Below are 140,660 nucleotides of genomic sequence, written 5' to 3'. Positions count from 1 at the left end.
ACTAAGACGTCCTCATTGACACAGGTACGCCGTATACGATTAATTGAGTGCCCTCATTTTAATTCATTCTTAGCCTTAACCAAAGACTTCCAGCAGCACCGTGGCATCTCCTTGCAGCCCAATTTATAATCAACTCTGCTACAAGGCAATGCGGATTTATAAAGACACATAAAAAAACAAAGACTCATTTACCAATCAGAGCTGTGAAATTTATTTTCTCTGTTTGGTCATCTGGTAAATGAAATCTGACAGGCAGTGAAATTCTGTGCGTGAGCCTGTGAGTGTCCCGTAGTCACGCTGAAACTTGGGTGATTGCCACTGCTTGCATGAGAGGACATGCACTTACATGCAAATGCCTCTGTTTGTGTTTACATTTGAGCTTTTTTTCAGTTCACCTCAAGTGATGTTTCATCATCATCATGCAGCAGTGCTGTACATTAATGTACGGTGGCCGACAGGTGCAAACGGCAAAAGCGCTGCAAACACAGAAATGATCCAAAACCAAACACTCACAAACACATAAAACACATGCAAGAAAAATATGCTGCAAGAGAAACATGCTGCAATCACAGAAACGATGCAGAAGCAAAGACTTACAAAATCACAAAACAGATGCAAACGAAAAATGCTGCAAATATATAAAAACACACACAAACCCCCAAGAACAACCGCAAGAGAAAAACGCTGCAAATTCAATCCACAACGGAAATGCACCAGACACGAAGAAGAAGAAGAAGAAGAAGGAGAAGGAGAAGAAGAAGAAGAAGTAAAAGAAGGTGTGCAATTTCTTTCAGTGTGAAAAGGTACATTTTCCTTTATGTTTTCTTCTTCTTCTTCTTCTTCTTCTTCTTCTCCTTCTTCGTGTCTGGTGCACTTCTGTTGTGGATTGAATCTGCAGCGTTTTTCTCTTGCAGTTGTTCTTGGGGGTATGTGTGTGTTTTTATATATTTGTAGCATTTTTCGGTTGCATCTGTTTTGTGATTTTGTAAGTCTTTGCTTCGGCATCATTTCTGTGATTGCAGCATGTTTCTCTTGCAGCATATTTTTCTTGCATGTGTTTTATGTGTTTGTGAGTTTTTGGTTTTGGATCATTCCTGTGTTTGCAGCGCTTTTGCACCTGTCGGCCACCGTATTAATGACCATTATAACACACAGCCTCTACTGACACACAGAAGCCGACTAGATTCTACCGTCCCGCTTCTATAGACTGGGTTCAGCTGTCTTTAGAATATTTTTGTGTGAAGTGCTGTTCAGATGGAAACACTCATGTAAATGCTTAACACCTCCCTTTTGTGACTTGATGGGAACATTAACCAAATACTTCAGGGTCATTCCAGAATTTGAGCACATTTTACATCCCACCCATCAAATTTCACATAGACTGCGTACAAAGTACTAAAACATGCAGTTGTTGTGTAAATGTACTTGTCCTGAGACCAAATCTTAAAAAATAGGAGAAAATAATGTTTGAAAATGTTTTTTAATAAGTCTGGATTACCCCCTAAAATACCATTTTCCTCTTGTCCCTACCCCAATAATGACTAAATTGAATCTCAATAATCTCAAGTTTTCCAAAAGAATGGGTTGAGAAAAGCTATGTTCTCTCTTCTATTTTTCATATTTTCATAACATTGTCAGCCTTGATTGAATGTCTCACTTTACCTAACATATCTATTAGAGCAGCTTTACTGTACCATCAAAATACTTCTGAAGTCATTTTTTCTGCTCTGTGAGACTGATTTTTATGTTTCTCTGTGTTTGACAGTCTTTTATCGTGGGTTTCTTAAAGGATTTTACCAAAAGCACAACAGTCATGTTTCTTTGCATCTTTCACTGGAGAAAATTGCTACCAAACAGCTGAGCATGAACTCCTCATGACTTTCTACGGCAGACTAACCATCCACTGTCAGATATTTCCTGGAAGTGCTTGCCATAGTATATAATGTGAGCATCAAATAAAAATACTGAAAGACTGCATTCCACAACCTAATTTCTGCTTTCACTTCACCCTTTAAGGATTTTTTCAATAAGTGAGTCATCACAAGGAGGGCAAAATGAAATTAGCCGGTAGAATGCAGCTCACGTTTCAGATGTTATGGACCACATCAGAAGGGAGAAGCACGGGAGAAAATGCTATTTCCTCATATCGCTACCTCAGCTACCGTTTCCATCTCCATCGCCTTGAGCCATCGTTTCGTCCTCAGTCACCCTCTTCTCCTCGGATCCATCTCATCGCTGCACTCCATCATCTCCACCCATCACCCTCCCACACCCCTTATCGTCCTGTTAATGCATGCAACCGTCGCACACTCAAAAAGGGACCTCAAGTTGTCCAACAATGTGCATGTGTGTGTGTGTCTGAGGGGGGGAGAGGGAGTGTTTGCAGTGATCCATAGGTTCCAGACCACTGCACACAATGAAGGTGCCCTGGGTGGGGCCGCATGCTCCGTGTGCCACCACCTCAAACACACACTGAACAAGTGCACACGCATATGCACGAGCACACATGCTCCATGTGAGTCCGCGGCGTGGTAAATGTTGCGCCAGATGGCTAGCACTCCGTATGAGGAGGTATCTCTGTGGCCCCAAACAAACCCGAGGGGGAGGCTGGACCCACAGCGGAGTCACCAGATTTAAAAAAAAAAAAAAAAAAAAGATTTGTGAGGCAGAAATTTAATGTAATGTTGGAGATACAAAATGGAAAATATACTGTATTATTTTTTTATTGAATTAAAAAGAAATTCTCATAGTGAGGGACTTGCTTGATAAGAGTTGGTCCCAAAAACAAAATGTGACCTGAAATATTACTGTTACTTCCTTTAGCCAGATTATCAGCAAGGATCGAGGCCTGGCTATGTCTTTTCAAATATTAAATTAACTATTGGACGTGCAGCTACAGACATCTATGTAACCCACAGGATGAATCCCACTAACTTAGCCATTACATGACTACTAATTCCCTTATTTTTTTGTCACCATGAGGTTCAGGTATTTGGTTTGATGGTAAAACTCTTGACTGCATGATTGCTATTAAGTTTAGCACAGATATCTGTTCTGTCCATTTCATGTAGCCCCACCTGCAGGCCAAAGTTTATTTATACTGTGAAAAATGTGACCATGTACTAAATGTATCGACACCAGCAGTGGTGATAAAACAATTGCAATACGTACCAATGATTTGATAATACACTTACAAATAAAATACATTGTGAGTGTGGCTGGTGTTATTTAAATATAGTAGAAATTAAAGTGAATACAAGATAATGTAAAAAGAATCTGTTTGGACTTGAAAAAGAATTTTCATTACTAATTTTTAGAGTCATGTCCAAATAATTAATAAACAAATGAATAGCTAAATGAGCAGGCCAGCAAACATCAACAAACACATTTTACCCAGTAATTTTTTTTTGTTTGTATAAATGTCTCTGGTAATCCAGTGTTTAATTCTGCGATGCTTTTGAAAAATAGTCTCATTTACCTCACTGGAGCTGCACCATAATAGATGTTTGGTGGTGGTTTTCTAACTTTTACCCGGAACATCCTTCAAAATATTCAGCATCCTCGCTAACATACCGTTAGCTTGACGTTGTTCTGTCTTCCAAGCCTCGACAATGGACACTTTTCCGGTATGTTCCTCAGGGCTGCATTTGGTCTGTGATGTTTCCGGATGAATATTGATGTTGAAATGTGGAAAAAAAAAAAAACTCTAAGTACCGATACTTGTGTGTCTATCCATTAATGACAGCTCAATTCAGATTTGTGCCGTAGTGAAACTCTGCATTTAGTTCGCTGTTAGAGACAGTTGTTTTTTGCTCACAATGTGCATAAACCAACTGAATGTTTTAATTACAGCCTTGATATTGTTTTGAGATATGGCATAGAATTTGAACATCTTTTTGTCCCCAAAACCCTTTTTTGTCTGATCATTTTTAATAACATTTGAATTTACAATGATGAACTTCAGAGTATTTACCAAGAAGTTCACTTAAATCAGATGATTGTTTGGGTCAACATATAATTGAGGGACTTTTGAAGTCCATGGGATATATCTTGCATCAATTTTTTATTAAAAATAAAAAAAGTTTATGTTTATTATGATCAATATCCATACAAAATCCATAATTATTTATTATGGAAACAATCACTCATTAATCAAAAATGTCTGGATGTCACTAAATGTCAACTAAATAACCGTCCGAATTTAATAACCACCACCTTGTAATTAGCTAAACAATAATAACATGAGCTTTGTCAAAAAACATTTATTGTGTTCTTTTTAAGTTGAGACAATCATGACAAATATTTCTTTTTTGACAATATATCAAATTTTATTTGAAAAATAACAAATTGTATCTGTGTCCGAGAAATCACTTTCAGCTCAGTTCCCCCATTACAAAAACACTCCTCAAGGAAGTGTGTTAATTCCAGATCACATGACCTGCTCCACATGATGTCATTTCCTCCTGAAGAAAAGACTGGCAAGACTCCAAGGCTTTCTGAGTTATTTAATATAAAATAATGTGTGAGTCAAGTGTGGATTTATGGCAACAAGTTTACTACCATATCTTTAGAAATAACTTTCCAATTTTACTCAGTTGCATATACAATATTTTAGAAGAACTTTTGAGTAAAAATTCAATGTGGTGTTTGGTTATAGGCAGCCATGTTGATTGCAGGCCTGAAAACAGCAAAAAGGTCAACTATGATACAAAAAGTTCCGCAATTATATATTGACCCATTTGATAATGCAGTAACTAAGTCGTTTTCATTTGCAAAGTACTTAACAGAGAGAATGCAGTATGTAAGATGTCAGTTAGGATGGAACCAATGTCTGTGCTGAAAAACAGGTACTTGTGAGTAATTGTACTGTGGGTAGGAGAAGGACACACTCCATGTGGAGTTAAATTAACTGCCTGACCTCCTCTGGAAGCCATATATACAAGAAACATATGAGTAGCATTTAAAAATAAACCCTGTTGTGATGGAATTCTGGCTGCTGCTTTACAGAATGTTGGCTCATGATGTCACAGTCAGAACATTCTCACATTCTAAAAGCAGCAGTTTGAAAATTAAAAAAAAAAGAAGAGACTCACTCTGTAGCAGGACACACTCTTTTCAGGTATCTGAAAGTATTTGTATCTTATAGCTTTTAAATTCGGTACAGCAGACTTTGGAAACCACAGGAGGAGGCGTTAGACGACCAGAAGAACAGGAAGGACGGATCAGCCTACGTGACTACAATTCATCGGTGCGTTTTGCACATAATTAGCCATGTCCCAAGAGAATTGCAACTCTTCTCTGCATGATGCAGAGACAGGGGAGGATTCATGCATACTGCAACTCCAACAACGAATTGGTGAGCTGGAGTTACAGTTGGTTCATGAAGAAAGAAAGGTAGACATGCTGAAGGAGCAGCTCAGTCTGAAAGACCTGCACATCCACCAACTCCAGCAAGAAATGGATGAGGTGTCTCTAATACTCATCAAAGCCAAGAAGCAGCTGGAAAACAACAAAAAACTGCAGGAGGAGACAGAAGAATTAGAGGAAGAAGCAAGACGGCTGCAGCAGAATGCTGATACCCTCTCATGGGTAACTCAACTAGAACATGTAGTTGAAATAAAACAACAAAAAGTGAAAGTCTAAGAAAAGCATTTCAGGGCCAAAGGAATGAAATCCAAAAAATGTCCACTGACACCCAGCAAGAAGTGGGCGAGATGAAGGAGCAGCTACAACTCAGAGACACCCAAATAGAGAAACTGCAGCATGAGCTAGAGAAAGTCTCTGTGATCCTCATGAAAGCCAGAAAGCAGCTGGAGATAAACACTAAACTGCAGCAGGAACGGGAACAATTAGAAGAATATATTGTACGAATGAGACAAAAAGAAATGTCCACGATGTACGCTGACGTCCAGCAAGACGTCGGCGAGTTGAAGGAGCAGCTCAGAGAACTGGAAAACCAGTTACTCAATGAAGAGCTGAAGGGATTCTCTGCTATGCTCACCAAAGCTGATGAGGAGCTGAGCAGAAACAGACAATCACAAGCTTACTGTTTTAGAGCAGATGCTCAGAGCAAAAGTGGCCAAGAGGCAGAAGGTGGAGCAGGAGAAGAAGGAACTGGAGGCTGAAAACAAAAAAATGCTGATGGTGAAGTTGGTTGTGGAAGAAAGATGTGAAAAACTGAAGGAAAAATTGGAGAAAGTACACAGAGAGCTGCAGCACGGTGCTGAGGGAAAAAGGCTCAGGCCAGAATTATGTGACTTTGAGTGTCAAGTAGACACTCAGGCACAGCAAACTGAGCCTGCTAGCATTGAGCTGCTTGAGACGCCTGCTGCAGAACCACCACAGATGGATACTCCTTCTGCAGAACCTCCACAGATGGATACTCCTTCTGCAGAACGTCCACAGATGGATACTCCTGCTGCAGAACCACCACAGATGGACACTCCTGCTGCAGAACCTCCACAGATGGATACTCCTGCTGCAGAACGTCCACAGATGGATACTCCTGCTGCAGAACCACCACAGATGGACACTCCTGCTGCAGAACCTCCACAGATGGATACTCCTTCTGCAGAACGTCCACAGATGGATACTCCTGCTGCAGAACCTCCACAGATGGACACTCCTGCTGCAGAACCTCCACAGATGGACACTCCTGCTGCAGAACCACCACAGATGGATACTCCTGCTGCAGAACCACCACAGATGGATACTCCTTCTGCAGAACGTCCACAGATGGATACTCCTGCTGCAGAACCTCCACAGATGGACACTCCTGCTGCAGAACCTCCACAGATGGACACTCCTGCTGCAGAACTTCCACAGATGGATACTCCTGCTGCAGAACCTCCACAGATGGACACTCCTGCTGCAGAACTTCCACAGATGGATACTCCTGCTGCAGAACCTCCACAGATGGACACTCCTGCTGCAGAACCTGAGCAACCAGAGACTGTTGCTGCCAATACCTCAGCTCCTACAGCTCAGACAAGAGGATGGTGGCAATGGTATGCTCAAGGCCTACGTGAAACAGCCTTCTGTGTTGGCATTACTGTTGTGAGTGCTGTTGTTTATAGTTACCTGACCACTCAACACACAGGCTACTACAATCCAAACACTTTCTACCATCTAGTAGAGCCCTACTGCCCGTTCCAATGCAGAGGACCTGTTCCCTTCTAAGCAACTAAGGATGATTAACAGGTCTTCTAAGAAGCTTGTAGGAAAAGTATGAGTGAATGTGAGTGTGAATGGTGATGACCTGACGCTTAATAAAGCTGGAATCAGCTTATACTGTTTATTGTTTATTGTTTATTAGGATCCCCATTAGCTCCCACAAGTGGTTGCTAGTCTTCCTGGGGTCCACACATAAAAATCAAAATTTTCCAAACATTAAAACATACATAATACATTACAATAATATCCTATTAAAAACAAAAATAAAATAAAACACATCTAACAGAGTATGCTATAAAAGACAACATCTAACAATAATTGCTGGAAAAGGAGTTGCGTGATCTTCCTTTTATACGGTAATTTGTTATTAATGTCTCTGATGTTCAAAGGAAGTGAGTTCCAGGCCTTTGCTCCTCTATAGGCAATAGTTCTTTTCCTGCAGTTTTAACAGAAGCAGATGCTGGGTGAGCGCCTGTTTCCGCTGATCATTAGCAGCAATGTTGTTTACCATGTTTAGGATGGCATTGGTTGCTGAACCCAGCAGGTTTTTAGAGGCCTTGTCCTCTGATGGTTGGTCGCACCCCCTCGGTTTTGTATTGGCTCTGTCACCGAATGTCGTTCACAAACATGTGTTACATATTATGCGTATTATAACTTTTTGTGAGAGTAAGATATGTGTTAACGTATTTGTTAACTTACAAAGTGCGTAACAGAAATAATGAAACATTTCAGATTTTTAAGAAAATTGAAGAAAATATTTCCTTTCTAATTGAATAGAAAGCACAAAGCATTTTTTAAAAAGGGCTTCAAAGCCTTCACCTCAAAAAAGAATAGATAAAAATATTAAAAAAAAAAAAAAGCTGTACTTGGGTGTTTAGTTTCCTGGATGAACACAGTTACTCCCTCAGTAAGATGATTTATTTGTAAAAATTTGCCTTTGCAGTGAGGTTAGAGGTGGTTAAATATATTGCATTTGGATGCAATATGTTTAACACAAATCTGATCCGTTCTCCTAAGCTGAATTTACCACACACTCCTGTAATCATTTTAAATACAAAGTTAAAAAACAAAACTTACTGTCAATGTAAGAGATTTCTTGAACACAGTCCATATACAGTCTCAACTTCTTTTGACCATTTCAAGTTACTTCACTATCATGAGGTGGCCTACTCCTTATGATAATATCTTTAATTCATCCTGTGTTCTATTAAAAGTTGATTGCAGGTATTTTAAATATAATTATACTTGCCTATGTAGTGACATAGGCCTTGAAAGAGTTTTGTTCTTCAAGATAAGGTATGTCCAGGAAATTTTCGAGGTGCAATGATTTGTTCTGTAATTTCTTGAATGAAAGTAGGTATGTTTATTCTATTAAATTCAAAAGTTCAGTGGGCACAATTCAGCCCTGCACGTTATCTAAAAAATGTGGAAGTTATTTTTCCAACTCCAGTTGTACACACCAGCATAAATATGCACACTATATATGCATAACAGGTAATGTTCAGATTCTTGACTACCACAAATGGCCTAGTTTGAGGGTAAAATTGAGCATGATGCAGTGATGGCTAGAAGTTGGCACTTTGCATGGCTATAGTAAGAGAATAGTTGAGTTTCTGTGCAAATTTGCAGATCTGTACCACCTGTGCTACATTGACTTCAGGGTCTGTGAAAATTAGGCACTTTTCATGGGAGGCAATGTTCAGCAGTCCATATCTCTCTAAACAATGTGCTTAGAGGGCTCCCCCTGTATAAGTTATAAGCCAGTCTGGTCTAGAGCAATACTAAATGGTGCTAAGACATTAATCTGTAAGATTTCTAGTATTTTTAACACCCTTAACCCTACTCGCGAGTGTTTTTTACAAATAATTTATACATTTTGGGCAAGCCCCCCTGCTCTGTAGGGACTTCTCCTGAGTGTGTGTGTTGTTTCTAGGACATCACCAACATGTAGAGAGCTTGGAGAAAAATTTCAAGTTTCTGTGATACTACCCAGAAGCAGAGACATAAGCATTTTAAAACCTAAAAATTCCAGGCGAGGGGGAGGGCATTTTGGCCTAAGTTATTAAAATTTGAAAATGCCATAACTCAAAAATAATTGTGAGTATAAGCCTGTAATTTTGCACATAAAGCTTTTTTTTAAATCATGATCTTCCACCACCAGCACCCACAGTAAAATTGAAGATGTTGCTGCAACCACCTTCCTAAATATTTGGTGTTTTGGGATGGAATAAGCCAGATAGTCAAATCCAGAGTACTCACATTTCTAAGAAAATATCACACCAGGCATTTAATGTTGTTTTTAATTATTTTGGACATTGCATATTATAAGACCTGGTTAAAAAAAACAGGGTGAATTTTCTTCTGAGCTGTCGTGTAAAAATTACACTAAAATTATAATTAGGGATGAAATGTGCTGAAACTGGGCTATTTTTAAAAACAAACTCTGCCTTGGAAAGTACTTAATATATAAAGCTAAGATTTCAGAAATATTTTTAAAAAATGTTCATATTTTATTCTCTTTAAAAAAATTCTGGATAGTGATTGCTGAGCAGAAACGGTCAAAAGTTGATGATTTGATATAGAATCCCCTACCTTTACCTGTCAAATGGATTGATCATTTATCTTCTCTATAGTGGAAGTGTTTTCTATCATAGTAGATCACTGTAATGAATGGGTTTTTGTTTCATGAAAAGTTCACCAGTTGTAAAAGTAATAGCTTTTCTGTGAACTTATCAAGCACACTTACTGGTGCCATGCCAACAGACATTTCAAAAGTTCTAAAGTGAATCTCTATTTTGAGCACAAAGGGCTGCACTTCATTTCACGTACATAACTGTGAATACCAACATTAGGTCTGTTTTTATCTATATCGGCTCATCAGGCAGGACATTGTGGATAATTGGACCTTTTAGGAGGTTTTACACATTTGCTTACCAGTCTTTCCATACTATTTCCTGACAATTTACAAAAAAAGAAAAAAGAAAAATACAAATCAGCACGTGTGTCTGTTTATTTTTTTTCTTTCAATTGCTGCTTCCACCCTCACGAAGCATTTCTTAATGAATTTACTATCTACTCTGGCATTTTTATCAATCAAGAAATCAAGAGGTGAAATACACTGTGGTCCCAGTGTTGCAGCTGTGTACATTTTATACTCACTGGGGTGGCTTTCTGCTAGGACGGAGTCACACAACAGTGGCAGAATGCTTTAAATACTTTGGCGTGACTTTAAAGTGGTCTTTGATGAATCTTTTACCTTACACTGTATTTGTATTTGTATTTGTATTTATTCTGAACTCCATTAGCTGCAACATGTGCAGCTACTCTTCCTGGAGTCAGTCCAACAGCGTTACAAAGAAAACATTTTACACCTGTTTTTCACCACATAATACCAAAATAAAAGTGACCCCCCCACCCCCCAACCATTCACACACATTCACACACACACACACCTACTTAAATATCTTAAAAAAGACAAACACAAACAAATACCTTTGGACCAAAAATTAATATAACAAAAGATGCCTTTTTAAAAGAAATTTAAACTGCCGTTTACTGTTTGCATGAGTGACGTCACTTGGCAAAGAGTTCCAATTTATCATAGCCCTGTACATTACACTACTTGTTCCCATATTTCCTTTTACTGAAGGTAATTTAAATTTGCCCTCTGTGGCATGTCTTGTTTCATAACAATGAACATCGGAACTGAAATCTAATCTCTGATAGAGTATATTTGGTAATTTGGATTCAATAATATTTCTTGTCAAATTTAGCAGCGATGCTTTAAATCTCTCATTTATCTTTAGCCAAGACAACACATTATGCATCCAGTTTACATTCGTTCTAAAAGGACATCTGAGAGCACATCTACACCTTTTACATCTCAGCCAAGAAGAATTTTAAAGGTTTACAGACACCGAGCTGGAGACATCTGTATTGCGAGTATTTTGATGACCCTCTGGCCTTTCAACTGGTCAGGATCATGGTCTCACTTTTACTTTGCAAAATATGGCTCCCATTTGACTGCACATATGCCTGTATTGTTACCCATGGATGCATGCACACAGTATGAGTGGGGGATTACTGCTCTGGATTCTCACTGATGACAATAATGTGAAAAGTGCAACGTGTCAGCACCAGTTGCTCAATGCAATTACAGGATTGATTGACCAAACACACACAGATGTGTGCACATGCATCGACAAGCAGTTATTGACCAACATTCACATCATTGCATATGTACACGTGTAACTGGCCATGTAGTATGAATTATATCTGCACACACTGCTCCTGATTGGTTTGTGTGATTGTGATTGTGTTTGCACCGTTGTGTTTCTGTCTCATACACTGATAACAGTGTCACATCGATAGGTCATGTATAGATCTGACAATCTCACCTATCACAGCTGTGACAGCCTCTGATCAGTGGTCTGAATACCTTATAATCAGGAAGTTAATGGGTTTTTTGTAATGTAAACGAACTGCACCTTTAAAGGTCAGAGGTAAACCAGAGGGTCTGACTAAATTTTAGTTGGTTTCCTTTTCATGTCCACTCTTTGTTGGTGGTGTTTTACCTTTTATGTGTCATTTTTCACATCCTCCTTGTCCTCCACTTTACATCATTGTGAGCTTGGCTCTTTTATGCAGCTGATGGCCTCTGATGTTGCAATAATTCTGAGACCACCCACACAACGGGACTTATTCCTAACCTAAGCAGTCATTTATTAATATTCTGATGAGCTGGCTCAGTCACCAAGTCACAGTTATGGACTCCACGGTGCTACACAGTCCTGTATAGTCTCTAAAGTTTAAACTATGATAAAATGCATGTAATTTGAAACAATGAAAATATTATTGTAGCTTTTACAGTTCAGTACTGTTGTTGCCAGAGGGGGCAGATTTCCATTTTCACACAATTTGGCTTACCTGTTGTAATATTCGTGTAGTTCCCACCAGTGAAATCTTTGGCTATGTTCCGACGCTGGTCTACCACTTTGCCAGGACTCCTTCAAGGGTGCCCAGGTTGCACTGGGAATAGTTCACTATAGTTTACTCAGGATAGTTCGATAAAATTTACAAAATCTAAATATACATCACAAAGAAATGCTGTGAGTCCGTAGCCTCTGTTACCTTTTCAGGTAAGAAGAAGTTTGCCTTGTAGCATGCACTTATTGCTTTTGAAAGGGTGTATTGTACTCATCATTCATCATTAAAGTGTCAGTAAAAGGATTGTTTTTAACATGTCATATGACTTGGTGTGTTTGTGGAAAGCGGTTTTTGCATGTGGCATGCCATTGCATTGGTGTCTAAACTTAACCAAGCTCCAAGTTAAAACTAAACTGAAGTCACAAATTAAGTGAAATAATGATGGTCTGACATGAGACACAGGTCTCAGTGTTATACAGGAAATTCCTCCATATGATGCTATCTTCAATCCTCTGTCGTCGTTATGAGACTGTTTTAATCTGTAAAAACTCCTACACATCTGTCTGTATTAAATATGGATGTATTTGTGTAGTGTCATTGAGAGTAAAAGAGGGATAATGTGAAGAGACCATCCTCAAAAAACAATGACTGGTCACTTCCAAAACCACACATCACATCAGTTTAACCCATAAACAGTAAATTTGAGACCGTCATTTGAAAGTGAAGCCAACATGGAAACAACTTAAGCCTGCATTCTTTTGAAAAGCCAGCAGGGGGCGACTCCTCTGTTTACAAAAAGAAGTCTGATTGAATAGAAGCCAATAAGAAAATGACCACACTTTTTAGCTGATCTGTTACCTCAATGAACATTTTCCTAATGAGTTTATGGATTCAGTCATGAGTTTCAAGTCTCCTGCAACACAGCATGATGCTCATTTTGTAGATTAGGATCCCATTTTGAGTAAATGAAGAGAATATCTGGAGTGTTTTTTGGGTTATCTTACCATATCACAGTGCAGAGTCTTCTCCAGTTCTTAGTACTATAGTTCTATACAGACCATATTTTTATACAGTCTATGGTTTGCTCAGATAGAATTTAACCCTGTAAAACCCACTGCTGCAGAAACACAACATCAGTTTTGTTTTTTGAAATATTATTTTCTATTATATTTTTTCTTTTTTGTTTTTTTTGTAAATTTTCTTCTATATTTGGGTTTATTATTATTATTATTACTGTTGTTGTTCTTATTATTTATATTTTATTTTATTGCTAATTTTCTTCTATAATATTCTTCATTATTGTTATTGTTATTATTTTTAGATTTTAGCTTTTTGCAGTTTTTTCTATATTTGAGTTTTTTATCTAATTTTTTATCTATTTTTTTTCTATATTTGGGTTTTTTATAGACATTTTTTGATAATTTTTTTCTATATTTGGGTTTTTTTATAGACATTTTTTGGATAATTTTTTTTCTATATTTGGGTCTTACAGGGTTAAGATTAATGGCTGACCAACTCAGACTCTGGACATTCAAATTCATATCCTAAAAATTAAATAAGTGACAGTTATCTGCAGTGGCAGACTTTTGATTCAAAGATTAGGGAAAATGTCTAAAACACATACACCCCTTCCTAAAACATCATCATCCTATTTCTAAAATCCGTCTACATTTTTAAGAGTGTGAGTTACAGACGAACACGTTTGTGGATCCATGTTCATGTGTGCGAAAATCTATATGTGTTTACAGCTTCATGTGTTTGTGTGCCCACATTTGGAATATATTAAGGAGATGTTTGTTCGTATGTGCGAGCATGTTTTCCCATGCTGTTGTTCAAGATATTAGAGTGAAATGAAGTGTGAAATAAGCTTCTCTGTCTCTGGAGTGTAGCTGTGGGAAATCCCCCTCCTCAACTCATAACACTTGTTTACCATCTATTCCTCCGTCTATATACCCTCCCACCTCGCCCATTAGGCCTCTGCAGTTGATAGTGACAATGTGGGCACGCCATGATGGATATACTGCTTGTGTTGAGGCCCACTGAGGAGAACGTGGGTGTATTAGAGAACACATGAACACTCCTGGCTTTAATGGTTATCTGCTTATTAAAAAATAAAATATTGTTCATGCAATAATAAATACAGATGACAAGATGTATCGCAAAGAAGTGGAAAGGTCAAATCATTAGTGAAGCTCAGTGACTAATTGGGGAGAAAAAAGCGGTCAGAACTTGATGCACATCATGAGGGGAAATGTCTGGAAACAGACATACAGCCAGTACTGACCCAACAGTTGACCTTCTGAAACACTTCACCTGTTTATTTCCGTCGCTTCTTGTCCCTTCGGATTTTTGTTAGCCTTGTGTTTGCTGTGAGGTAAAGTCTGCACAGAGGATATTTATTGTCAGATTCTTTGTTGGAGGTGAGGAAGGCTTGGATAGAATCCCAGGAGGAAGCGCAGCGTCTGGCTGAAGGAGAGAATCCTCCAGGAGGGAATCCAGGAAGATGGGCGAGCTGGAAGGCAGAGGCAGGATGACAGAGGCACAGAGCGTGATGTGGAACAGTTAGAGCAGCTGGACTGACTGCGAAGAGTCTGGAGCCGAAGATGGATTTCTGGCCGTGTGGTTGAAGCAGAGGCTGGTGATACTGGCAGGTTTCAGGCTTGAATCATGTCCATAGGCAGAACGGCCTGCTGGAGACTGGAAAGTTGAGCTGGAGTTTGTGGCTCAGGTGCGTTGGATAATTTGCTCCCAGAGAGAAGCACATCCACCACACCCAGAAAGACATAAACCAAGACAGACAGGTGGAGAGGAAACAGACAAGAAACACAAGGGAAGAGAAAAGAGCAAGGCACTGCCAACGTCATAAAACATTCTCCTTAAAATCTGGTTTAAATTTTAGATAAATTTCCAGAAAACCAAAGCAAAAGAGAATTCCAAGTAATGCATGTCTCAGCATTAAAACCTGGTGCAGCCCAGCCTCTCACCAAAAATGTGTTGGTCCACAGTGCAGAATAAATTATTCACCAAAAAGCTTACATTCTTCAGAAGAAGTCTTTGCAAGTCTCGTAAAATTAAAAACAACAACAACAACAGGAGCTTTGTGTTTTGCAATTGCATAGGTGCATTGTAACCCAAACTACGATCTCCTCCTAAAACTAACTAAGTAGTTTAGATATTTAAACTTGATTGAAAACAATAGTGACTGAAAAGCGTTTACACCGGTGCATTTTAAATCAAATATAACATATTTAAGCATAGTTTTGGTGCTTAAACTTAGCCAAGTAGTCATCCAGTGTAAGCAAAGACAACTGAAAATGCCACAAAACAGTAGACATGAATCCAGATCTCTCACATTTTGAGGTTTTTATGGATGAAATTGAAGAAAGATGCAAGTCACATGGCATTGATGCATTAATTTGGAAAAAAAAACAGGACCAAAAATGTAGGGATCACACAATTTTACAGCCTCTATTGTGAAAATAGCATGTTATACGCTGTGGACCAATGTCTAGAGTCTGTGGTAACTCCACTCAGGAGCAGAGAACACATAAAAAAACTGTCTTAGTTGCTCTACTGGAAATTTAGCATTTGTCCCCTGACTTCAAGATGAAAAAAAGTCATCAAGCAAATTCTTTTAAGTTACCTCAACTTCAATTAAGTTTTAAATCAAAAAATGTCAAAATTTGAGTTTAAGTTACACATAATATTAAGTAGATTTAATTTCGAACACGATATAAGTATATTTGCAACTTAAAGGGTTCATCTAAGTTAGTAAGTTATAATTATTATCTTGCAGCCTTGCATTTAAGTCTAGCAGTGGGAGCCAGGAGGAGCTTGACTCCTCATAAGATGTGAGCTCCACCTCTATTTTGAGTAGATCTCTAAAATAATGACTTAATTCTATTTTTGCCATGCATGTCTGTTTTTCTGTGTCTTTGTGTAAACTTAGGCTGGTCTTCATATCACCTTTGAATTGTGGGATTGCAATATCACAAACTTCACTCACTTTAACTCACAGATGGATCATTTAAAAAAAAAAACTTTCTTGATGCCAACTGCCTTAAAACAAAGCAGAAGAACCAAACTAATCCTTTGCGATGCTGTAAACAGGCAGCTGTTTTATTCTTAGTTTTCATATTCTTCTTAATAGCAACAATGTTAACAAAACAAACTAAATCAAGTTTTAATAAAACTCATATTCAGAACAATATTGGGGTGGGTAAAGAAATGAAGGGTTGGGGGTCTCCCTGAGCCCATAAACCCACATCAGAATATGATAGTGACAGTATTTTGACAATTGTGGGCACTTACAGCACAGATTGTAATTTCCAGCCTGTGCGTGGTAATGTGCGCAGTGGATTACATTTTTAATCCCCACCCTTGGCCCCCGAGGGCCGGCCCTCCAACCCAACAGTGGATCTCCATTAGCTGAAACCTCCAGAGGAGCATCATGGCCTCACCTTGCCCCAAGGCTCCGCTCCACTTTTCATTTATTGGCAAAGGCCAGACAAAGACACTTGTCAGCATCCACATTCATCCAATCACACACACACACACACACACACACACACACACACACACACACACACACACACACACACACACACACACACACACACACACACACACACACACACACACACACACACACTTTACACAAAACCATTCAGACACTCACACAGCCTCAGAAATGAGTGGGAGGTAGAGTACAGTATGTTTTTAAAAATCCTGAAACAAAATGAAAAATCTCCTGATGTCAGTGTACTTTTCTAAATAAAAATAATATCTGTGGTGCTGCAGGGAAACTCTTACCTGTCAACAAGCCCACGCACGGAACATTCTTCTCAAGCGACACTCCTCATTGGATTCTGGATGCATCCTGATGAACACAGTGTGCACATGTGAAGCGACAGGGCTGCAAATGATTAATTTCCGCTCTGACGCACAATATCTAAAGTCAATCTGCCGCTGATAAATTTATCAACATCAGACACAGCAGTTTAAAATACCGGTGACTCACACTTTGTCCCCCCATGTCTTTGTTTCCTCTCCACTGTTGGATCCATCCCACCCCCCCAGTCTCTCGTCCTCCTCCTTCTTCTCTCCAGCTGTTAAACCAATTAAATGCTCACAGAGGGTAGACTGCCCACTCTCCTGTTGAGAAAAATACATGCAATAAAAGCCGGCTCTGTGCAGAGCCATTGTGCGGCGGTGAGGCCGCCATCTTTAATTATGGCCTACGCCCCCACCCTTCTCCTTGCTGAATAGGAGTGGGCTGTAGGTACAGACAGCCACTGGCACTGGATCAGGTTTTTGTGTTTGGTGTGGAGCTAGCTGCTAAAAAGAGGTGAGCTGGTGGATGGTGCTGAACCCAGGACCAGCTCTGGGGTCAGGTTGCAGTGCAGAAGGTTTGAATAGCTGATGTCAGGTTGTGAACTTGGGTTTTACAGCAAGAGAAAAGGTTGGAAATGGATCAGAGACGAGTTTAATTATACGGGTGGAATGTGTGTATATATAATTTTGCTATATATGCACTGTGCTTATACTAAAACTCAGGAAGAAATGGAAGTATTTTGGGAAATGAAGAGTTACACGGAGTGTGTGTGGGAGTGACATGGAAAGAAAAGATGTAAGAGATTGAGAGCCGAGGTTGTTAACTGTCAGTTTTATGACCAGCCAGAAAAAAGAAAGAAAGGGCATCAGTAAAAGCTTGGGGCCGGAGAGAGAAGCCTCTGGAAAAAAAAAAGAAAAAAAGGGAGATGTGATAATAGTGGTGGGGTCTTAAAGAGCGATAATATCAGAAAGAGAAAGGGAAATGGGGGCGTACAGAGACCCCTGCCCCTCCCTGTGCCCTGTGCCTGGAGGGGGGACCCAGGGCAGGTCTGGGGAATGTGAGGCATGAAGGGGGGGAACAAAGCCGACTACTGTCCCCCAGAGAGAAGCCTTGTTCTGGGCGGTGGGGGGGTGGGGGGTGTATAAGAAGTCAGTCGCTCCGTGTATGAATGGATGGATGGATGGATGGATGGATGGCTGACTGGCTGTACGGATGGACGCTGGGTCTCTGGCTGGAAGGCTGGCCAGCCCGTTTGCCCACAGAGCAGGCATGTCAGGGAACCAGGGCAGGTCTGGGGAATGTGAGGCATGATATGGGAACAAAGTCGACTACTGTCCCCTGGAGAGAGGCCCTGTCCTGGGCTACAGGGCACGGGGAGTCGACTCTATGGATGGAGCGATGGATGAATAGATGACTGACAATAACGTCATGCTCATGATGTCTTTTTAAGCAGCTGCTTGTATTTTCTATGAATATTATGAGAATGAATATCTCTAATGTGCAAAGTGGGTTGGTATCACAGTGACAACATTTCTTCTCCTTGTCCCCTGTGTTTCTTCAGCACTCCACTCCTCGCCAGATTGTTTTCTCGTGGTCACATCCTCAATCCAGCGTTTTTCTAGCCTCAAACCTCTTTGTGCCTCAGGTTCCAGTCTCCTCCTGTCATTTCTCACCAGCTCTCTCCCACTACCAGACTCCATCCTGCAACGACACCACCCTCAACCTCCTCAGTCTTGAAAACAGTCAGTCAAACACTAAGAGCTGCCACCAATCAAGAGTCCTTCATGCACTTCAAAGTTCCCACACCAGCCACTCACCTGCAACAGCCTCTTCACCTCCACATTCCCTCTCCTGGTTTTCTTCTACATTATAAACTCTGTGTGCAATAAAATCTTTGTGTATTGCATTTGGGTACAGAAAACCACAAACCATACCAGTTGGATATTCTTCAATCAGAAGCAGAGTGTGAGCTAGAGCTTTAATTGTACCAGTGCAATCTTAACTAGGATCAGGTGGTAGAGTGATACAGCATTAAAACCACCTGTTTAATATTATGTAGGTGCCTCTTGTGCTACCAAACAGCTCTGATCCGTCAGGCCATGGACATGTGACTTCTAGGGGTATCCTATCTGGCACCAGGGTGTTGGCAGTGGATCCTTTGGGTCCGTGGAGTTTGGGTGGTAGGACCTCCATGAATTGGGCTTGAGGTCTGGGGAATCTGGAGGCTGCTGCAACATCTCAATCCCATTTTGGTCTTCCTCAAGCTGTTCCTGAGCAGTTTTAAGGGTGCAACAGACAAATTATCCTGCTGGTGGAGGCTGTTGGGGAACCATGACGCCTTGAAGGTGTGCTTGATCTGGAACAACGGTCTGGAAAGGTAGTGCATGCCAAAGTAGCATCCATATTAATGACAGGACCCGAGATTTGCCAGTAGAATGTTGCATTGCAGTGAGATGATCGATGTTGTTCATCTCAATTGTAAGAGGCTTTAAGGCTGTGGCTGATCTCTGTGTGCCTAACAGTAATTTTACTGTCATTAATTAATTAGAAGATACAGTTTTCACAGTTTGTTGTTTATTGCTCCCCTTGGATAAAGCAGTACTTTAAACAAAATGGGCCCATTTTACCCCCTCCTGGCGTAATCACTGCTGATGGATATTTTCTTTCTCCTTCTTTATGTTGTGTTACACAGAAGCACTCACAAACATCACTCTTACCTGCACTTATAAACATTGCACTAGAGATGTTACAGCCTTGGCTGTTTCTTACTTTCTTTCAATAAGCCATTCCAACCACCATCTGAATTGGGCCTCCATTTATTTAACCTGACACACCTGCCTGCACTTTCTCTGTTGCATAATATTATAATTAATCGTTTAAAAAAATTTGATGTCTATTCAATCGTTAAGCGCTGCAGTATGGTAAAGAATGGTGGATTGACATTAAGGGCGGGGGTTGTTCCAAGAATAAAAGAGTGCACTGTCAAGATGACTGTAGGTTGCTGGCACAAGTGTGGTGCTATTCAATCCTGTATGCACTTTTACATTATGATTATGAGTTATGCATTCACCACTCTGTACAGTAAAGCCTTGCATTCATCTTTAGGCTTTCAGTCCTACATTCAGGCTGTCACATGGCTCAGACAGGGAGGAGAGGAACTCTGACACACAGAATAAAGCAGCTCTTATTTTAGGAGTGTTATAACACAGATTTGATGTGTTCTTGAGGTGTTTGAAATGGTGCGGAAAGTCTCAAAGATGGTGGTTCAGAGTAGCCACCTACAAGCTCCTATCCAACTGTATGAGAGAAAGATTGCTCTGTATGTGGGCCTTCCATCTAGAACACGGCTGCTGCAAGTCAAGTCATTTGATTCCTTAAGTATATTTAAAGGCTGACCAAAGTGCCAAACACACTTCAAAGAAAAGGTCACAATAGCACATATGTACAAGATGTTGTATAGTAGACATGGTGTGACAGAAAAAACATTTAAGACCCAAAAAAGTTCTAAAGTGCTTTGGAGTGAGTACTTTTTATTTCAAGTATTAATTGTCCAGGTTCTTCCATTAAGAGCTGTCAGACTCTCTGTACGGTCCAGAGGTTAGAATGGCAAAGGGTCAATGCTTTTTGCTGCCAGCATTTTAAGATCAGTTCACCTCAGATATGTGAAGAACTTCTTAGGGTTAAAAACCAAATGTAGCTGGTTGGAGTGCTTGTGCATGACCTATGTTTACAATAATATACATTCACTGGAAGAAAACCTTTTTGTCTCTTTGTTTCAGCCCTCTATCTCCACTAAGTGAAAAGGATAAGTTCTTTTATATCTTCTCAGTCTTTAATGGACTTTCAAAGACAGACATGCTATAGTAAGCCTGTATTTTATTACCTCGGGGACGACAGACAGAAACAGCTGTAGACATCACAGATACATATTTGTTTAACGACGGACGGACGGACAAAAATTTATACCATTTCCAAGTTCACTGGGACACCACTTGAAGGACACTTTCCATAAATGCACAGCGGATTGATGTGCAAGTATTCTGTACATTGACTGAACTGCTGAGCATGAGCCCTACTGGCCTTGTAGCATAGTAGCAGTACAGACACAAATTGCAGGCATCTACAAAGGAGTCCACATGGACTTGGTCAGATGACGAAACTTATGCCATGAGATGCTCTTTCTGGCTGTGGTCACAAGACTTCCCCCTCTTACCTCACCTGTTCTCAATCTACCAATCAGCCTCAACGTATTTAAACCTGCTATCTTCCTGCTCTGTGTCACATTACGTTTGATGTCGGTTCTTGTAATTCTGACTCTTTCTGTGTTACACAAACTGTGACATTGATGTTGCACAAATTTCTGTTTTTAAAAAGTAACTAAAGCAACTTGAAAGACAAATTCTTGTATTCTCCATTTTCACACACCTGCCAAATCTCAGCTTAAAGTGGGTACACTTTTTGGATCGCTGCTTTTAGAAAGTCACAAAAATGATTGCACACAGTCCCCTCTTGCCAAAGTGATGAAAGATGTCAGGTTTGGAGTGAGTCACTGTTTATTTGAAGCACACTAACCCATTTGCAGTGCCTGTGAAGACAGAAAACATTTTGGCATGTGGCACAAACTGTGGTTTCAGGTTTACCCTCAGCTGCGTGGACATGAGCTGACAAAGGGAACCTGGAAAATTCTGCTGTGCAGCACTTTGATGTTTGCTTTGCTCAGGTACAATCCTTTCAGCAAACTTTGTGTGCAAATGGGAAAAGCTCTTAGAAGAGGACATGAATATTCCAGTTTGTGGAGGAGATAATTGTGAAAGAACAACCACAGTGAACAATAGCAGAATCCTAAAGGGATGCTTTGTCACAGACTCTAACAAAGTACTATAGACAATGCATGCAATTAATACTGAATTGGTCTGTGGACACAGAACTCCCTGATTTTCGTCTTCATGCGGTCAGACAAACCTTTTGCAAAAGCGGGAGAAATTCAGGCAAGCTGCCAGTGTTACCATGGTTTTTTCCAGGTAATTCTGGGTTATTAATGCCTAAGGTGCCAATCACATTGAGGTATGTCACCCCTTTATTATCCCACCCTGAGTATTTTCTCTTGTTTTTGTTGTTTTTATTGTCTGAATCTCTCACTCATCTTACTAAATCTTTTTCTTTCTTTCTTTCTTTGTCTCTGCATCTTTTTACTCAGTGCATTCTCTAAAGCACTGTGATTTGAGCTGCTGCTTTTGAAATTGAAGCTGGGAGAAAATGGTGGTACTTCAATGATAGCAAATAGAAAATCAAGTTTCTCTGCTTTTTTATAATGGGGAAAAAAACAAGCATTTCTGGATCTATCTCATGAAGCCATTTTAAGCTGACTAGTCCAATGGATACAAAGGAAGCTGCCACTAGCACAGAATCTAATTATACGTTCTGCAAACTAGTTTCAAAAAATCTGGTGAAATTAACAGAAACCCTGATTGTTGGTTCGATGCAGTGAGCAAAAAATACACATATTGTGTCAACTGTGGATCCAGTCTTAGCTGCAAGAACAAGCCCGAAGCCAGACCAACCGGTGTCATTAATTTGCTTGGACCGTCTTTGATTTTCCTATTCAGACTCAACAGCCTGCATTGTCGCGCCATCTGTATACAAGTATGCAGCAGGGATGTGTTATGATTTCTGTGGAGTCTGTGGTGCTGCATTCAGCGTTTAAGTAGCACAAACAGCCAACAAGCAGATTTTCAAAGTGCACAAAGAACTTACTTCCGCAAGAAGGTTTACTGCTGTCAAATTACAAAGTCAGGTGGAGAAAAACCCACCTGATCCTATACATCCTGCTGTCATGTGTTTGCTACAACATGCGGTTTTAATTGTTAGCCCTTAAAGTTAAACCTGAGAGCACAAAACAGGTCAAGATGTAAGTTTAACCACATTGCATATAGAGTAAATAGAAAGGACATGAGCAAAATGTGACTATAAAGTTTGTTTACTAATTCTGCTGAAGGACTGAAAAACACCTGATCTTATGATTTGAGGATGTCGACCTGAAAGCAAACTGGTCATTTTTGAAACATTTTCAATGAGAAGCCTTAAGGAGGAAGTTGAGGTGGATGGTTGTGCTTCTAGCTGGAGTTGCTGAAATGAATCTTGACTATAAGAGCTGCAGAACACAAAATGTCTATACAAATTGGGTTTTTCAATGGTAGGCAATGACAACCAATTTAATTTGTCTTTCTGACACAGGCCTCGTTCTCATGTTGGACTCTGGAGACATAATAAGCTTGAAACACTAACATGAGGTGATAAAATGGGAAAAACACCGTTCTTGGGAGTGTTATTATTAGTGTGCAGAGTCTGTTATTCGTTTTCCTTGGACTCTGCCTGAAGGACGTGTTCTGCACCTGGCAGTCGATCAGCATTTATGTACAGTATTTCAGAACATTGGCAGTCAGTGCCCTTGTAGAGTCGTCACAAAACATCGAAGGGTACATGGACACCTGCATAGAGAAAATCTTTCATAACTTAGACCAGAGCAGACAACTGCGTACTTGAAAATGCGTAAAGTGTGATGCTAGCCAAAGAGCCTGGTATCACTGGTTAGTGTGGCAAACAAAATATCAGGCACAGAAAGTAATCCACACGTACAAAACTACGTTTAAATATTTGGGGAGCTCTTGATTAAACATCAGTTTAAAGCACATATTATTGGCTTATAAATAAGTGTACATGCAACCTACTAAGTCAGGTGCATTTACTCAAGTGCAGTACATTAAATATAGGTTTGAAGTACTTTGACTTGATGCATGCACATTTCAGCAGGTCCTCGATTTATGACGTTACGTCTTATGTAGGTTCACTGTTACGTCAGAACTGATTACGGGCATCCTCAGTTTAAGTTACAGCATTTCGTCGTTATGTCGGAACCAATCATTGTCCAGTCCTCGGTGTAACATATGTCATTTTATCATTATGTCAGAACTGATTACAGTCCGGTCCTCGGTTTAGCGTACGGTGTTTCACTGTTATGTCAGAAGTGATTACGGTTGCTGAGCGGAGCAGACGAATGCATCGTCACGTGATGACCGGAGCGAATGAATACTGTATGTACAGTAGACATGTGACTTTAAAGAAGCTTTTGCTAACTTCATTATGGCTCCAAACGTAACTCACACTTACAGTTTACATTTTGTCCAGTTTTCCTACCGAGTTGTGTTTTAATGTGAGCTAATGACTGTTTTTGTTACTGTAGTTGTACAAATACTTTAAATTGATTGATATTGGGATGAACGTAACAGCTTTCTTTACATTTTCACCGGAGTTCTGACTTACATCACACCTTAACAACGGAATTCCAACGTACATCAAGGACCCCCTGTGCTGAACTTCCCTCCTATTAGATAGCTGTAGGTACTAGTTTCTTTACAGATTAATATTACCATAAAAACATACAGAATCCCAGATCAAACTGCCCAACAGTTTAAAGACCTTTAAGACATTAAAATGTTGCTTCTGTGTTTCCATTTTGCAGAAAAATGATTTTTGCATCATCTAATCAAGACAATGCTTATTAAGGACTGTTTTAAATTGTCAATCATTAAAGACCATCACTATGTCCATTTGCCTCAGTAAGATATCCTTCCACTGGTATTATAGACAGTGATATTTCTTGTAAATAACCAAGTAAAATATGAACCTATTCTTTATTTTAAGCCGCTTATCCAATGCAAGTTTGCAGAGGTTGAAGACTGTCGAATTGCGAGTCTATGAGATGAATTTGAGTCCGCTGAGGTGCTTAATTGTGACCTTGCAAACACTGCTGCTGCACAATGTGCCACTCTTGAATTGAAAACTAGAGTTAGTAAGTCTGCCGTAGAGCAGACTGAAGACAAAAAAAACAACAACACAGTGGCGCTTTTGTTCGCAATGAATAACAAGTGGGCAGAGGAGGTAGACTATAGAAGCACAATGCTGGTATTTGGTTTCCTTGAAATTCATATTGTAGCTCGGCTCCAAGTGTACTTGAAGGTGCAGATGACAAAAACAGAAAGAAGACACACAATATGGAGACGTTAACAAGCCATTTTCTCGCCACTTCTGGTTGAAGGGATGGAGACCAATCAGAACGAGGCAGAATGGCCAATCAGAAACAGCAGCCTTGGAAATAGCCAATTAGGCCTGTTTGTCTGCGAGGACAAAGGAAGTGATATTGCACGGTGATTGCGCCAGCGCCGAGCTGCACAAACACACTCAAATGACACCTTGCTTGTTGCCTTCCAACCCTAATTTTGCAAGAGTGCGAGATCTTGATTGCATCTGTGCCAGCAAGAGAGGACGTCTCATTATTACACCAAAACAATCGCCACCTCAGAGGCAAAAAACAGAGATTTTGTTTTCATTAGGGAGCTATTGAGTCACCAGCTCTCAAGTCAAGGCCAGCGCACACACATGCACTCAGGCTCTAGTCTGGCAATTTTATTCAAAAGATTTGTACCTTACTCCAGTCCACTTAATGAAGCTGTAAATTTAGAGACGTGAGGGCCTTTATGGTGCTCCTCTGAGAGCTGCTACAGTGATCCTGGGACTGAGCTGGTTAATTAACTGATTGTTTGCTTGGCTGGGAGCCACAGAGAAATAGGGTAGATGTGGAGAGAGACAAGAAGTACAGGAAAAGAGAGGACAGAGGACAGAAAAGGACTGGGTGAATATGAAGAGAGAGCACAGAGGGCAGCGAGAAAGACAGAATGGGTTGAAGATGGGAGAAAATGAGTTGAGATGATGCGTCGAGAGGAAAGGAAACAAAGATTCAAGATAATTCAAGGGCAGCATCTAATATTTTAGCTAACATGCAGATGTTGAACAGGTTTACCATCTTAGTTTTTGTGCTCACATTTGCTGCTTACAGGTGCAGCTGCGGCTAAAAGGAATGTGATAAATTTTGCAGGAATTCATAAACCAAAGAACTGAGCAAATTGACTTCTCTATCCAGTGAATATTGAAGTTTTTTACTCATCCAGAGAGGAATATGAATGTGTGCACCAAATTTTATGACCATGAATCCAATTGTTGCTGAGACATTTCACTGAAAGACAGAAACTTCTTACAGAAAAGTATCATCGGAGCTGAAAGACGTGGAATTCATTGATTGTCAATCCATTAACCTCATAAAACCCACTGCTGCAGAAGTACATCAGTTTTATTTTTGTAAATATTATTTTCTGTTATTTCTATATATTGGGGATTATATGTTATTATTCTTATTTTTATCTATATTTTCAACTTCGTTTTACTTTGTTTTTTGCTCACCTATATATATATATATATATATATATATATATATATATATATATATATATATATATTTGTTAGTTTTTGCTCATTTCCCTCTGTATTTTGCATTGAATATATTATTGTTATTTTTTATTTATAGTTTTTAGTTTAATTTTATTTTTTGCTCATTTATTCATTTTTCTATATTTGTTCTGCATATCTATCTATCTATCTATCTATCTATCTATCTATCTATCTATCTATCTATCTATCTATCTATCTATCTATCTATCTATCTATCTATCTATCTATCTATACTAATTTTTTGCTAATTTTTTCTACATTGGGGTTTATATATATATATATATATGTATATATATATATATATATATATATATATCTTTATTTAGATTTTTATTTTTATTTTTTTGCTATTTTTTCTATATTTGTTTTAGATATTTTTTGTGATTTTTTTCTCATTTTCTTCTACATCTTGGTTTATATGTTTTTTTTTAAATATATTTTTTAGTTTTATTTTATCTTTTCCTCATTTATTTTTCTTCTATATTGGGGTTTATAAGTATTTATAATTATTTATTTTTTTTCCTGTATATTTGGGTCTTACAAGGTTACGTACAAGCATGGGAAAAAGAAAATACACAACACAGGGGAAATCAGCTTTTTCGATCATTTTTACTGCAACCACATCAATAGATGGAACATTCTTCTCTGGAAAAGGTAACTGAACCCCTGGTCTGAGTCGCTGGTGTTGCCTCCTTCAGCAGAAATAACTTCTTCGAGGTATTTTGTGAGATTCTGTTGAATTCAGCTGTTTTTCTTGACATTCCATAACTCTCCATTTCTTCTTTTTAGAATCATTTCTTGGTGGGTTAGCTCGTGTGCTGGGGATCATTATCCTGTTGAAGTGTCCACTTCCGGTCCAACTTCTTCTTTCAGACAGATGGCATCCCATTATCTTCAAGCAGTCTTTCATATGAGGCAGAATTCATAGTTAAGCAATTAGCACAAGCTGTCCAGTCCCTGAGGCAGTTAAACAACCCTCAACTGTAATATTTTCACCATTATGCATCACAGCTGGTGTGAGTTCCTTCGACTGAAAGGCACTTCTTGGTCAGCTCCGAACATGCATTCTGTTACTGTGGCTGTTTCCTGTCACACATTATATGCAGGTCAGATTAATCTCTTTCAACATATATATGCAGCACTTTGACACCAACTGCTGCAGCGTTACCTGCACACCCTGAGGTGAAGCTCTGGTGTTATCGGAGTTGATTTTTTTTGTCAATGTTCTTAAAAAAACATAAGAAATTTACTGATATGAATGTAAGCACTTTAGATATTTTCCCTCATTTGTTGGAAGATTTTTACTCATCTTTTGAAAATATTTACAAGAATTTTCTTGCCAAATTCAGGGGATTTTTTAAATTAAAACTATGATGTGAAACTTTTCAGGAATTATTGGAATTTTGTTCCTGAAGGTTTTGCAAATTTTCAAAAAATTTGGGGAATTTTTTTGCTGAATTTTTGGATTTTTCTCAGACAAGGAAACAATATTTTTTGGTGCCCGTATACGAAAACAACAGCAGGGTTAAAGAATAAGGCTGGCAATGTTTTTGTTTTCATCAAATCTGATAAAAAAGACCAAAATCAACAATATTCTTTGCAATGTTTTTAGCATTCAGCCTCACTCTTATGGCTCCCTGAAGACGATAGAACACCTGGACACTTGAAAAGGAGTACATTTGCGAAAAATTGAGTTGACCACGTAGCATCTTACTTCTGTTAATATATATATATTTCATGTGACAGTTATGTGAGAAGTCGTGAGGACATCATTACACGGGAACCGTAAATGTCAGTAGAAAATTACATGGCTGCCCAGTAGCTGCTGACATGTTTCAGTCTGGACCGAGGCGGTGGACAGAATGACTGATCAGAGCTCCCATTCATGAAGCCACCCCAGGTCTGGTGTCTGGAAGATATTTAGATATGACTGATTGCTGCAATATAGCTTCCAGCCACCACTGGCGACAGTGAATGCTCTGCAGCTGAGCGACACTCCAGGTAGTGAGCCTTCGATTGTTTGCAGTCTGACTTAATTAATGGTTTTTGCTTCTTTACGCCCATGATATGAACGCTCCCCTGCCTGTAGCTGCAATGACAACTGACACTGTGGGCTGTACTTTGAACATTCTTTCTATAATGGATTCTACAAACTTTAAATGTCTGAGCAAGTACATTCGATATTTGTTTCTCTTTCATGTCCTCTTGTTTTATCTAGGTTCCATACAACACACCGGAAAAATGCCCCTCTCAAAACAAGAAAAAAAATTATTTTAAGGAATTTTTGCCTTGAAATAAGTGAAAAAAAAAGTGCCACTAGAACAAATGAAAAATGGCTTGGTAAGATTTCTTGAAAGAAGATATGATATTTAGAATCTTGAGGAAAATTAGCTGGGAAAACTTATTTTAAGCTAAATTTGACCAGAATTGTCAAGCTTAGGTGTCTTAAAATAAGCCAGACATGCTATAAACCTCCTAATTTGAGATGTAATAAACTTATTTTGAGTTTTCTTGCAAAATACATCTCAAAACCAGATAATTGCAAGATTGTTTAACTTAAGATATTCAACATGTATTGCCTTAAAGCAAGCCCATCTATCTTGCTGAAATGTCACTTGTTAAATGAATTTATCTTAAATCAAGTGGGATGAGACATTTTGACTAAAAATAAGACAAACAGACTTGGTAAGATTTTGAGTTTTTGCAGTGAACTTTTAGCTTCAGGATCTATTTTTGCATGGCTTGTATGTCTCTGTTTAAATCTAGGAAAGATTAATTTCTTTCTTTTCTTCTTTCCTTCACTTGGGCATCAACCCTTATATTTCAAAAGAAGCAGCAGTCTGAACTTTTTTGACGTCTAGAAATCGTGTATTATCCCAGCATGAAGCACACACACTCTGAAAAACACAGACAGAAACATGCGTTCAGGTTGGCAAGATACTCTTAGTTTATTCATTGCCAAAAGTGTAGCTCTGAGGTCTCCATTGTAACTGTTCACGGTCAGTCAGAGGCATTTCAGAGCTTCTTGCTGGTTCTCTTCAGCACAACGGAGCCAGCTGTGGAGGTCTACAGAGAGACAAAAGAAGAAAAAATGAGCGGTGAGCAGCAAATATGTTATTCCAGTGTCTTGATATACTTGTCATTGAAGGTTCACTTAAAGTTTCGAGAGTAAATAAAGCAAACGATTAATGTAATAGTTGCAAGATTCATTTCCTGTTGGCTTGTGACTGATATTTTGACTTAAAACTAGTCTTCAATCGAATGCAATTCACATTTTTACAACATTAACTCACAAAATGCATGCCTCATTATATATTTTCCAATCTAATTCCACTTTTACCCCCCAAATTCTTGAAAATTATATGAAAACACAAAGAAAGCAACTGCAAGAGAGAAGCATCTCATATAAACTCAGGTTTCAAAGGTTAAATGTGAGCCTAAATTGCTCTCAGAGATGCATTCACTGGCGCTGCTCTACTCCTTGGTGTTTCTCGTTAGCTGTCGCTGGTCCCCGGCTGCAGACATACATAACTCTGATGACTCTAATGATCCCTGCGGGGGGTTGAGTGTAATAACTGCTGTCAGCGCCCCTCATTCTCCATTTTAAAAGCCTAAGTGAGCGTGTTTACCTCGATGAGCTTGCCACCGCAGATCTCAGAGGTGTGGTGGTAGTTGGGGAAGCTCACGCTCAGCTTGCCTCCGTCCAAGGACACTGTGGCCTGTAAAAGACACGGGTTGTACACTCCGTCAGGGAAACGACTTCCACACCCTTCACAATTCTGCAGGGTTTATATGGCTTTAAAGGCACAGCTGGAGCGTCAGAGCAAGCAGAGATAAAGAGCAAACTCTGGAATCTTTCTTTCTTACCTTGAATTTCTTCCCTCCGATGGTCTCCATGTCGCTCTCCTTGCCAATGGTGAACTTGTTGCTGACTTTAGCATTGGTGGGGTAGATCTGGGTCCAGGTGAAGTCGTTCCCGTTTTGGATGACCTCTGTGATCAGCTTGTAGTCGCGGCCCTTCTCGATGATGTCGTCGGGGATGCCTGCGGTACGATACGAAGGGAATGTGAGCTTTCCACTCCAGAAACCGAGAGAGAAGTGTGGAAAGTAAAAATGTTACGAGGCTGAGAAAGGTTTACCGAGCAGCTTGCAGAAAGCGTCGTATCCCTCCTGGGTCTCAGTTTCCCATCTTCCGGCGAAGGCCATCCTGGTGCTGTTTGGTTAGTGGAGGTGTGAGAGATGCTGAGGCAAGCTGAGGGAAAAAAGCAAGGTGCTGAGACCACGACTGCTTCCTGTTTATATACAGTACATCTCTCTCGCCACCTCCTTCATTTGCATGTGGTGACACAAGAGAGCAATTACAACGGAAGATGATGAGTACAACAGGCTACGAGGGAGAGGGCAATAAAGCGCATAAACGGGCGTTTATGGAGCTCGCAGGCAGTGAGTAAAATGCTGACGGCTCATCAGGGCGAGCTGCAGGCTAACCTCTAGGTCAGTGAACTCTCCTGCAATGGTTTTATGGTCATACCCTCCACTTTTATTGCTGCTGATTCAAAAATCTAATAAAAAAGCTTTGTTTGAAAACGCAATCCATCCATTCAGAGTAGTTTATTATCTCTAAAATTAAAATGGTCTGGCTTGTAAAGAGATCATCATGAACTCATTCAAGGTCTTTATTCATGGCATGGCATTGAAAATGCTCCGGACTATAATGAAAAATGATTGGAGTCATTACTGTACTTTATAAGGCATACGTTTATGTAAGGGGATACAAAGCCTGGCTATGAATTGGGCTTTTTTCTGCACTGGACCAATTATAACATAATTCATGTAAATCTAAATGCATTATGACTTAATCTTATCATCATATGGCTTTGGTACAATGTTGAGCTCAAATTGTATGTATTTAAGAAGGTTGTGATGAAAGAATAAAGCTGGCAATGTTTTTGTTCTCATCAAATCTCATAAAAAAAGACCAAAACCAACAATGTTCTTTACAGCGTCTTTAGCATTCAGCCCCACACTAATGGCTTCCTGAAGACGATGAAACACCTGGACACTTGATCAGGAGTACATTTGCGACAAACTGAGTAGGCCACCAGTCACCCAGTGCAGCAACAAGGTTTATAGATGAGCTTTTCATCACTTTGTGACAGTAAATGTACTTTATGGGGTGTAACAGACTAAAGCATCCATTCATCGTTGGTCGTGGTCTTCTCAAGACATTTGCATGAAGGAATTGAACGTTTATAGCAAATGGATAAACAGTTTAATCTGAACATTGGATCCCAGTTAAGTCAAAAGTACCAAAAAAGGATTAGCAGATGTTGAAATGGTGGAGTTGTGGTAGCATTTACAGGATTGGCATGTGTGTATTGGCAGAGTAAAAGTAAAGCTCTTATAAACCTTTATTTGAATCCCTTGCAGATGAGGACATAAAGAGGCCAGACACCGTGGACTAGTTGTGGTTTTACTATCGGAAACAGGGACGTAACTTCTATTTCGGGGTGTAAACTGTATACTATAAAGCTCTATGCCACTGTCAACAAAACTAAAATGTTTGAAGCAATGAAGAGAAAAAGGAGAGGATCCATTTGAACTTTTGAACTGTACTCACCCCTCCATTACTGTCTTGTATTTGTTTCCCAAACTGAAATCACACTTGAGTAGTCACCATTTTGGAATTGATAATGAGGTCATTGCATGCTGTAGAGGAGTTCCTGGAGGCTCAAGATGTGACCTAACAGAGAAGCATGGACATCAGTGGACTAAGTGTATTGAACTTAAACGAGAATATGTTGAAAATAATACAAGAACAATCTCCTGTGACATTTCCTGGTGAGGCTGGGAATTTCTTGAAGTGGTGCCATGGTTTGGCTTCTACATATTTCACACATGCAAACTTTTGCCAAACGTGCACTATTGCTGTTGTAGCATGCTATTGTTGCATAGATTTTCTCTCACTTTACATCATAAGGATCCTAGTGGACCCTTGCATACTTGCAGATGTGAAAATACTGAGACTTTCAACTTGAAGACTTCTAAGTAGAAATCTATGGGAAAATTTCCAAAACTCCAAAGGTGGCAGTTGTAAAAAAGTTGTGAATGCTCTTAAAGAAAATATCACAAGTTCCACCAATATATGTAATCGCTTTAGATATTTTTAGGATTTTTTGGAAGATTTTTACTCATTTTTTTGAAAATATTTACAAGAATGTTCTTGCCAATTTTTTTTTTAAATAAAACTTTTAAGGGAAACTTTTAAGGAATTATTGGAATTCTTCCTGAAGGTTTTTGCAAATTTTCAGAAATTTGGGGATTTTTTTGCTGAATTTTTGGATTTTTTCCAGACAAGGAAACAATATTTTTTGGTGCCCGTAAATGAGGAGAACAGGAGGGTTAATGTAAACGGTATTATGCATATAATAAGAAGAATATTTTCCCTTGAGAGTCCCAAAGTTGTAGCCAAGAGTCGTGCATAGGTACATGTAGTACTACTGCAGTCATCTCACTGTTACAACATGTATATAGTTGCCTGTTAATATATATGTGCTATAATATAACTCTATTTGCAATATTAATATATATACATTTTTATATAGCATACATTTGTGCTACTGTGTATTAACTTTCTGAAAGCTGGCAGTATATAAAGCATATGTGTCTTCATGTGATTAACACAGATGTTCTGTATTTGTTGACTGGAATCATTTTATTTCCTACAAATAACTGAAAGCCTTCTGACAGAAAAATGATGGAGAAAAAACACACCAAACCAGTGACAAAAACAAGCACTTCTTAAAATTTCCTTTAGGAGAAAAGTACACGGCCACACTGTTAACACAATTACAATAAAATGTTGGTTGTACACACTGGTGACTGAAAATTGTCCATTAAGGTGAATGTATGACTGAAGCACCTCAGGCTTTCAATTTTGACAAACTGTGAATAGGTAAAAGCTTTTGATGCTGCACTTAACTTCGATCTCACTCAATGCAGCCATTTTCACAGGCCGCTGATAGCATTTCTAAACCGTGAAAAGTTAACATGGCCTTGGAGCTCTTTATAGATACATAAAACATCATATTGGCCAACATCCTATAAAAGACACCCACTATCTCTTTCTCTGCTTTTTACTGTGCCTGTCTGTCCTCCCTCACTCTCTCGCACACTCGCTCACAGGAGATCACTGCGCTAAAGTGCACAAACGCAGCTTTAAAAAATATTTTTCATCAGATTTAACTTCCAGTCCCCCACAGCTGCAGAGTCTTTAGAATATTTTCCATCAGCTGAAGGAACTGTGTCTTCCATCGTCACGCGACGCCGGACACGGGACGTCGCTGAAGTCGACCCCGCAGAAAAAATACTTGATGATGCAGCATTTTCTGCCAAATCTTCAAGCTACTGAATGACTTTGTTATGCACACATCTCATGTTCTTTCTCTCTTGTATGTTCCTGTAAATGCACAGTTGAATCAATTTACACATGAAAGAGGAAGCACGGTCAGCTCTTTGCTGAAAATGTGTCACTCATGTTGATGACTTTAGGCAGGAACATTGATGGTAAATACAGTTCTTAAGTACAGTTTGGCAGAACTTATATTTTACTGGACCATTTTCCACTTCACCACTACCTTCTGGAGGCAACTTTTTACTGAACTGCATTTGACAGCTTCCATACTGTGGTGTACTGTGCCGTAAATTTTTAAAAGCATGACCTTTAGTCGTAACAGAGAATGCCTACCAAGTGGTGTTGACTCTTTTACTTGAGTAACAGAGCAGAATACTTCTATCATTACAAGGGGAAAAGGTGGGAGTAATGATACTGATGGCTACTACCAAAGCTAAATCTTGTTTTTGAGACCCCCTCCAATGTTGTTTGTACCTTAAAACCACAGCATATCAATGGCTATCCAATCCACAAAACATCCATTGAGATTTCTAGGGATTCATATGTAAAAAGCACAAAGAACCAGTGTTTTCAGCTTGCAGGGTGGGACTCTGCATCATCATTCTTCTTCAGAATCACTCTCCACATCCAATATGTTTGGCTGAATTACTCCGATATAGTTTTTGGGGTTTAACCAATGCTAGCAAAGGGACTTTCAGAGTTTAGAGAATTCACATGAGAAAACTGTAACATTAAAGGATATTTTCAAACATATATCACTGAATAACTTCGTAAATGCCAATTTATGAATTGCATTCAACAATAGCAGATTTTTAACGATAAAAAATGTTAGTATTGTTATCAGTTTTGTTAATTCAAGCAGTGGTATTACCTGCTACTGAATCGCAGTCTAATGTTATGGTATTACAGGACTGTTCTCCGATAAAAACTCATCGTAGCAGTCAATCGTAGCGGCAATGACTGTTTCGTTTAGGTCTGATCAGACTCGCCTTCCGCTGCCCGAAACTCCTGTTTATATTCAGCTTCTTCAAGTTACTTTTTACAGTGTCTTTAAATCTGAGCCTTGGTCTACCCTGATTGCGTTTGCCCTGGCATAACTGTGAGTACAGTAACTGTCGAGGGAGTCGCTGGCGGTCCATCCTCTCAACATGTCCAAGCCATCTCAGGTTAATCTCCATTAGCATGTCCTCCATCGTTTCTAAAAGGCTGGGGCATTAAAATCGACATTTAAATTTTGTGTTAACAGCTCAATTGTTACTGGAGCATAAGAGGTGGAGATGCTGTGATTTAGTTCAAATACCAACACTGCACAAAGGAGGAGGTAAGGGTGGATAGATGGGTTGACAAAACATTGGACTTTTACACAGGAGACCACTGTTTGTTACCTGTTTGAAAAGTTTCTTTTAAACATGATCCTTTCATAACTTAATGACAACAAAGGACCTACATTTATACATATATATTCATATATTTCTGGTCTTTTTGCAGCTTTATTTGGCAGTCACAGTGAGAGGAAGACAGGAAAGTGGGGAGAAGAATGAGGGAATGACCTACAGTAAAGGGCCATGGACGGGAATCGAACCCATGACCGCTGCATGGGGCTACAGTCCTAAATATTTACCTAAAGTCTAAATTAATATCATTGTTTGATGTCAAAGAGTGCTCTGGTTTCAAAAAAATAGTATGAAATGTCAAGAATTTCACACTTTTTTCTTAAGGTAGTTTTGAGGTTAAATTCACATAAACTCAATTTGTGCAATTTTCAAGAAAGAGGTAACCTTTTTTGACATAAAATATATTAACCCTCCTGTTGCCATAAAAATATTGTTTCATTGTCTGAAAAAAGTCCAAAAATTCAGCAAAAAAGTCTCCCAAAGTTATGAAAATTTGCAAAACATTCAGGAAGAAAATTCTAATAATTCCTTTAAAGTTTCCATCAAAATTTTTTTTAAAAATCCCACAAATTTGTGAAGAAAATTCTTGCAGTAAAAATCTTCCAAAAAAAAATCCTAGAAATATTTAAAGTGCTTCCATATATATCAGTCAAACTTCTAATATTTTTTTAAGAACATTCACAAAAAAATCAACATTTCGCATTTTGGTTGATTTTTTTTTGTGAATGCTCTTAAGAAACATTTGTAAAAATTTGTTTATTTCCAGCAAAAAATGTTCAAAAATGCTGAAAATGTGAACACCAGAAGTTTCGCTGTGATAATATACATTTTTCCCACATTTTCAAACTTTAAAACAGCTCAATTTTGACCCATAGGACGACACAGGGGTTAAATACTGTACATTGTAGAGCGTAACATTAGATTTAGATCAAATCTTCTCCTTGTGCATAACCATACACTGCATAAATCAACATTATATGGTGAATTATCTCAGTTATTCAGTATGGAAAGTAAGTATGAATTGTCACCGAGTGAGAAATTGCAATTGTCATGCACTTGTTTGTTCTGTTTCCAGAATTGAATCTTATCAAGTATTTCCTGGTGTCATTCTTTAGGTTATTCTTTTATATCTATTCTCAGTGGATTTTTTTAATTGTCTCAAGGTCGAACTTAATCCCACCTCATAGTGAATCGTGAGCAAAGTGCAGCTTTCAGTTAAGTTTATTGTCAGAGCTGTAAACTTCGTTACATTTTAATGGTGGCTGTAATTTCAGCTTTTGCTGAAACTTTTTACCTGATCTCAACTTTCCCTGAGTCTGAACCCGACTGGACAATAAGTAACCAGGATAAATGTCAATGACCCCAATGGCCATTCACATGTCGATGAAGTCATCCTCTTTTTTCGCCTTCCTACTTGCTTTATGATAGGCATCTTTCAATATAGTGCATGCAGAAGGAGAGAAATAAAGAGGCTGATGATGAATACAAAGTACAAGGGAAAGAAAAAACAAGAATATGAACAACTGAACAAGTAGTTAACGAAGAACAAGAGGAGGGGGAGGAAGAAAAGATTCTAAAGAAAGATACATATAGATAGATTCCTTTTATCTACAGCTATAAAGAGGGGATTTGCGATGGAGGAATTAAAGGAAGGGAGGCCTTGATATGCAAATGGAGCTGCTGCTAATCAAAGCAATAAGATTAGCCTTCCAAATTGAGATGAAGAAAGGCTCCATTATCTGGGCCGAGTGTCATGTTTAATAACGCGGAACGGCATGGTAATTCACTAGTGATGCAACCGTACCCCATGTGCTCGAGCGCGTGTGTGTGTTTATGCACCGAGAAATGTGTGTCTGCAATTTTTGCGTGTGAAAGGAAGAGAAAGACAAAAAAATTATATACAGAGAGAATTAAACATGTGAAAGACAAATCGTGACCTTGTCTGTGTGTCACCCAGTGAGTGTGTGTGTTTAAGAGGGAGAGAGAAGAAGCAAAGGGCTGGTTCCCATGAGAGAGAAAAATGTGTGTGAGCGGGTGAACACTTGGCTTTGATGCTAAAGTTTTGTGCTATGTTTTACAGAGAGATGAATATTTGACTAATAGTACGGACAATGCAGCTGCAGATACTAAGGCTCAGACACTAAGAGACTACACTGCCTCACCTGGTTGATTTGGCACATTAGACCACCTAAAAGACGACTGCAATGCACACGTTCCAACATGTGACTGATTTTGTGCGAGTCTCTTCGCTAAACTAGCGGCAAAAGCTTGCTGGTGCCGCTTTTGTAAATCTGATTAATAATTAATTACCCTTTCACATTAGCCAAAGTCAAACGACTGATGTGAAAGGAGTCGCTCATGTTGATGGACCCACAGAGAATTAGCGCTCGGCTCTGCAGATTCCCTCAGCTCCACGGAGCAGTTTAGCATCCTTCACCTCATTGTTACTTTTGCATTGTGTGGCACGCAACTTTACTTTCTCGGTTTAGTTTCAAAGATTACAGCAAACTTGTTTTTAGCAGAAAAAAACTCAGATCAAATTTTGCAAAAAAAAAATTCAGAGTTACATTGGTGCAAAAAAATTAAACATAATTATCATATGAAGGACCGCTCATCAGAGTACATCTTTACTGTCATTATCAGGTACCTGTACCTATCGGTGAGGGGTGGATGAGACCTCCTGAGGCACTGCGGCGCCCCCGCCCCCAGCTGTTCTGATGCTGTGTCCCCACTGTGTCGCTCCACACTGAATATTTAAAAAATAAAATTTAATAATATATATGATTTCTATTACTATATCTGTTTGTTTAAAACATGTTACAGCAGGTACCGGAGTCTCAGATGCAGGAAATGAACGAGTAGACAGATTTGCAACAACAAATTTATTCACAGAATCAGGAAGAATACAGAACTAGAACCGGAACCAGCGTACAACTCATGGTGAACTCAGGGAACCAGCCTCGGAGCCTCTAGAGGCAGGGAAGACTAATAACAAAACAAACCCAAAAGCTAAGGTTAACCCACTGTTGGTAACACCAAGGCAGGAGAACAAAATAACAAGGAAAATCTACCTAACAAAAACTAAGCAACCGGAACTCTGCACTAAAACCCGAAAGCTCAACCCAAACTGCTCTTGAATAAGGGAGCTAACACAGCCGCTATGCTAACCTAGGGAGATTAGTATAACCTGCGTCTGGTGACACCAGGGCTGGGGGACCTCGCTGCCTCTGGGAGGGGCTGACAACAGATGATTTTCCTTGACCCAGCAGAATCCACGGAGGACCAGGAGCAGACCAAGGAGCCGGAGGAGTCAGGTAACCAAAAGCAACCTCTGGCATTAAACGATGACTGACGACGGTTCTTATAGGACGCCAGGACCTGATTAGCTGGGCTCCACCTGCACATGATCTGCTGATTACAGATGACACACACCTGGACTCCTCATCAGCACAGCACACACAGCCCTGCCACAGCTCACAGCCTAAGCTGTGGCTGGAACAAAACATGTGACTTTGCATGTTTTAACACCTTATTTTGTAAAGAAATTCACACATTCTTGCCATCTGCAGATTGCACTTTAAAGAAAAGAGCCTTTATTTGTCACATTGAGATAAAACGGAATAAAATGTTCCCTCTCCAGACTTTACAGCAGAGCCTGGAAGTTGCCTGATCTCAGACCAGCTCTGTGTTCCAGCAGGGCCATACATTCATCATGCCTGTTTGCCTGTAGTGGGAAAACAAAATGTATGTAAATATAAGTAAACGGAGTGCGCAGAGATAAGCATGGGACTAAGTCTACCAAGAAACTTTCTACCACTAACAGCCTTGAATTTTCCAGCTGTCTTATTGCAGAACTGTGTCTCACAAAGGTAAAGGGGAGTATAAGTAAGACACAGATGTAAAATGAAAACAAATGGAGCAAAGGGAATGAATAGAAAGTACTTTGGGACAAATGTGACACACTCAAGGCAGGCCACCAATTGTTTATGGTAATTATCCCGGTCTATCACAACTAATTTGAGCATGACCACTGATGGCTGAAAATGCTACATATAGCACCTTTAACTTTGAAAAGCCTGACAGGGAGAGCTGCCTCAGTAACTCGGGCAATGAGCCAATATAACCATTAAACACCGAGACAGAAATAGGCCACAGTAGCCGCCAACAGAAAGCGTTCTGTTGTTGTTATCTTCACTGTTTCTCAATCCTTCCTGACAGCCTTACCATCCTTTGGGGAAGGAAACGGCAGTCACTGGTGATTATAAAGAGCCCGCCACCCCCACCTCCACCCCTCATCCAGGGAACCAAATTATGCCCGCATTAATATTTCATATTACACAGGAGAAACCACATGTGTACTCAGCCCTTTGTCTTTATGTCAAATGAAATGTGCTCGGCAATCATCAGAGGGTGAGCCGAGGTGGTGGGAGGAGGGAAGGAGGAGGAGGAAGAGGAGGGGAGGCGAGAGGAAGGCGATGGCGGGAAGGAGACGAGGGAGGAAGAGGAGGATGAGAAGTCAGACAAGAAGGGGAGAGCTGAGGGAGGAGAGACCAGGTGAGGAAAGTGAAACAGAAGAGAGAGAGAGAAAAAACAGATGAGAGCAAAAGATGAGGCAAGAAGAGGAGAGAAGCGTGAAGACATGAAAGTCTCTCAGAGTGTCGAGATAAGAGATCAGGAGAATAGATGAAAGGCAAGTAGAGGGAAGGAAAAAAGTAAAGGGAAAGAGGAAAAGGAGGAGAAGAAAGGGGTGGCAGAGGAATACCTCTGTGCTTTAAATAATGTAAAGGGGTGAAGATTCACGCTGGGCTGAGCAAAGGACAAAGAGCTTTGCTAGCAGTCAGTCTTCGTAGTGTATTTGCTTAAGGAAAAGAACAATTATTTTGAAAGAGAAATATATTTCAATGATTTTGATGTACATTTTTTAATATTTCTTGCCAGGATATTTGGAATTAATGCAGGTAGGACACAACTGGAACAGGTTACCACAAAGACAGGAAGTAGCACCTGGATTCAGTTTAGTAAAATATGAAAAATATAAACACCACTATGAGTACAACCATGAAGGTCATCCTGAAGGTCTGGTTTTGTCAGCTGAATTCCTATCACTAGAACAAATGTCGTAACTGCAGAAAGACCAACTAAGAAAACCCTGAAAGATGTCAGAAAGTGAAGTTAGCCGGTAAAGAAGGTGTTTGGCGTTCTGTAGCTCCAAAACTAAGTGACCATTGCATAAAAGTAAAGTTTTTATTTCTATATAGGTAAAATAGAGGATATACAAAGTGCCTCAGGATTAATAAAGTATCTATCTATCTATCTATCCATCCATCCATCCATCCATCCATCTCGAAAAAACTAATCTACATGTATCAAAGTTACATATTTAGAAGTTTTGCCCATTTAAATAACCTAGATGTAACTCTATACTGCTGCTTCCTCTAGAATGTACTGATCTAAGAAGTTCCTTGCTCTTTCTTCTCTCCCCACTCGCTGCAGCATACCAATGTTTTACTGACCTACCCATCCACCCCGACCTCCTCCCATATATGTACCACCTCATGTCCTCCTGAACCCCTATTCTAATTACGAAGAGCTGTCAAAATTAAATGTAGCTATGAATAACACTAAGGTGTCTACAGGGTTGTTTTTATGGGAGGACGGTTGCAACACCACAAACTTAGGCTGTGATCCAGCAGCAAGTAAAACCACTACCAAATCCCCAAAACTGGTGAAAGTCTGCTGCTATAGGAGACAACCACGCATCATTTATCACATGATTCAATCATGTCCATTTCAAAATGCTCTAATATCGTAAATTACCTCTCCTGGTATTGATTAAACCCCTAAAATCTCACGGTTGTTGATTAAAGTTAGATATTTACAAGTTTATCCTGTGATTATAATCCCTTCCTGCCATAAAGTGGCTTAGATGTTTGTCTAACCTTTGCTTCATCTTGAAAGTGCAGATCCATGAAGTCGTTGGCTCTTTCTGAACCCACTTCTCCACCACTTGCTGCAGCTCAAGCACACCAGCTCACCTGTATCTCCGCTCAAACACTGTAAAACTACACAATGGCAAGTAATTTTGGAGTACTTCAGCCACACATGTACGAAGTGGAAACTGATTCTTAAGACTAACACTGACACAGAAAGTCCCGTCCTGCAAATTGAAAGAATTTGGTTTGTTGTATGTTATGTATGAAATCCTGGAGCTCTAAATCGGTTTCCAAGGAAGTTTCAAGGCAGAAATGCTGAGCCATGGTGTTGACTGCTCATTTTGCTCCTCATTCTAATTCTAACATATACAAATAACAGAATTTCTAGAAACCATGAAGTTTCTTTATGCTAGAAACCGTACATTCATATGAGGTGCAAAAACAAATCTATTTTGACTGGTGCGGTCTGTAAGGTGCTGTCAGTCCATTTTGGTTAAACTAGGAGAAACACACTACTAAAATTTCCTACAACTGAAAATTTTCAGCATCAGCAGACATATTTTAGTATTTGTTCCCTCTCTCTTTGTCTGTGTGTCTGCAGCACATCATGATTTTGTCAGTGTGACCCAGCAAGTCTCTCTGAGGAAGAATGAAGTTTTGCAATGAAGACACTTTAGAAAAGAGTCACACAGGTGTCACACTTACCTTCACCCTTTGACAGTGTTTTCAAAAAACAACATTCATATCGTGTTTATAATACACACGTGTTAATACTGTAAATAATCTTACACCAGTAACTATCTGGTTGACATTCCAGCATAGAAACAACATACAGTAAAGCAAATTATTTTGACCATTCTCATTTTGTCGTAAAAACCTGATATTATGCCTGACCAGTCTTAATCTGCTAAAGTGTTTCCAGAAAGTTAAATAAGTTAAAGAACTGTTTTTCACATCAGTCTATTAAGGCCTCTTTTGAAAGACCATTCCTTACATGCCAACAACTTTAGTGTTTTAATTATTAAAACCCCCTAAACCCCATTGCTATTAACATGCAGTGAGTGTATCTCAAAGGTTTATCTGTCTTGCTGACTTCTTAGCTATCTTCATTATTCATTTTTTATAGCAGAATTCTGACTGAATTCTGAATGAATCCTCTAAATGTGCTTCGCTGTTGGAGGCCACTTTGCTGGAGACCACAGTGAACGCTCACTTAGAAAAAGGTCAAGCTGCTCTTATGTTGGAAATTGTGTGTGACACCCACTACCTGTAGCCTTAAATATTTGCTTTAAGGTTTAAAAGGAGATTTTTTTTTCACTGTGAATGGGAGTAGATGTGAAGAGAGAATAGTTTAGGCACAGTAATCGGTTTGGTAATTGGATGAAGGCTTTCAAGTGTTCTAAAATCTTGGGTTTGTGCTGCAATGGATAGTGATTTTCATTGTGAAAGCTGTTGTTTGACCTGCTGCATTTGCTGAAACTAAACAAAATATGTATATTTGTAATGATGCAAAGAAAAAAAACTCAATAAGATCTTTTATATTCTGGCTGCTGACGTCTTTGGTGACGACAAATTGACAACAAATGTGTCAGAAGGAAATATCTTGATTGTTGTGTGTTCTTTTTTTGCACTGTTGTTGGGAATGAGAGACGCAAGCATTTCACTGCCAGCAATTGCTTCATGTAACTTCTAGTATGTGACAATAAAACTCTTGAATCTTGAATCTAAAAATACAAATGGAACTTGTTTGCAGCTTGTATTGTCCTCTTTTTTTGGAATGGAGGTGAAAATATGTATTTATTTGGCTTTCAAGCTTAGTTTAATCATTTCCTTTGTGGAAAGAATGTTTTTAATCTTATCAGACAACCCACATAACACCAGAGGTCTTAAAATGGTAAGGCTGAAATGGCCAATAGGAGATTTAACTTTAAATGGCACCATAATTTCCGAAATTAACAGAGACTCGAAACTAGCAATTGAGACAATAAACTCATCATGAAAGTGTTTACTGAGGTAACAAATCAAGTCAGAAGTAGACCCATTTTCTCATAGACTTCTGTACACTCTGGCTTCTTTTTCAACCAGAGGACTCGCCCCCTACTGGCTGTCAGACATAATTGCAGGTTAAAGGCACTTTCATGTTGACTTGATCTGCAGAGTCCCTCTCAGTCTTTCAGAAAAGACTAAAAACCCAACCCTTCATTGAACACCTTTGCACTTGACTTGTTGCAAAAAAAAAAAAATAATAATAATTTCCTACTACGTCCACACTGTTTCTAGACACAGCAGTCCTATTATCACACTTGAACTTGTTTTATGGCTCTTATCCAGGTTGTTTTCCCCTGATTAGATCCCTGCTTGTGTTGTATCCACTCTTAGATGTACATCACTTTGGATGAAAGCGTCTGCTCAACGAAATTGTTGTAGAACCGGAGACTATGTCCACCTTCTATACAGTCTGTGGTTGTTGGTAGTTGCAGCTTAGTGGGGGTGGATGACTGAAAAGTTTCCAGTTTTATACATGATTATGGTGTCAAATCCACACCACTTCCCAGTTATTTAACTGTGCTTTTTTGTCTGACTTGCTACATCACTACACCTTAATTTATGAAGAAAACAGTAATAACCTGATTTACTGAGGGCAACAGAAAGGGTGTAAATACGTCTTCCACCAAACGGACAATGCATTTTAAGAACGCTGCCCACCAGAGTTCAAGGTGTCCTCATAGATGATGAATTTTGAATTGAAATTCGAATCCCTTATCCATTTGAGTGTGGGAGAGCGGATAGCCGGATTTAGAAGAAAAACTGACAGCGCCACCAGAAATCAATTTGTTCTAACAAGGTAAATTTACAGGATCAGGTTGATGCAAATATGAATCAAATCATATAATACCCCGTGGGCTTGTGTTACCGCTGAAATAAATCTCTCCCTGTTCTTGATTGTCTGACCCACAGCAAACAATATGAGCCATAAATCAAGCTATCTGCCTGTCAAGATAAATGGCACATCCCCCCCATATAACACTGATAACACAGATACAGGTGGTGCTGGGTTCATCCCATTGTCCATAAATGGGGACGGTGTCACCAACAGATGGGGTTCCTCTTGTTGAGAACAAAGACACACACACACATATGGACACAAGTGACGACAAAGTGACTGATAGGTGCCTTTTTAGGAGACGAGATTTATTCTTGAGGTTGCAGAGAGATGAGGGAAAAAAGAGCCACTCTCCTCTCCGAGAGTCGACTTCTTGGAGCTGGTTAATTACACATACACAGACACACACTTGACAGGGAGCTACTTGCTGGTTGGTTGGCTGATTAACACTAGCTTGCCTGTGGTTGAGTGTGTTCCCATCACGCTGAGATTGCTGCAGCCTCTTGTTAACCCTCGTTGTATGAAACAACCCAGCGGCTCACCTTCAAGCACACTTATCGGCCTCTTGTTCCCAAACCTCTCTCGCCATCGACAATTATGTCCGTGTGCATGTGTGTTTGCGTGTCGTCCTGTGCGAGTGTGTATCTCCGTCCCTTCTCACTGGATAGGAAGTTAGCAGCAGCAGCTCGGAGAGTGCTCCAATATCCTCTCCCTCTAACCTGATTATTAATTACAGTCTGCCTCGAGCTGACCGCAGCCCAAACACTGTCTGGCACAGTTACCAAGGAGACTGAAACAAAGTCATTCACAAACAAGATTCAGTAGATTTAAGCCACAGCACAGCAGTCGCTCGGTTTCTTGGTCTATTCATGCCTGCATCGTTAAAGCGTTTTAATCAACATGCATGCCGATCAAAAGTTATCCAATCGCATGATATCGAAGGGAAAATGCCTAGCTGACACCTCTCGCTAGTTTGGCATCGTCTCAAAAGCCCCACAACTCTCTAAACACTCAAGATGAAACCCATCATCTGGTTGCAAAATTGTACGTTGATCAAAGCGTCTGTGTGCCAGAAAGTCAGTCATGCCTGAGCTGTTCGGCACTCAGCAGTAATCAACCTGGAGCTGTGCCTGCGGCGAGGCTGAGGGACATCAGTCTTTAAATGGGCTTCTGGCAATCAGCTGGATATGTGTGTGTGTGTGTGTGTGTGTGTGTGTGTGTGTGTGTGTGTGTGTGTGTGTGTGTGTGTGTGTGTGTGTGTGTGTGTGTGTGTGTGTGTGTGTGTGTGTGTGTGTGTGTGTGCTTGCAACACACTCATGTTGAGATGGAGAGCAGATTAAGTACTTGCCAGCAGCAAAAAATATGGCTTATAATGCTACACGAGTGTGCCCTATGTTATTTTAGTACCAGCCATGCAGCACTGTTAGCTCTCACAGGTACATGCACGATCAACAGAATGGAAAAAACACTGCAAATTTGGCCAACTGTGGGTTTAATAATGGCTTATCTTATCTTATCTTATCTTATCTTATCTTATCTTATCTTATCTTTCCGTCAACCTTAAGCTGTACTTTCCGTTTTTAGCTGGGTGAGAAGATGCACATCCAGGACTTCCACTACTCTTCAGAAGATCATAGACTTTAAATGAAACTCATTGGTCACACACTGGTTTGTGGACTGTCGTTTTTTTGAAGCCTCGACTTTGGTGTTTGGCTGTGATGATCTTGCTGTTTTGACCCAAGACAAAACAAAAGTGCAGTGTTTTGGTGTCTGACAAGATTTCTGAGTCCCTAAATTTGGACTTCAGACTTTGTAATTTCAACTTCTGACTTGCTGACTGAAACTAGCAGGGCAAACAGAACAGAGAGCATAATTAAAGAAAGAAACATGTAAGGTGATTTTAATGGGATAGTGGCTTATTTAGTACCAGGAAGAAGGTGAAATACGACCTAGGAAGTCCAGAACAGTGAGGTTTAAAAGGCTTTTCAGTTGCCACAATACTGCACAATTCTTCTGATAGCTAGGAGTCAGACTCTTACAGCTTCCAGTAATCTCTCATCAAGCAATTGGAAGGTGAACAGAAGGAATACAGAATTCTTGTTTAAAAACTATGCATGCAAATGTCTAACGGGCCAGTGCAGGATTTTGCCAAAAACACTGCACTACGTGGCACGAAAATCCAAGTTCAACCTTTTCGCTATCTGTTTGGTCTTTGCTGTCTAGAAATGTGTGTGCGGGTTTACCCAGGAGGAAAAGCCTCCACGTCTTTGAAGGATCAAGGGGTTATCTACCGTACTTCCCACAGTGCTTCAGCGAAAGTTTCGATGGGCTGATTGAAAAATGGAAGAAGTTTTAATTCATGCTGCCGCTCTAATGTTGAACTTGCTCAGCAGGGCACGGCAGCTCTTAAACAATCTCATATTCCTTCAACTTTATCCAACGAGAAAATCACCTCAGCACGTTTGCATCACGTACTTTCTCCAAAGATAAGCTTATGCAACTGTAGGAAAGAGGACGGAAACAGCTCATCAGACGATAATATTTGATCGCTGGACTTGCCAGAGTGAGAAATTTGCATGTTACTTAGAGCTAAATAAATTGCTTAACTATATATTTAAAGCTCATGATAGGGCCTTTTGTGATGGACATTTTGAAGTGGCATGAGAGCAGAAGCACAGGTAAAAGCAATAGTGCCATTAATTGTCATCCTGTTGCTTTTATGCCTTAACTAAACCGTGCAAAACCTCGAATCTAATGTGGTCTTTTTGGACAAGTAGCAACTCCACCTACATGCTGATCCAGTTTTTGAATTTTCCTGTGCGATCACCTTGGCAGATGCGACTACAGCTTCTGTTTTCTCTGAGTTGTTTTACGCTGCTTTGAAAAACGCACATGAAAGGAGGAGATTTTCTGACCTTGTCGAGTTGCCTCGCTGCTATTAAAACGACTACTCTGAGATGCTGCCGCTGCAACTTTGATTTCGCTGCTTCAAAGTCGTTTTTCATGTTCATTATCTGCCCCCTGTTGAGTTTGGAACAGAGGATAGTCAAAACCAATATGCTTCTAGTGGAGAAAGAGGGTGGGAATAATTGATGACGGTGGGGGAGGACAATGTAAGGGAAAGCAGATCTGGTTAATTTAATCACTCCTTTAACAGTTCTTTCATTTCTGTCCACTAGGCGGGGCAGATTGAAGTGTCCGACCGAGCTGTCTGTACAATTATATCTCCACATCATGACAGATGGGGTGAGGGAGGGGTGAGATTGGGTCTCCCCCACTGGTCGGGGGGATTAAATGCTTCAAACTGGGGAGGCAAATGCTGATTTAGAAAAGTGGGAGCAATATGTGGAGAACGTGGGGTACAGAGCTGAAGGCAGAGCGCAGCTGATTGGCTGTTCCTGCCGTCCAATGGGCGTAGGAGGAGAATAAAGTGACTCCAGTGGTGATTAGTAACTATTGTCTAATAGCAGCTGGGGGAGGGGACTGATGAAACACAATTAATACGTTCTGCAGACCGGTTTGGAATGAATAGATGCAGCAAATGGATGTTAAAAGCAAGGCACAAATACATACACATAGAAAAATGTTTATTGAAAATCAGAAATTTGCTCCACTTGTCTGTTATCACATCAAAAGTATGTTAATATATTTTTTTTTTACATAGTAATTAACACAACAAACAAGCAGGAGTTGCTTTTTGTACCACCTCTGTAATCTCTCCTTCACAGTTTCTGTCCTACTTCCCTGGATTTCAACCCTTTATCTCACCGCTTCTCTTTCCACTTTTCTTCTTTCTCTTTCCTTTTGCATCTCTAAGTTTCTTTGGCCCTCTTCTGGACGAGGTAGCTGCGATAGTAGAAGTTACTGAAGAGCGCGATGAGGCTGAGAGAATAGGCGAACACGACGATGTTCATGGAGTCGGGGAAGTCGCAGTCTGCAAACAGGTTGTAGGCGGTGTGGATGGTGACTATGAAAAACTGGAGCTGTAAGAGAGAGAGAGAATAGAAAGTGACTGATTACATAGGCATTTTAGGTGACCACAAATTAGAGAAAATGTTACAAAAATATAAACTGAGTGACCTAAATACCACCGAAATAAGTCTGTCTTCACCAAAATAAAAACTTGTACTGAGTGAGTTCAAGGTCAGAGGTAAGCAAAATCATTTTAAACATCTATCTATAAATGCTTAAAACTGTACTGACTCATAGAAATGGCATTCATATGTGAAACAGATGATAGTGATCTTTAATTGGAAGAGGAAAGCTGAAGATGACATGAGAGTGTGTCTTCAGACTGTGACATGACACTAATTTCAGGTAAGATAATGTCACAGCAAATGGGAAGAGAGAATGAAAATTGTACGGTACGAATATAGTCTCATTTAGCAGGCCCTTCATTCTGCACCACAAAATGGGTCGGTTGCACTTCATTACCATTCTGCTGTGAGGGTGAAGAACGCTTTGGTCTGTGTGTATTAGTTTAAAGCAACCACGTGTTCCCTCTAAATAGTGATGGGGGGGGGTGTTTTGCATACAGAGAGGTGATGCATGTGATTAAAATCGTTAACTAACCTTAAATGCGTTTAAAAATATAGTCAGGCTGCCTTACTGAATGATCCAATTTCTTAGCAAAACTTGAAAATTTTGGGGTAGTAGGAGGAGAAAGCGTGCAGCCAATACTAGGCTTATCCCTGGAGTCTGTGTCCAGGGAGTCAAACTAGTGGAAAAAAAAGGGTTTTGTCTTCTGAAGACATCCACAGAAGGGTCTGTCAGATGCCCACAGACACTTTCATACTAACAGATAACTTTCTTATTAGTTAATAGGTGTTGACTGAGAGTTTTTCACTTGTAAGATCTTCTGATGCAAAATACATAATCATCTGCATACGATCTATTTGCTGTGGGGTTTTATTTGAATTATTACAGGTACAGTGGAAAGCTTGTACAGCATGAGTTTCTTCTTATTATATGTTCTTCATCGAAAGGTAGAAAAGCATTTTTGACATCCTCGACATACTCAAAAATCTGTGAAAATTTCCACATACATCAAGACCGGTGAAAAATTTGATATTTTAGGCGAATGGCACTTGTGTGTTAGCCTAGCCGTGCTAGACAACCCACGGCAACGAATTTAATTCTCTGCCAGGGTGGGTCTAGTTACCCTCCATAAGGCTCGAGGCTGGATTCTCCTAAAACTGGCCGGACCAATCACCATGAAGTGTAGAGTCAGAAGGCGGGCGTAACGAAGTGACGACAGAGGCGCGACGATTCTGACAGAAACAACCGGCGCACAATAAACTGTTATCTTTCGACTCGGCTTTGGCCACAGCCCTTAAAGATTTGAAGCTAAAATTCAACTTGAAAGATAAACAAAGGACGACACTGAAGTGTTTCATTGAGAAGAAAGACGTATTTGGACTTATGCCGACGGGATATGGCAAATCCTTAATATACCAGTTGGCTCTGCGGCTCCTCTGGTTGGGAAGCTAACGGGACTTAGCCACAATCCGCCGGTGCTCTAGGATTGGTTGTATACCTACCCAATTGCTGCAGAGGGATTTGATAGACAACCTTTTAGCCCGCCTCCCTCCTTGTCAAGCTTCCCTAGACCCTTGTGCCGTCAGAAACATGGGGGTAGCGTGGCGAGGCTACATGTGTGTGCTAAAATAGCTCAATAGCACTCTGTAGAATATTATGAAAATTGAGCCCCTGAAAAGCGTTTATCCTACAGCTACAAAATTCAGTGTGCATATGTAACTCGTCAGGACGCACAGAAAAGCCTCTTGTTCAAATCCGCAAAATCCAACGGGGAGTCGGCTATTTTAAATTACGTGTCATATTTTGGATGATTTTGTGTCAATTTTGGACATTTTTCTAAATCTATAAACTCAAACAGGTTAACCCCGACAACAAGAACAAAGGCTGTCAAGAACATTTAAAGACCGTTACTTATTCCCTGTGCTAAACATACTGTCCCCCTAAATTCCTCAGCAGTGATACAACTGCAACACAATACTAAGCTAGACATTTATGGAAACCAATGAAATCACACTTTAAATTACACATCTAATATAATAATAAGAATGATGCAATAATAGTTCCAAGTTGTCTTACAGGTTGGGAGGATTCTTGCTCACTTTTAAAGTCCAAAGAGAGAATTGCTTTTTGTCGGTAAACTCTTATGTCAAAGTAACACATTTTAAAGAAATGAATTTCAAGGAAATTTGCATGTTGAATTTGAAGGAAACTGGTTAGTCACCACACCTGAACACAGACAGACACCAATTTTGTTTCCTAAAGTTCCACTGAGATAACATATCCTGCAGACTGATCTATATTTATATGGATCTATGTTCATATAGAGGTGCAATAGTATCCAGGACTCAGGCAGGAACTGAGTAGGGAAGAACATAATGAACATTTGTCTGTGTAGATTTTCCGTCATCCAGGTCATGTTAATCATCGGAACTTCAGCAGAGATCAATTAGACTTCTCTTGTAGGTTCTTGAAGACGTTTCACTTCTTATCCAAGACTCTTCTTCAGTTTTGAGAACTGAGAACTAAAGAAGCCTCATGGATGAGAGGTGAAACGTCTTCAAGAACCTACAAGAGAAGTCCAGATGGTCTCTGCTTTGTATCTACTCTCAGATGTACGTCACTTTAGATCAAAGTACCTGCTAAATGAAACTGTATGAATTGTAGAATTGTACTGAAGCTCCTACGATAATGAACGTTGTGCATCTAAATGTTCATCTCACTCCAGCACACTCCCACCTCCCCTTTCAGTGTAAATATTAATGAAATAACACAAAAGAACCCCCCGCGAACACACAGAGAAGTACAATCACATCATATCAACCATCTCAGCTTCACTTGGCTAAATTGTGAAGTCAGCTGCTAATGAAGGCTTGGGGGTCAGCTCTGAGGTCATTACAATTATTGCTACAGAATGACAGAATGTCAGGCACCATACTGACCTACATAAGCTGCAGCCGAACAGACAGAAGAATAAAACACTACAGCTTTGTCTCTACAAGTAGAAAACAGATGGTGTGGTAGTTAGCTAAGGAGCATCATTGCCGCTAATCCATCTAGTTATGGCAGCAGCCATTCAGAACAATGACAAACCACCTGGGAGGCCTTCATCTTAAACTCATTACAGCCGAAGATTTAGAGTTTTTGGGACATATCCACCATCCATCCATTATCTATACACCGGTTTATCCTGTGTAGGGTCACTGGGTTGTTTGTTCCCATCCCAGCTGACTCAGGGGAACAGACACGGTACATCTCGTACAGGTCACCAGTCCCTCACAGCGGAAATACACACAAAACAGGAAAAGATTTGCCATTGAACAAGAATACAGGCTCCCTAAAGGATGCCAAAGCAGAGTCAAGACGTTTACAGTCTTTATGCTGCAGAAAGAACAACAGGCACTTTGCTGAACAAGCATCCAAACAGAATTATGTTCATTAATTAAAGAAAGCCGATGATCAAAATTACAAAAAGAGGTTGTTTGTTAGTGTTTTTCCTAACAAGACTACAGATAGAAAAACTGACGTGTTTTACTCTGGTGCTTCATCAAGGCATTCAAACATGTGTGTTTTGAATATTTTGTACGTTGGAAAAAAGCGTACATTTTCTATTTGTGCAATAATGCATCTACTTAATAAATCTGTTCAATATCAGTATTTTCCTACGTCTAGAATGATATATATAGAATAACAATCCCATTACTTTCCACAGTCTATTCTGTGGAATCTGTGTAATATTTGAATTTGTACATATGGAAGCATCTGCACAAAATCAGCAGTAGTGTTTTAAAAATGATGTGTATTTGTTGTTTTCGGACTACATTTTTACCCTCCAGCCTTTGCTGCTGGAACAGTGCAAATTTCTCCCCTGTTGGATTAATAAAAGCTTATCTTATCTCTCATCATATAAATGGTAAAAATATATTCTCTGACAGAAATTTCCTGACAGAAAAACTGCCCATAAACACCCATATTCAGCGGTTCATACTGACCAGCTGCAGGGAGGTGAGGTATCGTTTCCACCACAAATATTTGGTCATACTTGGTCCCAGAGCTGCCAAACCGTAGTACAGATACATCACCACGTGGACGAGGGAGTTAATCAGACCTATCAGGAAAGCTGCAGATGCACAGGATGACATGTTAAACTCATGCACGCACAGTTTGTGTCATTATATTTCCTGCCATATGGCTCAGTTTGCACAATTTTCATGACATTTTGTGAAACTGCGCTGGCGGCTTGCACTCACACTGGCCCCCAGCCACGTATTTAACCCCGGCCCACCAGTTGAAGATCATAGTGGCGTGATGGTAGACATGGAGGAAGGTCAGCTGACTGTTCTTCTTCCTCAGGATGAAAAAAATCTGAAACGCACAAGAGGAAGGCACGCTGAAAGATCTTGCTGCCATGTAGGGAAGCACTGGAATACATGCATAAGCGGGCATGCAAGTTTATTTTGAAACTGCTGCACAGAATCGAGCTCGTTCTAGTTTCAAATAACAAATGGGACACTTAAAATTCACATCTTCTTTCTCACTGCTTCTGTACTCACAGTGTCACTGAGCTCGATAACTTTGGAGAAGTAGAACCACCAGCAGACTCTGGCCATCTGTCCAACACGATTAAAAAAAAAAGAAAAGATAAAAGACTGTGGTTCAAGTTGTGGATAGAAAATAAAGCTATTTGTGTGAAATAATATCACTGTACATTTAGTGCGAAGTAAGATTAACATTGTAGGTGTACCTCACAAGTTTAAATGTCGATCTTAACCCTTGTGTCATCCTGCGGGTCAAAATTGACCCGTTTTAAAGTTTGAAAATGTGGAGAAAAAATGTATTTTCACAGTGAAACTTCTGATGTCCATATTTTCAACATTTTTGGGAAAACTTTGAACATTTTTTGGTAGAAAAAAATGTTTCTTAAGAACATTCACACAATAAAAATCGCCGGATTTTGGTTGATTTTTTTGTGAATCTTCTTAAAGAAAATATTAGAAGTTTTACTAATATATATGTAATCATTTTAGGATTTTTGGGGGGAAGATTTTTATTAATTTTTTTGAAAATATTTACAAGAATTGTCTTGACAAATTTGGGGGATTTTTTTAAATGAAACCTTTTACGGGAATCATTTAAGGACTTTTTGGAATTTTCTTCCTGAAGGTTTTGCAAATTTTCAGAAATTTTGGGGATTTTTTGCATTATACTATACCCAGTTATCTGATTCATTAAAATATTAAAGTTAAGGACCAGCAAATTAAACAGAAATACTCAACAAATCCGAAGATCGCCTTTGAGCAGATATTTACAAGGAAGCAGTTTCATAGTCATCAAAATCTAGTCCTGGAAGTGTGGAATTAAAACCGACTTTTAAAAATGGGCCCTCATAAAAAACAGTGTTGCATACTGAAGCATCTAGTAAAGCAGGTTTACCCTCATGGCCAGTGGGCTGTCGCTGTAGTCGACCGGCTGGCACAGCAGACTGTATTTGGCCAACCAGGACGAGGCTGTGAACTGGAAAGACAGAAGCTGCTTTCATCTCTGCTTTGGTTTTTCTCTCACTAAGCAGAAGAACCTTTCATCCTGTTTTGACCGGCACAAATTGGCTGTGAATGAGCGAAATCATGTCCTTTTTCTGCTGATGACTACCTCAAGGGACAGGACACATAATAACCGATTTAAACTGATTTTTTTGAGCCACTTGGGGGCAGTATGAACAAACCATGAACACAGTTGATTGTGAATCCATTAGCAGGTCTCTATTTTCTAATTGAAGTCGTCTTTCTGTCGGTCACATTGCTTGGTGACCTTCATAGCTTCTTAAAGTCACACTATGTTCATCATATATTTGTTAATTTCTGGCATTTGTTGCTGGGGAAGTGGTGCACTGTGGGTTTTAGAGCATTTCCAGAGCTATGAGAGCTCAGAGACTCAACCGAAACATGAAAATTGTGGTTTGCAAACCATAACAATATGCTAGAAGAAGCTGTAAAAATCCAGCGATAATTCTCAGCTGGTTAATCATGATGACAGAACAGCCATATAGACAAAAAATTAAAAACATGATGTATTCCAAGTATTACAGCTCCTCAAACTTTGAGCTGGCAACTGTTTGGAAGTGTCCTGAACTATAATACCCTACACTAGCTTGTTTCAGCTGTTTTGGCATCCAGCTGTCCATCTCCTAGTTCAACAGTTACCTCATAGAACATGTAGGCAGAGAGGCAAACCATGGCAAAGTTGTAAACTATCAACACTGGTTTAAGGTTGACTGGCTGCCTCTTGGCCATCAGCTTTGGCCCAACCCATATAATGATCAGGTAGCTCAGGAAGATGCAGCTAATTGACACAGGAGAGTAGACCAGCAGCCAGCTGTCTGTCCTTTTGTCTGCAAAGAAGAACCGGGAGAAAGAAGGAGATTATAGAAAAATTGCAACACAAGTGTCTAACATCATATATGAAGTTTAAACGCTGTGCTAATTACATCTGTGTGCTAAAAATAAAGACTTGCCTCCATTTTCCAGAATCACCTGGTAGAATAATTGGACTTTCTGCCACATGGTGAGAACTGGAACCTGGACCTGAAGAAGACATGATCAAAAAAAATAAAAAAAACTTTCATTATCTAGTAAGTGCAAAACTGAGCCAAACCCAGTGGCTTGAGAGTCGTACAATTTAAGAAATGGCTGATATGATAAGTCTCTCAAGTACAGAAAAGTGGCAAAATACCCAATTCAATTTTAGAGTAATGGAAACCAGGGGCTCCATTACCTTCAATGGTGCATTGGTATTATATAATTTCTCCACAAACAATTCAGAGCTCGTTTCTCTGCCATCTTGCAAGAAAAAAAAGTTTGTGGCACGACAGTTTGCCAGCAGTGCTGAACATGTAGTAGCAATTTGGCAAGAAGTTTGGCATTTGTGGCAAACGGAACTATCAATTTTGTTGGCCAGTGGCAGCATTTCTGGCAATAATGGTATTATTCGTGGGTTTTCAGAGTGGCTGTGTTGCAGTTTCTACAGGTAGATTTGGCTTGTACTGTTGTGTCAAAAAAGCTGAAGGTTTGTATCTGCTGTTCAGCTGTTCTCTGTGTCCTTTGGTGTCCTTTGGGTGCTTTGGCAACTCCAACGGCCTAACAACGTGCATCAAGGGTCAAATGATTATTCTAAATTGATGATGTGCTTAAGGCTGATGGATGGATGGACAATCTTTGGAATATAAGCTTAGTCTCAGAAGTATTTGCCAGAACCACATAAAATATGAATTTGCTGCAAATAAGATAAGATAAGATAGATTTTTATTACTCCCCACGTCAGGGGAAATTTCCAGTGTTACAGCAGCAAACATCTTTCAGAGCAGCACTAACCAAATGTACAGTAATGATAATGATTATAATAAGAATGATATGTACAATATATACAAGAATGAATAAAATAGTAAAAATTCCAACAAACCCACGCCAAAAAAAACCACCGGTTTGCCACAGGTTTTCCACAAAGTTGGCCAGAAGTTCATTGACACTTACCTAATATACATATGGAAATACAGTCTTGCTGCAGATCTGTGGCAGCATTTCCAAAGGTTCACTACAACTGTTTGCCTGGAACCTAACGTTTTTTGCAACCCTCCCAGCAGGAAAGATTTGACTTCTCCTAGATGCAGATTTGTTTCAAGAAAATCCTGGTTTCAGCACAAAGTCCAGATTAGAGACAATGCTCAACCTCACAAGAAACTCAAAAGAATTTCTAAACATCTGGGTTCACAGCTCAACAATGAGCTGATGTTGATGCGTGGATTTCTTGAGTGTGTCTCAGTGATGTCTCCAGGTTTGATTCATACTCTTTCTTTTTTTTTGCATAGATGACTTCTTTGAGCAAGTGGAGAAATGTCTGTTTATCACCTGTCTTGATCCGAGTGAAGTTCACTTGACGACAGCTTTGACAGTGGCGGTACATGAACAACAACAGACCACCAAGAACCAAGTGACATTCCAGCTTCTCATGCACCAGATGCTGATGGAGGTGTTTGAGTTTGATCTGACAATCTTGCAAGAATTATCTGATCACATTGGCGACCTTGACCATCAATACTTACAAATGTATGAACTGTGACCTGAACTATGTTCCTAAACATGAACTAGTCAACCCTCAGTTTGGGCAAAATGGAGGCAATCCATGTACATGTACAAGATGAAAGACTGCACTTGGGAATAATTAGTAAGTACTGACAGGGCAGCATCTGTCACTGACTTGTTGAAAATGTTGGCACCAAATAATGTTGGTCAGACTAAAGGCTATGACAGAATTTATAACGACATGAAGGTAGCCGTCTTAAGTGACTCTCCTTTATTTTCCTGTCTTCACTCAGCCATTCACACTGCAGATAGAGGTCTCTGCAGTGAACATTGAGGCAGGATACAGATAGAATAAGACTTCCAGTGCTTCTCCTCGCCTGGACACTACTACAGAAAAGGAGCATCTTGTAATGAAGAAGACTGTCTTGTCATCGCAATACTATCTCTTGGGATGACACTTTGTCCTGGAGATAGATCATAATGCATTTGGGTAGGCACACAATATGACTGACCCAATATACAAATTGCAATATGGTACGTTTTGCAACTAAGAGACTTCAGAAAACAGTATTGGATGGAAGTGTAACCTGAGAACTGATGTTCTTTTGCACATATGAAGACTGAGGTACTCTAGTCTTGGGAGATGGGGGAAGAAATGTAATGAAGACCTGGGTTTTCATAAACTTATCTAATTTTACTTTGATTTTTATGCACTTTATTTTACTTTGCTTGCTCCTGTTTGTTGCTTGATCATATTCATTTACACAGTATTTATATGCTGTCAACATTATTTCTGTTTTTCACAGTTTTGCCCCCATGTTGTGTTCTACAATGACGAATTACTATTGCATTTAAATTGAAGGGCATCCTTCAAAGGAAACCTTCATCACAAAAGTCTTGTGTTGAAAATTTATCAAAGAACAAGTTAAAGCACTAAATAGAAACAGAAACAAACATATGACTTAAATAGCTGGCTTTATTGTGGGATGTGGTATTCTGTATGTCCATAAAGTGTGCCCTCTTCAAAGGTGTTACATGAAGAACACCCAACTGCAAATTTGATTAAGCCATCCGGAGATGATCTGGATTATAATTCAGGGATTACGCTGACTAATCCAAACACATCTGTTGATAATGGATAATAACTAATAATCCTCTTGATGAATGGCTGCCTGATGTGGATGGAAGGGGCGATGAGTTTTCAAATTTGATTAACATATGACAGTGCTGCCATCTAGTGTGCGAGGAGGAAAGATTTGCACAAAACATGTCTGTGTACTGTCTACTTTATCCTCCTGTATGTTGTAGATAGAGCTGAGTTTGTACATTTGCACACTTTATTAGGACTTGAGCTCCCCCTTGTGGAGAACCAGCTTGGTCGTGGATAAAACTGTACTTTTTGTAAGAGAAAATAGGTGCATTAAACTTCACAGGCTTCAGACTTGACCATTTATTCAGTTTTAAATAAAATCACCTGAAATTATCTGTCCCCACTTTTGACTTCAGCCTGTTTTTATCTTGTTCCATCTCACATCATTCAAAAAGTCAGATTCAAACAGTTTTCTCTAAAGGAATCTTTGCATTCGCTGAATTACTCTCCATAATTTTGTAAGGACTTTACTGTACCACGTGGAGTGCTTTGAGATTACATAAAGGTAGCATGTTATGTGGACAGAGCTAAGCAGTTAAGCCTCACCTGTAGTCTTAGTAGGATTAAAATAAGGAACATCTCCCCAACAGGGCAAGACTCCTACAACCTGCTGAGCTTTCAAATGCATAGACTTTATTGATGCTTTACATTAAATTACTTATAACAGCAGCATGTTAACATGCAGACAACCCACAAACCCGACAGAACACCAACACTTACAGTCGTCAGTATGACCATATACACCACCAGATTATATAGTGGGTGAGAAGCATTGCTCATAATAGGGTTCAATTTCCTGAGTGTTCTCATTCCACGGTGAGAACACACAATCTCAAAGAATCAAGCACTGGCCACCACAGTCTGGTAAAATGTACATAAAAAGGCCTGCTGATGTTAAAAGACCTTAACCTTCACAGGAGGTAAATCTAGTTTGGTCCTTCTTGTACACTACCTCCATGTGTCTGGGCCAGTTCAGCTGCACTCCCAGGTACCTAAACCTGTGTGGACTTCTTCTTCCTGAAGTTAATCACCATTTCCTTGGTTTTAGAGGTGCTCAGTAGAGAGGTCAATAGATAATTGAGGGACTTTTTGTATCATAGTTGACATTTTTGCTGTTTTCAGGCCTAAAATCAACATGGCCGCCTATAACCAAACATTACATGGCATTTTTACACAAAGATTCTTCAAAATATTATATATACGATTGAGTGAAATTGAAAGTTATTCATAAAGATATTGCAGTAAACCTGTTGGCATGTCATAAATCCACACTTGACTCACACACTACTTTATATGAAATAACTCAGAAAGCCTTGGAGTCTTGCCAGTCTTTTCTTCAGGAGGAAATGACATCATGTGGAGCAGGTCATGTGATCTGGAATCAACACACTTCCTTGAGAGGTGTTTTTGTAATGAATAACTTAGTCGAAAGGGATTTCTCTGATACAGATACAATTTGTTATTTTCCATTTAAAATCTGATAGATTGCCAAAGAAGAAATATCTGTCATGATTATTTCAACTTAATAAAAAGAACAAAATCAAACAAATCAAAGCAATTTTTTCAATAAGCTCATTTTATTATTGTTTAACTAATTATAAGGTGGTTTTTATTAAATTTGGATGGTTATTTTGTTGACATTTTAGTGATATCCAGTCATTTTTTATCCATAAGTGATTGTTTCCGTAATAAATAATTATGGAATATATAAAGATACGATCATGAAAAACATAAAAAGCATAAATTTTCTTTTTTACTTTTAATCAAAAGGTATGCAAGATAAATCCCATGGACTTCAAAAGTCCCTCAGTAATATATTGACCCATAAGGTATTTGAGGTTGCAGCAATCAATAAGTCTCTGATCATGTCCCTGCACTCCTCCTAATGTCCTCCACTGATACAGCTGACAACTTACAAAATAAGAATAATACTCAATGGAAATTAGTAAAATATGTATATATATATACATATTATTTTTTAAAGACCAGAAACATGTCAATAGTTTAAAATTACAACAGTGCACCCTATGAACCAGAGTAACACTTTTTAATATATGCTGCACAGCTATCTGCCTTGCATAAAGAGAATCTTCATTACACTGACCAGACTGACTGTAATGCATTGTAATTTCTTAATTGTCATAATAATAATTAAATGTTACCTTCATTCTGATGGCTGTGATTTTTCTCCTCGAATCTCTCCTCAGTCAGTACATGCTGCATCTCGGTCATGTCTTAAGCAGCACTGAGGTGATCGTCTTATTCTTCTTGTGTAAGTGTGCCGCTCTGTTTGGCTGGACATATGGCAGTGTGTGCTTAGCAGCCAAATCCCAACTAGTAGTGTTATTTAGAGTACAACCGAGTCAAACAATAGGAAATTCCTGATCATGTAATGGAGACATTTGAATTATCTGATGATAAAATCAGGTTGAATGCTGATTTTGGTGCGCAAATTGAGAGTCCCTCAAATACAGGAGTGAAAAATAACTGAATTAGGTTACAGTAAAATAAAAAAAGGTGTTGATTTGTTGTTATAAAGGAAAGAATGGCACATAACCTCCTGAGTTATTTAACTACACAGGCTACAGACGTAAAGGTCAGCTTTAATGTTTTTAGAGGTGTAATGCAATACAATCGCAGTTTACATGTATCTGCTATTAAAACCAAAATAATAGTCTAGAAGTTAGTTCACGAGAAGAAAAATGAGTAACACAGAAAACATCCAAAAGTGATTAATTGTGTGCATTAGTGCTGCAAAAACAAATGAAATGAGAGTTGAATCCACTGTAAACAGCAACCAGACTAAGGTTCGCTCAGCAGCCATGAACACTATTCTGCGTCTCAGTGTGGATGAAAATAACCGTAGATCGTCCCATCTCTCCTCACACATCCATCTACAGCCTCCTGCAGGCAGGTTTTACACTGCAGACTTCATTAATGGGAGAAAACAGGCAGACCTGGTTAGCTTATCCACACGGAGGTGCATGAAGTGTAGAAACGGCAGCAGAGAAACCACAATCTGATCACATCTTCAAAGAGATTCATCTGCTCTCTAAGTTGCATTATTCTAAATCCAAAACGAACTAAAGAAGCAAATTAAAAGAAATTGGACTGGGATCTTATTTATCATCAGTGTTGTTGGCGGGCTGATGATGATGATGATGATGATGATGATGATGATGGTGCTGAGGATGGGAGTGGTTGTGCTGATGATGAACAGGTTGACGGGTTTTACTCTGACTCGCGTCTTGCTGGTGTTGAGTCTGGTTCTGGCTGCCTGGATGTTGGTGCTGGTGGTGATGATGAGGCTGGTGATGATGACCGTGGTGATGGCTTTGGTGGCCATAAGCCCCCTTCCTCGGTGCCAAAGCTGGATCCTCGGTGGGTGGCGTTGTTGTCTGGTTAAACCGAGCCGTGCCGTTCCTCGTGATGTTGTTCCCGCCAATCCAGGAAGTTGAATTAGACTGGAAAAAATAAACACAATGGAACTATCTTCATACCTGTAGCTGTCCACATTTTCAACATTTTTAAAAATCTTTTAACATTTTTGGTGGGGAAAAGAATGTTTCTTAAGAACATTCACATAAAAATCAACCAAAATCCAGCGAAATTCGCTGGATTTTGGTTGATTTTTATGTGAATGTTCTTCACGAATATATTAAAAGTCTTACTGATAAATATGTCATCACTTTAGATATTTTTAGGATTTTTTGTGAGATTTTTACTCATTTTCTGAAAATTTTGACAAAAATTTTCTTGTCAAATTTGGGGGATATTTTAAAAATAAAACTTTTTAAGGAATTATTGGAATTTGTTTCTTGAAGGTTTTGCAAATTTTCAGAAATTTGGCGGTTTTTTTTTTTTTTTTTGCTGAATTTTTGAATTTTTTTTTCAGACAAGGAAACAATATTTTTTGGTGCCCGTAAATGAGAACAACAGGAGGGTTAATTCTAAAAAGTAGAATACATTTGATTGTACCAGGAATTCATAGTAAACCCTGAAAACCTGAGGTGTTGCTATTCAAAATCACTCCTGTGAGCTGGTGCGTCTTTAATGTAATTACTCACGGTGCAGTTGCAGATGTTTTTCAGGTAAGTGGCTCTGACTGCAGCCTCCACGTAGGGGAAATGCAGAAAACTGTAGGGCAGCACGATGTGGAAGGTGAGGAGACCACACCTGTAGGAAAAGGAGAGAGAGAGAATCAAAATGGAGATAAAAATCACTGCATGTCTGTTGTCTCGTTCCTTATTTTTTGTAAAATGATGTATATAGACACGGCATAGTTTGGCTTTTATCTGTCAGATTTCAAGATTGTAACTGAGAAGCACATTTACAAAGTGAGATAAGCCCGAGATATGCATGCAAAAGACTGAAACTTATCTTATAATCGAGACATTAGTGGTTGGATCGATGTATTATTAAAACATTTGCATTATTTGAGTTATCAAAGAGCTGCAATCCTCCTTTCATTTAATCCAAAAGTCTCGAAGATGAGGCCAACTTTACCTATCATAGACCAGGACGTCATCTTTGTCTCCATCTAGAGCATCCCACACGTCATTTTGCAGAGGAGCCTGCTGATACACAGGAACTCCAGGGGGCGCTCTCCTCTTCAGCTCCCAGTACATGGCTCTGGAAGTAGCCTCGCGCTCGTTCACTATCATGAAGGACACTTCTGTCAGGTTGCTGCGGTTCAGCTTTCCACGCAGGCCTCCGATCCTACGGATGGAAGCAGAATCATCTCACCTCACTGCTGATCCAGACAGGAAAATAAACACACCAGCTTTAGTACTGCAAACCAGTGGTGCTCTAAACTGGAAACATAAACTGGATGAGATTTCATTTGGTGATAATTTGTGATTCACAGTTTGTGTTAGTGAGAGTTTGCAAATCAACCTACACCCCACAGATCTGTAGTTTCATATGTTTTATTTTGCATATTAAAGAAATAAAACAGCGTAAAAGACAGAAAGATTGCTGATGTAACCATTTGTTAGGTTTTAAGTTGCAACAGTCTTAACTCAAGAAAATATAATGGAAAAAATCTAGAAATCCAGAGCATTTCTGTTGAATGCACAGCAGAAAATCTGACCTGTAATGCTGCCTTTGGGTGTCTTTCTCCAAGCAGTGACTTTGTCCTTTCTGAGTTATAAAAATGCACAGCTTTGTGTTTTTATCCAAACCTAGAACCGAGCTGTAAAAACTGCAAGATCTGCTGTGAGTTTTATCATTTATAAGGGTTATATTTTTGTGACTTTAGTCGTGAAATGATTTTCAGATTTTCGATATTCTTATATTATAAAGTCCATTCATTTTTTAAAATTTTGATGATTGAACTGATTCCTAGCAGATTTTTAAAAATGTTGTACTTTTGCAACCCTTCGAGATTATTTTCTTCCAGATACATGTGCAGAGCCATGTCTTAGCTAAACTAAACTTAAGGGTCAATATATAATTGAGAGACTTTTGAAGTCCATGGGATATATCTTGGATACATTTTTTATTGAAAGTAATTGTTTATTATGGAAACAATCACTTATTAATAAAAAAAATGACTGGATGTCACTAAAATGTCAAATAAATAACCCTCCCAATTTAATAACAACCACCTTCTAATTAGATGAACAATAATGAGCTTATTCAGAAATTGCTTTGATTGTGTTCTTTTTATTAAGTTGAGATAATCATGACAGATTTTTCTTTTTGGCAATATATCAAATTTTACATGTAAAAAAACTAATTGTATCTGTGTCCGAGAAATCACTTTCAACTAAGTTACCCATTACAAAAACACCTCTCAAGGAAGTGTGTTGATTCCAGATCACATGACCTGCTCCACATGATGTCATTTCCTCCTGAAGAAAAGACTTCAAGGCTTTCTGAGTTATTTAATATAAAGTAGTGTGTGAGTCAAGTGTGGATTTATTACATGTCAACAATATCTTTATAAATAACTTTCAATTTCAATTTTACTCAATTGTATATATAATATTTTAGAAGAATCTTTCTGTAAAAAAACGTGGTGTTTGGTTATAGGCGGCCATGTTGATCTTGGGCCTGAAAACAGCAAAAATGTCAACTATATTACAAAAAGTCCTGCAATTATATATTGACCCTTTAACAGTAATTGAATCACAGTTTAACTATTAGAGTCTTTTCTTACTTGGATGCCTGAGTGAGGCAGAACTGTCAGCTGGCCTTCAGCAGCGCCACCACCACCACATTTCCCAGCAGCTGTTGCATGGGTGCATATCCCTTGATGTCCCAGTAGGGGGCAGGTTTGCAGATCCTGGAGGCATCGTTGTCTCCCTCTACTAACAGAGTGACTTGTGAGGCCCACAGCAGACCTGGCAGGGCCACAAACAGCCAGAAAGAACGCATCGTCCCTCCTCGACTACCTGACAACAAAGATACGTGCAATAGTCCTCATGATTTTGGATACAGAGCACTTTGCAGGTTTCACACAGGAACATGTACTGTAGCTATCAATGGGATATTTTTATGGCTTTTTGGCACAGGAGAGGATTAAATCTGATCTAAAGCCTCTATATTGTTTTAGTTTGCAGTCAGTGGACTGGAGGCAGCACGTGCAGACTGACCAGTCTGGGATTCAATCACTGGCAGCCTTCCCTCCCCGCCCACCCTGAAAACCAAATGACCAGTCGGTCTGATCCCAAAATAATTAAAAGAGTAAACCCTCATTGTCTCTCTCATCACATGTGGAGATAATCTGCGAAAAGAGTTTATTATGGGGTGGTCAGCCAACAGACGGAAGAATGTCGGGAGCAAATGGACAGACAGGCTGGCAGCCACCGAGACAAAGAGAGGCCGAGACACAAACTGTACTGTCTGAACCAACAAAATCTGGGCCGCTGATTGTCTGGAAATTGCCGCTTTATTGGTTTTTAAAATTACTTTGTGTTTTATTATTAAAATCCAGATTTGATCAGGACGCCAGTGTTTGAAAACCGATCTCACAGTTAAGGTTTTGGGAACATGAAAGCATAAATTTGTGTCCCTATAAGCAGCACCTACCTACTGAATTGAACTAAGTATTTAAAAGTGCACATATTTAGACTGTTTTTAATCTTCTTATGCAACACCCAACAACTCATTAAAATGTATTACTTTGAAAGCCAAATGCTAGCAATCAGTTACTGATCACTATTCAAAATAAAGACAGATATTTATGAGGATAAAAATGTTAATTTGAGCCCAAACAGAAAGTCTTACCTCTGTCCTCCCTCCGTCCTGTGACCTACACAGACAGTAAACCCCTGTTGTTTTTAAAGCCTTTGAGGTTCACGAAGCACTTCCCCCAAATCAAACAGAAAGAGAGAGAGGGGGAGCGAAAGGGAGGGAGAAATATCTGCAGCATCAGAAGACTTTAATTTGAAAGCGTCTGAATCATCTGTGCAAAAAAGTGACTCATAATAAGTTTAATTGACCTTTTTCAGCACATATTTTGTGCAGCTTTGGTAAAATCCCTTATCCCTCAATCTGGTATCACCATTTTGTCAACGTTGTCTGTTTTCTAGTGAAATATCTCAACAGTTACTTCGGTAGATGGATTGACACCAAATATATACAGGCATTCATGGTCGTCAGGAGATGAATCCTAGTAATTTTGGTTGTCATTTGACTTTTCTTCTAGTGGCACCATGAGGCTGGCTCCTTTGATATTGACTGAAACATTTATCCAACTACTGAATGAACTACCACGATATTTGGTAATGATATTTGTAGTCCTCAGAGGATGAACCTTTACAAACTTTGAACCATCTAACTGTTCATCTAGTGGCACAATGAGGCTGGCTTCTTTGGTATTAACCAAAAATATTTATCTAATTACTAAATGGACCACTATGATATGTTGTAATTATGTCTGTGGTCCCCAGAGGATGAACCTTTTTAAACTTTGAGCCATTTGACTTTTCTTCTGGTTGCACCATGAGACTGACTCTTTTTCTTATGACTGAAATATTTATCCAACTCCTGAACAGACTACCGTGATATTTGATAGTTGTATTTGTAGTCCTCAGAGGACGAACCTTTACAAATTTTGAACCATCTGATGTTCCGTCTAGTGGCAACATGTGACTGACTCTTTTGATAATAACTGAAATGTTTATCCAAGTACTGAATTGACCACCATGCGATTTGGTAAATACATTTGTAGTACCCAGAGGATGAACCTTTATGAACTTTATGAACTCTATTTTTCAGTTATGTAACCTTTAATTTTTCATCTAGTATCATCATTCGATCAAAATGATATCAAATCAATATTTGCTTATCAACTACTATCAGTAAAACTCAACAAATCTACATTCAATCTCAACTGTACTTTTAGTGTTAATCATTGAAAGTTAGCATGCTAAGATGCTACGATAAGTCTGGTGAACACGATGAAACATTCTGCCTCCTATGTTTGTGTGCTGTGCCTGCATTTGTTTATATGTACTATTGATCCTATTACTAAAAACACTGACTGTACTGTATGAGCCAGGCTTTGGGCTGTGTAGAGGTGAATGCCACCGTAGCAAACAAACCCACGGCTCCATTTCTGACAGAAGGCAAAAATCAATGACAGTAGGAGAAGGTCATAGTAGTAGATGTTCTGCAAAGACTTGTTATCAGTTAAAGGAGCAGGAATGGAAACTCTACTGTGTACGTGCCTTGTAGAAGCTATAATATATGTACAGTGCTTAACGAAATAATGGGCCACCTGTCGTAAATACAAGAAAACAAATCATTTAGAAATCTGTCAAAAACATGTTTCAAACTAAAAATTGTATTGTTATTTATTAGCAGTAATAACAAACTAGAAGAATTAAAAAGTTCTTATTCTCAAAAATAACCAAAAATCTTCATATTTTGTTTGCTTTCCTTTGGCCCTGATAACAGATTGCATTCTTGCTGGCATTGCTTTAATGGACTTTTTCAGTCTCTTTTGCTGTCGAGTTCTAAATAGTTTCTAGTTGTTCCTAGAGACTTGCGTTGGATGAAACTTGTGTGTGATTTATTTTTGAATTTAATAAATTCCAGACCTGTTCAATAGGATTCAAGTATGGACTTTGACTTGGCTAATTTATCAGTTCTAGTACTCCAGATTCCTTTTTCTTGGTCCAGTAGTCTCTGAACAGCTTTGAAATCTACTTGGGGTCATTGTCTTCTTGGTGTATGAGCCTATGACCAGTCAGGCTCAATCCAGAAGGGATTCCATGATGCACCAAGATGCTGTGGTAGATATTCTTGTTCGTGATACCATCCTTGTGAATTAATTTGCCGTTTCTACAAATGGAACCCCATACCATAATGGAATCTCCATCATTTTTCACTGTGGTTGCAATGCATTAAACATCAACACATTATCCAGCTTTTCTGTGGATATAATTACGACGATGCTGAACGAAGAGTTCAACCTTGGACTCGTCCGTCCAGAGTACCTTCTTCCAGTGATCTATAGTCCCATGTTTGGGCTCCTTTCGCAAGTTTTAGGCATTTTTGGATGTTCAGAGGCTTCAATCATGGCTTCTTAGCAGCTATTCCTCTCTTTAAGTCTTGTTCCTTCAGTCATCTGCTGATGGTCATTCTGGAGACTTTCTCATATTCTGATCTAGAGGCATTAAGCTCTGCTTGAAGATCGGCAGTGGTCTTCCTTCTGTCTCTGGTACTTCACTTTTTTTTTTTGTTATTTTGTTGTTGACTTCATTGGACAGGAAAATAGGGAGAAAAATGGGGGGAAGACCTGAAGTAAAGGGCCATGAGCTAAAGTTGAACCCAGGCCTGCATTGGGGATTATAGCTCCTGTTCATGGGTCACACACTCAACCAGTTGAGCTATCTAGATGCCCAGTACTTCAAATCTTGAGGTGCCTGACATCTCCTTCAGTTAGCTTTCACTTTCGGCCTCTTCCTTGGCACATTTTGTAAGTACCAGCCTCTGCAATAGAGTCTGAGGCATACTTGACCCCACTGTGATAACACTTTATGTCTGGCCTTATTTGTCTTAAAGACCATCCAACATCATGAAGTGCTTTAATTCGGACTCTGTCTTTCTCTGTGTGTCACTATTTTAAACTGAATTCATGCTTTTCTACCCAAATTTGAGCCAGCACACTGGAATTCTTGGAGAAGGCAGAAATGAATAAAAGATAACATAAAACCATTCAAATAAAACAGTAAATTTAAAAGTTCATTGATAATAACAGTAATTTTACTTCCGCATTAAAGATATCATTTTGATTAAAGAGTTTGCACATACTGGCGGATTAACCATTACAGAAACACAAAAACACTTTGGTACTCAGCAACGCTGGATGATGGTCTGATAAATTTATTAAGCACTTTACATCTTTGCAAACCTGAAGGCAACGTTTATCTCATGTTGTCTTTACATCACAGTTCAACTGGGGTAAGAAGGCAGGAGTAAAACAAATATCTAATCTGTCACGCGAGTGATTTGCTCAAAGTCCAACCTGGGCCAAAGTTAAATGTGACTCTTTGTTTTATGCAGAGTACAGAAAACACCAGGAAGCATCACACATGACCTGATAGTATTCAGTTACTACTGTGGTATTTGAGGAGTTGTGCTGCTTTCATTTCAGTTCTAACGTACCCAGTGGAATAATGGCAATGATGCTGGTTTATCTATGACTGAGAAACATTCATTTTCTTCCTCTATTTCACACAGTAACACACAATGACAAAAACAGGTCATTCTTTCACTTTATTTTCCCGCAATGCTTGTGTTTTGGATATTGAGCTTTTTTCCCACACCTTTTGTGGTCTCTACAAATACACCGCCAAAACTGATCACATTAAGACAGAGCAAAGGGTCACATTCTGAAACAAAGGACACAGAACTTACAAATTATTTACCGTAGCATTACACCAGTTATTTACCAGTAGAGGATTCTCTCTTTTTTGTATATTCTGGGCTCAAACTACAGAAGTTCTGAAAATTCAGAAGAAGCGGTGCACTACCTCCTGCAGTCACATGGGGAAACAGAAGTAAACAAAATGGAGATGGTGGCGCAACAACTTGTAACACTGACAATACTTTGCATTGAAAAAAACTAAACCAAGCAGAAGCCCAAAGCTAAAGAAGTCTGGGTGAGAAAATGTTTGGAAAGATGAGGTCGACAGGGCTTGTGCATTGAGAACTGGAAGCTACAGATATGAAGCTAACTTTAGCTTCATGAGCTACAATTTGTCCACTGCTCCGAGTGTTCTGCTAAATGAAACTGTAGAATTTTAACTTGTAAACATCAAATAGGTTTGATCCCAGTATGAAATAATCCTAATAATAATAATAACAGTAGTGGTAATAATGAGGAAGGAAGAGTGCAGTGGAGGTAAATCAGTCTGACCCTCCTGTAGTGTGAGTCCAGCATTATCCACTGATTTAGGATCTCCTTTAAACAGCAAAAGTTTCAGTTGTGAAAATATGGCCAAATTTAGCCACAGATAATCCAATTTTGTTTATAGCATTTAAATATAAATGGAGGTATTTCAAAGAAACTGATTTGAGCCTAAAACTCAGAGATTACATTTAGCCCTCTGAACCCCGAAACCTGCCGTCAGTCCTTGAGCCAAAAGTGATTCCATCGGGGAAATGAACCAAATCTAAGCTTAATCAAAATTCACACAAGATCTTGTGACAAAAAAACAAAATATCCGAGCTCCTTAGCAAAAGTATGACAAGCACTGAATGATTCAGTTATCAAAAAAAAATCAGGCTGTGTTTACACAGAATAGAAAGGAGACAAGTTTGGACATTTTCTTCATATATATAAGTAGTAAAATATCTTCAGCATGTACAGCCTTCAGTTTTGTTTGTAGCATTAGCGACAGGTGTGGACACTGAGAAAAATGTTGCACATAGATGCCAAGTTTTTTTGAAGTTGTAAAATAAATAGTAAAAAAAAAAAAATTCTATTTTTATGACTGATAGAATCATAACTTTGGTATACTGTGACACTGTTTCCAGAGGTGCAGAACTTTATATTGCAGTTAAAAACAGCCCACCAAGAGTAAAAAATACTGCTCAGAAACTTCTTCGGGTTCAGAGGGTTAAATGTCATCCCAGACATATACCCCCAAATTTTGCTTTACACACACTGTGCCACTAAGTTATAAAATGTTTTTACTGAAAAATAAAGTCTACATAAAGTATCAGGAAGAGTCAGAATACACTTTACCCAGGATCTGCTCTCAGTACACTTGAATATCCTCGAAAATAGCTTTAATTGTGCATGTAAACAGTCAGTGAAATACTTGCTGAATCAGCCATGACAAACTTAAAAACAACCGACAAAATTATTTGTCCACACCATCGCATCCACGTAAATTATAGTTCGCACTATCGTAGGCTACATGGTGCGCATGCTTGTCATGTTCGAGCTCGTATAGCAGCTCTTCATGGTAACAAACACCACGAGCATGAATCTAACCAAACTGCAAGTCGAGGCAAAGACATCTCACGGTGTAAACTGCAAGCACAACCAGGTGACATTTTAGATCAGCGACCTCATCGTCTCTGTCATAACATTTGATGCTTAAATCTTCCAAAGATGAGACAAGAAGCATGAGAAGCTTCTATCACTGCAGACGTTTAACTTGGCAAACTCTCCCTGCAGCCTTTCCCTTAGTCAGTTATTCATGCAAACTGCTTGGATCAGGACAAAACACTGATCAGTTCCTCCTCATCGTTGTCTCCAACAACTCCTGTGGGACTGTCACACGAGGCCATGAGCCCGAGGCCGAGCTCTGCCAGCTCCTCACAGCTCATGTCCGTCGTCACCATGATCTTAGTCTCCAGTCGGTTACACAGAGTCCTATAGGAGGGTAACGGATAACCGATCTCTCTCAGGTACTCGTAGCCTTTGGTGCCGACCGCACAGCGGATCTTTCGGGCCTTCATGATCGTCTCTGGAGACCAGACGGCCCGACGGGAACGTTTGGTGAGGGACAGGGCCCGGATCTGGTCCTCGTACAGAAAGTTCTGGAGACCTTTCTCAATCCGGTCGAGTCGATACAGGCGCTTCTTCATCTCTTCTGCCTGATAGAGACACAGAGGAACATCGCACATTTACACAGATGATATTTGCTTTCTTGAGATTTATATTTTAAAATGACACAACCAGGCTAATGTCTGGGACAATGCCTGGTTATGTCATACCACGACAGTGATTTATAAACAAAGACACCAGCAGATGTCCCACCTCTTTCTGCAGCCTTGCAGTGTGCTGCATCTCCTGCTCCAGCTGTTTCTTCAGTAGCTGACACTGTGTGCAGGGCTGCTGGTCTTCAGCTGTCCTGTCTGCATCCTCCTCCTCCATCCCGGGCAGAGGAGTCCGTCTGGCATAACCATGGTCCCCAAAATTCAGCTCCTTCTCCACTAGATTCACAAAGAAATCTCTTACTAGCATTGGAGCACTGGGATCTGACATGTTTAAAATGTGGCTTACTTGTCCTGTAGATGCAAAACATCATTAAGCTGCTGTAATTCTCCTGCATTATCATAGTTGCTATCTATCAATGTATCAGCACTTCTGATTTCAAAAAGTTTGAAATGAAACCCTTGTGTTTTCATTTCACTCAATACTTATATTTTGGATTTTTTTTTCTGCTTCATCCACATGCAAAAAAAAAAAAAACTATTAGACTTTTGGCCAGAAGGGGTCAGAAAAACATCAAAACAAGCTGACAGGTGGCCACAAATTCTTTGATAAATATGTCTCCTAATATGTGACCAAAAATTGTCCATGGAGACATCCAGCAGGTACAAAAGCACGATGAACAGTCGACTAATCAGTCTTTTTTTAATCTCTAGTCTGTTGTCTACAGAATTCTGAAACAAACACTGTGTTTCTGTGTAATTCTTGCAAATGCTCAACTACATTTACTGAGCAGTTTTGACAGCTCACCTTTAAGATCAACCCCGTAAGACCCAAATATAGAAAAAAAGCAAAACAATAAATAAATAAAATAAAAAACAAACAAAAAATACACACACACACATATGTATATATATATATATATATATATATATATATATAAACCCAAATATGGAAAAAGAGTAAAAATAAAAAGAAATCATAAAAATATACATAGTTACTAAAACACAAGCAAAAAAATAAGAAAATAAAACAAAAAATCGCATAGAACATTATATGTATATGTGTGTATATATATATATATATATATATATATATATGTATAAAAACATTATAAAATCGAAAATAATATTTTAAAAAATAAAACAGATGTATTTTTGCAACAGTGTGTTTTACAGGCTTAAAGGAAAAGGAAACCAGGGCTTGCTTGCATCTGAATGAATGTTCAATACAACTATAATTACATTTTTTAAATTGGCATAGGGGATAGCAGAGTTACTACAAAAGCTGCTGTTGCATTGAGGTAAATAAATAAAGCAACGATAACAAAACAAAAATAATCCCAGTAGGAGAACAATTTCACCCTTTCTGTAAACACTATGGCATTCATGACTCTCGTGCAGCATCATTATCGCACATTATGTAATCAGGTTAGATAAAAGTCACAATAATCTCCTGCATAGTGTATATCTTAATTTGCTGCCTTTGCAATTTGTAGTTGCGCTCTTTCAAAATGCAATTTTGATTGGAAACCCATTGATGTTATTGTTGTCCAGCTTTACTTCACGTTGAAATACCTGGTTCAGGTTTCAGCGGTATGAGGATGTATGAGGTGGTGACTGCAGGGTACGGAGGGTCTCCAACATTAAACAGAGTAGGGATAGCATTAGGCTTCAGTTTCTTTCCTCCAGCTGGAGATCTAGCGATTTCCTCAAACTGGCTCTGCTCAAAATGGTCCTTGAGGAGACAAGACAGGTACAGAGAAGAGATGCACTTAATCCAACTCATGCTGACACAAAAGAAACAGATCCACTCACACAGCAGCTACAAAGCTGAGATGTGCCATTTAAAACAGAGGAAGACAAAATACCATTAAAAATAACAATAAAAACAACTCTTGATTTTATTTTATTGGAGTACTGCTCTGATCCATTAACTTCTGCTTCTTTTAACTGGCATATCGTCTTCATACATTATAAACTAGTCTAAAAAAAAACTAAATATGCTAGTTTGCAGTGAACTTACTTGACATAGTCTGGAGTGAGGAGTTGGTTCAAAGTCACGTCGACAGTTCACCACCCATTTCTTCTTCCGTACGGGGTCTTTGGGGAACCTGAACAGTTGTTTGCCGATGCTGGTTGAGTTGGAGCAGTTCGGAGCGGAGCAGCCACCCATCGCCCGCAGTCAAAACACAAACACAGCTATATCTGGCAAAAACGTTCAGTTAGCTTTGGCTGGCAAAGAAGCTCAGCTTTTAAATGATTATTTTAAGCTAACTGGTTACGTGGTGTAATGACAAGAAAAAAAATGCTATCACGCCAAGTGTCAACTCGAGGAAACCGGACCGCGGTCATGTAGATTGCTAACGTAAAATTTCACGAAAACAATTTAAAACACTTTCTGAGGGATAAAATATTTCTGACTTTGTTTGAGCCAAAATGGCGCACTTCGCCTCGGTGGTCGGGTACAGTGACGTACGATTTATGGGTGGCTATCGGAAATGCCTGCTTTAAAATAGTGTTTAAAGACAAAACAGTCAGTTATAGAAGGTGAAATAAAACTCAAATCACACATTTTTCATAAAAATTGTATTAATCCATTGTTATCGTTTTCTGCAAGCACTTAACAAAGAAACTCTATTTTCCTGCATTCGTGCAATAATCCAGCTACTATGGATTTTTATGCCAGGACCCTAAGAAGCACGTTGAAATGTTTACGGTTGAAACGCTGTTTGCTGGCGATTCAGTTAAGTGTCAAATAACCTACGACTGTAAAATTAAGTACTGACTTTATAACGGTACTACACCAAGTGAGCAACAAGCTAAGCCTCCGGATAAAGCAGCTAATAATGAAAACGTCTGTGAGGTACTAATTTACCTAGCTAACACATTTCAGTTAGCTGTCGGTAACTTTGGAGGAAACTTTTCAGCCTCGATATTTAAACAAACATGGCTAGTCCAATGGTAGTTCCTGTGATTGATGTCCAGAATGATAACTTTAAAGAGCTTTGGCCTGCTATGGTAGTGGCCATTAAGACGTCGTCCTTCGTAGCTCTTGACACAGTAAGTGCCAGTATCTGTGTGTGTATCTGTCCATTTAATATGGGCATGGCTTAAATGAACTTGTATGTATATGGTGTTGTTTTGTCTAAGGTTTATTACTACTTGCAATTCACAGTCCTGTGTTGCTTTAGGAGCTGAGTGGTCTTGGAAACAGGAAGGCCTTGCTGGCTGAGTGAGTAAAAACATTTGTGGTCCTCTGCCTCCCTTACTGCATTGCTATTACAGACTTTAAAATAAGTTACACTAATTCTGGTAATGCTTATTCGTGCCCTGACTTGCTGTCCTGTTTCAGATCTATAGAGGACAGATATAAAGCAATATGCCACGCAGCTCGCTCTCGCTCCATTCTCTCTTTGGGATTCGCCTGCTTTAAGAAACAGGACCAGACGGTAACACAAGACAATGCCATGAACACTTATTTAGAACTTGTAAACATATGTATTTGCAGGCTTATAGTCATGTACTGTGAATGTATATAATAGTCACGAGCCTAAAATAAACGCATAGAATATTTAGATAATCAATATGTATTTCATGCATATTTAGTGTGAAAATTTGCCAGTGCATGTAATATGCTTGTGAACTTTATTACCTTCCTCCTCCTCTTTTTGTCCCTTCCACAGGATGCAGACACATACCTGGTCCAGGTGTACAACCTCACCCTGCTCTGTTCAGAGGAGTACATCATAGAGCCCCAGTCAGTTCAGTTCCTGGTGCAGCACGGGTTTGATTTTAACAAGCAGTACGGACACGGGATCCCTTACTGCAAGGGCAATAATAAGGTCATTACAAAATTATTGAAATGCTGTTGGGGAGGATTTGAGACACACAGTGCACGCAACAAAACACTTAAAGATTTTGCAACTGAAGAAAGTTTGTATGGATTTGTATTGTATTTTTCAAAACACTGTTGCTCAGTCAGTACAATACAAGGGGTAACTGACCTTCCTTATATGTTTGTTTTCTAATAGTCCTTTCTCTGTCTTTCTTCTTTCCAAGGGAGGATCAGATGACCGTGGTGTCCACATCCGAGCGTTGTTCACTGAACTGCTGCGAGCCAGAAAACCTCTGGTGCTCCACAACGGCCTCATCGACATGGCTTTTCTTTACCAGGTACAAAGTGCTGTTCTTTTTCTTTCAGTTTCATTCCAAGGATGTTAAATGTGATTCTCAGAAATTCTCACCAAATAGTTTTTATTCATATTCACACTGACTAAAAAGTTTAAAACTGTAAAATTTTATAATTTAGTGACATCAAGTCATTAACTGAGCAAGTTAATATCAGTTTACTATCAAAGCATTATGGGATTTTGATGCTTCTATCTATCAAGAATGTGTTATCAGCTGCAGTATAAACAAGAAACTGCATGATGTCAGACATTCTCACAATAAAATAATTACATGAACTTGTTTTCTCACAGCATGCTGCATGCTTTCTTTTTACTTTTTCTGACAGTGTTTTTATGCTCATCTGCCTGAGCGCCTGGCCACCTTCACCGCTGACCTGTCTGAGATGTTTCCTGCTGGTATTTATGACACCAAGTACGTCACTGAATTTGAGCTCCGACTCACTGCCTCCTATCTGGAGTACGCCTTTAAGAAATGGTGAGTAATGGTTTGTATTTCACTGTAGCTTTTTAAATGTATTTCAAGGCTCATTGTAAAATTTGCAGATGATTCGGTCATTGTCAGCCTCCTGCAGGACCAGGAAGAAGGGCACGGCCCTGTGATGGTTATTATTAAATTGGGACGGTTATTTAATTGACATTTTAGTGATATCTAGTCATTTTTAATTAATAAGTGATTGCTTCCATCATAAATAATTGTGGAATTTGCAAGATATATCTCATGGACTTCAAAAGTCCCTCAATTACATATTGACCCATCTACAGTATGGCTGCAACAAAACACATTCAGTGTAGGAAAGTCATGAACGTGGCTGTTCTATCCATTATACTGTCAGGATGCCTCAGAGGGCTTTAACACATTTATATGATTGCTTTAAAAAGCAGAGCTGTGACAGTGTTTTTATCAGGCATATTGTTCCTCTCTCGCCACTCATATCTTCTTCTTCTTCCAGTAAGCTGGATAACAGTCGCCGTTTGACCTCTGGAGCACCTGGACCTCATGTTCACATTGAGTTCTGTCAGTATGCTGGTCACATGTCTACCTATGTGGACTATAAAGAGTGTCCAGATGTGGCCTCCTCTGAGGGACAGACTGAAATCTGCCAACGCTTCTCTGTAAGACTCGACTTTATTTTTTTATCTTCTTCACTTAAAGGAAGAATTTTCTAAAAGCTTCCCTAAATTCTAGTTTTTCTACATAAACTAAATGCAAGTACGTTTTCCTTTTCTATCCTGTTTATGCTTCCACATTAGAATGAAGAAGCAAACTATAGTACATACTTGTGTGTAAATGTTTTTATTGATTGTCGCTCTCTGTTTCTCTGGCAGGCATTTGGTTGGTGTCCCAATGGTACTCAGTGTCCATTCTCCCATGACACGGACCTAATAATTCTTCAGGATGAGAAAGGAAAGGAGGACAAAAGGAAAAGGAGGAAGAGACAGAGAGATAAGAGGAAATCAGGAGGTGGAGAGCTGACAGAGGGCTCCTCCATCTTTCATGCAGCCCCCCAAAACAAGATACCCCATATGGAAATGGACCAAGAAGAAACATCAGGCGACCACCAAGAGAAAACTGCCGAGTCGCTCCCTGACAGTGTGACTGAAGGAGAAAGTATGGAAGCTGATAATGAGGAGAACAAAACGTGCAAAGACAATTCAGACTCGAGAAACTCTGCACCAAGTGATGACGGCTCAAACGCCAAAAATGGTGCAGAAAGCAGAGCAGGAGAAGCAGCAAGAGAAAAGTTTACGGACGCTCAGAAGAAGAAGGTTGACGCAGGAACTCACCGGGCAGGATTTGATGCCTTTATGACCGGACACATCTTTGCCTGCTCTTGTACGCTCACCAAGAAAGAAGAAGCAGCAGCAGAGGAGAAGGAGCAGAAGGTGGACGAGCAGTCTTGGCTTCCCACCTGCCTGAATAAAGTCTATCTCAGCGGCAAAGCGGCTCCTCTGAACGTGGTTAAAAGCACCTTCTCCAAGTCGTCCAAGGCCCACACGCAGAAGATGGAGATGGTGTGGGGTGGAAGAATGTAGGTTGGACAGAAGAGCAGCAACAGTTAATAGAAATGCAGGTTCAAAATTTAGTTTTTAGCCAGACTGACAACATGGCAACAGACTGAACAACTTTGAAATGGATTGCTGTGAAATTCTGGCATTCATGTCACCAGCGAGTGAATCAAAGTGATGCTGGTGGTCAACTTACTTTAAATCTGGTTAAACATGACGTTTACATTTGTGTTTTGTTTTTTTTAATCTCTTGGTTAGATTTCTGTAAAAGTATGTCTTGAGCCACACCGGGATCCCTTGTAATAGCTTGAGTAGACCTTTCATATTTCCTCCATTTCTTTGGTTAATGACCAAATTCCTGCAGAGCTAAATGTCCTCAACCCAGCCTCACCTTTCGTTTGTGTTAATTCAATGCCAGCATGCTATCTGCTAAGCTAAGATGTCAAACATGCTGTGCAAAAAATTAGACCGTCATTGTGAGCATATTAGCATGCTGAAGTTAGCATGTAGCTGAAAACTCTGCAGTGGTATGATTTGTTAATTATTGAAATAAAATTATTCCACAGTGACTTCTGTAATTAGGTTGTAGTTGAGGTAATATTTTCACTTAAAGAGCCAATATTTGATAGTTTTCAGTCTTTAATGTAAGAATAGGTTACTTTTGTAGAGCTAGCTGAATAGAAATCCTGATATTTTGGGTATTTGGACTGTTTGTCGGAGCCCTGATGATGCCACTTGGTGCCATAGAGTAATATTTACTGTCACATTGTTTTTATACAGCAGTTCTCTGAGTGGTTTTTGCCTCATTGATCAAACTGTAATAATTGACAGGAGAATTATTACTGGCTTCAATGACTTACAATTATAAATTCAGCGATAAATTGCAATGCAGAGGCATCCCTTTTTACTCAACTGCTGTTACACTGGAAGCGAGGTGACTTTTGATAGCCGTTCGTAGACATATGACCTGTTTCTTCTGGAAAGTAAACAAAAGCTCTTCAACAATGGTTTTTGTTGTTATTTCATCATCTGAATTTGTCTGAAGGAATAATATGATCTTACCATCCAGAATTAGAATTTTGTTTATCCACTACAAAAGAAGAGTGGCACAATACACAGCGTGGATGCAAAGTCTAACGTATAATAACACAAGACAGACCTTTATTATTCACAATGAAAGTCATTTTGCCAGATGTTGCTGAGAGAAAAATTAGGGAACATTAGAATAAACGCAGTGTCTCACAAAAATGCAATCAAATACATATACGGTATATTGTTTTAAAAAAAACAAGTAAGCTAAAATAAGACTTGAATTAAAAAGAAGTAATACTGTAGTGATTCTGAAGGAGTAAAGTAATATTACACGTGATTATGAAATATTGCACATACAAATGAATGATTGGTACAGATTACACTTGATGTAGAATCACTGTGTTCAGGCCACATAGTAAAAAGTTCATATATTTATTATCATTTAATAGGTTTCACTTGTAAAATCAGAACTCCAGAATCATTTGAGAGCCTGTCCAGAACCCCAGCTGCCAGTCAGCTCAGCTAGAATCTGGAGCTGAAGACCTGCACTCCAGCTAAAGAAAAATGGCGGCTGTTATACGCTAGGGGGCGGTGATGCTCTACAAGCGCAACGCTGTTTAAACCACACAAAGAAGAAATCCTCAGGGTCGGGAGGAAGCACCGTGTAGTGGTGCTCATCCTTCTCCTGACAGTACACCGACCTGTTCTGTTCGTTGTGAGCCGTTTGTTTCCTCCAGGCTTCGCCCCCTGATGCAGCGCTCCGTTGCCCGGTCATCATCACTGTTCACAGCGGCCGAATGAATCAGACAGCACCGTTAGAGAACCACAGCCGATAGCGTTGAGAAATGGCAGATGAAATTGACTACAATATCGTGTTTCCAGATGCGGGGACATCGGGTGAGCCTTTATTTCATTGTGCTGTATGTTCACACCTCAGTTAGCTTAGCCTACATGCTAAGTCAGTCGCTCAGAGACGCGGAGAAAATGCAATTGTGCTAACTGTTAGCTTGAAGGTTAGAGTTAATTTAGCCAAGCTGGCTGTGGCTGCTCTGCTAACGCCTGTTGTATCATGTGCCTTGTTTTCAGAGAGACACTGGCAGGGGACAAAGGAGCCAGTTGTGATCCTGCTGGGCTGGACTGGCTGCAAAGACAAACACCTCTCCAAATACAGCTCCATCTACAATGAACAGGTTCAAACCACACATTTCACCATCTGATCAGCTTTCTGTGTTGTCTCTTTAAGAGCATTGTAAGAGACAACCAAACAAGCTGTAGGAGACAAGTCAGAGCAGTCAGGTAAAAATACATAGTAAAAATGACAATAAATTAAATGAATAATTAGCTAGATTAGCACACAACTCAAAAAAGGAACTTGGCAGTTAGAAAATGAAAGAACAAGGCCCGTTTAATCCCACTGGTAACCGTTATTGCCTCTCATTTTTCTTTTAAATTTTATTCTCTGAAATTGTTTTGGCTTTGAACAGCTAATTCAAGTTTTAAAATCAAAGAATAGGTTGTCTCCTCTAAATTGCATCAATATCAAGTAATAACGAGTGTGAAGGGTCACATGACTAGGCCTCTTTTCTTCCTGTCTGCACCGACAGAAGATGGCTTTTTTTTTTTTTCTACTCAGCTTTAAACTATAAGAGGTTTTGAATCATCTCGACTTAAAAGAGCCCAAAACTGAAATGGGCTACATCATAGTCAGAAAGCTTGGTCACCCTTAGATTTAAGCCTTGACTTTGGACCGGCCAAAAGGGCTCCAGCTTGGGGCAAGACCTTGACAAGATTTAAAAGTGATCAGTGAAATCTTAAAATCAATTCTAAAACCAACAGAGAGCCCGTGGAGGGAAGCCAAGATAGGTGTGATGTCGTCTAATAAAACCGATAACAAGCCTAGCTGCTGGACAAGTTGGAGGCGACGGGAGCTTTACGGAAATGCCAGAAAGAAGGTTGTAGCAATAATCAAAATGGGAGAAGATGAGTGTATGGACAAGTTTTTCCAGGTCTAGGTATGAGAGCATCAACTTTACCTTAGAGATTATTATTTGGAGGAAGCAAGACTGGACAACTTCTGTGATGTGGGGAGCAAAACTGAGGTCAGGGTCAAATAAAACGCTGAGGTTTCTGGCAACAGACTTTACGTTGGCGGTGAGACTTCTGTGTAGTTTTGGAGGGTTAAAAAGTAGTATTAGTTGAAGAAGGTTCTGAGCCGTCCAACAGTTTGTCATTGAGACGATTAGAAACAGAACCGAGGCCTCCTGGATCAGCAGGTTTCAGCGGAATAGTAATTTAAATGCTCTTCACCCATTTCCTTTTTTTCCCTTTTTTGTTTACTTTCTTCTCCTTTAGGGATGTGTCACGATCCGCTACACAGCTCCTTTAAAGACGGTCTTCATCTCAGAGTCCTTTGGCTACAAGGAGCTGAGAAGCATCGCCCTCAAGCTGCTGGAGATCCTCTACGACTACGAGGTGGAGAACAGTCCCATTTTCTTTCACGTGTTCAGTAACGGTGGCTTCATGCTTTACCGTTACATCGTCGAGCTGCTGCACAACGACAAACAGTTCAGTTCGCTGCATGTGATCGGGGCTGTAGTGGACAGCGCCCCCGGTAGTGCGAATGTCCGCGGGGCTCTGCGTGCACTGATGACCACCTTAGGGCCAAGAATAAGTCCTGTTTTAAGGTATGTCCTCCTCGCGCTGTTTGCAGTGATTGTTGTCCTCCTGCGAATCGTCTTATACCCCCTGACCAAGTACATCCACAAGAACCACTACGACGCCGTGCAGGACAAGCCGCCCTCCTGGCCTCATTTCTTCCTGTACTCCAGAGCCGACCTGACCATCAGGCACCGGGACATCGAGTTCTTCATGAAGGCCATGAAGCAGAAAGGCGTCCCCGTGGACAGTTTTGATTTTGTTTCCAGTCCTCATGTGGGCCATTACCGGGATTTCCCCGAGCAGTACGCTCTCAAGTGCCGCGAATTCCTGGTTTCCCGCATGAAGGACTCGGAAGGGACTGAAATTAAAAAGAGACAGCACGTTCAAACGCAGTGAAACTTGAAGAGAAACTCAAGATTTTTAAGTCTTTTAAGATGCTGAAGAGAAGGTGACAGAAATCGCTCGTTTATTCTGCAGTGATCTGAAACTGGGGAATGAAAGTTTGCCAGTTTCTGCAGCGATCCAGTTCAAGATCTTTCGATGTTTTTCTTTTTCGTCACTTAAAGGGAAAGTTCCACTGGTGTGGTCGAGGTGTAATGCTCTGAATCTGTGTCTTTAGAACCCACCATATGAAACACTGGAAGTCACAACCTGCTGAAGTTTGATTGAAAGGCTTAACGCTGCCTACTTTTTACAAGTTCTGTACCACATAAAACTACAATATATAACTATTCCGATGCAAGCAGTCGCTATGCTCCACAAGAACTTGACTCGTAAGTCCTTTAGGATAATTTAAATCGTATTTAATATTGCTGTGAAATGTGATGCATTGTAGATTAGTAGTAGTGTATTCTAAAACTGATGAGGCTGGTTAATCTGTATCTATGTATAAATTTAATATATATATTTATGGTTTTAATCCCTTGATTTTCTACAAAAACAAAGGTACCAGGGAGCTTGTAATGAAGGCAGCTGACACATTAATGTTTTCTTCTCTATTAGAGGTCTGAAAGTGTTGCCTTACAGAGTTGGTTCCTTTTCATTTCTCTGTCCAAAAATTGTAGAATGCTCAGCCCTGCTATGTAATACAAAATTGATTTAGTTAAAAAAACAACAACAGTGGATTGACAATGAATGTATATGTCCAGCACAACTAATGTTCTTTAACTGATGTGCCTTCAATAAACCAGAATGCTCGTAGTCTCAGCTCAGTTGTTTTATGACATGACTGTTCATTTCTTGGCGTATAAATTCCAGACAGTTGATACCATATCACCAAAGTTAACATTCAGATAAAGGAGAGTTTGTTGCAGTAATCATGATGTCTGATGCGTCTTAAACCACAGTGTGGGTTTGGAGATCAGCTCTTTGTTGTGTGACAGTAAAAAAACAACAAAGCAGCCAAGAACATTCCTGATAATTTAACCTTTGTTCATCAGTTTTGTTGTGGCTCCACCACACACTGTGGCCAGACTTGGCATCTGTAGCAGCGCAACACAGACGATCATTGTTTCAGAAAGCTTCATTTAGCCCTTGTCCACACTAATTTAAGTATTTTGCAACATTTTCCTTTGGACCTCTCGTCTACATGCTGTTTAGGTTGTTAAATCTGAGATATCGAGACGCCTTCGAAAGTACAGGCTTTTATCCGTGTGGAAATATTCAGAAACGGTGTTTCACCTACGTTCTTACAATGTTCTCTATTTGTGAGCATGAGTTGGAAACATGGCTGTACAGTGGCTTGATGGTTGCACTCTTGGCTTGCAGCTAGAAGATCCCCAGTTTGCGTCCCGGCCTTCCTGGGATCTTTCTGCATGGACTTTGCATGCTCCGTTGCATGCGTAGGTTTTTCTGGGTTCCTCCCACAGTCCAAAAACATGCTGAGGTTAATTGGTAACTAAATTGTTCGTAGGTGTGAGTGTGCTTGTTTGTCTCTGTATGTACTCCTGTGATAGACTGGAGACCTGTCAGGGATGTCCCAAGTCAGCTGGGATAGATTCCAGCCCCCCCATGACCCTAATGAGCATCATGCAGTGTATAGATAATGGATAGATGAGCTAGAAACAGCAGCGACTTCACAGTTTAACTTGGCATTGTTGCACTAGTTCATTGACACACAAGCCTTTGCATCTGCTGCTGTTGTTACTTGGTTAATCGTACCCAAAGTTGATAAATTGATGACTCCCTCTGGCCGGCTTGTTAGAATGTTTCTAGTCACATTTGTGTTCTCGTGTTTACGGAGATGTTTTGTAAAATGATGGTTGTGTGAACAAATTTTTAGAGAACACATGTAGGAAAAATGTATATCTTAAAAAAATCGTCCTTATTGGTGTGGACTGCTCTTTTAAAATGGATGAGCCGGTCTTCAGAGTTAAGGAAAGTCGTCTTCTTCACAGTCGCCCCAAAACATTCTGAAAAATGTGAATAAAAGGATAATATCTCACCCAGGTCTCCAGGTTAGGAGTCATTGGATATATGATTCAGTGATACTTAAATGTAGATAAAAGGATGTGTACTAAACCAGCTGACATATTCTTCCTATTGCAGTAGTGTTCTCCTATGTTGTCGTTTGTTTTTTCATGGCGCCCCCTAGTGGTCCAGTGGTCCTACAATTTGTAATATTTCAGAAATGTTACGTTCAGCAGCTGAAACATGCAATGGATTTAGTAGAACATCTTATTTTTGTCACCTACTACTTTCAACATACTATGTGTTGGGACTTTTAGCCAATTTGTTGAACACGTTACAGTCTGGTAATATGGGTGATGAATCCTTAGACGCTCCCTGCTTTTCATTTCTCAGTTTGTACATCCTTGATTCCTTCCCTCGACTCTTCTCCTTGTATCCTCGTCCTTCCCGTCAGAGATGCAAATGGAGGAGAAAAGAGTTAAAGATGTGACATCTCCCATCAGAGCTGCTGTTTTAAAGCCATGCTAGTTTAATATAACAATATATAAGTGTTGCTTCTGAACAGCAGTTGTATGTTCTCAGGGTGTAACTTATTGTTTGCTTTGTGCAGCTTATTGCACAATTATTTTTAAATGTGACTAAATCCATACATTTCAAAGTATTTGTTTTGGAAAACAATGTTTTAGTGTGCTCACTGCATCCCACATTATGTACTGTGCTTATAGTTTTTTTTATATATTATGATTATTGCTTTAATAAACTTCCTCACTAGAGGGCTCAGTGAAGGGAATACATCAGATAACTTCCATCCGTTTCACCTGCGCTCCCATCATGAGCCGTCAGGGACTGTTTGAAGAGTGAAGATCTGAAGTGGTCCAGCAGCGACGGTTGGTGAATGTCTAAAACATGTCAGATTTGACATTTGGAAGAGCGACTGGTTGGCATTTGTCTCCTCGCCAGGCCTGGTCCTGGCACTTCATGTATCATGAAGAGCTGCTTGAAGGAAAGAGAGAAAGAGGAAAGTTTACGTACCGCTGCAGACAGATGAACATCACTGACTGGAGAAAACATGAGACACGAAGCTCTGATCCTGCTCAGAGTCCATCAGTGATAACAGCTTTATTTATTCTAGTGTTGCGCTTTTACAAAGTTATTTTCCAGAAGAAGCAAACAGGACAACCAGAAGGCAAAATAATGCTGGAAGCTGGACAGTAAGGCCAATAAAAGCAAAGGGAATAGAGTAAAATATATATTTTTGTCATCATACTACAAAATTATATGTAAAAAAACAGGAAAGTGAATCAAATCAGAGGTATATAATAAAATAATGAATAAAAAAAAGAAAATGCTTCTAAACTATCGATGAAAATATCAATTTAAAGAGAAGGAGAAAATTCCAAAAGGGTACGACAACTAAAACACGACACAAGATATTTGATTGCACATTTAAAGTTTTAGCAGCATTAAGTGCAGCTATGACTTTTGGCGTGTAATTAAAGTGAAAATGAGATAAAGTTAAAACAAGAAGGCAAAAAGTGCAACAATATAAAACATGATATGTCAATATCAAGAAATGCAAATAGGAAAAGCAATAGAATACTTAATGAACAATATAATACACTGCCTGCCCCCCCCAAAAAAAGATGCCACCTCAATTAAGCAAATAGGTACGAGCCTTTCATTAGATAATTACTGCAGTCATGAATACGTTTCATCTGCAACAACTTATTTAACCGTATAGCTGATGCAGTGAGGAGCTGCTCATTTCTTAAACAACCATGTTGGAAGACATATCTGTGGTCATGGAAAGGATGTTAATCTGTCTCAGAAGGGTGAGTACCGTACTCAACTAAAGGCAGTCTAACAAAATATACAAGTGTGAGAATGTGTCTTTGGTTTATGCCAGAAGGACGGAATGGGGAGTGTAGCTGTACCTCGAGAATGTGTGTGAATGACCTTTTGCAGTATTCCACTTTGTCCTTGCCTGGAAAATCCAGACTGACTTTATTTATGTATTAATATAAATACAAATAAAGGCAGTCTGGCATTGTGATGATAGGAGACGATTTCAAAAAGGAGGGGCTAACGAATGCAGCTTGAACGAGAAAGAACCAATCAGCGTAACACAGATGACACAAACAAATCGACCTTGTAGTCCAGGTAGTCCAAACAACAATGGCATGCAGCCGAGAAAGCGTCGCGGTGAATGATTACTGCCGTTCTTGTCACAAAAATCTGCGAATACATGGGGTACTCTCAAGTACAACACTTATTTTTGAAAAGGCTGCGCAACAAAAGACTCCTTCCGAACGATTAGCGGTGTTAGGAATAACTTTGTTAATGTTTGTGTTTGGTTACGGGAGGTCCGCAGGTGTTTTATGGGTAATCCAGGCGCTGAAGATGACGCAGCATTAACTCCCGCCTCCCGTGCTGTGATTGGTCGTACCAAACTTTCCCGGGAGGGAAACGCGATTCAATTCGCCCAATGCCAAACTGATTCTCCTGTATCTCCTAACATGGAGATAGGAGATTACATGGAGATTCAGTTTGGATTTTCCAAGCTAACTTTGTCCACTTTGAGTTTGCTCTCGTACTGATTCACATGAACACCACTTACAGACTATATTACTGTGAGCTCATAAACATCTGATGTGGACGCGGCCAAACAAATGAGAAGAGCAGCGTTTCGGTCAAACATGGTGGTTGGAATGACAACTTTGTCAAAGCAAATGACGCAATGAGATTGTGGAGGAAAACATCAGGCAGTTTGAAGAATTTCTTGGGCCGCAGTGGATCTTCAGGCAAGACAATGATCTGAAAGCTTACAGTCAAAGTGGTGAAAAATAGAGTCTAGAAGTTAATTATTTTGAGAGTCTGTGGAGGAACAGAAGACCAGAAGAATCCAACCTCAAAGACCCAGAGATTATCACAAAAGAGGAGTGGAACGAAACCCCAGTGGAGAGATTCAAAGAGCTCGTTAGCATTTATAAGAACTGTACTAAATAAAGGCTCTGACACTGATTGCTAAAAAAAATGTATGATTATTTGCGACGTTTTTTTTTTTTTTTTTAGCGAAATTGTAAGAAAAATATAGAGATTGTTAAAAATTTATCTCCCCTTCTGTCTTACATATTTATTTCCAGTCAGAAGAAACCAACTGGTCAAATAAAGACAGTTTTGGGCTTAACTGTAAATAACAATCAAACCTTAAAATATCTTAGGGAGCAAATCCAAATACTGGCAAGACTCCATTCATACAGTGGCAATAATGTTCCTGAAGAGGGCAGCATTGACTCACAGTTCCCGTCACGCAACTTCTCAACGAGGCCTCAACCGAACATCAAGAATACTACGACCAGGCTCAGTGTGGGTGTTTTATTTTGGGTTCCTGAGGGGTAAAAGCTGTTAGATGTTACCAAAAGAACCTCTGTGTCCATGGCAGGACTTTTCCGAAAGTGGAAAAAAAAAAGTGGAAAGTTCTGTGCCAGAAAAACAATTCTGCAGGTGAACAGGTGACATTGGTTTCCAAAAATCCTACCTCCTATGTTCTTGTAAATTTCCAATACTACAAGTGACACTCAGAGGAAAGAAAAGTTTCAAATTAAAAGTCCTTTCAGCGAATAGTTGGGAAAAGAAGGCCAGAGAAATGAGGGACTATCTGGGAATGAGTGGATGAGAGCGAAACGTCATAACATCCTCCCCCTTTTCAGAAACGCACTGAAAGAAGAAATTACCCCATGGAAGTTAATGAAGTCTCACAAGTTGATGAGGGGAAAATTGCGGCGAAGAGGGGTCAGCGCTTTCTCTTTAGCCTTTCCTTCTTCCGCGGAAAATGGCTGCGGTCAAGATCCATACTTTTAGAGGACGCTGAGCACTCCAACACAGAGATGGAGTGAGAGAGATGAGGGGGGAGAGCACCAAGATTAATGGTATTAAGTGGTAGCACTTGGCAATGCGGTAACATATCGTCTACGTTCTCTATTCCGGGCTGATAGTTTCACAGACCTTGGCTTTACACATTGACTTTTAGCTGTGATTTACAGGATTCAAATAATCAGGGCGGCTTTTCATCATCACAAGACCCCTCGAGCGTCTTCGCTACGGAGTCACATCAATGCCGGTTTTATCTGGAAATACGATCAACACCTTAAAACTGGTTCACGTCGGTTATCACGCAGAGCCACAAAACTGAACTTTGTCTCAGAAATCCGGCAACATTTTTTCCTCCCTTCGGTTTAATGTCACATTTGGAATTGAAGGGAAACGTTTGTGTTTATGTACATGTTGACATTTTGGTTGCTGCCATGTGAACCTGCTTTCTAGATCATTGCATGGGGATGTGCAGTATTTTATCTGACAGGAACACACACACACACACACACACACACACACGCTGCAGAAGATATTATCTAATGGCAAAATCTCTGTGCCTTCCTGTCTGCTGATTTGGACTGATTTTGTATAATGTTTGACATTTTGATTTTTTACGTCTGACATACTGTGATTTTCTGCCCAATGATAATGATGACTTTTTACTCTTTTTTTTTTTTTTTCCACAGGGCTGCAAGAAGACGTTGAGAAAGTCCCATGTTTGCAACAATGGGAGCTCATATTTCTTCACCATTTCTTTTTTCAAGCCAAATTTTGAATTATTTTGATAGATTATTGTGCTCTTCTTCCACACATCCGCCATGAGGTGTGTCATGCTGTCTTTTCCACGCGTCACACGTGGCGCTTTTCCCTCTCGCTCCACGGGACCAGCCTTGTGATCAAGTTGAGCGGGGAGCCGACGAGAAGTCACTCAAGTCGCCCTCTCGTCCCTCTAATGAGCAAAGTGTCCCATGGAAGCCAAGTCTGAGACAGCATGGGAGCTCCAACACACACACCAACACACACACACACACACACACACAGAGGACTAAATGCTTCATGAGTGCACACAAACACCTTCAATGGGCTGAAATCCAGAGGATCAGGACCAAAGTCCCGTCTGCCTTTGAGTAACTTTAAAAGGTCTCATGGTGTTTGGATTTGAAGAACCAAGAGAAAGCTGGTGTGTGTGTGTGTGCCCGTACGTATGTGTGGTTTGAGAAGGGAATCGGCTTGTTGGACCAGACAGGGAGCCGTCATCAAAATCTCCCCTGGTCTATCTCAGCCCCTCAGCCCTCTACTTAAGACCAAAAGAGGCAAAAAAAAAAAAAAAAAGCGATGGAATGTTAGATAAAGACAGGAAAAAAGACAGGGGAGACATAGAGGGGAGCTGGAGATGGAGAGTGAGAGGAACAGCGGTATAGAAACCCCTCAGCATGTGTGCAGCCTCTCTCCCATTGTGCGGTGCAGCAGGCTGCCTCTCTCAGCCTATTCAAAGCGAGTGTGTGTTACTGAAGGTAGTGTGTGTGTGTGTGTGTGTGTGTGTGTGTGTGTGTGTGTGTGTGTGTGTGTGTGTGTGTGTGTGTGTGTGTGTGTGTGTGTGTGTGTGTGTGTGTGTTTTCTTCACAGATGTCCTTGAACAGAACCCCCTCGGCTCTGCGGATCCCTGCTGCCACTGGAGAACATTTGACAAGCAGCAGGCTCTTGTTAGAGCGCTGTCAAATTAAAGGTGTGTGTGTGTAGGTCTGAGGAAGTGTGCATGTGTGTGTGTGTTTCAGAGACTCTATTCAGAGCCCTGTCAAATTAAAACTACCAAACAAACTGTGCGTGTCACACAGACAGGCCAAGTCCCGTGTATGATGGCGGTGGTAGGCCTAGGGCTGCTTTGTTTGTGTTTGTTTGTGGGGTAAAAATGTGTGTGTGTGAGAGAGAAAAACAGACTTGGATTTTGCAGCAGGCACCTTTTTTTTTTACATGCACCTTTTGCTTGTTTGCAATAAACAAATACACCCATGCATTGTTGTGGAGGAGGATGAGGTGTGTCTAAAAGTGACACAGACTGAAGACTCTGTTCAAATGATTTTACATGATTATGCAAAAATATGAGCATTTTATTACTCTGCACAGCTGAAAACAAACACATCCCAATCAAATATCCTCTATTAACCCCAATGAAGAATATACAAAAGCAACAAATGCAATTCTTTATAAAACATGGAGCTGGCCACAATGAATATCACATGACAAACGATGATTGCATTGCAAAGAAAAGCTGCAGATCTCCTGCAGGTAGTGGACACACACAGATTTATATACAGACAGGCTTTATGTATGGATTCTGCATCATTTATGGGATTTCCAACTGTGTGTTTGTGGTGTGTGGGAGCTTCACATGCTGTTTGAACACTTAAAAGGATTCACAAGACAAGAAAAATCCTCCAAAGTCAGGACACTTTGTTGGTTGTTGCATATTTAAGATATTGGTTTTGCCATAAAGATGTAGTAGACGTACATGCTGGGGTAACTGGTGAACGTACATAGGTTATATATGTGATTGTGAGCATATGTCGTTCTTTTTCGGACTAGTGAACTGTCCGGGGCGTATCTACCTCTTGTCCAATGTCAGCAGCGACCCTCTACAGGATGAAGTGCATTTAGACAATGGATGGTTGTCAGTGGTTGAGACTCTATAGGGGGAAGTAACATAAATCTGAGGAACTACAGTGTCTAACAGAATAGAAAAGTCTTGTTCATGCCACATATTTAACTCTAATCTTTGCCTCTTTTTGTTTAGGCACCGAGGAAATATTCGCATAATAATTAGTCGTACATTTGTGAGACTGCTTCGTCGTCTATTCCCAGTTTTCAGCTATCAAATGCCTACAGCAAATACTTGTAGAGATTTAAAAGTGTAAATACAAATAATATTAATCAGCCTGATATGACTGGTGCTGCAGAAAGGACCCAAGTGGAGACAGATGGCAGGCTGTCAAGGCCTCTTCCTTTTATTTCTTTGGCACTGTGCCGCTTTTACAGGACTCCACTTCTTGACTCGTATATTATGAAAATATAAACACTCCAGCCGTTAACTCTGTTGCCTTCATTTGGCTGATTTATTTTCATTTTAAGAAGAACAGCAAACGTTTTTATGTCTAATGTGAGGTCAAAGACTGTCCTGACGACCAATTCTACACGTTTTCCTAAAGAAATCGAGATCTAGTCCCACCAGTCTGCTGAGACTCAGCTGATCATCATGCTATTAATTACAATAAATCCAAAGATAATTACTCTCAGTATTATTAGACTTATTATAAAGTAGACACCAGTCAACTTGGAAACCTAAATTCCAAAACATGACAGAAAAAATTTACATCTTGACAAACAAAATGACTTTATCTTAACATTAAGAATGGAAGAAGTGCAAAAAAAAAAACAAACAACCAACTTGGTGTAAAAATTATGCTTTTTTTGTACAGTTTACTTACTTCTAGAAAGAAATTTAAAAAAAATCTTTTTAGCACTGTCATGCTAACCTTTTTCCATTTGCAGTCTTGATACTCAACTAAGCTAAATGAGCACAAGTTCAGTCTACTCCATCCAGATATAAAGGTGGTATTTAATTTCTCATCAAACTCACTGCAAGAAAGTAAATGAGCTTTTTAAAAAACAAAAAAGATAGATAATTTCAGAGCCCACACACCAGTATTACCAGTACGCTGCATGTTTGTTTGCACACTTAAAGCATGCATATCGTAATGCTGTTACCCTACAGAGGCTGCGTTAGTGTTTTAACTTTGCCTCCATTAGCAAAATGTTATGATTTATGCAGTTGCTGGCAGACTAATATCTTTAGAAGTTTTTTTTCTTCCCTTTATCTTGTAGCCTGGGAAGCCGATTCATCTTAAAGAGTGATGAGGGGAGGTTGCTCTCTATGCAAAACGCATTAAAGCTAAATGAGGAGTCTATTACTCAAATCTGGCTGATAATCCGTTAGCTAAAGACCCCTGGCCGCTAACTAAGTAGATTAAGATATGTCATTGCCACCGGGACCAGGATGACAATAGTACACCTACTTATGTTCTCACACACACACACACACTCACACACACATGCAACACCTTGCTGAGTGTGTTGAGTACAAGATCTGCATGACACATCTGGACAAAGTGTTGGTCAGTTAATCCCAGACTTTCTCAAATGCACACACACACACACACACACACACACACACACACACACACACACACACACACACACACACACACACACACACACACACACACACACACACACACACACACACAGCCTGCCACTTATCTACATACAGTGTGTCGTTGCCAGCTCACTTCATAGAATTAATTCCATCCTCTCCGCCCACTCTGTTGTGCTGCTGTGTGTGAGGAATGCACAGGGGACTCATGAAGAGGCCGTGTTTGTATGAACATGGACAATTCATCATGGCTTGATTAACATACAAGATTTTATCTCCCTTTCTCCCCCCCCTTTCTCTCTCTCTCTCTTCCTCTCTGTGCGATGCTCCTGTGGTGATAATTACAAATAATTTATTCTTACTGCTTAATTAACCAATACCCTTTGCACAGAGTCCTAAAAATACAGGAGACGTTTTTGTGGAGCTCGGAGTAAATCCGAATTTGTTGCCGAACAAACATTTCGCCTACGTGTAAAAGTCTGGATTTTTATTTTATTTTTTTTAATTTTCTGCTTCTTTATCAGTTCTGCTGCTTCAAACTTTGGGATTCCACCCGCACAAAAACTTAATCAAGCCTGACATGCATAAATTAATGTTTAAAAGAGAGACCCAATCCAACGGGGTCTGGAGGACAGTCAGTCTGAAAGATGGGAGGTTAATTTCACCAAATGCGGTCAACCTAAGCAGACGAAAATAGAAGGAGGACACCCACATCAGAAACAAATGTGCCACTGTTTAACAAGCAGCTGCTGATAAACAGAGTTGCAATGTTTTTCCCCCCATAATTTACAGAACATAGTCTGGGTCAATATATATTTGAGGGACTTTTGAAGTCCATGGGATATATCTTTGTTCTATGTTTTTATGTTTATTGTGATCATGTCTTTACAAATCCCACAATTATTTATTATGGAAACAATCACTTATTAATAAAAAATGACTGGATATCACTAAAATGTCAACTAAATAAGTTCCCCATTACAAAAACACCTCTCAAGGAAGTGTGTTAATTCCAGATCACATGACCTGCTCCACATGATGTCATTTCCTCCTGAAGAAAAGACTGGCAAGACTCCAAGGCTTTCTGAGTGATTTAATATAAAATAATGTGTGAGTCAAGTGTGGATTTATGGCATGTCAACAGGTTTACTGCGATATCTTTATGAATAACTTTCAATTTCAATTTTACTTAGTTGTATATATAATATTTAGAAGAATCTTTGTGTAAAAATGCCATGTGGTGTTTGGTTATAGGCAGCCATGTTGATTTTAGGCCTGAAAACAGCAAAAATGTCAACTATGATACCTGTCTACTATGTTACAAAAAGTCCCACAATTTTATATTGACAGCTTTTTGTGTTTTTCTTTGGTCTTTAATTGTGAAAAACTCTGACGTCAGACGTCACAATAAAGTTTTGTACAGTGAGTGAATCTGGAATTTGACCTCCAGGACTATTTTCTTTGGAAAAAGGCGAAGTTGATGCAGAAATTCCACCTCTGCTAATGTTCAATTATGAATTGAAATAATCCAGATTCTATCGACCATCCAGTATTCAGGAGAGAAAAGAACTAAAGTATTTTTTTCTTAATAGTTTGGGCAATATTAGTTTCAGTATCATGTGTAATGTTCATTTTCATCTGCAGTATGTCAATGTAATGTACAATATTTAATTTTTCAGTGGCATATTTTAATTTTTATGTTTTGCTTTTTTATTCTTCATTCTACATCTTATCTTAATATCTATCTATAACATCTTATCTATTAATATAAATAGACGACATCTCCATAATTAAGATACTGACAAAGCAACCATCCGTTTTTTTGTGTATCTGTCTCTCTCACCTGATTTACATAAAAAATACATTATTTAAACTAAATGTAATGCAGCCTCATTGGTATTTACTTAATCATTTACAGTTCCCTTGAATATCACACAGCCAATCACGATGTCCTTCTCTTTTTAAACCCTCCACCTCACGGAAACACTCTCAAGCGGCTAGCAGCCTCGGCGGCCCAAATAAGTAATTCAGGGCAGGATGTGGCCGCTGTTGTAACCGCCGTGAATCAGTTAAGCGTTGGTTTGAAGCCCGGCTGCAGACAGTAGATGGCCCAGGGCAGACATCAGTGTCCACATCATTCCAGACCTTGGAGCTGGTTGACCTGTGCCGGGCCTGTCTTGTTTCCAACGGCCGTTTGTTACTAATTAATGGACTGGAGCCCATTCTCCAGCGCTGAGTGCAACACAAACCACATGCATTAAACATGACCGAGCCTCCTTCTGCTGCCAGAGCCAGGAAGATGGAGAGATGGAGAGAGGAAGGGAGGCAGAGAGAGAGAGACTGTGAACAGAGAACAGCCTACACATGTAACACTTTTGAAGACTTCAAAATAACAAATAAGTTTAAAGTTATCAGCAACTTAGTATGAATCTCAGAGATGCAATAGACTTATTTTGGTTACTTGCTCCTGCTAATTCCTGCATTTGAAACGAAAGGGAAACTCTTCTGGTTCAATCTATACTAAAGACGTGAAAACATCTGGTCTGATATAAACTGGAAATGCAAGAAGTTACATAAAAAGGACATAAAGACAATCAGTTAACTATGCAAAGTGCATTTTGTTCAGAAACATCTGGTCAGAGTTAAAGTCTAGTTGTGTGCATCGGTAATGTTGAGAAAGATTTAACATAGAAACCAGATTCTGTGTTGTTATTTAAGTCCTTAGTTATTTCTCACAAGAAATTTTACTGCTAAAAGTAGGAGTGGCATTCACACCTCTAAACTTTTAGTATCATTGGGGAGGACTCAAAGGAGTACCTTTAAGAATGCTGGTATTGCCAAATGGGATTTAACAATATTTTCCCAACTGTGGCAATAAAGGTAAGCTGATTTTTGAAGAACTTGTGCAAAACAAAACCGGATACCCTCCTCACCTTGGCTGCATATTGAGATCCTGTCCATGCTCGTCCATGAACACCACGAACAGGATCAGAGACAAGGGGCAGCCCTGGTGAAGGCCAATACGTATGTATTCTATATGTACTCTTTTATAGATTTGATGTCTTCAGTATTGATCTACAAAATAAATGAAATAAAAAAACATTGAATGAGTAGGTGTGTGTCCAAACTTTTGACTTCCTCAAAGAAATTAAAGTATTCAGGATGCAGTAACCTCTTATTTACTTTCGACAGTTAAGTCCAGGGAAAGCCATTCTCACTTTCATATCAGAACTATTGTATTTAGATTAGCCGGCATGAAAACATTTAGGGTGTCTGAGAAAAGGCCTTTCAAAAGATTGGACTTGCCCTTTAAGGCTGAAAGCGTCCTTGGTGGCCATCACCAGACTCACACACACACACACACACTGTAACACACGTTAATGCATAAATTGCCATTATCTGAGCTGCCGCCGGTGGCAGAAGCGCCCCCACCAAGATCACCTCAGCTGACAAAAGTTAATTTGCACTAATGATGTTTTACTCCTCTCATTACCTTAAATCATCTCCTTCCCGTCCCCTCCCTCCCCGCCTCCGCTGCAGAAAAAGGGATGCAAATAGAAAGGTGCAGAAAGAGACGTGTTCAAAGAGAACCACGGAGGGAGAAAGGGAGAAAGCCAGAGCAGAATAAGTGAGACACAGTGAGGAACACAGTGGCCAGGAGAGCAGTCAGCAGTTTGTAATTGTTATTGTTCTGGATGAAGTTGATGTTCATTCGAGCTCCTCTGTGCGGCTCTCCCACCGCTCGCTGATAAATATTTTACACCCTCGTATAATTATCAAAGCTACTCAAGTTAATTTTTGATGGAAGGTATGTGCACTCTCAAGAGTCTTTACTGTACAGCCGGCTGCAGTTGTATTTATGTTGCGGGCTTAAGTGGCGGACTTTGTAATGATAACAGAGTCTGAGCTTAACAAGTGTGGAGTGTTTAATGTGCAAATGAGTTTTATATAATGCAACTTTGAGTGTTATGGTTTTATGAGTGGAGGCAAGTAATGAGGGTTTTTGTTGTGTTTGGCCAAATTTCTTCCTCCTCACAGATGCTGTTTGCGACACCGGCCTGTTGTTGGATTATCATTTTATTTCTCTTTTGTTTTTTACTGTAAATTACTGAAAATTTTAGAGGAATGCTGTGAGGGCTGGTGCTTTACCACAAATTCTGTTGATAATACTGTAACAACCAACATCTATAGTAGGGAGGACAAAAATAAAAAAATATTAAATCACTGCTGCAGACATCTTCAAGCATAATTTCAGACAATTTGAGATTAAAATATGGATATTTTCTCGGTCCACGTATGAAACTTAGAGAAAGCAGCACAACAGAGACAAACTGTCAGGCAGCCATGCATGCTCAGAGAAATGATTTTGAACACTGGTTTTGTGGTTTTGCATGATTTTGCACATGAATTAAATAAAGAAAATCAAAGCTACAAAACATGAAAATTCTGGTCTTGTGAATTTTTAACAGTGGAATTAAACTATGATTAGCTGAGACACAGAATGAGAATTTAATTTATGCAGTGACTACAGATATGAATATCTGGAACAATCCAATAAGAAAGTGTCTGCAGATTTGTAGTCCTTTGTATTTACTTTTCAAGTTGTAACTTTTTTCGTCACTCCAAATGAAATTGGCACTTTGAATTTGTGCAACAGGAGTGGGCTGCTGTGACAGCAGAACAATGTCAGAAGCTGGGGGAGAGCATGCCAAGACGCAGAAACAATAGTTATACAATCAAGTACTAACTCCTGTGTGGATCATGAGACTGAAACAGACAGAAAGGAAAACATGGAATCCTTAAAGCTGTTTTTGGCACTACAGTGTCATAGCTATTGATGTAAGAACTGAAGTGATTTTGGTTTATATCAAGAAAACTATGGAAAATGTCTAAATATCAGGTCTGAAATTAGACCTTTATAAGCTAATTTTGTTGTTTTCATTCTATTTGTCCAAACAAGTATAATTTTAGTTGTACCAGGAATTAAAATGAACAAGAAATTGAAGAAAACGGGTGGTCTAATAAGTTTTTCCATGACTGCATATACAAAAACAGTTTAAAATGACTGCACACAGAAAGTAACCGAAGGAGTTAGCAATGACCCCCGAGATGCATCTCAGCAAGAAAAATCTACTTGCCAAGCTTCAGATTCTGTAATCTTTAAAGCTAATGGTCTTGAGAAACCTGATCTGTTACTTATGACTGATTTTTGTAAAATCTGATATGATCTACGCTTAAAGAAGAATTTTAAATGGGACTAGGGAGAGAGGGAAGACACTTTGTAACTCTATTACATGCTCTTGTTTTCACATGAAAGTTCACAGAGTCCACTGCAATTTCCAGTGTTTCCACCTGACAAAGTGCCCCTCAATTACATCACAAATTAAAAAATGCCTGCTCTACTTCCTCGAGCTCGGACAGAAAGTTAGTCGATAGTGATTAAAGAGCGCTGGATCACAGGCAGCACATATGTAAACTGTGTGGATTTCACCTTTACTGTAAAGCATCGCTCCCCAGAGTTTGCAGACAATGTTCCCCAGACAAAGTTATGTGCCACCGACCCTTCCCTCACATCAACTCTGAAACCTCGCAGTCATTAGCAGCCGATTGATGAGGGAAATGGTATTAGTCTGAAAACATTTGCAGCTCATCCCGAGAAGGAGCCATTTTTACAATTGGTTTAGGGGGTTATGAATGTGAGCATGTTCTGTTTGAAATAGGCAATGTTCATTTTTTATCTGTAATTGTTTCTGGAGGAGGCTTTTAGTGAGAGATGAGTTAAGATTCTATTAGAATCCACAGTCTGCCTTCTTTCTTCCTCTTTCATTCCTTTTCTTGCAGAGATACATGGCTCTTTTTGACTCATCCGAGCTGATTTTATGAAGGGATAGTTCTGAAGGTGACCCTTAGAAATAAAAAAATAAATAATGTGCGATAAAATAGTGCATAAAATAGCAAATCTGTACTTTATAGGAAAGAATGTTTCATGTGCAACCATAATTGAACAAGCGATTGAACATAAGGGTAATGATTTCTCACATAACAGCTGTTGTCTTTAGTAATGCTCATCACCAACTGCCCCCTTTGATGATACTCACAGTGCGTAAAAGGCCTTGAAGAGCTTTCGTCTTTGTTGTCCGCACGTATCAGTTTCATCTCCATCATCATTCTGTTAGTAGCCTGCGGCACGATGGATGTCAGCCTGAATACAGCAGCCTTTCCGTCGGTTAGCAACACACACACACACGTCCATGGTGAGGTAGGGAGCGTATCATGTGAGTGATGATCAGTAGGTATGAAGGGGTGAGGGATCAGGAACTGGCTTGCGTGATGGATCAAAGGTTTACATGACAACCAGGCGAGGACTTTCTGCTTGACAGGAACATTCCTCAAATGGACAACACGACATATCAGAGATGATGTGTGTTTGCTTGTGTCTATGTGTGCGTTAGAGAAAGAGATCAGCCTCCAAAATAGACAGCGTCCAGTATCCAGGATGATGTGTTTTCTTCATCTCGGGTCATTCTGTCCGCATGCGTCTTTATCTCTGTCACTTCTCTGCCTCTGTCTTCGTGTACGAATGTATGCATCCGAGCAAATCTTCAAAGGACTGTGTGTGCTGTTGAGTAACTGAGCATATTTTAGCCAGCCAGTAATATCACAAGTCATATAAACTTTGTTTTCATGCAAGAGAGTAAAGAATCAGCTTCAAATACATTATCGGATTTTTAAAAACAAGCTTAAGGAATGTTCGGGCTATTAGGACACGTGGAATACTGAAAATCTGTGTAAGAATCTCTTTTAAATTGTGTAGAAGATGTAACTAATAGTTTTTTTCACTCATCCAGCCTGATTTAATCACACTATCATCTCCATGCATTCACTGTGTTTACACCACTCAAGCTGGACCAAATCTGAGCCAATCAAATTCATCTTGGCCTCAGCTGACCAAAGAATGTGCTTCCAACATAAATCAATCAGATTAAATTCTGATAACGTATGTGAATATTTTTTTTGAGATTGTTCATAATTTGTAATTAATAGCTTTATTATTAACTTAATATCACTCTTTCATATCTTATCAAAAATAAAACATTATCAAAGACATAGTTTGGGCAAACTAAATGGCTTGTTTTCTCATTATACTTTGACTGTCTTTATCACTAAGTTACAGTTGCAAACAACTATCTCCCATATAACAGTCTAATGTTTTGTTGATCCTGGACCTCCTTCCTAAGCCAGCATTGTTAATTAATGTTTGCTCTTTGCTCCCTTCATAATGACTCCAAATGATCAAGGGCTTCATCAGTTGAACGTAAACATACTGTATGTCTTTTGGTATAGTGGCTAAAACATCAAATGTTGACATTTTTTCTACGGGGCAGCATCTGTCAACTAGAGGTCCTGAAATAGCTACGAAAGGAAGTGTACATTTGAACTTCTACAATTCGAAACAGCTCCTAAATTATCCTCAAGGTTTCAATTGCTGTTTCCCTGTTCAAAGAATGATCTATGTTTAACGCTATGCAGCACTCAAACTCAGTTTTTGCTTTTCTGGAGTGAAGACTTTCCTTGGGCCTTTGTGGAAAACTCCAGCCATGTAGCCCATTTCCATGTATCACCACGTCCAGAGCCCCTCGGCCTTTGGGAGGGTATAGAATCACACGGACCAAACATAATAAAGGTAATTTACTGCCAAGGCAAATTCCATAGCTCTGGGCCTCCATCCCATGTTAAACAGCCTGCTGACCTTTAGCGTCTGATTTCATAAAGAGGGACACAATCCGATTAGGCCCGGACGGGAAAGGTCAAATGCACTGGCAGTTGTGGCGAAAACGTCGCCGCTAGCTGGCTGGAGACGTACAGAATGACCACGGCTGTGTGTGCCGCAGCCGCGCACGTGTGAGCGTGCACGTGGGAGGAGGGTGGCAGAGGTGGGGGGCGGCGAGGGTAGTTAGCCTCGGTGGCCTCTGGAGCCGTTAGCAGAAAGGGCAGCATATCTGACATGGGTGGCGTGATCCTTTTTATGTCCCAGTGACCACACTCACACACAGGCAGATACACACCAGGTGGCATCGCACCAGCTTTAGCTGATAGCATCTGCAGCTCAACCGAGCCTTGAAGTGCATCGTGGTTTTGTGGTGATTTTCAGTCCTTTTTGCTGCTTTTTCTTCCGTCTGGTAGGTGATGTGAATGTCACAGCACATCGTCAACACGGAGTCTTCCCTGATTGTTTGAATCTCTGTTTGACCAGCTTTGTTTCCTGTTTAAGCTCATTAAGGATTGTAGTGATTCATGATAACCTGAGTTTCCCTGAAAGGCTTGGTTTGTCTTAATTTGGAATTTCACATTAAATTTAGCTTCAGATGTGTCTGCTATTAAAGGACAGTGTCTGTTTATTACAATCTGGGTCTTGTCTTTGTAATTTTGGTCAATATTTCTGTTTTTATGATTAAATCGTACCCACCAAAGTAAGTCTGGAGATCTGGGGACGTGGAAACATGCACATATTAGAGCCTGATTGGACAGTTAAGTGGCCGTATGTTCTGACAGGTTGTGAACAGCCAATAGTGGATTAAAACAATCTGAAATACTTTAATTAAAACTAAATATAATTTCAGAGGGGAATGATGCTCAGAAGTTTTAAATAAGATATTATAAGACAGAATTATGCTGCAAATAACAGCTGTGTTGACAGAGCTCAGTTACGAGTCAGTTTCATAAATAGGCACACCTTGCGTAATATAATTTAAATGTCAGATGATTCAAACTGAATCACCTTACAGCGGTCATATTTTTCCAAAGTTGAACCGTATGGTATTGACTCTTTTGTAAAATTACAGAATTTACTTTTATCCATTAAAAGTACAGGCCTCAAATTAGGAATTCACTTATTTTGATCTCATCTGTGCTTCCAGTGTGCATGAAACTTCTTCTTGTGTCTTCTAAAAGTTTCATACTCAGTTTTGTGCTGAACAACTGTGATTCCACTTATTTTTAGTTGGTCACTGATCATCCTGTATCCTTTTCCATCTTTGTTTCGTTTCACAATCAGATTATTCTTGCGACAACTTTTTTCCATGTGGAGCCATGATACGGACATGTAAATACTAGACACAGCTCAAAGGTCTAAACCTGAGAAAGCTCTGGCGTTCCCAAGTCATTCTATAACCACCTTCATTCAATTCAGTTAGCTAACTGGAAATCACAGCTGCACACAAGTTAGAAAATCTGTGATCATTTAAACCAAATTCAGTTTTGCTGCACTGAGTTTTTACTTAAAGACCTGCATTTCGAATGTAGTCGCCCTTAAATATTTGTGTTTGCATGCTCATGAGAGGAAATACGGTACAATTTTGAATCATTTGAGATTGAAGCGATATTGCACAGGGATACACTCACTCCTGCTGTATACTGTAAACCCGCCAGCTTTGCACAACTCAACTGCAATCAAGAACTACAACACAGTGCTGAGGTGCTTTTTCATTTCAGCTCATACAGAAAGAGAACAAACCAGAAAAGACCAGCCGAGTCAACAATCAGCTTCATATTTGTTTGTGTGCAAGCAGTGTTTTCATGTTAGTCACTGTGTTCCTGTGTGTCTTCAGCATTTGTGTGCCAGTGCAGGTAGTTTGTCTCCCCCCCTGTGGATGTTCTCGGTAGCAGAGCTGTCGTCTGTTTTACGAGGTGCCCATTAAGGAGCTCACATGGATAATGCTGATTGCATGGGGCGCTGCCAGGATGTGCGCTAGTGTGTGTGTGTGTGTTTGTGTGTGTTTCAGAGGAATGTTTGTGTCTGTGTGAGCACATATATCTATACCTGTGTGTGTAAATCCTTATGTGTGCGAATATTATGTGTGCGCAAATGTATCACAGGATGAAATTTCCTGGTGAAAGCGAGTGTGTGTGTAAAGTTGAATGCATTGCTGTATGAGTGTACATACAGTCAGTGTGTCTGTGTAGGTGTGTGTGTGTGTCATGCTTAATGTTGATTGTGTCGGGGCACAGCGAGGTGCTGACAGTGCCGCGTCTGCTGAATGACGGAGATGATGTTAACAAGCACAGGGAGGCGGTCACCACCCCTCTGTTTACAATATGGGGGTGCTAAAGCTGTCGAGACCATTACTACTGCACACTGCTGCAAGTGTGTGTGTGTGTGTGTGTGTGCACTAAAACCTCCTTGTCCTCCACCTCTTTGTTGTCACACTCCTCATCTCTGGATCGCTGCGGAGTGGCTTGCCTGGCACTCCAGCTGAGAGCGACGGAGGAGAAGAGAGAGACCTTTTCTGTAAAGAAGCCTATAAGCCTACATGGTGGAGCAACAGCCAGATAACAAGACACAGATGAGCTAATGCACAAAGCAGCAACGACAAGCTAAGGAGGTTTCTGTATGTTGTCTGCATCTGCAAGACCACCAAGGGCCTCAGTGTCTCATTTGATGTTTGAATAAAACAGAAAAATACCAAGGACCCGAGCTGACATTTTCAGATTATATATTTTGTCTGAACAATTAGTTATTTTATTTTAGGGTTCGCTCAGTGGAAACACATTTGACAAACAAGCATATTTTCCAGGCAAAATCCAAAACATATTTGCAAGTTGGTGAATGTTTTTAGATGATTCATTACGTTTTTAAGATTTTTCCATTATCAGAAGATTTGGTGAATGAATTCATCATTTTAGCACCACTTGATTGCAAATTAAAAATCATAGCAAAGTGCTCTTCAGACTTAAAAAATACAATTCTGCATCTGTTAAAAATTCTTATTTTAAGAATGTTATTGTTATTTTGAAAAATTTTAAAGTGCTTTAAACATGCATTCTTTCAGACAACCAGCAGGGGGCAACTCCCCTGGTTGCATAATGAAGTCTGAGTGTATAGAAGTCTATGAGAAAATGATTCCACTTCTCACTTGATCTGTTTCATCAGTAGACATTTTCGAAGCTAGTTTATGATCTCAAATTGCCTTGAATATAGAAAAACTTATATTTAAAAATATGGTCCCAGTTATATAAATAGTTGATAAATCAGGGTATCGTTTAAGGCATGGCATTTGATCGACAGGTTGCTGCCAATTACTGGAAGTAAAACATTCAATAAAGAAAAATTGTTTGTAAGAGGGCCATGACAATTAGCCTTCAAGGAAATACTGGGTCTTATTCATTGCATATGGAGAGCTAGATCTGGAAACTGACTGATTATTGGTTAATTTGGTTGAGCTGGCATTGAACAGTTATGCTTGGCTGTCATGGATGCCCACAACCAACAGATGCACAACATTATTTCATTCTGATGGGCTTAGTGAGTTTATTAGGGAGGTTTTGTGTAGTGATCTGATTTGAAACAGAACCTGTTAATACATTTGTTTTCATTCCAGTTGCTTTCTGAACAGAAATCAGCAGTTTCTCCATGAAAGTCTAACTAATACAACTTCCCCACTTTCATTTATCAAAATATTAACATAATCACTTGCTATTTTGGCTCGTCTTTCTACTTTTTGGAATTCAATAGTTGTTAGGCGGAGTGAAACAGCAAGATACAAGGCCCCTAATGGGCCCAAGTTAAAAGCTTGGCTCTTGTAGTGCACCAGAAGTTAAAAGCTTACACAGAGTTATCATAATAGGCCATGCTCAACGTCAGCCAAGTCGTCTTTTTGAAGCGGGCCTAATTTCCCATGATGATGATGATGATCAGCCGGACAACATGCTCAGAAACAATTAGCGCTGGTCGCTGAAGTGGACACTTTCCCCCAGTCAGGCATCGAGGGCCAGGGCATAAATAAGTCCCCTTGTCAGCCATTGCCAAGCGACAGCTAATGACTCTCATTAATATGCAAAACAGCAGCCATTTTTCTCTCCTTCTGTGTATGCGTGTGCGTGTGTGTGTGTGTGTGTGTGTGTGTGTGTGTCGTTCCTCATTTTGTGCACTCGGTCCGTCCAGTGCAAAGTGACCAGCTCAAGAAAATTTCTAATTGCGAGTCAATTATGTCATTGAGCCCGTTTAGATGTTCATTTGTATGCAAATGTGGCGGCTGCTGGGAGAGATGAGGGGAGCTGGCATCAGACAACATGGAGGGCAGAAATACTGAACGATGACCCGCACACAAAGCAGTCTGCATGACATGATTCATCATTATTTTGCCTGTGCAAATACTGGACAGCCCAAGGGCTTTTTGGTAATGGAGTGGGAGTCTAAGCTGATGATTTACAAGTTCGTAAAAAATGTGTACAGTTATATGTAAATGCAAGGATAACCTGTCAGGTTAGTGTCAGGGATATTTTACACTCTGGTTCTACCCTTGAATAAGAAAACAAACATACTGCTGTGTTGTCCACAAATGTATTATTGTTAACAATATGGAGAACAAAAGTACATCATTGTAATGGGAAATACCTTTTGTAACTGGGGGGTGGGGGGTGGGGGTGGGGGTGGGGGGGCTCTCTCCTCTCTCCCTCAAGGATTAAGTACAAATGTTACAGCATTTATAGTGAACACAAACTCTTTTCCTGTTGGCTCGTTCTAAGGTTCTAAGTCTTTGTCAAGGAAGTGATCTTACTTGGTAACTTGGTAACACATCAACCATTTGATGCACAACATGGGTCATAAGTGACCCATATTCAATGGAAATTGGGTATGTCTTGAGCCACGTTGCGCATCAAAGGGTTCAATATGGCATTACTCCCGCCTCTCAGTGAGATCGAGAAGCATGTGGTTTTCACCCAGCCAATCATTGAAGATCACTCTACTTTACAGCACATGACATTGTGGCATTTGACCAATCAGCAAACATGCTCTTTTCTCCAGATTTGGAAAAACACGGACTTGCGGCTTGGTCCTCTTCCATACTTGCAGTCGAAATGTCAAAAGTAACCATGGTTGGTTGACGAAACTCACACATTTTTATGGTTGAGTGGTTGTGCTAAGTGATGATGTATACATTTCTTCTTGTGTCCTCCAATAACACTCTAGGGTTGAATTTTTTAATTTCGAAGTATTTCAAAGAATGCCCTTTAAAGGGTTAAACTTTATGGCATACTCATTCATACCATGTGAGAAACGTTGAGTCCATCTTTCCAAGGACTTCCAAAGACATATTTTAGAGGTGTAAATATCTTCTCCGGTTGGCGTCAAACCTCAACCTTTCTGAACCCTACACACTTCTTCAACAACTGAGCTGTCAGAAATTTGCCCAAAACAACAAAGATGCATGCATGTAAAATGAACAAACAGATAATAAATGACAACTTAGGAGCTAATAATCGATTTTACTTTCACATTAGACAATGTAGGCAAAGCTGAGACAAGACTTACCTAAAGGAAGTGTTCATCAATCGGGTATCTTCGTTATTTATTTATTTATTCTTGCAAGTTACAGAAGATTAATACCACTTCCAAAATCTCAGCAAACCTTTCAGAAATATCTACAAGACCACCATGTGTTTTTCTGTTTAACATGAAGAGCAACAGATTGTTTTCCTCTATCAATATGTGTCAAAGCGTCCACACCCATGTACGCTTTGGAATATGTTGAGGCTTTTGGTAAACAAGAAGAGATACTGTAACAATCAGTCCAGGTTGTGGTTTGCTCAACTTTCCTGACTAACTTCCTGCAGTTCAGGGTCAGTTTTGTTCATGGTTTGCTGAGACAGAACAGAAAGGGACCATTATGTATGTTTTCTTTCTAATATTATGAGGTAAAATCTCTGTTGTGATAAAGAAAAGTCTAAGAATGATGTTCTGTTTAGAGTTTCTTAACTTTATAGTAATCATATAATGATTAATTCAAGTTAGGGACATAAAATGATTGTGATATCATATCAGTAGCCTACACTGTTGAGCCCCATTTGAAGCTATGGGTCTGTAATTTTGTCAATAGCGATGAATAATATGTTTTTCTTTGGTAATGAAGCCTAAACCTAAAGTTTCTCCAGCTCTTATTTAGTGCAAGCAGTGGACTGGTGGTGTGGAACGCAGAGCTCATCATTTCATCAAGCTATCATCCTGAAAATACATTCCTGTGGTTTAGAAGCATGGGCCAGCCCCAGTAAATGATTCCCAGATCCATCATCCTGCTGTGATCTGATCTGATCTCCTCTGCTGTTGATTAGACGCTTATTGGAGCGAGGAACTAAGACATCAATATGAGGAGAGGGAGGAGGACGACAGGAGTGAGTCAGAGGAAGATTGGAGGGAAGATGTTGAAGGGTGAAGAGGAGGATGAATCTTTTACATTCTAGTTGTGGATCTTAATGCTTAACTGCATTCACTCTATGCAAACATGCCTTGGGTGCATGTAGGTTTGTACGTGTTAAATATGTGTGAGGCCACAGTCTGAACAACAGCGCTAGAATATCCTGGTGACATTGAGCAGTCATTACAGCAGCCATCAGCAGTTAATGAATGGATGGAGTCCACAGCATTCCCACTAAATTCATTATCACTGTATTGGACTTGACAGCGCAGATTAATAATTGGTTTGTCACATAGATATTTTGGATGATTAATACGGGTATTGATTAAGGAGAGAGGGAGATGGTGGTGGTGTGTGTGAGTGTGTGTGTGTTGGTGGGGTTGATGAGATGAAAAGTTTGAACGCCAGCAGCAGCAGACTACAGGAAGTCAATGGTTGGTCAGTGAAGAGACTGATCGGAGCAGCAGTGAGAAAATCAGTGCAGCCCAACTTAATCAAAGCTGTGGTTTGTGTCTTGGCGTGGACCTCTCTACTACTTACTCTATTTTTCTCTCCCTGGTTCTGTGAGTTTGCACAGCATAGCTAAAAATGTCATTTTGAAATGGGCTTTTATTATTCATTTGCCATGGAAATACAAGTACAGACCATTTTAACACAAAAAGGCAGTGTCATCTGCAAAAAAGTTGATCCTGGCTCAACGCATAGCACAATGTAATTCAACTACCTACAGCAAGACATATCTTTCATATCTTTTACATATCTTTTACCGAAAACAAACATCTGCATGTGCAGTTGCACTTATTCAAGGTAGAATTCCTCATAGATGTGAGCTGTAGCTCAGTCTTAGTTGTATTGTTGTTTCCTGCACTCTGTGTAGTTTGCCTCAAAGGAGATTTGTGTTATCAGATGCCTTCTGGTTGGTATTCATTTTAGCATGTCATCCCAACCTGTTGTCAAATACTGCTATTTTGTTAAAGCCCCCGCAGTGCTACCTACGTCAAAATTTAAAACATATTCGATAATATTAGATAGATGACGATGATATTTTAAAAGGGCCTTGTACAGAGACGGGCAGGAGCAGAGGTCGTTCTCCAGAAACCCTTTATTTCCTGCATCCTGGTGATGTTTTAATGCACAAATTGGCCACCAGTAAAAGTAAACACAATAACTGCATCTTGATAATGAACAGATATATTAATATTTAGCAACACAACATCTCAGTTTTTCTCTTTTCTTGTGTGTTTGTTCCTGTGTTTGCTCCTCGGCGTTGTGGGCCTCAGAGGAGACATCTCGTTGTCTACCCTGTGAGCTCAGATTCATTACTATCGAGCAGCCATGTACTGGATATATAGATCCACCAAGTATATAGATAAGCCATTTATTATGGGAGATGTTGATCCGCATGTATAGATTCAGCATGCGGGGATATAGATCGACCGCAGACAAGTTTACTGCACATTATCTGTACTGATGTGCTGCTCCATGCCTCCGAAGAAAATGCTCGTACAATTTATGCTTCCTTCTTTACATCAGGTGTTAGACAATGAGCAGAAAGTGGGTAATCACTTTAACGCAGGCATCTGTGCTTTTTTGAAAAATTACACGTAAGTTGGAGAGGATAAAAACATATGCAACAACACAATAAAGCTGTTTTCCTCATCTCCACAATCTGCTTACTAAGTTTGCAGAAGCATGCCAGTTTGATAAGTATGCACGCGACAAAAAGCCCTCCAAGATAACAAACTAAAAAGGTGTAATGCATTCATACAATCCCAGACGTTTGAATAGACGGATTTACAACTGTAAAACCAAAATGCCTTTATCACAGAGGATTGCTATCTCCGAATTGGACTGGAGGAGCTGAAATTGTCAGAACTGAATGCATCTTAGTCACAAATGGATTGAAGTTATCTTTCCCTCGTCTGGGAGGGACGAGGATTAAAATAACGTCCAGTATAGAGTTATCATTACATTCCCCATGCCCTCCCCTGAAACACCCTCCGACATTATCCTATCAACGATTCTCCCACCTCTTCTCCTTTTTAATTTACACGCGGCACAAAACAGGTGACTCTGATAGATCCATCCAGACGTCATAGGCCTCCCGTCGTCATCGTAGCATCTGCGGAGATGATAAAGTGATGCTGGGCTTCGTTTCAACAGAGAGAGGGAGAGGAGGCCTCCCTCACAGATTAAAGAAAGCCTCGGTTTCCGCAGGGACAATGGGGAGGAATTACCATATGAATATGACCACAGCACCCCGGCCTCTTAAGACCATCAATCTCCCCACGCCGAGCGCCGCGATGCCAGATAACCCCCTGGATATCCCCTCTTAACCTCAATTTCTCAGGATGTATTAAGAGATGGTCGCCGCGGAGAGGAGGGGAGAGGAGAGAGGGAGGAAGGGGCTCCGGGTTGGACCGGCAGGCGCTGCCATTTTTCTACGTACACCCCCCTCCTCTCCTGAAACAAGTTATAACGCAATTAATCTTGTCCCGCAGGAAAAAATATGGCAGCTAAGTGAATTTTACATGAAGATCCTCCCTCTACTTACCTTCCTTTCTCCTGTATCACAGCATCTATCAGTCGGGAGATTTGTGTAATGCAGGGGGTGGGAGATTCAGCTGAATATATGTATTAGTGTGTCAAACTTGTGATGGTACAGAGGAGACCTGCACTGTGTGAATTTAAAGCTGCGTTGCAGATTTTTTGACCACTCAGAGGTCGCATAACAAGTTGTAAACACAAACCTACATGCTGTGTTATCAAACCTTCATGATAACAAGCTGTTGACTTGGTCACTGAACTCGATCTCTCTGTGCTCCAGAAGTATTCCCTGCTCTCCTTGTCCGATGACGAAGACCCCACCAAGGACAAATCCTTCTCCCAGAACGTTTCCCGATAAGCCGTTCTATACAAAAAAAGTTATTATTATGATTATTACATGTAACATATTTGCATAATTCTTGCCGAGCAGCTTCTTTGGCACATCCTCAGACAATAAACAGCTATCTCACAGTTTGTCACCACTGCTGCAGAGGTTGCACCACAAACCAACTTCGCCTCACTTTTGTTGGGCCAGCTGTGCTATCAGAGCAGACTGGACTTTTCAGGAAGGGTTCCTTAGAGACAGGAGCTAAAATCGAGTGTTGCAGTCAGAGTGCGAAGAGGAGCAGCACCAAAAGTAATATTGCAGCTGATTACTTTTGATAGCAGCAGCAAAGAGTGAAAAGCAACTTATGAGATTTTCTCAGTAACTTTCCCAACATTGGGATTAATTTCACGTTTTTTCCCCCTTGACTGTTGAAAAAGTTGTTAAGAGCACTGAGACTGAACCAAAGCAATGAAAGATGCTAAAATACTCCATAAAGCAGGTAATTCTCTGTGGATTTACTTTCATTTTAAACACAGTCATTTGATCTGTTGTTGCTATAAAAATGTTGGTTAGTACAGCTTTAATTGTGTAATTTTGTAAAGGAGACAATTCAAGAAGCTCAGCATTTTTTTTTCTAAATTGTCTTCATCAACTTTAAAACGTGTCCACAGATGTCTAAAAAACAAACAAAAAAATTAAATATAAGTAAATATGATGGCAAAAAATGAGTGACAGGACACTGCATCATGACTGTAGAATCAGCTGACAGTGGTTTGAGATTTTATTTTCTATATTTCAAATCATTCCATTACATATTCTGAATTTACTGTTTGCTGCTCTGGAGAGTATTGTAAAAGTTCCAGTGTGTGTGTGTGTGTGTGTGTGTGTGTGTGTTAGATCTGTGAGTGGGAGTTTCAGGATGTGCAGGGAAAAACACATCCTGCTGTCCAGGTGACAGCTGCTTGACTTTTATACTCCAGTGATTATTCATTAACCGCTCCGACTGTAACAACACGTCACTGATGTCATGGTTTAAAAGCTTCTCTGAACAATAGATGTGAGATATCAGCACCTTTTTTTTGTTTCTTTAACATCTCTAATTTCCTTATTTTCTCAGGTGTGGTGTTCAAAGGGCTCAGTAAATTATAAATAGTCCAGCACATCCTCCTCTATGGTTCTGTCATTGGGATTGTTAGATATTCTTCTGCTCTGCATGTGAGCTTCTCTGCTGTGTTCTGTGACTTAAAGAAGGAGATGTGGGGGAAGACCGTTCCTGGTATTTGATTTGTGTATTTACTTTTGTGTAAACTTGGACTCATATGTACTGGAAACCCATTTTAAAAGCGATTTATAGTTACATTTTCAAATTGACCAATCTCCGCTGTAGTCACCTTTATGTGGGACAGGCTAGAAAGTGAAGCTTCCTAACTTTTCTGAAAGGGTCTTTTACCCTAAATCATGATGTTTTGCTGCCTCAACCTGATCGAGTAGTTTTGGTGTCTCAACCTACCAAACAGCAAAGAAGGGAAAACAAAAGTTAAGGCAAAAAAATAATATGAAACTAATCACACAAGAACACAAAATTGTTCAGTTCCGGTACACAGACTCAGGTGCAGACAACGAGGACATGGCAACAGAGGATCGGAACACAAAAGATTTACAAATATAATATATTTACAGGTAGTGTAAGTGCAAACAGAAGGAAACTAAACTAACCCGAGCACAGTAGCACAATGTCAGGACAGTTCTGAACTAAGAATCTCAGGAACAAAAACTCTAAATGTCCAAAACTGTGCACTTATGAAGGTATAAAACACACTATTAAATAGCCAAACCTGGCCAAGGTCACACGATATGAGAATATGTTAAACTACAAGAATACAGACTCACTAAAACATGCTGGTCTCTCCCATCAGCTCCTGGCAAACTTCTACAAAGCCTCAATAGAAACCATCCTCTGTCTTGGTACAACAGTGTGTTTCAGCAGCTGCACAGCTCAGGACAGAAAGAACTTAGCCTAGGAGGTGATAACAGCACAGGGAATTGTGGGAAATCCTCTTCTAGACCTGGACTCAAGGTCCTGAAGAAGACCCGGCTTATCCCTGCCGACCCCACTCACCCAGGAAATGGACCGTTTGTTCTGCCTCCTTCTGGTAAACGCAAAACATGTGACAAAATAGAGCATTTTGAAAATGGTTCCAAATCTAAAATTATATGATTTATCTTTTGAGAAATATGGGGATAATTAACATATTTGAAACATGTGGAAGTTTAAAGTGATAAATTAGTCATTTTTCTGAAACTTTATTTCAAACTTATTAAACTAAATAATTAAGAAAGTCTGAGATTCAGTGTTAGGGAATTTCAAAACATTCAAAAGATCTTTATGTCATGAAGTAATGTCTGCAATTTTAATTCAAAACTTAATAAATAATATTTTCAGTGGGGAAATATGGCGCAACCTAACCAAAGATGCACAAAGACAGTGCAGATTTAATGTAATAATGTATAAAAAAAAAATAGATTTGAAGGACCTAAATTGCAGTAAAAATAACTTTGTGGGAAAATATTTGCAGGATATTCAGCTTAGAAATCTAGATTTATTCATCCAAAGAAAATTTATTCTATATTGAAATTAAAACAAAATACACACTAAAATATTGTATGCTGCATATTTATAGAATAAGGTGAATAAATGTCATTTCAACATAAGATGCACAATATAAGAACTGATGCTAACATGTGTATTACTCTTTTTCTACAATATCCACAAAACTCAGCGTATCTTTCAATATGTGGATACAGTTCATCATCTTATCAAAGTTTTGAATAGTGTTAAAGATAAAATAGCTGAATGTACTCTTATCTGAAGTCTTTTAACATGATCTTTGTCACAAATGTCACCTGCTTTGGTAGCTGTAATCATACATGCTAACACAAAAAAAAGTCCTGCTGGAAGTCGTCTTAATATTACGGCACTAAAAGAAGCAGCAGAAATACAACAAAGGAAAAAAGGTCAGATAATTATTGAATATGATCGACTTCCCCATTTGTCAAGCAGATGTACCGGCGGATAACATAATGTACATGTCAGAGAGGGATGCTGGGAGATCCATGGCCTCCGAGGAGGAGAAGGCAGAGAGATGCGGCGGCAGGAGAGCCGACAGTGATGTAGATGCATCAACCTTTTGTGAGAAGGAGCTGCAGATAGGAGAGGGGAGAGAGAACACAGGTGTAATAGATTTCTGGTGTCTATATTTCATGTTGAAAATTGGCTGGTACATCCAAGCGGTTTGATCTATGAGGGCCGTCGTCTTAAGAAAAAACCTTAGTAAATGTGTAATTTCTCCCTTGATGGAACACAGGCAAAAGGCTATTCTTCTTATTCCCCCCCCTCTCTCTCCTTCCCTCTCTCTCTTTTCTCTTTCTCCCCTTTCTTTCTAGGTTGTTTCCACACTCCCTCCATCCCTCCCTCCTCTCCTCTTCATGCTCCTTGATGTCTCCATTTCATTACCAGCCCTCCATCTATCAACCTTTCCTGGTTTTCTCTCTTTTTTTTAAGGAGTGACTTTCCTCTTGCACACTTTGGGGCAGGGTGATTGTGGGTTACCCCATGGTCACTGCAAATACTTCTCTCTCTATATATGCTGTATTTCTGCAAACATTTGAGTGTCCTCTATGTTTCCTTACACACTTGCATGCACATATAGTCTGTATATGTGAGCCTGAATCCCTGTATTTGTGTCTGTGACCCTCGCTGACCTCTGCTCAGTCAGGAGAACAGTTTTGGTCCCGTGCAGACTTGTGATGTGAATAGAGACAGAGCAGCAGCATTATCAGAGGTGCACATGTAAAAGAAAGAAAAATGCTGAAAATAAATGGGGCAGAAGGCCGAACGGTGCTGCACTACTGATGTGTAAAAGATAAAGAAGGTCTCAGCATTGATCTACGAGCATGACGACGACTGAGAGGAAGGCGGCGAGGAGAGAAGGAATAAATGGAAGAGGCAAATACAAGCAGATGGAGAGTAGAATATGTCTCATTTAAGAGATGGGGTTACGAAGCTGTGGATTGTGTGAACTTAATGGAGTTAGTGTAAAAAAACCTTAAAATTTAGATTTCAGACATTTTATGCAGCTGAAATGTAATTTTTTAAAAAGGATTAACAGCTCACGACAAATACATAAGACACTATAAAATACTATTTACCTATCTAAACCCAGAAATACACAGTTCTAAGACAGGATTTGTACTTCCATAATGTTTCAAACCTTTCCGATAAAAATGTCATCTTTATACATGAGTTATATTTTAAGTCCTCTCTTATTTTTATAGTGTAGCATATTCAATAAATATGAGACAAATTCAAAATTTACGGTGCAGGAAAGTTTCTCAACTTCACTTTTAATACAATTTAGTTGTATTTAATTGTACTTTGCATGAGTAATTCAATTTTTTGGTGCTAAATCCTTCTATTTTTGTATGCAATATTATAGATCAAGCTACCCGGATGTAGATAAAGGAGCTAGAAACCCACCACACATGGTAAAAATGATACAAATTTGTGCACCAATAATTACAGTTGAATCTGAAATTCTACATATTTTGGGTACTTTTATGTTTTTGTGTGTTAAATCTGCATTTCCAGGAGAATACTTTTACATTCTGGAGATGACAGATCGATTCTTAAAATCAAATTAGACATTTTAGAAATTGCATTTTGAGAACAAAAGGAAAAGGAAACAATATCACAGATTAAAGCATTCAAAAGAGCAACACAGAAGAGGGCAAAAACGCTAAGTAAGAACAAAATATTTTCCGAATGATAAATGAATTAAAGCCGTCACAAATCACATTAGAATGAAGCTGCTGGTGCTGCTGCTGCTGGTCGGCGCTGATCGTACTACTAATAATGTGAGATCAGTTGTCTCTATCAGCGGTGGGCAGGGCAGGCCTTTTAATCATGGTCTAAGGGGTGCCGAGCCTCTCTATCATCATTGAACTGTGTCCAGGGCTAATTGTGGCTATATTTCACTGTCCCTGTGGCCTGCACACCGCAACGATCTGCTGGCCTGCTGCACAGCCACACACACACACACACACACACACACACACACACACACACACACACACACACACACACACACACACACACACACACACACTGAAAACCTACACATAGACCAGCAGTGCTGATGGTGTTGGGGAGGAAAACAGATTTACACATGTTCACGTCACTCGTACAAGCACAGAAACATTCTGTCAGGGCGACAGGAAGAAAGCTGATGGCTCACAAATGTGAAAAAATGCATCGTGGTTTTAGGACAATAAAACACCTTCAGCCCTCAGATTCTGGGAAGCTTTTGTCCGTATCTTAGCATATGTTCTCAAATAGAAGCCAGAACTGAAATAACGACAAGACTGAGAGTGCATATTGGTAAATTAATTCATTTCTTTTACATCCATTTTGCTGTTTTCTTTTATCAGTGTTAATGATGAGGAAATTCTAGGAGATATTTCACAATAAAAGCCTGTCAGTAGAGGGAGCGATTATGTCTTGAAAGTTACTGGGAGGATTTTAATGGGAAAAATCACTGCAGGAAGTGTTGAGTTTCACTACAATTGGCTAACTGGACTTGAATTTAGAAATAAATGGTAGCAGAATCATAAATATATTGAAGCTCCTTTCAGAAATGCACTCATTTTTAAGTAATTTAAAGGAATGATGGGATCTGACCGTGTTTGGTTTTTTATCTGAATGAACACCCTGGTAACTCTTACATAAAAGACCCAGTAACATTTAAATATCACTTTCAGAGAAAAATCTCAACAGCTTGCAGTTGCATTAGTGCAGAAAGCATAAACTTGCAGCTGTGTGAAGTGAATTTTGGAAAGATTTTTCCATATTACAACACCAAATTTGGTCCAGATATATATGAAAGAAAACAAAGACCACAACTAAAATAAAAAAAAATGCTTTCTCATTCACTTTGTTGTACAATTTCACATCTATTCCAAACTGAACTGACCATACAACTTTACACCATGATGACAGAAAATATAACAGGTCAGTATAATAAGAATCACAAGCAATGAATGTCACCAAAAAGATGTTAACTGGAGCTGAAGTTTAGTTCCATTTGTTTGTAGGAGTTTTTCCTTTGTTTAAAGCAGCAGAATCGATACGAGAATCTCTACCGACAGAAAACCGCATGCATTTACAGACATGAAACAAATGAGCCGAACATCTTACTATACCTCTAATTTAAGCCCGTACAGGCCGAGTTCTCCTGGCATGGCTTTTCTTTTTTCAAAACTAACCTGCCATTGATAAACACATCACTGCAGATGTTTCACAATAAAAGCTCTCTGGGGAGGTGCAGTGATTACATCCCATAAACACCTGGAAAGCTTTTAATGTGAAACAGATTGAAGAACAGCAGCACCAGCAGATTAATACAGCACAGGGACCCGAACAGCGAATAGACTTCTGACTAAAATATGATCAAATATACAGGTGACACAGGTCTCTAATGATCTGTCACAAATAAAGGCCTTAATTTGAGCTAAATAAACCTTTTTTTTTAAAGAATTTATGCCACCTCAAAGGACATCAATCATCCAGATGAGGAATGCTTTATTACTCTTGAGCGGTTAGTTTGATACACATGCACATATATATAACGAGAGGTGATATTCTTTACTTGCTCTCTCTTCTCTCTTTCCATAATCACTCCATCTTTCCTCTCCGTCGTTCCTTCACCTCGACACCAGCGGGTCACCTCTGCTGCAGAAACTTTTAATTAAAGTTAGAGCCGCCACAACTGGACAGCTGGAAGAGGAGAGGAGGGGGATGGATGAGTGGATGGATGCTACTGAGCCTCTACCTCTGAGCCAATCTTTTCCTTTCTCTATTCATCTCATAATTTTGTCCCCCCCCTCCCTCTCTCTCTCTGTCTCTATCCATGGTGGAAGCAATTTCCATGAATTTGACTTAATGGACAGGGTTACGTCCCTAATATTCAACAATGGATTGACACTCAGACTGAAAGTGCTTCCCCCTGCCCTGAACCTCAGTCTATGTGTTCCATAATCATTTTCACACACACACACACACACTCACACACACACACACACACCCATGCACATACAAGCAGTTCTATTTGTTGAGTGTTTTGACTAGTTTGCGGAAACCAAACCATATTTGTGGCAATGTACACCTCTCTCTAGGTGTGTATTACTGTCAGCCAGCGATTTCCCAGAGTCATTAAACAACAGTTTGGTTATTCTGAAAGCAAAACACTTTACCGCCGTGTTAGCTGACACCTCCTCCATGATGAGTCTTTGTTTTCACCGATGCTCCAAAACAGAATATCAGGAGGATTTCTCCATGTGAAAGCAAGAAAGATAATGAGGAGCTCTTCCCTCAGGTAAAATGTTAAAAGTGTAAAAGACAGTGTGTCAGAAATCTTGTCTTTATTTAAAAACCTGAATCGTGTGTAGTAAAGCACATAAATGTACCTCCAGCGGTGTGTACATATCTGATAGCACTTAGAGGACTCTCTATCATCGCAGATGGCTTCCTGCGGTTTCCACAGAACTTGCGGTTACTGTACACACACATGCACATAGCGTGTGCGAGCGCATTTACAGCCTCCCTGTGTTACCCTGCAGTGGCTCTGGTTTCAAAAACATCCTCTAACACATTTGCACAATAGTGGAGTGTACACTTAACACAGGCACCTGATGCCAAACACACTGAGCCAACATTAGCAGCCAAAGTAAATTACGTAATTTAAAAAGCCACATAACAGTGTTAGCAAATGAGCTGCACTCCACAGCCCTGAGCTCAGAATGACATTAGCTTGTTAGAGGATCGTATAGGATATAGGGCTCAGCGCAGGTTTAATGTGATGCTTACATACATGTACTTGATATGTGTGTTTAAAGGATCGTTCCTCCTCTTCAATCTGGATCAGAGGTACTTTCCTAAAATGAGCAACAGAATTGATCTACATCCTTTGTATAAACTGAAAACAATTAAAGCTCAGCTTGATGCAATGTGAGACTTCAGCAGCTTGGGGAAGGTAGCTGTGTGCCAAAAAATGACATCAGTGTGCAACTAAACTGTACTGGTAATTATGTTTTGGTGGAAATGTCCTGGATTACATTTGTTTGTGACGTATCACAAATATGTTTCCAATCACCATATCGTTGCCATTTATTATGTTGTTTTCAAGCTGTTACTCCTTTTCATTTAACTAAGCACATATTATATGGGGTAGGAGTCAGAAAATGAAGGCCAAGCTTCGAACGAGTTGTGAAAGGGTCGTATTTTGAGCCAAACTTTGATGTTTTTCTAAACCTAACCAAGTAGTTTTGGTGCCCAAACTTAACCACACAGGGAGTACAGCCAAAGTCAAAAAATAATGGTTGTACATTGGACACAAGCATAAGAATCCTGGATGGAAATCCAGGATCAGACTCCCACATCTCCTCCAATCTCCTAACAAAGACTTTGTAGGTCTTTGAAACTGAAAACTTCCCCTACTACATCATACTGATACATCATATGGACAGAAAGAAACATCTAAAAATGTATTTTACATGTACAGGACAGAACATTTTTGGAGGATTCAGTACAGAAAGATTGAAGCAAAAGAGGTAATTGCTGTTTAAAAAGACATAAAAAGACACTGCCTCTGGATGTTTATCACTAGAGTACTGTAAGAAGATCGAAGAGGGCACAGAATGAAAGACTGTTTTAAGTTTTACAAGGCTAAAACCAATGTCAGTGACCCTTGCTAGGCTGTACTTTTGCACATCACTGCTTTAAAACTTCAGCATGCAAACAAGCTCCCAATAACAATATTAATATGGTGGTTTTTAGATGATACAGTACAATCTCAATCTATCACGTTTGCACGGTTACACTTGGACTTGACACAAGTTAAAGCAGAGTATGATTGGAATCTTGAAAGTGTGACCGTTAAACTTTTGACCTGATGATGAGATCATCAGAGCTAAAATGCTAAAAATGCTATTTCTTCATCACTATATTGTTTTCCTAGTTACATTTTGCATACAAATAGAATTGCTGGTAATTATATATCTAAAAATCAGGCTATTTTGAATTGATAAAATGCTTAATGAAGTCACAAGACTCTAATGCACTGGAGTCAGTGGGAGGAGGTTGGGGTGGATGGTGGGTGAACCAAGTGTATGACTAAGGTTTTTGTACTGAGTCCTGTCTGCTGAAGCATTATAGGTTAGTCAAGGCAGCACTGTCCTTTTGTGTATTAAACCAAGACTATGGACTTTCACAAGCCAAGTGCTGTAAAAGAGTTTAATAATAATGCAATGCAAGCTGGGATAACCTGTCAGAAAACAAAGTAGAATTTTATTGCAATGCATCTGGTTACTGTCACATCGACATTAACATCCATCACGCTTGTAGCATGGATAAAAATATTAAGATCATATGTTGGGCATCCGTATTCTTCGAAACAAGCAGCTACTATATGCCGCACTTAACCAGCTGAACTGTTCCTTTTAGAATCAATTTAATCATTCATTCATTTAAGTTTCAGAATCATACGTCACTGGCAGATTCTTTTAAAAGTTTGGAGGGAAAACCGGAGATTAAACATAAGTCCTGTATGACGTTTTACAGAAGACAGCCAGTGGATCGGCCCCTCAGTCCCTCGCAGGAAGTATTCAGTGGAGAGATGGATGGAGGCAATCCTTCCTTCCCATCAACCACCTCATTAGTCCCCCTCAGCCATAAAGCCGTCCCATCAGGCCACGCTGTCATAACTCACTTTAGAGCATTGATTTTAATCACGGCAAATGTAAACATACGTATTATCAATATCAATGCACAAAATAACGCTGTAATATGCAATTACCGAGTGGCATTGATTTTTCTTCCCTCTCCCCCTTTCGCCTCTCCCCCCTCCTCCTCTTCTACCCGCTTCAATGTAATCATGGGATCGTCCTACTTTGAACTGATTTAATAAGGTTGTTATATATAAATATATATAGCAGGCAGGCACTGGCTGAATATTACAGGGATGATTTTCATAAATTTCAATGCAGGGTGTGAGTGTTTAGCCTGGAGGGAGGTGAAACCAGGACAGAGCAGGAGGACTTTATTGTGGTGAACAGCGGACAATCAGTGCACACAATTTCTCTTCTTTCCAGTGCAGTTTCACCTTTGGGGAATCGTGCACTGACTGTTAGTATGTGGGGAAAAGGTAAAACCAAGTAGGTCACTGGATGATGTGAAAATAATGCCAGTATATTGAGCAGAGGGACCATTCTGGTTTAACTTACATAGAAAACTTGTTAGCAAACAGTTGCCTGCACATCCAGCAGAGATGGAGCAATGTTAGTGTTTATTTGGAGTTTTGCTTTGTGGAAATGGTGAACAACCAAACTGTCTCATATCTTTACATCAAAAAAAACATTCTGCAACAAAAACCTGCTGTCATCTAATCTGAAGATGTGTGAAAGATATAAAAGATATTTCACAATAAACAATGATATTTAAATCATCACCTGTATCAGATAACAGACTATTTAGTCCTTAGGGTGACTGTTAATGCAGCTGTGCTCAGTGCAATACGGCCAATTTACTTAAGCTAGATTTAACATTTTTCCCCACCATGACAAGTCGATTTGTCAAAGATTAGACAGATTCAGTCAACAAAAATACAAATGTCCAATTCATCCCTGTCCAATATCTAGTAGGCCAGAAGGTGAATAATCATCTATTCTGACCTTTGATAAACAGAAAACCACCTAATCAACACTCCCGTATGGTCATGCAGAAAAGTGTATGTTAAAATGTCTCTAGAAACAAACTGGAATTTTGTAGCGTGGGCAGGGTGTGTTTTAACACAAAACACAACCGTTTTGTAATCCTAACCAAATAGTTTAGGTGTATAAACTCGACCAAAAAATGACTTCAAATGAAAGTAACCACTGAGGTAAAAACAGCAACTTAGTTCCACAGTCAACACAAGACTTAAGCCAAAAACTATAGTTTAGTTCTTGTCAGAGACAAGGCTGAATCTCAAGCCTCTTGGCTGAAAGACTCGAACTCCTCTGACATTTAAATATAGACTCAACAGTGAAAACAGTGTAAATATGACTGTATGTTTAAGTTTTTCAATCTCGTAAACCCACGAGGTGTGGATTTCAGTTATATATTCTTTAAAACATTATCTTTTTTTGTTTGTTTCATCTGATCACGTAACAGAGAAACAATAAAGAAAGACATCAACAAGCTCTCTATACAGAAGACACACTAAATCCACCTGACACATGGTTTCAGGTGACACAGACTGGACTCACACTGGATCAATCTGTCACCATTTGTCACTGACCGCTTCCACGTGTGAGTCTGTCCTGTGTGAGCGTCTGCGGTTACATTTCTGTCTCCAGCTCTGTAAAAATAAGCTCTGACGGGTGTATCGAGGATTAGGGCCCCATTTCTACACGACTGCTTCCAGTAAAAGCCTGATTGTTACCTGTCTTTACGTGAAACAGCTCGGAAAAAATGGAGAGACAAAAGAGCGTAACGGCGCAAACAGAGGGAGAGAAAATGGAGTAAAATCAAACTGAATAACAAAGATGTGATGGAGGTGGAAGAAAGGAGATGAGAAAAGGGAGATGGTATGAGCAGATACTGAAGAGCAAATGGCTTTTGAATTATTTTGCCTTGAAAAATATGGTCCCTGCTTCGGTGGTAGATGTTAAAGGAATGAAGAAGCTAGCTGAATAAATGATTAACTACATCACAGACGCAGTTTTTATATGACCGATACATCTCTGCCTCGCTCGTAGCACAATCCCGCACTTATGCAACGTGCCCAATCCATAACCATAATGCCGGCGTGGCAGCATGGACTTATATATCAAGACATTTGCTCCATATGATAATGCTCATTGTTGCAGCCACATCACCGTGCCTACTGATCCCATACACAGATGTTCATGTCACATGTTTAGCACTTTACAAAGTAGGAACCACATGGAACAAAGTCATATATTCCTTTATTGGCATCCTTATCCTCTCCTCATAAATCACAAGCTTGTTAATTTTTAATTTGTGCATATGGCATGAGTATTAAAAGCGTAAACACTAACTAACTAAGCAGCGACAAATGACAAAGCAAATCTCTTCTCTTCTCTTCTCTTCTCTTCTCTTCTCTTCTCTTCTCTTCTCTTCTCTTCTCTTCTCTTCTCTCATAACTGTTTTTATCAGAATTTATACCCACCACGCTTTTGTTCTCTGGTTTCATTCAGAACAGTTCTAATGAGGACAAACTGCTCCCCGGTTGAGCCACAATGGCTCTGCCGACTCTGAAAAGGACTAAAATGGCTGAATGGAAATGAGAGGGGCAGAGGAGGTCAGCCCTCAGCATCAATTCTCATATTACCACACACACACACACACCCACACACCTCTACACCTACACACACACACACACAAATGACTATTGCACATTGAGGTGTCATAGACGCATAACAGTGACAGCAGCCATCTCTCTAACCATCCCTCTCCTCTAATATCATCATTTGAATCTCTCTCTGCCGCGGCTTCTCTCTTTTCTGTCTCTCATCTCTTAATATTATCATCTGAATAGCCAGCAGGTGATGGGATGTTGGAGCACGGATCAAATTGAGAAAATGTATTAGGAAAAGTGGAATAACTGCCCGCTAACCTCATTAGCATATCCCCAGTAAAGGCAGGCAAATAATTTATGTATTCGTTATTTTATTTATTTTTTACTGTTACCTAAGATTGATAAGAGACAATTTACATTGTAATTGAAATAAGATATTGCAAATATACATCCATGCATGTATGGGACAATATGTCACTGTCACATTGCTAATTATAAACTGGGACCAAATAGGTGTTTTAAAGCAGTAGTAGCTCATATTATTGCTCTTGTGTTTTTTCCATGAACTGCATCTCTTCACTGATGCATTTATCTACATGAAAGATTAATGAGTGGCCAGAGAGACTCAAGATGATACCAGACGTCTGTTAATTCTGAATTAATTTACTTTGAGTGATAGATCTTGGCTGACATAAGGCATCCCTAACTTTGCCTTTTTCTAGGCACTGCAAACCAGACGCAGATTTTTCTGAAAAATTGAGTTTACAAAATAATAAAAAAGTACTTGGAAAAAATGAATGCAATATTGACTAGCAAATATATTTTGCTCATATGAAAAAAGCTAATGTCAGTGAAATGACATACATTGTACATCTTTTATATAAAGTCTACACAACAACCATGTAACAAAAATGCATGTAAAAATATAGAAAATTAAATGGCTAAAACAATATTAATTATATTTTTATTCATATTTAAACCACCACTGGCATTAAAAGGAAAAGATAAAATTGTCTTCTTCATCTTAGAAAATTTAATTAATAAATTAGTAAAGTGAGAATAAGCCTTATTCACATTTTGTCAGGAGAAACAGCAGAGGTTTAAACTAGTAGTGAAGGCTGAGTTCCATTTAGTGTTTCCTGTTAGCCTTGCCCCCGAATTGGCATGCGCATTACCGAAACAATGTAGCCAGTTCAGCTAAATGTAACGCGGCCGTTTATGTTTACGTCCTAATTAGCAACAAGTGAGTGTGTTGTGAAGCCGGTGAACTGTTAAGTGGACTTTGTAGAATGAAAAGATTGTTGTATTGTCAAGGTACAACACGGAAACCATGACTACAAACCACAAGGAGTAACTTTTTTTTCCCCTAAATGAAACAACCGGGACAGTTAGCTAGTTTGCTAATTCGTTTCTGCTGCGTAAGCTAACATGTTTGGACTACACTACTATTCTAGCAGCAATGAAGGTGAACTGTGATTCAGAATCACAAAATAAGAACAGAGAAGAAGTAATGGTACATGGACGAAGAGAGGGCATGTGGAGGAGACTAACAGACACTGCTGGGATGGATTTGTGTCAACAAGGACACAAAACGTGGGTCCTGAAAACTTTGCCACCATGAAGGACAGCTGAGTTCCCGTATGCAATAGGTGAGTCAACCATTCTCTGTCTCTGTTCTGTAATCACATGTTTTTTTGTGTTTGCTTTGCTCCTAACAGGTAAAATGCCCCTGTATAGAGCCTGTCTAAGCAGTTTGTATTTACTCTAAGTTGTTAAGTCACTTAATTTGGCAGTGTGTGATTGATAGTTTGAGGTCTGGACAGATATTTGCTGGAAATTTTGTGGTGCTTGCTTTGGTTTTTATTTGCTTTGATGGATAGGATTTCTATTTTTCAGTATACCATAGACAGAATCGTGCACTTCATGCATGCATTTCAGCATTTGGATATTGACATAAGTTTTTAAATGCATTGTGGCAGAGAAGCTATGCCTTTGTTTACTTGGGCTATGACATTTCTACTTTGAAGTTGATCAGCTGTTATTAGTGATGCAATCAGATAGTGCTGTAGGGGGCACTGTGCTGAAAACAACAACATGGCGATGATTGATGGAGAGGGATAAATTAACTTATTTAATCGTGAATCAGTTTCAAAACTAACAGTACGAACAACTGCAAAAATGTGGAATATCAGATCTGATAATGGGCCTAACGAATAATCAGTCAACCCCAAGATTGCATTTGAACACAAATCCATTATTTACGTGCTAACATGTGGCTGAAAACAAATATATTATTGCACTGTATATGGTTTTCATGCATTGCCGTGGTTCAAAAACCTTATCAAATATCAACATGGTATGCACATACATGTGAATTTTCCCATGTATTTCACTTGTCTCAGGATGGTAATAATATTTATATCAAATAATTTTCCCAACATTTACTTTAACCCTCCTTTAGCTTTATGTTGCTTACATGCTCATACCTCATGAATCTTGTGCTTGGGAACCATTAGTGCGCTTCTTACTGTTCTTGTTAGGATGAAAAGTTCATATCATGGTCTGTATTTGCTAGAGGGGAGCTTTTTTTGTAAATCTGTGCCCTCTAAGAACCATCTAAGCCATTGTCCCTCTTTGTCAGACTGTTGATAGAGCCACTTCCTGACTAGCTGCAGCCGCTTGTGTTGATCTTTTGTATCCAAGTCTGGTTTGTTAATGCCTCCTGAAATATTGTCTCTGAATGAAATAATACAGCAAGTTATTTTATATAAAACAGTACAGAAGGCACCTTTTACACCACAGGCACACAGATGACTCATAGCTGCTACCTGCCTTACTGACTTCTTTGCCTCGCCGGCCTCTGTTCCTCTCTATTTATGTTGGCCACTCTTTCCTCTCTCATCTCTTGTTTCCTCTGAGGAGTGCTAGTGAGGGGAAGAGAAATCATAGAGCCATCAAAGGTTGCCAGCTTTAGGAAATGTCTTCATTTGCAGTGTGCTAGCCTGACACCTGAGCTCCAAGCTTCGGTGTGTGTGTGACTGTGTGTGTGTGTGCATGCGTGTATATGCATGTGAGTGATAGTCAGCCATCCCAGCTCCCCAGCAGGTCCGTCTTTAAATTGTCTCTGTGTGTTTTATAGCCCTGTGTGTGTGTGTGTGTGTGTGTGTGTGTGTGTGTGTGTGTGTGTGTGTGTGTGTGTGTGTGTGTGTGTGTGTGTGTGTGTGTGTGTGTGTGTGTGTGTGTGTGTGTGTGTGTGTGTGTGACTGTGCCCCATCCATCAGTGTTAAGATGGCACATTACTGTTAATGAATGATATTTGTGTTCAGCGTGTATGTCAGGAGGGAGGACCAGGGAAGCAAAACAAGCCCTCCCCAATCACCTCACCTCCAGCCTGCTCATTTTCTTTGTCAGTCTCTTGCTTGTTTTGCATTTGAGGAATTCATTCAGCTGAATCTTTGGCTAACTTGCAGCATTTCAGCTGTTGAGCATAAACTCAGTTTTGGTGTTTCTCCGCCTAAGGGTTAAAAGCTAACATGCCCCTTCATGTTCTGAACAGATTGTAAGATTTGACTGTTGCTTTATTGACTATAATATCACTTTACCATCACTTATTTAGCATAAATGTAACATTTCCTTCAAAATATGTGATATCCCAGACAAGATTTGGTATAAAACTTAGAAAGCATAAAATAGATGTGACAGATTGCCTCTCCGAAGTAGCCATTTGTTCTTCTCTGTTTATTTCAGAAGAGTATGCATGCTGCAGTTATTTAATGGGTTTAAGATAATCCATTACAGTGCACAATAATCCTCTGAATATATAAAAAAATACTGTATATAACGAAGGAAATGTCACAACAAGAAATAATTGGTGCCAAGTTAAAGCCAAAATTCAGAAAACATTCTTCTATGGTAACTTAGGCGCTGAAAATACATATTATAGGTAGTGGCGATGCTGGACAGTAACAATGTAGAACTGCAGTGTCAAATGCAGGTGCAGCAACAGGTTCACTGAGACTTACGGAAAAACAGCTGAACAAGAAGATGTTTTGCATTTAAGGGAGAAAAATAGACTAAACACCTTTAACTCATCCAAGCACCTCAAAGACACTCATCCAGATAAGTTCACAGAAATCCAAGTAGAAAGGCTTCAGTTGTTTTTATGTTAAAATATGGTGTCAAAATGTTTTTATTTTTTTGAGAAATTGGGTCTTGAAAGTCATGCAGTTTAAGTTGTATTGGTATCGACTGCCAAATTCAACTCTCTCTCCAAAAAAAATTCCACAACTAAACTGCATTCTTAATTATGTTTTAAAAGACACTTTTGGGGTAACAATAAGGAAGTGTTCCTACTGTCAAAGAACCATTTAGTCTACATTAGGAGGTTGGAGAGGGCTCATGGTGGCCTAAAATCAGCACTGGACCATTATTTTTAACTGTAAATTTAGTTTTAACCTACTGACTGGTTGGGTTTTGATTAGGTCTTGATCGGGTTTAGGAAAACATCACGGTTTTGCTGAAAATTCAACCCTTTCACAACACGTTTGAAGCTTTCATCCATTTTCTGGGTTTTCAGAGTGCTTTGTTCTGCGTTATCTAATAGCTGACTGGTTGCTTTTGACATGTGGGAACTTAATTAAATGTTGAATCAAATGTGCAAACTCAGTGTTTCTCTGCAGTCAAACACATGTAAACATTTTAGATGATTTGAGTAAAGATATCAACTGTCCACATACCTTCTCCTGGAATTTATGAAGGGTAGAAGTTGTCTTGTAACATATGTGAAATTTAAAATATGGAATTAGGAGAACGTGGTATTTGAATTGCAGACCCAAATAGTACTGATGGTCTAACTACTACCTGATAGTAGCGGAGCTTGCTGTCTTAGATTTAACAGAGTTCCATTTGTTGGCTCTAGTGGTTGTGCTCTAAGGTTCAGTCTTAGTAGAAAATAAGGATAAAAGCATAATATTGTGGCATGTTACTGATCCCAGGGGGGAAATAATCTCTCCTCCTCAGATAGATCAGAGGTCAAGTTCAGCTACAGAGCAGCAACTGTGAAGCAGGTGGGACTCGAGTGTCTTTCTCTGTGACATTTGAGCAGAGCAGCAGCTTGAAATGGCAAGAAATGTTGTGATTGTTTGAATCTGTTGCTGTAGTACACTGTGTGGAGCTGTGAGGAATCTCGTGAGTAGATCTGCCCATCGGAAACCATTTAACTCCAGGAAATGAGAGACAATGAATTGGTGAAAATTTGTAGCGTTTTACAGTAAATTATCCAAATTTCCTGCAGACCGGAGACAGTGTCACCCATCAGCTGGTGTGAAAGGAGAGGAAAGTGGAGATATCAGGTGTCGGGACAGCGGTGGGAGCCTTACTGCACGAGAGAAGCTCATAATCCACTGCTCACAAATTGTTATGAGGTTGAGTGCTGATGCAAGCAGAGGAAGAGTGGCTTTATGAGTGAGCTGGGTGATGGAGAAGTCTCAAACCAGGTGTGAGTAATATGCAGATTAACCTGTATGAAACTCTTATTATAAAAAAAATGAAAATGTAAAGGAAATGGTAACATGCCTGCTGTGGTGGAAGGACAGAGGCAGGATGAATGTATGAATAGATGGATGGATGAATAGACATGTTTTCTGAGCGTCGGGCCGGGTGACAGCGCTCTGTCACACAGACCCCCAGCAGATGTCACTCACTCATTAGTAAATAATGTGTGAGACCAGCCAGCGACAAGCAGCAGTCAGTAGGTCCTGACACAAGAGTGAGAACACGCAGTACTGATGATATTAACAGTAAGAAACCTGAATTTAATTACACTGATGATGCATGTTCTCACCGACTGATAGGGCAGCTGCGAAATAGCAGAGCCGCTGTTTTAAAACCGGCTTACAACGAATTCCTTCATATGAAAATTGCTTAATCATATATCTACTGTATGACATTCCCCGGAGAAAGACAGGAAAACAACTGACAGTGGGAGGAAATGACAAGCAGTCGACTACAATTTCAAACCCACGTCATTGTCTGGAATTAACACATGGTGTGTGTTTCTTAGCCTCTATGAGCCACGGCGTAACCTCCAGTTAACCCCTGATGTCCGCGTCCTGCTCTGTCTGCTCTTGTTTACGTGGGATTCGTTTCACCTTGACCAGCGTCTAAACACCGTCTGAATGTGTCAAACAGGATGCTGACATTAGCTCACCATGGCGCTACTTCCCATGACTGTAGTGAGCCGTTAACAAGCTGAGTGAGGCGGTCCGACAGGGCGAGCGGTGGGGTGGAGAAAGGCTGGAAGTCAGGAAGGGAGCAAGCCAAGGGGAGTAAAACTAAGGAGAGCGATGAAGAAGAGGAGGAACTAGGTGGGGAGTGTTGGGACTGGGTGAGGTGACATAAGGGGGACACAACGTTGTAAACATCCTGTTCTGATTGAATTCTTGGTCTGCGTCTTTATCACTATTAAGCAACTGGACGGCCGCGACAACAAAAGAACAATGTTTATAATGACGCTGCCTGGCAAAATGTGTGTGTGTACTGTGAAGTGCAGCGCTGCTAAAACTTAGTTCTTCAAATTTTGGAAACATGCATTATGATTGGTGCGCCATTATGAATGTCATTTTTGCATCAGGCCTTTCCAGGCTTGTTCCAGTCTGTGGTGTTTACACAGATAAGACAAGACAGGTTTATTTGTACAGCACATTTCAACAACAAGGGGATCGAAAGTGCTTCACATAAAACATACAAAGTGTTCAAGATGAAGTGTAAAAGGAACGCAGAGCAATATAAAAAGACATTTCAACAGTGCTAAAGGAATTTAATCATTTTATTCTCATCCATTTGCTTTTTGTTTTTATCGTCTGTGCATCTTTTCAACCAGAATCTGGACTTTTTTTGTGTGTGATAAATGACAAAATTCTCGTGAGCACAAGTTTAATTCATAAAATAAAGCTGTGTTCTTCAAGTGACAAAAAAATATCAGGATTGAGGCTTGCTTGACTTCGACTTTACTAACCGTTGGTCTCCTCTGCTGCATTTATGGTCCTTTACATACCTAATCTTATCCAAGTTTACCATTCCTCCTTTGTTTCTTTGCCTTTTCCATTCAAATGAATTTAAATGATCACACCAAACAAATTTAAGAGACTTAGGTCTGCAAAACCTAAGAACTTTGTCTGTTATTTATATATTTTAGGATGTTTTTGTCAGCACAACTCACACTTAGATCTGTTTGAAGAGACAGATGGTGAAGTGATTGAGCAGTAAGCTTTATGCTGCAGAGGTTAAAGGTAAGACTAAGCTTTTCTTGAGGTGTCATGCTGTGTAAATTTAGTGCATTTGTTAAGTGTTTTTGGTAACCACAGTATGAATGCACAATATACAGTATAAATTTCACTATACAGTGCCTACAGTATGATGGACTAAAGGACCATATATACCTACTTCCTTGTCGGTATTTGTTGGTGTGATCAGTCTTTGAACTACAATAATTATTTGTGATTTTATAAAGTTCATCATAGATTTCACAGTATTTTACTTGTAAAAATACAAGTGAATAGAATAGTTTTCTAACCAACCAGAAGCACTCTGATGACCTCATGGTCATTAGTCACAATGCACAATGTAACATCTACTACTCAAATAACTTTCAGGGTCTTTGTATGTCTGTGATTCATTTCCAGCAACACAAGGATGTGTGTTTGATGAGGATGCATGGAGGCAAAGGTCGCAGATGTATTGTGTAAATCTGTATTCATTTCAGAGTGGGTGACATCTCAGTTGTGTTGTCTTTGGGCCTGGATCCACGTGGCTCAGTGAGCAGGAAGTAGCGGAGTCAGAAACAGAAAACAGGAAGTTATAAGCCAGGATGATCTGAACACACTGAACTGTGGAGTACATCAAGACAACTGCCGCACACACACACACACACACACACACACACACACACACACACACACACACACACACACACACACACACACACACACACTGGGCACTTTGTGTGTGTGTTTGTTCAAAATGAGGAAGAGGAAGAAGGGAGTAGAGATGGACAGAGGTCTGAGACCAGATGCAGACTGTGTTGTCCTTAAATAAATGTGTGTGCATGCACTTACTTCAGTTTCTTCAGTTTCCAACACCTGCAGTATCAGTCAGTCATCAAAACACAACACTTCCTGAAAACATCATCGCCCTCAGGTAAACTTCCAAAATAAAGGAAATAAAGGAAACACCTGAATAAATGACAGTATTCTGTGTTGACAGCGTGTGGTGCAGTTTCCTCTCATAACTGGTAGACTCAACTGTCTGTGGAGGTTCGGTAAAATCAATAAATAAACCGAAACAAGGAAGCCTTTCTGTGTTCTGTGCAGTTCAACAGGATGTGGAGAATGTAGAAAATATTTGAACTTGTCATATTGAGATTACCCAGGAATTATTTTATTGGAAGCATTTTCTGTTATGCAAGGAACACAATGAAATAACGCATGCTTTCAAGTGCTGATTCTAGCAGAGTGTGAAAGTCGGGAAATACTAAATTCTAAAAAAATAATAATTTAGAGTGAATGAAATCACCCAAAACAAGTGGACACCAAGTGAACCTGTGACTTTTGGGGCCCATGGGGGTCCTGCACAGTTACTATGTAGGGAATTGAACCATAGCTATAAGTGAGTAATATTTTGTACATTTAAAAACTTTGTGCAATATCTAGTTTTCTACATATACTAGAGTATGTGCAATCTTATTTTCTGCTTACAACAAATCGGCAGAATGTAGATAATAATCTGTGCAATATTAATACTTCTGAGTATTTCTATTCATGAAAGAATCTGTGCAATACCTCTGATGTGTAATATTGTCTTTTCTAGAACTACCCATCCATCTATCCATCCATCCATCCTCTATACACCGCTTTATCCTCACTAGGGTCGCGGGGGGTGCTGGAGCCTATCCCAGCTGACTCGGGTGAAGGCAGGGGACACCCTGGACAGGTCACCAGTCTGTCGCAGGACTACATATACAGACAAACAATCACACTCACATTCACACCTACGGACAATTTAGAGTCACCAATTAACCTCAGCATATTTTTGGACTGGGGGAGGAAGTCGGAGTGCCCGGAGAAAACCCACGCATGCACAGAGAGAACATGCAAACTCCATGCAGAAAGATCCCAGGCCCATCCTAGGATTTGAACCGGGGATCTTCTTGCTGCAAGGTGAAAGTGCTAACCACTATTCCACTGTGCAGCCCCTTTTCTAGAACTAGAACTTCTGTATATTTGCACTGATATTACTTAAATGTTTGCATTGTCCCCTTTGCTGCTGTAACAGTGCGAATTTCTGCATTGTGGGATTAATAAAGGCCTATGTCTTTCTTTCTATGGACAAATGAAATTGGTATGAGTTTTTTTAAAGATAACTGTTGAATTGTTAGTTTATTTTCCCGTAATACTGACTTAAAAATACAACAACCAAAAAAAACAACAAAAAAAATAGTGTCAAAATTGAGTGACTGAAAACAGCGTGTGTTTGGTGTTTCTGGATACATACGTTATTTGCTCTTTAACCGTTTCAGCCTGGTTTTACCCTCGTTTTCCGTTTTGCTTCTAAATTCTGGGTGTGAGCAAACTGAGCTCATACCAGTTGTGTCAAACATGGTCACAAACAGCATCCGGCTGTCCACTGTCCTCAATGCACCGTGAGAGAATGCATTTTCATCACATAGACAAGCTTCTAGTCCATTTTAGAAACAGAGCAGTGACCTCATTTAGGGCGGAGTTCAGTCTTTACTGTTCAACATATAAAGTAAGTCGAGGTGACATCATGATAGAGTCTCAGTACGAAGTGTTAAACAAACAAACTGTGCGACATGCTTTGACTGGCTGAACCGCAGGCTGGCTGATTGGCTGAGTTGTCTGTTTGTCTAAATGTCTGGTTAATCACCTGCCCAGTGAGCACTTCTGACAGTATTGTTGTACTAGTATTGTTTGACTTCAATAGAGACAGACAGTGAAATATTTTGCACCGGCTCAATAGGCTCCTGGACGTTCCCACTTTCCTTAAATAGAGCCTTCTGAGGCAGGTGCTTCCCTTGACGGGAAAGCAGGGTCAGAATGAACTGGCAGTGAGTGTGTATGTGTCCGAGCAGGGCCAGCTGCCAACAGCCACCTGTGTCCTCTGCCTTTTGCATGTTATCTTGTATGTTAGTTGGCTCAGGCTTCCTGTGGACACGTGTCTCTTGGACTGGACAGCTCGACTGGAGAAAGCAGGGGGCATTCCTGGTTCTGAACTGAAAAAAACGCAGCAAGTTTGCTTCAGGTGAAAGCTGCTTAATGTGGGAAACAGTTACCCAAGTTCATGATTTGTCTGCATTGTGAATGACTTATTTCTTTTCACTCTATTTGTCTGTCTTGGGCCTTGGCTGACCCCCTGTTCTCACAGTGTTCTCCTAATCATTTTTATTGCCCAACTTTCTGGCCAAATAGGGTTTTTCCCAAATAAAGTAGAAAATCATCTGAAAAGCTTGACCCCGGCGCTCTGTTTTTAACTCCCACATGACGAGAGGGGCACCAAAACGATCGAAACCCAGACCTTGAGAGTAGGTGTCACGAACAGTCCTCCTCTCTCCTCTGCCTCTCCTCTCTCCCCCCTCTTTCTCCCCATACCATCTCTCCATCCATCCCCTCTAATCCTGACGATGTTAATTGAAAGTCAGGAGAGGGCACTCTTGCGGTTTCATTATTAATTTAACACTCAGGGTAACTTAAAGTGCAATTTTCACCCACATGTGGAACAGAAAAATCAATGGCCACAACAGCAGCGAAGCATCAAGGTTGATTACTGATGCACGGGGAGAGACAGGCAAGACAGCAGCTACTTGAAGCGAAAGAGTGACGCATGTGTTGGGGCGGTTTTTGCTAAGTGTTTCAGACGTGTCGACCCTGTTTTGACACCTCTTTCTGTAACACAACGCAGCCGGGAAACACAAAGACGGTATCGGCCGAATAAAAATGACACCTGATGGCGGAGCAGGCGCATTCTTGGTGCTGTGCACATGGGAATGTATTTAAATATCTGCATGCCTGCGTGTGTTATTTCTCCATGTTTAATTGTGCACATACATGACTCTGTGTCTTATTACCTCTAGCTGCCCTGTGCTGAGGATTAAATGGGGGAAATAAAGGTATATTGCTCAGTAATGCAATCTGTCCAGTAAGTTGAGAGATGAGCAGCCTGCCCTTTGCGCTGAGCGGACTCGCGGATGATTTAGAGCAAGCAGATGGAAAATTCTAATATGTTAGCCTAACCCTGAATGGCTAAGAGCTAATTTATTTCAAACCCTGCGCAAGAATTACAGTTCCTTCCTCGGATGCCTCCTCCACCCTCACACACTCTGCACTCCTCTTATCCTCTTAGTGAGGAAAAGTGGAAAAAGCAAGAGAGATATGACAACAGATTGAAGTTTAGTGTAAAACTTGGATTATTTAACCTAAAACGAAGCACAGGATTGTAGAATTTACACCTTTAATATCAAAAATTAACTGTATTTAAGGTGCTACAGTTAATTGAAAATATGCCACTGTGAGGTAAGATAAAAACACAGTTTAATAAAAAAAGGAATAAAAATGACAATTTATTGTTAGTAGATGCTCTGCCAGGAACATTACTCTACCCATCCTCAAATGATGTATGCCTGTGCTTTATTTTAGGCAATTTCAAGTGCTTTGCACGTTAATTCGGTTATTCTAATTTATGGCCGGGACATTATGCGGTTGATACTGAATTACTCCTTGATTGAGGACCACTAATAACCACTAATAACCCCCCCCTGCTTCCTCTCTTCCTTTCCCTGCTTGCTTTCAAATCCTGCGAGGTGCAAACTCCACAGCTTGGTCTCTTGTACAGCAGACAAATGCTGATGCGGTACCTGCTGAGGGCCGAAAACGCACATAAGAACACATTCAAATACGCAGTTATCTTCCTAATTGTTAAGAAAAGACAGCACACAGTCATGTGGAGATGCAGACATCGCCAACTTTTCCCCCTCCCCTTGTTTGCATCTAGCTGGATGAGCTATTTCAGCGTGATCACCCTGAAGTGGACACGTCTGTCTTGATAAACACTTTATGCAGATGAGCTTCCACTTGTTTTTCCTTTCTTGAGAGAGGGAGCGAGAAAGAGAGAAATAATACCTCTCTAATTGACCCATTTGGCTGCTTCTCTGCCCACAGGAGGGGGCCTTGGCTTTTAATGTTTGATCGGCCTAATTTCCCCAACACATCATTAGTGGCCATCTTCAGCCCCGACTCTTAATAACCTCTTTATGAGGCGAATGGATGCCGTTAAAAGTCTTTGTCTCTCTCATCTCTCTCATCCCTCTCCCCAGGTCCCGGACCCTCCTCGTCCTCCTAATTAAGTCAGATGTTTCAAAATATGGTAATGGGGCCTGAACTTGTTTGAATTGAATAAGCAAGCGTCTCCTGGACTCTCCTGCCATTTACATAATTTCATTATCAGGTAAAACACACTAATTGTTGAGTGTGCGTGTTTGTGTGTTTGTGTGTGTGTGTGGAGGGGGAGTGCATTCACTGGGTGAGCCGGTGGTTCCTTGGCAGAAATGCAGCACTAATTACAAAGCGAATGGCAGGACTCCAGAGCCAGGGTGTGTAAAAGCAACAAGCCATTTACACAGAGGCTAATAGATTCCTGAGCACCAGCCTGACCATTCCAACAGTGGAGGGCAACATTTTCAGACCAAAGCTGGTGTTTTATTACGCATTGTATCCTAATAATAGGTCAGTGCTTACAGTTTAATGCTCAAAGCAACAAGCCGCCGATTCCCATTCATTTAGGATTAGCAGCAGCTTCTTTGTACAACCAGACTCATAGACATCCAAAATAAAGCGACATCAATGCACACTCACTGTTTTGTTTGTTGAGTACAGCATTAATGTTTGAGTTGACAGTCATAACGCTTGTTTTAATTGCTTCCCATCCTTTCCAGAAACAATTTCTAGAACACCTTCATGGTCTTCGAAAATGATTGTGTTTTGTATTGAGTGCGAGAAAGAGCCATAGACATATCTGTTCTTCAGCCCTGTTTCTAGTATGAAAAGATTACACGTATCTTTTAGTATTAGTTCAGGAGTGAGACCTGCTTCCGTACAGTTGACAAAGATAATAAATTCAAAACACCGTACATATAACATTCTTCACATGGTGTTTGGTATGCTGCCAACCACTGACAGCATGTTGACATCCTGCTTGTTTTTAGTGTTTGCGTGTATAAACCATGTGCTTCCTTTGTCGTGCGTCCTGCAGTGTTTTTGTCTTAGATCGCACACAGCTGTGACCGTCTCTCTCTGTATCACGCTACCGAACTTCCCTTACATGCAAAACAACACAATCTTGCCCGCGTTCGACACTCAGCTGATGATTACTGACACACACTCAGCAGGACACAGCTGTGCAGAAGAATGATGATTACACAAGCAACTGTGGAGACAGAGCAGTGACACCGGTTGAATCTGGGAAATCCAGGAACGTGTTCAGCAACTCGGACTACAGTTAACCGTTCCTTTCATGGTTGATTATTGGACCACATTTCCTATCATTCCCTGTGGTGATATGTTTTTTCTAAGCTAAAAGTATTCCACAGCATATCTCTACATCACATGAGCCGAAATGTGAGAATGTTAAGCTTCTGTGCTAAAAAAATAACTGAAAATATGAATTGGTTATCATAACAGTTGCAGGTAAATTTCCAGTGAATTGACAAAATGATTAAACATTTCAGTTCTAATGACAAATAAGTAAATTTAAGGGTAGCTAACTATGATGCCAAAACGCTTTGTATGCCCTTCCACAAAATCAGCATTCTTTGTTTGACAAATCAAAGTGAAGTTTAAAACACTTTGTTAAAAATCTAGTCAAAGAAATAGCTGTCTTTAGAGCAAGTGTAATTTAAAATATTCCTGCTGAAAACTACAATTGATAAACTGTGCAGCCCCTTAATCACTGATAACAGAAAAGCTCCTTTTAGTATCATACATAGCCATGACTTTTTTGGTCAATCACAAAAAAACTTTTGATCATTGTGGTGTGTGTGTGTGTGTGTGTGTTTGCACAGTGTACAAGTTAATGAGAAATACACAAATCCCACCCACACCCCCCTTGTTAAATCACCTAGCCTGCCTGCTTGTGTCTCCACCTTTGATGAGAAACACGCTCAGATTTTTTTTTTTTTTTTACCCCCCAGCAGTGTCTGCGCTTTATTCCACTCCCAGACAACCAGGGAAGTGTGTGTATGTCCACGTAGTCTTCATAGGCCGAGCCAGCAGCCTCCGCTTGCTCGCTGCCATTTACTCCAAATGGTTATTAATTACCAGACATGGTGAGACTGGGAGGAGCTAGCACTGGCATCAGAGTGGCAGACTGCTGTTGAGTCTGCACAATGTGCAAATATGTCCACATTAAATAGTCATTTCATCTGGTGCAACGTTTTAAATAGCATTTTTCCTAACCTGCCATTGGAGACAATTTCATCCCTTTTTCTATAAATGAAGAAAATTAACATGTTGAAAGACTCCTGATAAATTAAACCAACTTAGAGACATTTATTGTGTAAGTGCTGTTATCTACCTTGTTTTACAAGTATAACAAATGAATGTGCTTAGTTCTCTTTTTGAGAGTTAAACAGGAAGATCAATACCACTGTCAGGTCTGTGTATTAAGTAGGGCTGGACCGAATAGCAACTTCTTGACTCCAGATATTTGGGCCCGAAAAATAAATATTCAGATACTACCGTCATGACCAAATATTCCAGCCCTAGTATTAAGAGTGGAGCTGGAGGATGTTAGTTCACCTTAGAATAAAGCCTCAAAGCAGGAGGGAAATGGCTGTCCTGGCTCTCTCCAATGTTCATAAGAAAAAACGTGGAGCTCATCAATTAAGTCTTTCATTAATCTGCACATAAAAAGTATCGTTTTAGGAGGAGATGTGGATGTAAATATTTCTTGACGAACCACATGTCTCTCTGACTAGACAAGTTTTAATCTGTGCAATGAAGGAATAGCTCTATACTGTGTTAAGGCTCAGCTCTAAGACTGAACTGTTCATTTAATACTGCCAAGATGACTCAAACAGCAATAAGAGGCCATAGACGTATGTTATATCCTTCATATTTAACTTGTGTCCAAGCAGAACAACAGACATGAGTGTTAACAAGTTATTAGCTAGTCCAGTTATCACAGTGAAGTTGATGTTTGATTTCCCAGCTGTCTTGCTCATACGATACACCACATATCTTTCATTTTGTATAAATTGCATAAAAAAAGAGGAAAGAGAAAGTGATATCCTTTTCCTCATTTACCTTGTAGCAGCAGCTGAACACATTTCTAAAATTGTCGGTGAGGTTCCTTCAAACACTTTCCTCCAGAAAGTATTAAAAGTAAACTTATTGACCAAATCCTCTTGTTTGTATTAAGCCATTTGTGCTCAGTTGTACTTGTCTTCAGTGAAGCTGAATTGCTGCTGTTGAAGTAAAACCGGATAAGGTGGCCTGCTACTTCTTCCAAGGAAATGACTTTTGATTTTGAAGTTGATTTGCATTGGAAACAAGTGGAATTACCTTCCCACCTTGGCAGCTTTTCTCACTTGTTTATCTAAAATAAGATGGATTCTTTATAAACTGTGCAGCCACATTGTCTTCCTCTCCCGCCTGTTTCTCTGTTCCCCTCGTTCACACAATAGGCTGACACCACATAGCTCTTCATCAGGTGCTGGCCGTCAGGGCCTCTTGCACATGCAGACGATTACCTTGTCCCCTGATTGCCATCATACAGGGAGGGGGAGGGTTTTTTTTTCTTACAAATTAGTGGATAAATAGATACCCCACCGCCACTTCCACCATTCACCCCCTCCCCTTTGCCAACTCCACCCATCCACCCTGTGCCTAATGACGGGGGCTGGGGAGCGGTAATGAAAAACTATACATCACAATCAGCCGGACAGTCCTATTCATGGCTATGCATTATGCTCACTAGTCATAATCATCGCCGCTGTGACAGAGGGAGAGATGTGGAGAGAGGAGAGGAGAGGAGAGGAGAGGGGAGAAGAAGGGAAAAGAGGAGAGGAGAGTATGATAGAAGAACAGGTGATGTGAAATGGTTCGGAGACGAGGAGGAATGATGAGATTGTAGGTAGGAAGAGAAGGAAATGGAAGCAGAGGAGAGATGGCAGAGAGGAGAAGTAGAAGGAATGGAACTCAATCAGCGCAGAATAGGCCTTTCTTTACCTGCTCTGTTTTTTAGCATTACCTCTGTAATGAATGTACTGCACACCGGAATACTGCTGCTGCACTCTTACCTGGCTTAGAGTGTATTTTTCCCTTCTGATTAGGGCGTGATAGTTATATTATGAGATATTGAGGAGTACAGTAAGCAGCTCCGAAGTCCTCTGAAGGACATGATGGTGTCTTGAAGGTGCTGGTATACAAGCCCAGTACATAAATATCTCATTGCATGTGAGTGCAATGTTCAGTTCTAATGCAGGAAGTGGAATGTCCTCCATAAAATTAACCAAAAAATTCATGTTGTGGATGGTTTTGTAGTGCATCTCTTGCAAAACCAGCAATTACTGTTGGCGTTTTTTTCCCTACAACCAAGTATTTCACATCAACCATGCTTTCTTTTTATCTAGAAGTCCTTTCATACTACGCAGTAACTGTAATTTTGCAGATTCAATGTGTGTTACTTTGCGCCAGATGAATTTAACAAAAGAGTCTGAATTGTCTTAATACAATGTAAATGGGAGAATTAAAAAGAAGGGACAGTTTTAGTGGTGGAAAGTTGCCTCCACCAGCACCAAAATTACATCCTGCTTTAATGTTTAAACTCTATTTTCTTTCATGGACGTTTAAAATGTCCGATAAACTTGGGCAACACTTTGGGGCATCATCACGACACAGAAACTCACATGAAAAGATCCAGCATGTGTAGGCTGAGACACTACATGATTTGGTCCACCTTTCCTTGAATTTGGAAGAGAATATAGTGTAAAAAAAATAAAAAGCAAGAGCAAAAAGAACAAATGTGGACACGATACAGATGTTACCCAAAAGACAAGAGAGTGATATTGACTTTTTTCACATGTATTCCTTCTTTCTTCTTCCAAACGAAGCATACATCCACACACAGACGTGCAGACACTAGGTGAGAACTGTATTTCTGCAGCTCGTTAACCAGAATATCTCCTCTGCATTGGCTTATTTGGCAGACACCGCATGCTGAGCCTCTTCTGCCATCCACCGTTCTCAGGACAGTAAATGTAGATGGTGTGTGTGTGTGTGTGTGTGTGTGTTAAAATACCCAGTCGCAGTGTGTAGGTGTATGGGTTTGCATGTGTTTATTGGAGCTAGGTAGGCAGCGAGCGAGCCGGGGAAGAGCAAAAAGAGGATTGGCAGAGAAAAAAAGAATGACAGACACAAAGTAAGGAAATGACAGAGGTATAGTAGGCGCACATACACACATGTTCACCCAGAATCCTTTTGAGGGAGCTTTGTATAAGGACAAAGCTGCATAATAAAAGTCGGATCACATAATCACTTTGACTACAGCGAAAAACTAGACTAGCTAAAATACCCAGGGGACAAATAATAAGGTTCCCCTATCAAACATGTTGGGACCGTCTGTTGCCGGTAGTGTTACTGTGTGTGTGTGTGTGTGTGTGTGTGTTAGCAACACAGTGAGAGAGGAAGAAATTGGAAATGTAGAAACATTTATATCTCACACACGCACACACTTGCACACTTATTGGCAAGGGCGCCCACACACACACACACACACACACCTTTCCTGGGTCTGTTTTTATAGACTGGTCGCTTACAAGCCGCCAAATGTCACCGCTGTTGTTAATCCCATACAGCCTGCCTAATGAGACCATACTTCACACACTCGCCTTTGAGGGACCGTGTGTGTGCGTATTCACTTAGTATGTATATATTAACATGTCTATGAGTGGCCACACACGCATGTTTGAGGTGTTGTGTGTGTGTCCGTGTGTCACCTCTGACCTTGTCCTCACCTACATCTCATTCCATCTCATTAAATATGTATATCTTATCACACAACCCTCTCACACACGCCTATTTTCCATTAGTAAATCGTAGCAAGCGACAGGGACACGGCTGTATAGAGGGACAGAGGGAAAGCGAACGATGCCTTGTTAATGGATGAGGAGGAACAGCACGCAAAAGAAGCATGGAGGAAGAGATATAGAGTGAAGCAGAGACTATTTTGCATGGACAGTGTTGTTTATTTTGACCTGTTAGTCATTAAGAAGTGAAGAGTTTTCCTTTCCTTTCCTTTCCTTTCCTTTCCTTTCCTTTCCTTTCCTTTCCTTTCCTTCAATCTGTCACACTGCATCTGCATCCTCTGTGTCTTTGTGTACAGTGAGTCTTGATCGAATCTGACCTAATGAGAATGATGTGCTACAGTGATAAAACACAGCTGTGGCCTCCTGTAAAACACCAAGCATCCCTGGCATTAATTATTGACGGCGCTGGGCCACTGCTGGAGGGGTTTACAAGGGGAGAAAACATTGCACTGACCACCAGCGTAGTTAATCACAAGTGGACACTGGATAGTGCTTAGACAAAGTGGAGCACGTGTCCAGAACCATTGATACAGTTTAAGGTAGTGTGCAAAGTGTTTGAGAAAACAACATACGGTCCTGAATTTTTCGTTCTTGGATTATCACAAGTTTATGACCAACATGTCGGCATGTGTTAATACTTGGTGACATTAAGAAAAACCTTAACCATTTATAGTAATTTACAGTTAGATTCTGCTTTCATGTATAAATCCTCACCTGATGTTACACTGATGGATATCCAATGTACAAGTGTATTTCTTTTGCATGTTCCAAGACTGAACTGGTAAGCTCCTCCTGAGTCTGTACCTGCTCTGGGCCCTCACAGCATTTTTGTACCTTACTGTACATGTCCACAGTGGTGTTTTTATATGGGAGATGGACCACTTCCCAAAATTGAATGATTGAGGGTCTTCAACAGGAATCAATACAGGATTCATCCCCCTATGGTTGCTTGAACATAGGCAGCATCTGACTGGACAATGCTTCATGTTGAGAGTCTCTGCACATGGATTTCAAATCGGACTCGCTCAGAAACTTTGTTTTATTAGGAAAACAGTTTGGCAAAATGCGTTCATTTAACATTTGAGGTAAAAATTGAGCTATGCAGTTGCCAAATCATTTATTTTGAAAGTTTACTGAAAGTTTTGTGAGGTCCCTTCACAGCAATCCTTACTTGCATAAAGTAGCTGAGACCTCAGCTTTATGCAAATACGGAGTGCAACCAGAATGCATTGCAGGTTGTTGTGTGTTGAAGTGACAGATTCTGTGGACATGTACCATTAGTCTTTATGTAACCTTGTTGGGGTCATCCTTTACCCTCTCAGAATGATCTCATGCTTTCAAAATATCTAACTATTATCTAACAACTGCCAGGACTAACCTTGTAAACAGTAAGATGTGTCTTCTTCTGTGAACTTCTGCAACTTGTTCAGTGAAGACTTTTCTTCTCAATGAACACTTTGTTGACTGTTAGGTGACCATCAGACTAGAAATATTGTAATACTTCAAGCATAAATGCAGGCTTATTAACTTGTGCATGCAAATATGCACGTTTCAGTGTGAATTTGACGTAATTTAGTGATCTGTTTGAATGAAAAACTTTGAGCAGGTACTCAAATCAGAAGTGGAAGTGTGACTCCATGTATTTTTATGAGAAAGACACAGTAGAGGACGCAGCTGACGTTGTAGTTAATGAATGACCCAACCCTTTGGTCACCAAACATGTTTTCTCATGAACTCCTATGAAAAACACTGGATCTGGTTGTAGAAAGTGTTTAGTCTGTGTTTTATCCTTCCATCCTGCAGCTGCACCATGACCTGCATCTTAAAGTTTAAAATCTCAAATGCGACTCTAAATTTAATGTCAGGGTTGAAGGAATTCTGTTCAGGTTTGGGTCACATTTAAAGATGTTAACATCTTGAATATAAACTCCAGCATTGTAAGCTCTGAGGAATTCAGCCCAGCTTGACCCCTGCTAGAAAATAATCTTCCGTCTGGTTAATCAAGCAGCTTGAAGTTGATCAGATTTTACAACACGCACATGCAAACGCACATACACCAAGGTGACAAGCAGCAGGGGCAGAGCCACGATCGATGGCCAAGCAAGGAGTCGACTCGTAGATATGTGTGTGTGTGTGGCCATATTTGTGTGTGTGTTTGTGTGTCCGTGTGTGAAAAGCCAAAGCCAAAACAATGGCCCATCAGATTGAAACTGACTTCACCTTGTATCTTTTGGCCCCGGCTTGCGACAATAGATTGGACAGGAAATCCAATGGCAAGCTGAGAGACAAGGAGAGCAGGAGAGGGGGATGGAGGGGCAGAAGAAGAAAACAGATTGCTGGCATGCCGCTGTTGTGTAGGTGCGTC

The 140,660-nt window shown here is 39.8% G+C and overlaps 6 protein-coding genes across 6 annotated transcripts; 2 read left to right on the top strand and 4 right to left on the bottom strand.

The window, feature by feature from the left end:
* Positions 1-29,198: 29,198 nt before the first annotated feature.
* On the bottom strand, positions 29,199-37,893 carry fabp6 (fatty acid binding protein 6, ileal (gastrotropin)). Its single transcript, XM_022219241.2, has 6 exons — positions 37,737-37,893; positions 31,896-32,018; positions 30,415-30,527; positions 30,143-30,318; positions 29,905-29,994; positions 29,199-29,341 (listed from the first exon to the last, which is right to left on the bottom strand). Exons 3-6 carry the CDS (start codon positions 30,479-30,481, stop codon positions 29,291-29,293), a joined length of 384 nt encoding a protein of 127 aa, XP_022074933.2. The 5' UTR covers positions 30,482-30,527; positions 31,896-32,018; positions 37,737-37,893; the 3' UTR covers positions 29,199-29,290.
* A 9,577-nt stretch (positions 37,894-47,470) lies between these two features.
* On the bottom strand, positions 47,471-57,898 carry elovl8a (ELOVL fatty acid elongase 8a). Its single transcript, XM_022214859.2, has 8 exons — positions 57,881-57,898; positions 54,447-54,516; positions 54,136-54,323; positions 53,369-53,449; positions 52,489-52,545; positions 52,186-52,300; positions 51,928-52,055; positions 47,471-47,883 (listed from the first exon to the last, which is right to left on the bottom strand). Exons 1-8 carry the CDS (start codon positions 57,896-57,898, stop codon positions 47,713-47,715), a joined length of 828 nt encoding a protein of 275 aa, XP_022070551.2. The 3' UTR covers positions 47,471-47,712.
* Positions 57,899-59,743: 1,845 nt separating this feature from the next.
* Positions 59,744-64,506, bottom strand: selenop2 (selenoprotein P2). The gene is made up of 5 exons (XM_051953602.1): positions 64,394-64,506; positions 63,324-63,558; positions 61,667-61,879; positions 61,228-61,336; positions 59,744-60,624 (listed from the first exon to the last, which is right to left on the bottom strand). The coding sequence occupies exons 2-5, from the start codon at positions 63,539-63,541 to the stop codon at positions 60,280-60,282; spliced, it is 885 nt and encodes a 294-aa protein (XP_051809562.1). The 5' UTR covers positions 63,542-63,558; positions 64,394-64,506; the 3' UTR covers positions 59,744-60,279.
* A 3,370-nt stretch (positions 64,507-67,876) lies between these two features.
* On the bottom strand, positions 67,877-72,768 carry si:ch73-382f3.1 (uncharacterized protein LOC100151273 homolog). The gene is made up of 4 exons (XM_022214856.2): positions 72,309-72,768; positions 71,861-72,020; positions 70,389-70,564; positions 67,877-70,225 (listed from the first exon to the last, which is right to left on the bottom strand). The coding sequence occupies exons 1-4, from the start codon at positions 72,456-72,458 to the stop codon at positions 69,842-69,844; spliced, it is 870 nt and encodes a 289-aa protein (XP_022070548.1). The 5' UTR covers positions 72,459-72,768; the 3' UTR covers positions 67,877-69,841.
* A 179-nt stretch (positions 72,769-72,947) lies between these two features.
* toe1 (target of EGR1, exonuclease) lies at positions 72,948-77,487 on the top strand. The gene is made up of 8 exons (XM_022214855.2): positions 72,948-73,345; positions 73,477-73,517; positions 73,638-73,734; positions 73,969-74,127; positions 74,345-74,458; positions 74,802-74,950; positions 75,426-75,588; positions 75,802-77,487. The coding sequence occupies exons 1-8, from the start codon at positions 73,232-73,234 to the stop codon at positions 76,507-76,509; spliced, it is 1,545 nt and encodes a 514-aa protein (XP_022070547.2). The 5' UTR covers positions 72,948-73,231; the 3' UTR covers positions 76,510-77,487.
* Positions 77,488-78,123: 636 nt separating this feature from the next.
* On the top strand, positions 78,124-81,378 carry tmem53 (transmembrane protein 53). Its single transcript, XM_022214857.2, has 3 exons — positions 78,124-78,411; positions 78,601-78,704; positions 79,867-81,378. Exons 1-3 carry the CDS (start codon positions 78,360-78,362, stop codon positions 80,566-80,568), a joined length of 858 nt encoding a protein of 285 aa, XP_022070549.1. The 5' UTR covers positions 78,124-78,359; the 3' UTR covers positions 80,569-81,378.
* Positions 81,379-140,660: the final 59,282 nt, after the last annotated feature.

This window comes from Acanthochromis polyacanthus, chromosome 9, assembly GCF_021347895.1.
Source record: "Acanthochromis polyacanthus isolate Apoly-LR-REF ecotype Palm Island chromosome 9, KAUST_Apoly_ChrSc, whole genome shotgun sequence".
NCBI lineage: Eukaryota > Metazoa > Chordata > Actinopteri > Pomacentridae > Acanthochromis > Acanthochromis polyacanthus.
This window is presented reverse-complemented; position numbering and strand designations above follow the sequence as displayed.

Excerpts from the sequence above, each read along its gene's own strand:
- toe1 (XM_022214855.2), top strand. The coding sequence starts at position 73,232 with ATGGCTAGTCCAATGGTAGTTCCTGTGATTGATGTCCAGAATGATAAC. Across the intron at positions 74,128-74,344 it reads ACTGCAAGGGCAATAATAAG|GGAGGATCAGATGACCGTGG; the intron begins GTCATTACAAAA and ends CTTCTTTCCAAG. Across the intron at positions 74,951-75,425 it reads GAGTACGCCTTTAAGAAATG|TAAGCTGGATAACAGTCGCC; the intron begins GTGAGTAATGGT and ends TTCTTCTTCCAG.
- elovl8a (XM_022214859.2), bottom strand. Across the intron at positions 52,546-53,368 it reads ACAGCCCACTGGCCATGAGG|ATGGCCAGAGTCTGCTGGTG; the intron begins GTAAACCTGCTT and ends CGTGTTGGACAG. Across the intron at positions 47,884-51,927 it reads ACCTCACCTCCCTGCAGCTG|CTCCAGTTTTTCATAGTCAC; the intron begins GTCAGTATGAAC and ends TCTCTCTTACAG.
- fabp6 (XM_022219241.2), bottom strand. The coding sequence starts at position 30,481 with ATGGCCTTCGCCGGAAGATGGGAAACTGAGACCCAGGAGGGATACGAC. Across the intron at positions 30,319-30,414 it reads CGCTTTCTGCAAGCTGCTCG|GCATCCCCGACGACATCATC; the intron begins GTAAACCTTTCT and ends ATCGTACCGCAG. Across the intron at positions 29,995-30,142 it reads TCGGAGGGAAGAAATTCAAG|GCCACAGTGTCCTTGGACGG; the intron begins GTAAGAAAGAAA and ends TGTCTTTTACAG.
- tmem53 (XM_022214857.2), top strand. The coding sequence starts at position 78,360 with ATGGCAGATGAAATTGACTACAATATCGTGTTTCCAGATGCGGGGACA. Across the intron at positions 78,412-78,600 it reads TCCAGATGCGGGGACATCGG|AGAGACACTGGCAGGGGACA; the intron begins GTGAGCCTTTAT and ends CCTTGTTTTCAG. Across the intron at positions 78,705-79,866 it reads GCTCCATCTACAATGAACAG|GGATGTGTCACGATCCGCTA; the intron begins GTTCAAACCACA and ends CTTCTCCTTTAG.
- si:ch73-382f3.1 (XM_022214856.2), bottom strand. The coding sequence starts at position 72,458 with ATGGGTGGCTGCTCCGCTCCGAACTGCTCCAACTCAACCAGCATCGGC. Across the intron at positions 70,565-71,860 it reads ACCGCTGAAACCTGAACCAG|TGGAGAAGGAGCTGAATTTT; the intron begins GTATTTCAACGT and ends TTGTGAATCTAG. Across the intron at positions 70,226-70,388 it reads CTGCAAGGCTGCAGAAAGAG|GCAGAAGAGATGAAGAAGCG; the intron begins GTGGGACATCTG and ends TGTCTCTATCAG.